The 131,989-nt window shown below is 37.3% G+C and overlaps 8 protein-coding genes and 2 pseudogenes across 8 annotated transcripts; all 10 read left to right on the top strand.

Moving 5' to 3' along the window:
* Positions 1 to 682: 682 nt before the first annotated feature.
* Positions 683 to 5,695, top strand: LOC131777152 (microfibril-associated glycoprotein 4-like). Its single transcript, XM_066164002.1, has 6 exons — positions 683 to 715; positions 1,760 to 1,849; positions 3,472 to 3,725; positions 3,835 to 3,952; positions 4,270 to 4,650; positions 5,120 to 5,695. The coding sequence occupies exons 2-6, from the start codon at positions 1,762 to 1,764 to the stop codon at positions 5,383 to 5,385; spliced, it is 1,107 nt and encodes a 368-aa protein (XP_066020099.1). The 5' UTR covers positions 683 to 715; positions 1,760 to 1,761; the 3' UTR covers positions 5,386 to 5,695.
* A 13,900-nt stretch (positions 5,696 to 19,595) lies between these two features.
* On the top strand, positions 19,596 to 22,330 carry LOC136279683 (microfibril-associated glycoprotein 4-like). Its single transcript, XM_066163619.1, has 4 exons — positions 19,596 to 19,808; positions 19,934 to 20,051; positions 20,345 to 20,728; positions 21,062 to 22,330. The coding sequence occupies exons 1-4, from the start codon at positions 19,596 to 19,598 to the stop codon at positions 21,325 to 21,327; spliced, it is 981 nt and encodes a 326-aa protein (XP_066019716.1). The 3' UTR covers positions 21,328 to 22,330.
* A 4,518-nt stretch (positions 22,331 to 26,848) lies between these two features.
* On the top strand, positions 26,849 to 32,101 carry LOC131783757 (microfibril-associated glycoprotein 4-like; annotated as a pseudogene).
* Positions 32,102 to 37,519: 5,418 nt separating this feature from the next.
* Positions 37,520 to 62,421, top strand: LOC131798283 (microfibril-associated glycoprotein 4-like). The gene is made up of 5 exons (XM_066163842.1): positions 37,520 to 37,596; positions 59,272 to 59,528; positions 59,662 to 59,782; positions 61,326 to 61,709; positions 62,156 to 62,421. The coding sequence occupies exons 2-5, from the start codon at positions 59,316 to 59,318 to the stop codon at positions 62,419 to 62,421; spliced, it is 984 nt and encodes a 327-aa protein (XP_066019939.1). The 5' UTR covers positions 37,520 to 37,596; positions 59,272 to 59,315.
* Positions 50,972 to 51,966, top strand: LOC131798282 (techylectin-5B-like). Its single transcript, XM_059115945.2, has 2 exons — positions 50,972 to 51,223; positions 51,567 to 51,966. Exons 1-2 carry the CDS (start codon positions 51,109 to 51,111, stop codon positions 51,830 to 51,832), a joined length of 381 nt encoding a protein of 126 aa, XP_058971928.2. The 5' UTR covers positions 50,972 to 51,108; the 3' UTR covers positions 51,833 to 51,966.
* Positions 62,422 to 67,118: 4,697 nt separating the features above from the next.
* On the top strand, positions 67,119 to 72,855 carry LOC136279759 (microfibril-associated glycoprotein 4-like). Its single transcript, XM_066163841.1, has 6 exons — positions 67,119 to 67,149; positions 68,203 to 68,292; positions 68,830 to 69,086; positions 69,212 to 69,332; positions 70,875 to 71,258; positions 71,596 to 72,855. The coding sequence occupies exons 2-6, from the start codon at positions 68,205 to 68,207 to the stop codon at positions 71,859 to 71,861; spliced, it is 1,116 nt and encodes a 371-aa protein (XP_066019938.1). The 5' UTR covers positions 67,119 to 67,149; positions 68,203 to 68,204; the 3' UTR covers positions 71,862 to 72,855.
* Positions 72,856 to 78,049: 5,194 nt separating this feature from the next.
* Positions 78,050 to 81,763, top strand: LOC131783756 (microfibril-associated glycoprotein 4-like; annotated as a pseudogene).
* An 11,373-nt stretch (positions 81,764 to 93,136) lies between these two features.
* On the top strand, positions 93,137 to 99,015 carry LOC131800251 (microfibril-associated glycoprotein 4-like). The gene is made up of 5 exons (XM_066164050.1): positions 93,137 to 93,200; positions 95,007 to 95,263; positions 95,388 to 95,508; positions 97,018 to 97,401; positions 97,862 to 99,015. Exons 2-5 carry the CDS (start codon positions 95,051 to 95,053, stop codon positions 98,125 to 98,127), a joined length of 984 nt encoding a protein of 327 aa, XP_066020147.1. The 5' UTR covers positions 93,137 to 93,200; positions 95,007 to 95,050; the 3' UTR covers positions 98,128 to 99,015.
* Positions 99,016 to 113,038: 14,023 nt separating this feature from the next.
* Positions 113,039 to 115,366, top strand: LOC136279684 (microfibril-associated glycoprotein 4-like). The gene is made up of 4 exons (XM_066163620.1): positions 113,039 to 113,251; positions 113,377 to 113,494; positions 113,788 to 114,171; positions 114,514 to 115,366. Exons 1-4 carry the CDS (start codon positions 113,039 to 113,041, stop codon positions 114,777 to 114,779), a joined length of 981 nt encoding a protein of 326 aa, XP_066019717.1. The 3' UTR covers positions 114,780 to 115,366.
* A 6,954-nt stretch (positions 115,367 to 122,320) lies between these two features.
* LOC136279843 (microfibril-associated glycoprotein 4-like) lies at positions 122,321 to 126,671 on the top strand. Its single transcript, XM_066164181.1, has 6 exons — positions 122,321 to 122,381; positions 123,464 to 123,553; positions 124,064 to 124,320; positions 124,446 to 124,563; positions 124,882 to 125,265; positions 125,604 to 126,671. The coding sequence occupies exons 2-6, from the start codon at positions 123,466 to 123,468 to the stop codon at positions 125,867 to 125,869; spliced, it is 1,113 nt and encodes a 370-aa protein (XP_066020278.1). The 5' UTR covers positions 122,321 to 122,381; positions 123,464 to 123,465; the 3' UTR covers positions 125,870 to 126,671.
* The last annotated feature ends 5,318 nt before the right edge of the window (positions 126,672 to 131,989 follow it).

Raw genomic sequence — 131,989 nt, forward strand, 5'->3', positions numbered from 1 at the left:
ATTTCGGTGGTTTTGCATGTTTCGCTTGTTTCGTATCGTTTTGCTGTTTTGGGTTTTAGTTTACTTTAGTTTCGGGTCTTAGTTTCATGATATTATTTCTTCGTCCTGGTTGCTTAGGAAAATAAGAGTAATTTTGACGAGAGCACTTTTTTTCAAGATACTCTCTAAATTGGAAAACCATAACCTTATATATAACCCGGTGGTTAACTCCGGAGGAAAATGCGACACGTTGTGTAATTATAAAAATTCATATTTTCATTTTCAACTTGAAAAACGTAAACCTGTCATAATCCGTCATAACACATATCACCAAGGAACACAGGACCACGTTGTGTAATTTTAAAACTTCTTACATGTCTCGCTGAAAGTGTCTTAACCAAATAATTTGCAGCTTTGCCTAAGAGTTAGACTTGCGATGTATGTTATTCATAACATACTACTGGATTTTCATAGAAATATTTCATTGACTGTCTCGGAGACTCCGCAGTCATTTAGATTTAAACACAAAACCTTTGACCAGATGGCTAACAACAATTAGAACAGCTGGACAGGAAGAAGGACTGTGGCGTATAAAACAGCGGTTTTGTTTTGTAACCATAGTTACAGAAGTTCAAACAGTTCTATAAATTGAAGAAAAGCACGACACCATAATGTTTTTATTATTGATACCCTCAAGAACAAAACCAAGTAGGAAAAACACTTTTTCGCTCAGAAGGTAAGAAATCTGTGAGCTACTCATCTATATTTCTTAGACCAAGCCTTTCTTGCTCAGACCAATTGCATTGACTGCAGAAATGATCAAGAAAAGTTTTGAGTACATTTCTGTCAATTCAGCCACACGATATTTCACATTCTGTCTCACTCCTCTGGTCAAAGTTGTTACAAATTTGAAAGTTTTTTGGTTGAAGTTCTCAAATATCATCCGAAAGTCATAGAATGCTTACGACCTCTCTAACTAAGATAAAATCGGGTGATGTTTAATGCTAACTACCATGTTCAACTACCATGAACAAAACGAGACATAAAAAATTTAGTCCTCTGTACTTTACATACATTTTATCGCATTGTTTAATTTAAAGTTGCTACAAAATTTATCTTCATGTTAAAAATGTGCAATGCTGTTCTATTGTACTGAAGAATATGTTAAGACATGAAAGGATAAATTTTTAACAGTTTGTATTTCAGAAGTGATCTGACATCTTTGTCGGTAGCAAGTCTACAAAAATTTGTTTCTTGCTCTTAACTTGATTGCCGCGAGTTATCAGGATAAATTGTTCACATTTTGTATTTCAGAAGTGATCTGACATCTTTGTTGGTAGCAATTCTACAAAAATTTGTTTCTTGCTCTTAACTTGATTGCCGCGAGTTATCAGGATAAATTGTTCACATTTTGTATTTCAGAAGTGATCTGAAATCTTTGTTGGTAGCAATTCTACAAAAATTTGTGTCTTGCTCTTAACTCAACTGCCGCAAGCTCAAAGTTAAACAGGCTGAAAATAAACATATTGATAAACTCCTGTCACCTCCGATAACGGTGATGCGCTCTATTTCGTTCTTCTTCGAAGCTTTATAAAATATTATGACTTATCAAAATAAGATGAAATTTACAAGATAGAGTAAGGACTTAAAAATACTCCAGTGCAGACAGCTGCCTAACATTTGTCAACATTCAAATTTATAGGAAAACAGGAAGTTTTATATTTTGGAACGTTCAGGCACTATCATACTGATTACCTTGAATTTAATTATTTATTTATAGCGATGCAGTTCAAGTTTTCTCTTCAACCGATCATTAGTATTCTCTATATCTTCCTTGGAATTATTCTCCCATCATGCTTCTGTTGCACCGGTGAGTATAAATCCCTTTTTAAATTTTTTGTGTTTCCTCTTTTTGGTGTCGTTTCCTCAAAACAATCACACGAACTGCATATGCTACCTGCTGATCAACGTAAATAACCTTAAAGCAGACAATTCGCTTTATCTAACTCAAAATGTCTTCTATTTAACAAATAAAGAAGCCTTGATTGTGCCCTGTTCTGTTGTAAAGCACGCACGAAGCGGGTTCGAGCACGAAAGAAGTGTGTGGAGAAACACGAGACGTAGTACAATAAGCCAATCAGAATCGTTGTTATAACAGTTCAAATATCTGATTGGCTGTACAAGACTAAAGCTGTCAGAAATGTCAAACCATCAGAGGTCACATTCTTCAATTGTTTACAAACTCAAATAGTTTGGCAGGTCGAATCTCACACTTTTGCCAGAAGTTTTTTAGTCTCTAAGTGGAGGTGAAATGTTCCGTGAAATCCGGCTGAATTGTGGCTCACAAAAACACGCACGTTTTTTCACATGATAAATAGTAAACAAACTGCTCAAGGCGAATTTTATGAATGAACGAGAGACGAATTCACCGGAACTGGAAGATTGCTCGAGATGATCGACTGAGCCGTAAAACTCGGTTGCAGTGACTGATGTGGCCTTCACCACTCAACACATCGGAAAGGACGTCAGAGCAAGCTCACTGTTAACGCGAAGGGCGGTCGATGTAATTTCTGAGGCTTGCTTCACTGGCGATCTTCGAGCTAGCCACGTTAGCGCAGTCGCTCCCTCGCAGTCGCTCTGACACCGTCATGATTAGGATGAATTATAACAGTTATGCCACTTTGGCTATATTTTTTATCATTCCTGTTTTGTTCTGTTTTGCTTTTAAACTCGAACTTTATATACTATACGAGTGTTAGCTGTGTTTGATTGTTATTACTATTCGCTTGCAATCTAACTAAGCGTGAAAACCTTCAAAACTCGGACTGTTCATTTCGTTTTCACTTTGAGGATTTTCGTCTCTGCTCACGTTATAATAACATCAATTACGGCGCCTAACATGTTTATAAACCTTTGTTTGGTTGTTCTGTTGCTACATGCCGGCTCGCTTGTTTCGAAATATCATTTTCAATTTAAAAAAAAAAGGCTAGAGAAAAGTCCTGGAAAAGGTCGGACATTGTCCAATTTGGCAGATGGTGCGACAGCTTAAGCTCAGCTCTATGCTCTATACTTTCATAGAGCACACTCTTTTAGCCAATGACAGCGCGCGTTATATCCGAACTTTATTTTAATATGGAATAGAGATACAAAAAAAGTAAAATTTTTAAAAAAGGCTCAAATGATGCATTAAAACAAACAATTCACAGATATAGTGGTGCGTTAATGAACGTTATGAAATTATTCTTCATATTTTTTTAACTTTTTCTTTCCGCTCATGAATTCACAATCATAGATTTATTTTTGGTAATGAAAGCCTCCCAGTTACGTTGAATTTTCAAGAGATGAGAATCACTTTTAGGGAAAATTCGTCAGGGTTCTCATGCTGTAAAGTTTTGAAATAAAGTTGTTTAATGTGCCTTTTTCATCGATGAAAATAAGAAACTATCTGGAGTGAGTGGAAACTAAATGATGTATTTGTTTTGCTTACCCCAGACGACGGTAGTCGACACATCAAATTCAAGGACCCAATACCGAACATGGCCATGAAAATTCATGTGATCAAAATTGCAGAGGTGCCAAACGAAGGGAGCTGCAAAGTAATGTGTTTTATGGAGCCTAATTGTGTGTCCATCAATGTTGGACCTGTTGTAGGAGGAAACCAAAAATGCGAGTTGAATAACGCCACAGAGGAAAATGCTCCATTTCTTCTCGTGAAAAATCTGAGTTACACATATCTTGCAATCGAGGTAACATTTCACATTCTTACGAAAGTAAGGTGGTAGAAGAGATTGGTTCATTTTCTTAGGCTAAAGTGATCTTATTCTTGATATAAGGAAGATCTTGTTTTGTCGACAGAATCCATGCAGCAGCAGCCCATGCTTAAACAGTGGCACCTGTCAAGCTGGATTCACCTACAAAGGTTTTCGTTGTGTTTGTCGGGAAAGATTCACTGGAGAAACCTGCCAAGTTGAAGGTGAAATGGCTGGATTGTGTGGGCTAGACTCTCGTTTAGTACGCGAGGAGTTACTCACTTGAGCCCCAAAATTGACTTCAAGAACAAAATATTAACCTCTGAAGTAAAGCTCAAAAAGAAAATCCTATTATTGTAACTTTACATGAATATAACTGTTAGATATCAAGGAAAAAGAAATGGTACTAGTTAATGTACAGAATTAAGTTTTATCAGTCAGAGCAACAGTCAGGAAAGCAACAAAAAGCACTCAACATCCAATCAATTTAAAGTGGGCGTTTTGTTTTTCTTTTTGTTTATTTCTATTTTCTGATTTTTAGTCAAAAGGAACTGCGCAGAAATCTACAAATCGGGTAAACGAAGGGACGGCGTGTACACCATCAAACCTGATAATTTGCCTGCCTTTGATGTATTTTGTGACCAAACAACAGCCGGTGGTGGGTGGGCAGTGTTCCAGAAAAGACTGAACGGCTCGGTTGATTTCTACCGCTGCTGGAATGACTACAAACATGGTTTTGGTGACCTGAAAAGTGAATTTTGGTTGGGACTGGACAAGATTCACCGGCTGACCTCAGATAATAACAGCATGCTGCGTGTGGACTTGGAAGACTTTGAAGGGAACACTCGATATGCTGAGTATAACATGTTTGGTGTTATGAGTGAGAAAGACAAGTACAAGCTGCTCCTTGGTTCTTATTCAGGTAGAACTGTCATTCCGTCGCTTCTATTCTAGTCATTCTAAGAGAGAGAAGGGGGGGGGGAGGGGGAGGAGGAGAGTGCTGAGTAATGTAAATATGTTTAGCGTATTTTAAATCAATAGCTTTGGAGAACAAGAGAGTGCGTAAGCTCAGCTCATCGATGTGCGATCCTGGACAGGGTAAACCGGACGTTGATAAGTCCAAAGGTATTCGCCGGTGGATCATGCGCAGTTAACCTGACGGACTAGTTGAACTCTGATGAATGCCTCGGCAAACATATTTATTAGCATTATCACAGTTAGCGATTCAATCCCTAGAATCTTCGACATGAATCATAGATATTACTAAGATACTTTTACTCCATTTTGTTATTGTTGAATTATACTTATCTGATATTTCATGATTTCTTTTGAATTACGAACGGCTCGTTGTTGGTGAAACGTAATACTCATATTGCTGCTCGTTTTGTCAGGAACTTCTGGTGACTCTCTTGCTGTGCATCGCGGTATGCCGTTCACCACTAGAGATCAAGATAATGACAATAAGGGAGGTCACAACTGCGCCATTCAGTACAAAGGAGCCTGGTGGTACAACACTTGTCACAAAGCGAATCTCAATGGTTTATATCGTCGTGGCCATCACTCCTCCTATGCTGATGGAGTGAACTGGTTTCACTGGAAAGGACATCATTACTCTCTAAAGAGAACCGAGATGAAAATAAGACCAGTAGATTTCTGAACTGTCATTTTTATGGCACAACAGTGATACAGTACCAACTTTAATAAAAAACATCAGTGTCTCGATCAAGTCTATTCAGCATGTAATAATCACTCTTAAATTGAAGCTTGGCGAAATGTTGTTAGGAATAGTTGATTCTGTAGAATTGGCCAGTTAACCGATAATAATAATAATAATAATAATAATGATAATAATCATAATCATAATCATAATAGTAATAATGACTTATCTACATAGCGATACATGAAAAAGCTCCTTATCACAGTTGGAAATTGACAGTTAATCATAAATAGCTCTGAAAAAATGCGTCTTTAATCTTTTCTCAAAAAACTTAAACTAATGGACTCAATTGAATGTTTATGGGTGAGACATTCTATAGCCTGGGGGCAGCGGCTGAAAAGACCCTGTCTCCATAAATTTTAGGTGGGTCTGAGGTACTCACAAGAGTCATCCTCGAATCTCAATGGCTTATATCATTGTGGCCATCACGCTTCCTACGCTCCTACAATCTGGGTTATACAAGTTTTGATTGTTTAAATTTTTGACTCGTATTTTCAGTTGACGGAACACAAATCTATCACCCAGCATTCATTTTTTCCAAGCCAAGATTAGAAGAGCAAACCCAGTCCTTAATTCAGTTCTAGTTCCCTTTGATTTCTATAACGAAACCCCAAACAATTACCCAATGTTTTGACTCTGAAGAACGCTATCAGGAAAACAAATATTTCAAGCTCCAGTGTACACTGGAATGCGGTAACCTAATGTGGATGATTCTAAAATGCTTTGTTTATTGCTTTTATTTGTATTTTGTTAGCTTTTGTTAGAGTAAATACCCTGCACTGTTAATGACATATTGCACTTTTAATCATAAGAACACATTGTCACGCCAAAAATATGGCTCATCAGGTGATTATGTTACAAAGTGAGTTTGTAGGAATACCAAAAGTAAGGATGAGTAGGTTAAATTTGTTTTGTTCTATTTCCCCGAGCCGAGGAGGACTCCTTACAGCTTTGTTTACTTATAAATGATTAAAATCTATGATACATAAAAGTTTTCGGTTTTTCACAATTTCAATGCGCTGGGGAAACGAAATCAAGAAACCGAGACCGTTCTTTTGGCTCACTCTGCGGCTATGGCGCCCAACTCGTGTAAAGTTTTTAACTTAGGCGTTAGTTAGTCCATATCTTTACTTCACTCTCTGAAATTCATGTCTCTGGTGAAAACAACTTGAAATTTGTCAGTGGCAGGCTCAAACGATTCACCTTCGTTTCACTCTTTACACCCTAACATCAGGATGATTATTCTCCATACTGCTCTCTAAACATTTCCTATGCTGATGGCAGGGAGAATTTGTTTTACGATCAAGAGCTTCTTCAGCTGGTAGTCATTTCCTTTTTCTCATGACTTTAATGTTTGATTCAGGGATAATAATGTAAGGAGAAATTAAGTGGTAGTCATTCTTAAGTGTCAGCACGGATTCAATGAAAGCCGATTGGCGGCGGTGTCTCTTCGCCTATAAGACCTCTTACTACTGTTTGTTTAGCCTAAGAGCTGGCTCTTTTGTTTGAGTTTGTTTAAAAACTATCAGATGCCAGTCGTAAAACGTATGGTTGGACGTGATGTAGCAGTATCATCCAAAATTGGAAGTACTATAACTGGAAGTAGACTCGTAATAGAGAGCCGGAAGTCAGAACACTTTAAGGACAGGGAAGGTTGAAATGTCGTTCGAACTGACGGACTACCCATTAAATAAAACTCGTTCTGCGAAGCACAAAAATTCTATATATTATATGATGAGAACAACAAGAAATCTTACCCCAGGTGATAGCACTGGGAAGAATTTGCCAGTTATTTGGAAAACAAAATTACGTTATTCTCACATCGAGGACGTACGATTCAAAGATTGTCTTCACCTTTGACCATAGACTACTGTTCTTTATGTGGCCTCCCCTAGATCCGCCCCCGTGTTATTTTATGTATATTTTTGGGTCATATCGGTCGTTCTCTTTGGTCGTTAGGTTCGTTTTGCTTCGATCGTTTTGCTTTCTCATTTCGGTGGTTTCGCACGTTTCGTTTCGTTTTGCTGTATCATTTCTTCATCCTGGTTGCCTGAGAGAAATGAGGTTTTCAGGTAACACAGTAAAGGCGAGAGGTAATGCAGTCCACGATGGAGACAGAGCCTAGAAACTGCTTTCCACTGCGTGAATTAACAAATATCAGGGTAACCAGCCCTCACAACACAAAGGTAACTCGGCTGATTGTTGATGAACTTTGCCGCCAAGGCCACCGAGGTGTACAACGTAACTTTACTATTTGAGCAATTTAAAACTAGAGGACACCACTGCAAGCAAGATTTATTGTCCATAACAGATAATCAGGCCCCAATCACGCAATTTTGAAATTAAAGCCTTTTTTGTTTTGTTCAGGAACTGCCAAAAAGTGTCATGAGCACTTACGGAGGACTGCACTTGGAAAAATAACGGATGAAATAAAATTGAAAAATAAGAAAGATCTTCGAAAAGAACGGGTAAGTATACAGTTAATATGCGTTAAAATAACTTAAATGATACATTTTGAATGATGCAATGAAAGTTAGTTGAAAAGTACTAAAAAGAAAATTTTTCTTTATCTCATAGAAATACGAGAGAAGAAAAGCTTATGTCAAGGATGAGACTGAGTCCCGTGCCTTCGCAAAGTTTCGTAAAGAGCACATGTCTAGTGACGATGATGACACAGATACTGATGAAGGCGAAGGAGGATGGGTGTCCAGGCCCCCGAAATACAAGAGCAAAACTCTTGAAGCTTTCATAAACAAGTAAGAAGTATACTAAAGGCTTAGTTCTTTACTGATATTTCTAATAGCAAAAAAGATGGCAATGTTTTTATGCTTAAAAACTGCCAATATTACTGTCCAGTATTGCCAGGCTGTTCCTTGTTATTGGCAATGATGGACTGTAAATGTCAGGTAGGCTTTAAAGTCAGTTTATTTGTTAGCCACCTATTAGCGCTTTTTTGCCCGATTTTTTTAAGGGTTGGATTTACCTAACGGTTTCAATCAAGTCAACGGCATATTGTTATTTATTAACAATATTATCATATTGTTATTGTCTTAGGCTTGAGAAGCGCAGCGAAAAGACAGAAAACGCAACAAACAAAAGGTGGAAACGAACAAAGGCTCGTAAAGGGGAGCCTGTAGAAAGAGAGCCACCCACAGGTTCTCCTAAATGGGCGCTGTCCGATGAATGGAGGGAAATCATGCAAAGGAGAGAGCAGGAACAAACGGAAATGTAAGAATACTGCTTAACCTTTACACTCCTTATTGGATGCTGTCGCTTTTACTTTTAGTTTAACAACTATGAAAGTGAAGCACAGAACAATATGCAAACTATGTAAACCGGTGTAAAATTCACTGTCTCTATATATTGCATGCTATGAAAAATTTCGTAATATGCTTGTTTCCTTTATGCAATGTGGTTACATTGTTTACCTAACATTTTTTTGGTTCAACAGAGAACTTTGAGGATGAAGAGACCACTGACGAAACCAGAACGGAAGAAAGAGAAGGAGAAGAAAGTGATAATGACAGCTCCTCAGGTAACGATTGCGATTTTGAGAACGAATAGTTTGTTTTTCTGTGTGGGTGTGTGTGTTAAAGGAATAGTGTGATTGTAAATAAATCACAACTTTTAATCATTGGATTATACATTTTCGTGAATTAGAATTTCAACTTTCATTCTTCGCATTATTATTAGCAATACTATTTTTGAGAAACACAAATGTTAGATTAAGTTTTTTTTTCATGTATATGTACTGCGAAAAAACAACACGTGACTGAGGAAATACTGAAATAAATTAACAGCTATTTGTAATTGAAGCATGAGATAATTCACGATTTTATGATTTCACCTAGATCACACTTAATCAATGCAAAAATCTTTAACGCTGAACGTACCCCGTAAGAATACTCGAGAATGGTGAATTTTCCCATTAAGATTGCTCAAAAAAGGCTCGTTAAAGCCCCCACAATACGCACACAACTGTCTTCATACAGTATTCATGTGTACACTAGTATTTGGCTTGAAATCTCGTCATGAATCTAATGAGAATCCGTATACCTACCTTGAAACAACAGTAGTATCTATATCTCATACTTCTTACCATATACAAGAAGTATACAGATCTCTTTAATGACATAAAGGCACTGTGAAAAGCCGCTCGAAATCATCAGGGAAAAATTATTTTACATTACTGTTGCTTCTGTCTAACTTATCGAGTAATTTTGCGGAGAACATTTTTGCATGATACATTCTAAAATGGAAAGCCATAACCTTATACATATCACCGTTGCTAACTCCGGAGGAAAAATGCGACACATTGCGTCGTTCAAAAGTTCATATTTTCATGAAATTTTAATTTGAAAGACATTAAAACCTGTCATAACACTATAAAGTCAGTTCGATCAGTTTATGCCACTGTGTCTCTTACCGATTGTTTAAAATAAATAACAAAATCTTCTTTTTCCTCATTACCTATCTCCTTACTATATTTACCTATTAAGTTTAAAGGAGACTTACCTTAGTTTAGTAGCAGTGACCTTGAATTCAATGATTACTGCTGCAGATGGTAAACCATTATTTGCTGTAGCTTCCATAAGTAGCTTTTGGCTTCGATGACCTGAAACGTGAATTTTGGTTGAGACTGGACAAGAATCATCGAGTGATCTCAGAAAGTAAGAACATGCTACGTGTGGAGTTGGAAGACTTTGAAGAGAACACAGCTTATGCTGAGTATAACACTTTTGATGTCAAGAGTGAGAATGACAAATGCAGGCTGATTCGTGATTCCTATTGAGGTATAACGGTACTTTTCCTTTTTATTATTACGGGGAAGGAGAGCGTAAATTAAAGTAGCTTCAATTCTTTTACAGCAATAGGTTCCAAAGATGGAAAAAAAAATGATAAGCTAAGCCTACCGAAATACAATAATCTTAGACAGCGCAGACTAGACGTTGATTAAAACTGAAAGTGTTCGCCGACGGATCCTGTCCTGTTAGCCCGACGGAACAATTCAAGTGTGATAAATATCTCGGCAAATGATTTGATAAGGGTTATGAGAATTTTAATTTATTATTATTTTTATTACCGTTACTTCCAAGTTTGTTTTTTTAAGGAAACACTAGTTCCTCTCTCCCTCATGATCGGCCAGTCACCACTAGAGATCATGATAATGGTCATCACAGAAACGTTCAAAGGAGCCTGGTGGTACAGCGCGTGTCATGCGTCAAATCTCAATGGATGGTATCGTCACAGCAATCAGTCCTCCTATGCTGATGGTGTAAACTGGAAAGGATAAGAAAGATTATGGATTTCTGAACTGTCATATTTATGTCATAATTGTGATTAAGTACCTACTTAGCAAAAACTAATGACTTGATCAAGCTTGTTCCGCGCTAAAATAAACATTGATGGGTTTGCCGGCTTAGTGAACGTTCTTTGAACTTTCTAAGGCTGTGTAGATTGTTCTCTTTTTGTTTCGATGGGATTTTTATCTTGTATATTTTTTTATATTGAGGCATGGATGAATCCCCCTTGCTATACACCTAAAAAATAAAATTTTAGTCATTGAAAGATTTGTTTTATATTTTCACCAGCTTCACGAAACACTAAACGATTTAGTTAGTACACAGCTGTTATTCTTTCAAGAAGACTTTAAGAAGAGTAAGGGGTCGTCATTATTTATCGCAGGAGGGAGGGATCAAAGGATTTTGAACTTGTCTATCCCCCCCAAAGGCTCTGTAGCTTCAAAGACTTCCCCTCATTTGCAATCAATGTTGTATAATTTCTGCGTATTATATGATTACCTACGATTACGTATCGCTCTGTTATTCACGAATACTAAACGTCACTTGCGTAGACAAAAGGGCTCATATAGTGCATTATGCTACATTACTTCGTTAATATACAAAATGTAAGAATGAGTATATTCGAACAGAAAATAATCAAAAGGTATTCTTATTTTGTTTCTCTCAACTCTGTGTTTAAAGATGCAACTATATGTAGTTAATTGGACATTACATATTTCGCTTAAACAATTACTCACGCGCTGTGATATTTTGATCACCCAATTACCAAGCTAAGTTATTTGCAATTTTGTGAAAGAGTTTGACGTTCCACGTTTTTCAAAGGCCCCTTGTGCGACGTTCTCTCTTCTTAAGGGCTACATTTCAAAGATAGTTTAGGTTTTACTTATTAGCAATATACTAGGTATAATATAATATTTTGGAGAATTTTATTTTACTTCCAGGAAAAATTGAAGGAATTATAGAATATGGCTACAGTGATTTTTATGTGTAAAGTGTTAAAGAGGATACTTTATCAAAAGATGTCTCCTTGCTAATTGGGTTTCATACTAATTTATTTAGATAAAAGATGTGAAAACGTATGAGCAAGAGGAGAGAATTGAGTCTTTTTTCTTAGCTGAGACAACCAATTACTTATATCTTTTATTTGATGAACACAATTTCATTCACCAGAGCAATGGCTCTGTGGATCAACAAATCAAAGCAACACAATCACCTTCATGTAATCCTGGCTCTGCAGGTTACATATTCAACACAGAAGCTCATCCAATTGATATTGGAGAAATTCATTGTTGCTCACCTTTAATACTGACATATATACGTGAAGAATTATTTAGAACTAGAGATATGCTAATAGAAAACTCCCAAGAACTGAATTATGAAAGTAATGAGGATTTGAATGATGAAGAAGATGTGGAGAAGACTTTCACCGGTGCTTACACTTGCAAGAGGTGCTTGCACTTGCAAGGTGCTTGCATTTGCAAGAGATTCTCAGCGTTAGGTACATTTTTGGAAGGAAGTGAAGAGGCACCTTAGTTTATGTCTGGGTTAATCTCCTTTGCAGTGGTTTTGGAATGTCATGCAACACTCAGGGAGCCTTGCGTGACATCTTAAAGAATGGCTGGGAAGAAGAATTTACATAGATTGGCACCACAGCGTAAAGAAAATAGTATAAATATTTATTCAGTTGAAAATTAAAGTTCTAAAATGTCTATTTTTCTAACATGGTGTAGCCAGAAAATTTTTCAGCTTTAATATTTACAGATTTGAGGGTTTTTCTGGACCCAGCTGGAAAATAGGTCCCTTACCAGGCTTTACTTTGATAGCCCATTAAAAAAGGTAAGGAAATCAGAATGGGCATAGGGTAAGTGCAAGGCTCCTGCTCCATTCTCTTAATGTGACTGTCGGTTTGGGCATCCAGCAGGAATTGAAAGTTGAAAATTTCTTTTTCCTCAGTCTGTTTTTAAAATACTGTTGTTCAATGAGAAAGTCATAAACATCAGTTTAACAAAACAAAAAAAAATTGGCTGACCTGTGAAGTAAAAGTCTTGCAAAATTTTGATACTTCAATGTTGATAACAAAATATTATTGTTCATCTCAAGATGTGGTCACATCTGATGCGAATCACAATTTTTTTGACCGCGTACTGCTAGTCTTATTCAGTTGATGAAGCCCAGCCAGTACTGCAATACTCTTCATCTGGTGTTCTGTTACCAGCCTGCTTCCAAATTCCTCACCTGAACAAGAATTGCTTCATGTAGCTGCTACGTCATGGTTCACATCGGAAGTGACGTCATTTTATGATAGATTATCAAAATATTTTCTTATTATTATACTTTATTAGAAAATGTTGAAAAAATAAGCAAGAAAACGGTTTGCTAAAAAGAAATGGATAAATTAGATAGGAAATTTTCAGCTATTAACAGTTATGTGAAGTACACAACTGAATGATTTGAAAAAAAGTCGTAATAATTTTTTATTTCATTATTATTATTTAGAATGTGTCACCAATATATGATTATAAAATCATGACAAACTACAGTTATTAATAATATAGAGTCAATTTTTATACCAGTAACTCATTATACCAACCGAGTTTCTCTGACCAGTGCTTTACCTACTGATAACAGAAATGAAAGTGTATCTATAGCACTTTAAACAAAAAGTCCTTCTTCAGTATGCAATAAAAGAAGAAAAAATATACAGTTCAAAAAGGCTGAAAAAAAAACCTCTGCAAAACCTCAAACAAACAAATAGGTGTGTCAATTGGTTGGGGTTTCACCTCCCCTCTGAACATAATATGCAACAACAAGGAAATGATAAAAACCTGCATATTACTCAACATACAAACCAGAGGACTTAACCCTTTAACTCACGGAAGTGATTCACATGTAACTTCTCCCTACAATATCCATTTACTATCCAGCAAACAGGTAATGAGAATATCAGTTGTATCAGGTAGAAGTTTTTATCTTGATCTAACACCAAATTCTTACAACTAATTTACAAGGAAATGTTAGGCAGCTAGACCAGACCAATGGCGCTGATTGCAGAAATAAAGCCGCACAATATTTCATATTTTGTCACATCCTTCTGCTCAGAGTTGTTACAAACTTTTTTTTCTAATTTGAAGTTCTCAATTGCCATCCGAAAGTCATAGAATGCTTGCGACCAGTCTAACTAAGATAAAATCGGGTGATGTTTAATGCTAACTACCATGCTCTCGTCCAAGGAAATATTTAGAGCTACTTGCAAGATTACTTACCAAGAATCTGAAAACCTTTCATAATTATTTTCATTTTTGCACTTTAGTCAACCACACCGTTGATCAAAAATTTGGCAGGGGATTAGAATTAGAATTTCAAATTTTTGTCTGTCTTTGTATGAAGGAGCGTGGGTGGATGTAATTGTACTGCTGTCCACCATTAGATCATTTTTTTTTTAGTTGTTCAAATCAGACTTTTTGAGATACTACCTGTACTAATACCATTAATTACTACTTCTACCACTACTATTTATAATACTTCTACAAGAGAATATCAATAATTTCTCAATTGTACTTCCACGATCAATTTGAAAAACCAATCGAAGGTAAAATTTTGAAAATTCTTCAAATACTTCGATGCAAGCCAACTGCTAAAAAAGCAAAAAAATTCTAGGCAAGCACTATCTTAAACTGAAAATATTAAGATTTTCTATTGTCAATTCTACTGTGTTTGTGTTTCAACGAAACAAACCAAAACGAAACGACCGCAGAAAATGTAAATTTCACTTCAGACATTCTCTCGCATTTAAGGCTTTTAAATTATTATGGCCGTCTCACGAAACTTTATTTTTTTCTCCACCACGCGAGCAGCTAAAACTAAATTAGACACCTGTATGCAGTTTCAGGACGAAACGCCAGCCAAATTGAATACCAAAACGTAAGGAGAGGAAGAAACAGATAACGGTATTCAATGAAAACATCTATGTACGTAAGTTTTTTAGTGATTTTTTTTTTCAATATGGTTTCCTCGACGCCTCACGCCAAGCAGATGTTAATAGAGAGATAACTGAATTTCCCCGTGAGATAGATCAGGAGTAGACCATAATCTAAACGAGATGAATATGACGACTGACGCCTGACACCCTTGGGCATTCATTTTATTTTTATCAATTTTTTTTGTATTCTATTTTGGTCGTTTCGGTCGTTTCGTTTTGGTCGTTAGGTTCGTTTCGTTTCAATCTTTTTTGTTTTGGTCATTTCGGTGGTTTTGCATGTTTCACTTATTTCGTATTGTTTTGCTGTTTTGGGTTTTAGTTTAGTTTTAGTTTCGGGCCTTAGTTTTATGATATTATTTCTTCATCCTGGTTGCCTAGGAAAATAAGAGTAATTTTGACGAGAATATTTTTTGCAAGATACTTTCTAAATTGGAAAATCAGAACCTTATATGTAACACTGTGTGTAACACACTAAAAATTCATATTTTCATAAATTTTTAATTTGAAAAACGTGAACCTGTCATAACCTGTCATAACACATATCACCAAGGAAAATAGGACCACGTTGTGTAATTCTAAAACTTCTTACATGTCCCGCTGATAGTGTTTTGACTAGGTAATTTGCAGCTTTATTGAAGAGTTAGACTTGCGATATATGTTTTTCAAAACATTCTACTGGATTTTCATAGAAATATTAATTGACTGTCATATCCAGTGGTACTAAGATGAGACTCCGCAGTCATTTAGATTTAAACACAAAAGCTTTAACCTGATGAGTAACACCAGCTAGAACAGCTGGACAGGAAGAAGGACTGTGGCGTAGAAAACAGAGGTTTTGTTTTGTAACCATAGTTACAGAGGTTCAAACAGGTCTATTAATTAAAGGAAAGCACGACACCATAAAGTTTTCACTATTGATATCCCGCAAGAACAAAACCAAGTACGAAAAGCACTTTTTCGCTCAAAAGGTAAGAAGCATATCTCTGTTAGCTAGTTATCCATATTTCTTGGACCAAGCCTTCCTTGCTCAGACCAATTGCGCTGATTTCAGACATGATCCAGAAACATTTTGTGTTAAATTCTGTCAATTCAGCCACACGATATTTCACATTCTGTCTCATCCTTCTTCTCTAACCACCATGTTCAACTACCATGAGCAAAACGAGACATAAAAAACTTAGGCCTCTGTACTTTACATACATTCTATCGCATTGTTCAATTTAAAGTTGCTACAAGGTTAATCTTCATATTAATAATGTGCAATGCTCGTCTATCGCAGTGAAGAACATTTTGAGATAAAAAAGGATAAATTGTTAACATTTTGTATTTCAGACGTGATCTGACATCTTTGTCGGTAGCAAGTCTACAAAAATTTGTTTCTTGCTCTTAACTTGATTGCCGTAAGTCATCAGGATAAATTGTTCACATTTTGTATTTTCAGAGGTGATCTGACATCTTTGTCGGTAGCAAGTCTGCAAAAATTTGTTTCTTGCTCTTAACTTAACTGCCGCAAGCTCAAAGTTAAACAGGCTGAAAATAAAAAAATATTGATAAACTCCTGTCACCTCCGATAAGGGTGATGTGCTCCATTTCGTTCTTCTTCGAAGCTTTATAAAATATTAGGTCTTATAAGAATAAGATGAAATTTACAAGATAGAGTAAGAATTTAAAAATACTCCAGTACAGACAGCTGCCTAACATTTGTCAAAATTCAAATTTACAGGAAAACAGGAAGGTTATATTTTGGGACGCTCACTATTATACTGATTACCTTGAATTTAATTATTTATTTATAGCGATGCAGTTCAAGTTTTCTCTTCAAGCGATCATTAGTATTCTCTATATCTTCCTTGGAATTATTCTCCCACCATGCTTCTGTTGCACCGGTGAGTATAAATACCTTTTTAAATTTTTGCGTTTCCTCTTTCTGGTGTCGCTTCCTCAAAACAATTACACGAACTACATACGCTACCAGCTGATCAAAGTAAATAACCTTAGAGCAGACAATCCGCTTTATCTAACTCAAAATGTCTTCTATTTAACAAATAGAGAAGCCTTGACTGTGCCCTGTTCTGTTGTAAAGCACGCACGCACGAAGCGGTTCGAGCACGAAAGAAGTGTATGGAGAAACACGAGACTTAGTACAATAAGCCAATTAGAATCGTTGTTATAACAGTTCAAATATCTGATTGGCTGTACAAGACTAAAGCTGTCAGAAATGTCAAGCCATCAAAGTTCACATTCTGCAATTGTTTACAAACTTAAATAGTTTGGCAGGTCGAATCTCACACTTTTGCCAGAAGTTTTTTTAGTCTCTAACTGGAGGTGAAATGTTCCGTGAAATCCGGCCGAATTGTGGCTCACAAAAACACGCACGTTTTTTCACATGATAAATAGTAAACAAACTGCTCAAGGCGAATTTTATGAATGAACAAGAGACGAATTCATCGGAAGTGGAAGATTGCCCGAGATGACTGGGCCGCAAAACTCGTGACTGATGTGGCCTTCACCACTCAACACATAGGAAAGGACGTCAGAGCAAGCTCACTGTTAACGCAAAGGGCGGTCGATGTAATTTCTGAGGCTTGCTTCACTGGCGATCTCCGAGCTAGCCACGTTAGCGCAGTCGCTCGCTCGCAGTCGCTCTGACACCGTCATGATTAGTATGAATTATAACAGTTATGCCACTTTAGCTATATTTTTAATCATTCCTGTTTTGTTCTGTTTTGCTTTTGAACTCGAACTTTATATACTATACGAGTGTTAGCTGTGTTTGATTTTTATTACTATTCGCTTGCAATCTAACTGAGCGTTTTCTCTTTGAGGATTTTCATCTCTGCTCACGTTACAAAAACGTCAATTACGGCGCCTGGCATGTTTATAAACCTTTGTTTGGTTGTTCTGTTGCTACTTGGCGGCTCGCTTGTTTCGAAATATCACTTTCAATTAACAAAAAAAAAAAAAAAGCCAGAGAAAAGTCCTGGAAAAGGTCGGACATAGTCCAATTTCGCAGATGGCGCGACAGCTTTAGCTCAGCTCTATGCTCTATACTCTCATAGAGCACGCTCTTTCAACCAATGACAGCGCGCGTTATATCCGAACTTTATTATAGTTAACAAATAGAGAAGCCTTGGCTGTGCTCTGTTCTGTTATAAAGCACTTAGGAAGCGGCTAGAGCACGAAAGAAGTGTAGGGAGAAACACGAGACGTAATCGAGTGTTTCTTCCCACTTCTTGAGTGCTCTAGCCGCTTCCTAAGTGCTTTATAACAGAACAGAGCACAGTCAAGGCTTCTCTATTTGTTTTATAATAAATAATCCGTTAAATTCCCCATGTATTACTTTCAATTTTCAAAACAAACTTTATTTCCAAAGCGAAGAACAGTGTCGTCAGCATGCTCTATACTCTCATAGAGCACGCTACAATAAGCCAATCAGAATCCCTGTTAGAATGGTTCAAATAATCTGATTGGCTGTACAAGACAAAAGCTGTCAAAAGTGTCAAACCATCAAAGTTAAAAAACCATCAAAGTTCACACTCTGCGATAGTTTACAAACTAAAAGAATTCGGCAGGTCGAATTTAACGCTTTTGCCTGAAGTTTTTAATTCAGAATCTTGAAGTGAAATGTTCAGTGAACTTCAGCCGAATTATGGCTCATAAAAACACGCGGGTTTTTTCACATGACAAGGTAGAAAACAAACTGTTCAAGGCGAGTGTTTTTTAAATGAACGACAGCCGAATTCACCGGAACATGAAGATCGCTCGGGATGACAGCGCCGGAAAACTCGGCTGCAGTGACTGAAGTGACTTTCCACTCAACACATTGGAAAGGATATCAGAGCGAGCTCTTATTTTTTTCACTCGAAGGGCGGCCGATGTAGTTTCCGAGGCTTGCTTTACTGTGATGACCGGAGATCGGCATGATAAGTGAGCCGCGATGGACTTCAGCATGATCATATTTGCTCAGACACCGTCATGATTAGTATGAATTTTAACAATTATGCCAGTTTGGTTATATTTTTCATCATTTCTGTTTTGTTCTGTTTTGTTTTTGAACTCTGAACTTTATATACTATACGAGTGTTGGCTGTGTTTGATTTTCATTACCGTACGTAAGCTTGCAATCTAACTGAGCGTGAAAATCTTTAAAACTCGGAATGTCTATTTTGTTTTTCCTTTGAGGATTTTCGTATCCGCCCACGTTTTAATAACGTAAATAACGGCGCCTGGTATGTTTACAAACCCTTCTTTGGTTCTTCTGTTACTACTTGCCGGCTCGCTTGTTCCGAAATTTCACTTTCAATTATCGGAAAAAAGCTAAAAAGAAGTCCCGGAAAAGGTCGAACATGGTACAATTTGGCAGATGGCGTGACAGCTTTAGCTCAGTTCTATACTCTATACTCTCATATTGCACGCTCTTTCAACCAATGACAGCGCGCGTTATATCCGAATTTTATTATAATATGGAATAGAGATACAAAAAAAGTAAAATTTTTAAAAAAGGCTCAAAATGATGAATTAAAACAAACGATTCACAGATATAGCGGTGCGTTAATGAACGCTATGAAAAGATTCTTGATGTTTTTTTAACATTTTCTTTCCGCTCAAGAATTCACAATCAAAGATTAATTTTTGGTAATGAAAGCCTCCCAGTTACGTTGAAATTTCAAGAGATGAGAATCACCTTTAGGGAAAACTCGTTGGGGTTCTCATGGTGTGAAGTTTCGAAATAAAGTTGTTTAATGTGCCTTTTTCATCGACGAAAATAAGAAATTATCTGGAGTGAGTGGAAACTAAATGATGTATTTGTTTTGCCTACTACAGAAGACGATAGGCGACACATTAAATTCAAGGACCCAATACCGAACATGGCCATGAAAAATCACGCGATCAAAATTACAGAGGTGCCAAACGAAGGGAGCTGCAAAGTAATGTGTTTAATGGAGCCTTATTGTGTGTCCATCAATGTTGGACCTGTTGAAGGAGGAAACCAAAAATGCGAGTTGAATAACGCCACGGAGGAAAACCATGCTCCCTTTCTTCTCGTGAACAATCCGGGTTACACATATCTTGCAATCGAGGTAACATTTCACATTCTTACGAAAGTAATATGGTAGAAGAGATTATTTCATTTTCTTAGGCTAAAGTGATCTTATTCTTGACATAAGGAAGATCTGCACAAAAGTTTACTTTGGTTTGTCAACAGAATCCATGCAGCATCAGCCCATGCTTAAACAGAGGCACCTGTCAAGCTGGATTCACCTATAAAGGTTTTCGTTGTGTCTGTCGGGAGAGATTCAGTGGACAAACCTGCCAAGTTGAAGGTGAAATTACGTGGGGCAGTCTCTCGTAGTACGCGAGGAGTTACTCACTCAAGTACCAAACTTGACTTCAAGAACAAAATATGAACCACTGAAGTGAAGCTAAAAAGGAAAAGCCTATTACTGTAACTTTACATGGATATAGCTGGTAGATATTAAAAAGAAATGAAATGTTACTAGTTAATGTTCAGAATTAAGTTTTATCAGCCAGAGCAACAGTCAGGAAAGCGATAAAAAAGCACTAAACATCCAAAGCATTTATAGCGTTTTGTTTGTTTCTTTTTTCTGATTTTCAGTCAAAAGAAACTGCGCAGAAATCTACAAGTCCGCAGGTAAACCAACTGACGGTATGTACACCATTAAACCTGATAATTTGCCTGCTTTTGATGTATTTTGTGACCAAGCAACAGCCGGTGGTGGTTGGACAGTGTTCCAGAAAAGACTTAACGGCTCGGTTGATTTCTACCGCTCCTGGAACGACTACAAACATGGCTTTGGTGACCTGAAAAGTGAATTTTGGTTGGAACTGGACAAGATTCAACGGCTGACCTCAGATAATAACAGCATGCTGCGTGTGGACTTAGAGGACTTTGAAGGGAACACTCGATATGCTGAGTATAACTTGTTTGGTGTTATGAGTGAGAAAGACAAGTACAAGCTGCTCCTTGGTTCTTATTCAGGTAGAACTGTCATTTCGTCCCTTCTATTCTAGTCATTCAAAGAGGGGGGGGGGGAGGAGAGTGCTGAGTAATGTAAATATGGTTAACGTCTTTTACGTCAATAATCTCAGCTCATCGATATGCAATCCTGAATAATGCATTCCGGACGTTGATAAGAACTGTCATTTCGTCGCTTTGTCTCGGCAAACATATTTATTAGCATTATCACGTTTAGTGGTATCATTATCGTTAAATTATACTTATCTGATATTTCAAGATTTCTTTTGAATTACGAACTACTCATTGCTGCATGTTGGTCAAACGTAATACTCATAGTGCGGCTCATTTTGTCAGGAAATTCTGGTGACTCTCTTTCTTATCATTGCGGTATGCCGTTCACCACTAAAGATCAAGATAATGACAATCGGGTAGACTACAACTGCGCCATTAAGTACCAAGGAGCCTGGTGGTACGAGGATTGTCACCACTCAAATCTCAATGGTTTATATCTTCGTGGCAATCACTCCTCCTTTGCTGATGGAGTGAACTGGTATGACTGGAAAGGATATTATTACTCTCTAAAGAAAACCGAGATGAAAATAAGACCAGTGGATTTTTGAACTGTCATGTTTATGGCACAACAATGATACAGCACCAACTTTACCAAAAGACACCAGTGTCTCGATCAAGTCTATTTAGCATTTAATAATCACTCTTAAATTGGAGCTTAGCGAAATGCTGTTCAGGTTTTTCTTGCTTCTTTGTGCGTGTTTTTTAAAATAGGAATAGCTGATTCTGTAAAATTGGCCAGTTAATCGATGATAATAATAATCATAATAGTAATAATGACTTGATCTATATAACGGTACATGCAAAAAGCTCCTTATCATAGTTGGAAATTGACAGTGAATCATAAGTAGCTCAGAAAAAATGCGTCTTCAATCTTTCTTCAAAAAACAGAAACTGATAGACTCAGTTTAAGGTTTATGGGTGAGACATTCTATAGCCTGGAGGCAGCGGCTGCAAAGACCCTGTCTCCAAAAATATTGGGTGGGTCTGAGGTATTCTCAAGAGTTATGCTCGAATCTCAATGGCTTGTATCATCATGGCCATCACGCCTCCTATGCTCCTACAATCTCGGTTATACAAGTTTTGATTCTTTAAATTTTTTACTCGTCTTTCACTTAACGGAACACAAAGCGATCACACAGCCTTCATTTTTCAAAGTCAATATCAAGAATAAACCTAGTCGCTGATTCAGTTCTAGTTCCCTTTGATTTCTATAACGAAACTCCAAACAATTACCCAATGTTTTGACTCTGAAGAACGCTATCAGAAAAACAAATATTTCAAGTTCTAGTGTACACTGGAATGCAGTAACGTAATGTCGATGATTCTAAATTGCTTCATATATTGCTTTTATTTGTATTTCCTTAGCTTTTGTTAAAGTAAATACCTTGCACTGCTATTGATAAACATATTGCAATTTAAGTACACATTGTCACGCCCAAGGTCCATTTTGTAGATACGGCTCATTAGGTGATTATGTTACAAAGTGAGTTTGTAGAAATAACAAATGTAAGGATGAGTAGGTGAAACATGTTTTGTTTTATTCCCCCTAGCCTCGAGGCCATTTTAGAATTTTAATATATCGAGCCCATTGGATCGCTTGTGATCATTGGTTTGCAGGCTGAAGGAGAACTCCTTACAGCTTTGTTTACGTATAAATGATTAAAATCTATGATACATAAAAGTTTTCGCTTTTTGACAATTTCAATGCGATGGGGAACGTAATCAAGAAACGGAGACCGTTCTTTTGGCTCGTTCTGCGGCTATGGCGTCCAACTCGTGTAAAGTTTTGAATTTAGACGTGAGTTTGTCCACATCTTTAGGTGCACGTCCCAGGTACTGAGGAATCTGCAGGTAGGTTGCCACCATCCACGCTCTGAAATTCATGTCTCTGGTGAAAACAAGAAATTTGTTAGTGGCAGGCTCAAACGATTCACCTTCGTTTCACCCTTTACACCCTAACATCAGGATGCATATTCTCCATACTGCGCTCTATACATTTTCTCAGCTGATGACAGGGAGAATTTGTTTAATGATCAAGAGCTTCTTCAGTTGTTGGTCATTTCTTTTTTTCTCATGACCTTAATGTTTGATTCAGGGGTAACAATGTAAGGAGAAATTAAGTGGTAGTCATTCTTGAGTGTCAGCACGGATTCAATGAAAGCCGATTACCGGCGGTGTCTCTCAGGATGTAAGACCTCTTACCGCCGTCTGTTTAGCCTACGAGCTGGCTCTTGTGTTTGGGTTTGTATAAAATAGGATGCCAGTCGTAAAACGTATGGTCAGACGTGATGTAGGAGTATCATTCGATAATTGAAAGTATAATAACCGGAAGTAGAGTTGTAACAGAGAACCGGAAGTCAGAACACTTTAAGGACAGGTAAGGTTGAAATGTCGTTCGAACTGGCGGGCTCCCCACGCAATAAAACTTGTTCTGAGAAGCACAAAAATTCTACATGGAATATATGATGAGAACGACAAGAAATCTTATCTCAGGCGATGGCACTGAGAAGAACTTCTCTCTTATTTGGAAAACAGAATTACCCTATTCTGACGTCGAGGACGTACGATTCAAAGATGGTCCCTACCTTTGACCATAGACTACTGTGCTTTATGTGGCCTCCCCTAGATCCGCCCCCGTGTTATTTTATGTATATTTTTGGGTCATATCGGTCGTTCGTTTTGGTCGCTAAGTTCGTTTTGTTTCGATCGTTTTGCTTTGGTCATTTCGGTGGTTTCGCATGTTTCGTTTCGTTTCGTTTTGCTGTATCATTTCTTCATCCTGGTTGCCTGAGAGAAAGCCACCAGCTAAAAAAGCAAAAGATTTTAGGCAAACACCATCTTAAACTAGAAATATTTATGTTTTCTATTGTCAATTCTACTGCGTTTGTGTTCCAACAATTATCATTCACATCTAATCATTTGCGGCTTTTTCATAGAATTTGACTTTCCGGCACTTTTCAAAAACCTTGTGCTGGATTATCAAAAATATAAAACACGAAAACCATGAACTGATGAATACCTACAATTGGAACGTATGATTAGGAAGAAAAACTAAAGCGCTTGTTCTGCTTGTTTTTGAGATACAACTAATTAGTAAATAAACCCATTCGGGCGGCTGGTAAATCGGCTGATAATGTCCACGGCTGAGATATTGTCCAAAAATTTTAAAAAATATTTGGCCGAGTAGCAAAGCTTCGAGGGAAAATATGACGTTTTTATGACAATCTTTCAGCCAAGGACATTATCAGTCGAAATACCAGCAAGCCAGAAGGAGGTTTATCTATTTTAAAACGTACCCTCCTCTTAATTCTCATATCACCCGAGACCGCTCGTAAAAAACAAGTGCTTATCTGATGCGGATGCGTGGTTGCGACCAGCTTTTTAATATTTTACTAGACTCTACAAAAAGAGTGTTTTTTGTAAAGTAGCCAGTATATGGGCGCGAAAATTAATGGTTGATTATAACGTCCTAGGCTTGTTTCAAATTTCCCTCGAGACTTTGTCTCACTGTGTTTGGGTTCCTACAATTATTGATCACATTTCATCATTTGTAGCTTTGTTTGCAGGACTCTTATTGAGGTATTTCATTGAGTATTATACTTCTACAATGTTATTTAGAGAAAACCAGTCACCCACAGTTAACACAAAAGCAGTGATCTGATGACTACAAATAAGTAGAACAGCTGAACAGGAAGAAGGCCTGTGGCGTTTATGTTCACCACTCATAACATACCCAAACACAATATCAAGTACAACAAACATTTTGTCAGTCAGAAGGTAAGAAATATATTTGTAAGCTACTTTCCATTTTTTGCACGAGGGTCAACGTATTCACAGGAATTATGTCGAGCGACGATGAAAATGATGTTATTAATAAAGCTCTGTTGAGGGGCGTTCGAAATGGTAGCCTTAGAAACCCTTTATGGAGATCATTTGCATTGTCAACTCAGTTATCAGAACTAAGTTACCTTGTGGTCAATAACAACCTCTTTTAACAAGAGTACCCTACTGCAAATAAGGTTTTCGCGCACGATGAGAAGTACAGTATCGTACAACGCTTACTTGTAACAGTGTATCACATTCTCTGTAACACTGTATATTTTATCATTAAGCAGGCCTATGGCTTCCTGGGTGAAAAAAAAGAAACCTCAAAGTCGTCATGTACCCCTTGCATTTTATCACCATTTTTTCCAAGTTTCTGGGCACTTTCTAGTAAGATCAGTTTTTTCAGCGGACAGATATTAAGTCGAAATGTTTAGTTTGTGGTGATATCGTTTATAATTTCGGCATGTACCAAGACCCGAAACAGCAAAACGAAACGATCAAAACGAATCAAGTGAAACGACTGAAACGAAACGACCCAGAAAATGTAGATTTCACTTAAGATAATCTCTCGCATATAATGCTTTTAAATATTATGGCCATCTCGCGAAACTTTATTTTTTCTCCAGCACACGAGCAGCTGAAACTTAAATTTGACACTCATATGCAGTTTTCAGGACGAAACGCCAGCCAAATTGAATACCAAAGCGTAGGGAGAGGAAGAAACAGATAACGGTTCCATTGACAACATCTATGTACGTGAGTTTTTAGTGAGGAAAATGCGACACGTTGTGTAGTTCTAAAAATTCCGACATATTTTCATAAATTTTTAACTTGAAGACCTGTCATAACCTGTCATAACACATATCACCAAGGAAAATATGACCACGTTGTGTAATTCTAAAACTTCTTACATGTCTCGCTGAAAGTGTCTTGACCAAATAATTTGCAGCTTTGTTTAAGAGTTAGACTTGCGATATATGTATTTCAGAACATACAACTGGATTTTCATAGAAATATTTCATTGACTATCATACCCAGTGGTACTAAGATGAGACTCCGCAGTAATTTAGATTAAAACGCAAAAGCTTTGACCTGATTATTAACAGAAATTAGAACAGCTGAACAGGAAGGACTGTGACGTATAAAACAGCGGTTTTGTTTTGTAACCATAGTTACAGAAGTTCAAACAGTTCTATAAATTGAAGAAAAGCACGACACCATAAAGTTTTCATTATTGATACCCTCAAGAACAAAACTAAGTACGGAAAAACACTTTTTCGCTCAGAAGGTAAGAGATCTGTGAGCTACTTATCTACATTTCTTAGACCAAGCCTTTCTTACTCAGACCAATTGCGTTGATTGCAGAATTGATTAAGAAAAATTTTGAGTAAATTTCTGTCAATTCAGCCACACGATATTTCACATTCTGTCACACCCTTCTGGTCAAAGTTGTTACAAATTTGAAAGTTTTTAGGTTGATGTTCTCAAATATCATCCGAAAGTCATAGAATGCTTGCGACCTGTCTAACTAAGATAAAATCGGGTGATGTTTAATGCTAACTACCCTGTTCAACTACCATGAACAAAACGAGACATAAAAAACTTAGGCCTCTGTACTTTACATACATTCTATCGCATTGTTCAATTTAAAATTGCTACAAGGTTAATCTTCATATTAATAATGTGCAATGCTGTTCTATCGCAGTGAAGAACATTTTGAGATAAAAAAGGATCATGAATTGTTAACATTTTGTATTTCAGAAGTGATCTGAAATCTTTGTCGGTAGCAAGTCTACAAAAATTTGTTTCTTGCTCTTAACTTGATTGCCGCAAATCATCAGGGTAAATTGTTCACATTTTGTATTTTCAGAGGTGATCTGACATCTTTGTCGGTAGCGAGTCTGCAAAAATTTGTTTCTTGCTCTTAACTTAACTGCCGCAAGCTCAAAGTTAAACAGGCTGAAAATAGTCATATTGATAAACTCCTGTCACCTCCGATAAGGGTGATGTGCTCCATTTCGTTCTTCTTCGAAGCTTTATAAAATATTAGGTCTTATAAGAATAAGATGAAATTTACAAGATAGAGTAAGAATTTAAAAATACTCCAGTGCAGACAGCTGCCTAACATTTGTCAACATTCAAATTTACAGGAAAACAGGAAGGTTATATTTTGGGACGCTCACTATTATACCGATTACCTTGAATTTAATTATTTGTTTATAGCGATGCAGTTCAAGTTTTCTCTTCAACCGATCATTAGTATTCTCTATATCTGCCTTGGAATTATTCTCCCACCATGCTTCTGTTGCACCGGTGAGTATAAATCCCTTTTTAAATTTTGCGTTTCCTCTTTCTGGTGTCGCTTCCTCAATACAATCACACGAACTACATACGCTATCTGCTGATCAAAGTAAATAACCTTAAAGCAGACAATCCGCTTTATCTAACTCAAAATGTCTTCTATTTAACAAATAGAGAAGCCTTGACTGTGCCCTGTTCTGTTGTAAAGCACGCACGAGACGGTTCGAGCACGAAAGAAGTGTAGGGAGAAATACGAGACGTAGTACAATAAGTCAATCAGAATCGTTGTTATAACAGTTCAAATATCTGATTGGCTGTACAAGACTAAAGCTGTCAGAAATGTCAAACCATCAAAGTTCACATTCTGCAATTGTTTACAAACTTAAATAGTTTGGCAGGTCAAATCTCACACTTTTGCCAGAATTTTATTAGTCTCTAAGTGGAAGTGAAATGTTCCGTGAAATCCGGCCGAATTGTGGCTCACAAAAACACGCACGTTTTTTCACATGATAAATAGTAAACAAACTGCTCAAGGCGAATTTCATGAATGAACGAGAGACGAATTCACCGGAACTGGAAGATTGCTCGAGATGACTGAGCCGCAAAACTCGGTTGCAGTGACTGATGTGGCCTTCACCACTCAACACATCGGAAAGGACGTCAGAGCAAGCTCACCGTTAACGCGAAGGGCGGTCGATGTAATTTCTGAGGCTTGCTTCACTTGCAATCTCCGAGCTAGCCACGTTAGCGCAGTCGCTCGCTCGCAGTCGCTCTGACACCGTCATGATTAGTATGAATTATAACAATTATGCCACTTTGGCTTTATTTTTTTATCATTCCTGATTTGTTCTGTTTTGCTTTTGAACTCGAACTTTATATACTATACGAGTGTTAGCTGTGTTTGATTTTTATTACTATTCGCTTGCAATGTAACTAAGCGTGAAAACCTTCAAAACTCGGACTGTTCATTTCGTTTTCACTTTGAGGATTTTCGTCTCTGCTCACGTTATAATAACGTCAATTACGGCGCCTAACATGTTTATAAACCTTTGTTTGTTTGTTCTGTTGCTACATGCCGGCTCACTTGTTTCGAAATATCACTTTCAATTAAAAAAAAAGGCTAAAGAAAAGTCCTGGAAAAGATCGGACATAATCCAATTTGGCAGATGGTGCGACAGCTTAAGCTCAGCTCTATGCTCTATACTCTCATAGAGCACGCTCTTTTAACCAACGACAGCGCGCGTTATATCCGAACTTTATTTAATATGGAATAGAGATACAAAAAAAGTAAAATTTTAAAAAAGGCTCAAAATGATGAATTAAAACAAACGATTCACAGATATGGTGGTGCGTTGATGAACGCTACGAAAATATTCTTGATGTTTTTTTAATATTTTCTTTCCGCTTATTAATTCACAATCAAAAATTAATTTTTGGTAATGAAAGCCTCCCATTTACGTTGAATTTCCAAGAGATGAGAATCACCTTTAGGGAAAACTCGTCAGGGTTATCATGCTGTACAGTTTTGAAATAAAGTTGTTTAATGTGCCTTTTTCATCGATGAAAATAAGAAATTATCTCGAGTAAGTGGAAACTAAATGATGTATTTATTTTGCCTACCACAGACGACGACAGTCGACACATCATATTCAAAGACCCAATACCGAACATGGCCATGAAAAATCACGTGATCAAAAGTGTAGAGGTGCCAGACGAGGGGAGCTGCAGAGTAATGTGTTATATGGAGCCTAATTGTGTGTCCATCAATGTTGGACCTGTTACAGGAGGAAGCCAAAAATGCGATTTGAATAACGCCACGGAGGAAAACCATGCTTCATTTCTTCTCGTGAACAATCCAGGCTACGCTTATCTTGCAATCGAGGTAACATTTCACATTCTTACGAATTTTTAGGGGGTAGAAGAGATTGGTTCATTTTCTTAGGCTAAAGTGATCTTATTCTTGACATAAGGAAGATTAGTTCCAAAGTTAAAAGTTAATTTTGTTTTTTTTTAACAGAATCCATGCAGCAGCAGCCCATGCTTAAACAGTGGCACCTGTCAGGCTGGATTCACCTATAAAGGTTTCGTTGTGTCTGTTGGGAAAGATTCACTGGAGAAACCTGCCAAATCAGTGAAGGTGAAATGAGAGGATTGTGAGGGCAAGTCTCTCGTTTAGTACGAGAGGAGTTACTCACTTCAGTCCCAAACTTGACTTCAACAACAAAATAGTAACCACTGAAGTAAAGCTAATCAAAGTGGTTTGTGAGCAAACTCGTAAATTGACAGATGACTTACATGATTTTTGGATTATGTTTAATGTTATCTGGTTTAGGAAATTTGTGGCTGATTGTCATATTTAGAGTACGAGCAGTAGTTCAGTGTTCGCTAATGTAGCAAAGAAACAAAGGTAACGTTTGGATAAGAAGGCATTACAACTGAAATGATCATGCCATTACATTTGACAAGGGTGAATGATGTCATGTGTTTTAAATATATATCATTTTTGTTTCTGGTTCAAAAGGAAAGGTTGGAAGTAAATGTAGGTGAAAAGTGAAATTTATTGTCTATCATTGTAAATATTGGAAAATCAAGGCAATACTGCCTTAATGAAAACATGAGTGATTCCCTCTTTATCAAATGAGACATACAGGAACGAGTTTTGAGGGATATAACTAAGGCCAGACTGCTACCGTCATTTTGGATTTCAGCCTGGGTAGATTTTGGTCACGTGCTAGGCAACGTACAATCAAAAACAAGATAGAATTTCATTTCAGGCCTATTTATCAATTTTGTGGTGTATAACTTTCGCATTTTAGTACGTAATATTTGTTTTGAATCTTCAAATTGTCTTGAAACTTAAAAGAAAATCGTTCTTTAAAAATTCGCTGAAAATCGGTAGCTAAAATTGTTTGTTTAGGTGTTATTTGAGTTTCGTGTTAACCTGTAATTTCGTCAGTCGCCGGCACCTTTTGTTGCTTCACACAGAAAAAACACGCGATACGTAATGTAATGATCGATTTTGTCCCCAATCTCACGCCATAACAGAAAAAGCTTTTGAACACCTGTAAACTCCGCTTCGGAGTAAGTGATATTTTTAATGAATCTTCGGATTGTTTTCAAGTTCAAGGATTGTAAATTACAATTTTATGAAAAACGAAGGTTGTTCTATTATTTCAATGTGAATCCTGGCACGCGTGCCAGTCGCTGGCACCGCTTGTTGAAACTTAAACGAAAAAAATAAACTCTTTTAAGATTATCATTGGCTTCTTTTTCACCCCACCACTATTCTTAGGAACAAAGGTCGCTATTTCGTTTGTTCATTACTCGCCAAATACTCTCAAATGCACTCAAAAGCCTAAAATTGTAAAAAAGTTTACAGGAATCGACCAATCGAGCGAGCGAGCGAGCGAGTGCCATTCTCCACATCATATCTACAACTCGCTCTTGCGCATGCATGCAATTCACGAGTTAAAAAGGAAAAGCCTATTACTGTAACTTTACATTAATATAGCTGGTAGATATTAAGGAAAAGGAAATGGTACTAGTTAATGTTCAGAATTACGTTTTATCAGCCAGAGCAGTAGTCAGGAAGCCAACAAAAACCAGTCAACATCCAAACCATTTAAAGTGGGCGTTTTGTTTTATTTTATTTTTTGTTTGTTTTTACTGATTTTCAGTCAAAAGAAACTGCTCAGAAATCTACAAGTCCGCAGGTAAACCAACTGACGGTGTGTACACCATTAAACCTGATAATTTGCCTGCCTTTGATGTATTCTGTGACCAAACAACAGCCGGTGGTGGTTGGACAGTGTTCCAGAAAAGACTGAACGGCTCAGTTGATTTCTACCACTACTGGAACGACTACAAACATGGCTTTGGTGACCTGAAAAGTGAGTTTTGGTTGGGACTGGACAAGATTCACCGGCTGACCTCAGATAATAACAACATGTTGCGTGTGGACTTGGAAGACTTTGAAGGGAACACAGCATATGCCGAGTATAACTTGTTTGGTGTTATGAGTGAGAAAGACAAGTACAAGCTGATCCTTGGTTCCTATTCAGGTAGAACTGTCATTTCGTCGCTTCTATTCTAGTCATTCTAAGAGGGGGAGGGGGGAAGAAGAGTGCTGAGTCATGTAAATATGCTTAACATATTTTACACTGATAGCTTCGGAAGACAAAAAAAGTAATCTCATCGATATGCAATCCTGAACAGTGAATACCAGACATTAATTAGTCCAAAAGTATTCGCCGGTGGATCATGCGCAGTTAACCTGACGAACTAATCCAACTATGATGAGTGTCTCGGTAAACATATTTATTGGCATTATCATATTGAATGATTAATCTCAAGAATCTTTGACATAAATCATAGATATTAATAAAATACTTTTACTCCATTTCATCATGGTTAAATTATACTTATCTGATATTTCAAGATTTCTTTTGAATTACGAACGGCTAATAGTTGGTCAAACGTAACACTCATACTGCGGCTCATTTTGTCAGGAAATTCTGGTGACTCTCTTGCTTATCATCGCGGTATGCCGTTCACCACTAGAGATCAAGATAATGACAATAAGGGAGGTCACAACTGCGCCAATAAGTTCAAAGGAGCCTGGTGGTACAGGAGGTGTCACTCCTCAAATCTCAATGGTTTATATCATCGTGGCCATCACTCCTCCCATGCTGATGGAGTGAACTGGAAAGACTGGAAAGGACAACATTACTCCCTCAAGAGAACCGAGATGAAAATAAGACCAGTGGATTTCTGAACTGTCATGTTTATGGCACAACAATGATACAGTACCAACTTAACCAAAAAAACGACTGTCTCGATCAAGTCTATTCAGCATGTAATAATCACTCTTAAATTGGAGCTTAGCGAAATGTTGTTCAGGTTTTTCTTGCTTCTTTGTGCGTGTTTTTCAAAATAGGAATAGTTGATTCTGTAGAATGGGCCAGTTAACCGATAATAATAATCATCATAATAGCAATAATAACTTAATCTATATAGCAGTAGATGCAAAAAGCTCCTGATCATAGTTGTAAATTGACAGTTCATCATCAGTAGCTGTGGAAAAATGCGTCTTTAATTTGTTCTCAAAAAATAGAAACTAATGGACTCAATTTAAGGTTTATGGGTGAGACATTCTATAGCCTGGGGGCAGCGGCTGAATAGACCCTGTCTTCATAAAATTTTAGGCGGGTCTGAGGTATTCACAAGAGTCATCCTCGAATCTAAATGGCTTGTATCATCATAGCCATCAGGCTTCCTACGCTCCTTCTATCTCGGTTCTACAAGTTTTGATTCTTTACAATTTTGACTCGTATTTTCAGTTGACGGGACGCAAATTAATCACACAGCCTTCATTTTTTTAAAGTCAAGATCAGAAGAATAAACCCAGTCGCTAATTCAGTTCTAGTTCCCTTTGATTTCTATAACGAAACTCCAAACAATTACCCAATGATTTGAATCTAAAGAACGCTATCAGAAAAACAAATATTTCAAGTTCTTGTGTACACTGGAATGCAGTACTGTAATGTCGATGATTCCAAAATGCTTCATATGTTGCTTTTATTTCAATTTTCTTAGCTTTTGCTAAAGTAAATACCATGCACTGCTATTGATAAACATATTGCAATTTAATCATAAGAACACATTGTCACGCACAAGGTCCATTTTGTAGATATGGCTCATCAGGTGATTGTGTTACAAAGTGAGTTTGTAGAAATAACAAATGTAAGGATGAGTAGGTGAAATATGTTTTGTTTTATTCCCCCTAGCCTCGGAGCCACTTTAGAATTTTGATGTATCGAAAGTGGCCTATTGGATCGATTGTGATCTTTGCAGGCTGAAAGAGGACTCCTTACAGCTTTAGTTACTTATAAATGATTAAAATCTATGATGCATAAAAGTTTTCGGTTTTTCACAATTTCAATGCGATGGGGAACGAAATCAAGAAACGGAGACCGTTCTTTCAGCTCGTTCTGCGGCTATGGCGTCCAACTCGTGTAAAGTTTTGAATTTAGACGTGAGTTTGTCCACATCTTTAGGTGCACGTCCCAGGTACGAGGAATCTGCAGATAGGTTTCCACCATCCACGCTCTGAAATTCATGTCTCTGGTGAAAGCAAGAAATTTGTTAGTGGCAGGCTCAAACGATTCACCTTCGTTTCACCTTTTACACCCTAACATCAGGATGCATATTCTCCATACTGCTCTCTATACATTTTCTCAGCTGATGACAGGGAGAATTTGTTTAACGATCAAGAGCTTCTTCAGTTGTTGGTCATTTCTTTTATTCTCATGACCTTAATGTTTGATTCAGGGGTAACAATGTAAGGAGAAATTAAGTGGTAGTCATTCTTAAGGGTCAGCACGGATTCAATGAAAGCCGATTACCGGCGGTGTCTTTCAGGATGTAAGACCTCTTACCGCCGTCTATTTAGCCTACGAGCTGGCTCTTGTGTTTGGGTTTGTATAAAATAGGATGCCAGTCGTAAAACGTATGGTCAGACGTGATGTAGGAGTATCATTCGATAATTGAAAGTATAATAACCGGAATTAGAGTCGTAACAGAGAACTGGAAGTCAGAACACTTTAAGGACAGGTACGGTTGAAATGTCGTTCGAACTGGCGGGCTCCCCACGCAATAAAACTCGTTCTGAGAAGCACAAAAATTCTACATGGAATATATGATGAGAACGACAAGAAATCTTATCTCAGGCGATGGCACTGAGAAGAACTTCTCACTTACTTGGAAAACAGAATTACCCTATTCTGACATCGAGGACGTACGATTCAAAGATGGTCCCTACCTTTGACCATAGACTACTATGCTTTATGTGGCCTCCCCTAGATCCGCCCCAGTGTTATTTCATGTATATTTTTGGGTCATATCGGTCGTTCGTTTTGGTCGCTAGGTTCGTTTTGTTTCGATCGTTTTGCTTTGGTCATTTCGGAGGTTTCGCATGTTTCGTTTCGTTTTGCTGTATCATTTCTTCATCCTGGTTGCCTGAGAGAAAGCCACCAGCTAAAAAAGCAAAAGATTTTAGGCAAACACGATCTTAAACTAGAAATATTTATGTTTTCTATTGTCAATTCTACTGCGTTTGTGTTCCAACAATTATCATTCACATCTAATCATTTGCGGCTTTTTCATAGAATTTGACTTTCCGGCACTTTCAAAAACCTTTTACTGGATTATCAAAAATATAAAAGACAATAACCATGAACTGATGAATACCTACAATTGGAACGTATGATTTGGAAGAAAAACTAAAGCGCGTCCGTTCATCGCTATTAAACATATTTTGTTTTGTAACCATGATTACAGCACTTAAAATAGTTTTATTAACGATGGCACGACACCACTTTTTTAGCGATTGATATTCTCTGGGGTATTTAAGACCCTCACTTTAATCTAATAGAAAAAGAGAGACCCCTTATACGGTATTTTCGTGGTTTAAATGTTTGGAACAATGACCGTATCCTTTGACGGCCGTTTGAAGATTTTTCCGACGGCCGTAACATTCTGCTTGTTTTTGAGATACAACTAATTAGTAAATAAACCCATTCGGGCGGCTGGTAAATCGGCTGATAATGTCCACGGCTGAGATATTGTCCAAAAATTTAAAAAAATTTGGCCGAGTAGCAAAGCTTCGAGGGAAAATGTGACGTTTTTATGACAGTCTTTCAGCCAAGGACATTATCAGCCGAATACCAGCAAGCCAGAAAGGGGTTTATCTATTTTAAAACGTACCCTCCTCTTAATTCTCATATCACCCGAGACCGCTCGTGAAAAACAAGTGCTTATCTGATGCGGATGCGCAGTTGCGACCAGCTTTTTAATATTTTACTAGACTCTACAAAAAGAGTGTTTTGTGTAAAGTAGCAGTATATGGGCGCGAAAATTAATGGTTGATTATAACGTCCTAGGCTTGTTTCAAATTTCCCTCGAGACTTTGTCTCACTGTGTTTGGGTTCCTACAATTATTGATCTCATCTCATCATTTGTAGCTTTGTTTGCAGGACTCTTATTGAGGTATTTCATTGAGTATTATATTTCTACAATGTTATTTAGAGAAAAAAAGTCACCCACAGTTAACACAAAAGCAGTGATCTGATGACTACAAATAAGTAGAACAGCTGAACAGGAAGAAGGCCTGTGGCGTTTATGTTCACCTCTCATAACATACCCAAACACAATATCAAGTACAACAAACATTTTGTCAGTCATAAGGTAAGAAATATATTTGTAAGCTACTTTCCATTTTTTGCACGAGGGTCAACGTATTCACAGGAATTATGTCGAGCGACGATGAAAATGATGTTTATTAATAAAGCTCTGTTGAGGGGCGTTCGAAATGGTAGCCTTAGAAACCCTTTATGGAGATCATTTGCATTGTCAACTCATTTATCAGAACTAAGTTACCTTGTGGTCAATAACAACCTCTTTTAACAAGAGTACCCTACTGCAAATAAGGTTTTCGCGCACACGATGAGAAAGTACAGTATCGTACAACGCTTACTTGTAACAGTATATCACATTCTCTGTAACACTATATTTTATCATTAAGCAGGCCTATGGCTTCCTGGGTGAAAAAAAAGAAACCTCAAAGGCGTAATGTACCCCTTGCATTTCATCGCCATTTTTTCCAAGTTTCTGGGCACTTTCTAGTAAGATCAGTTTTTTCAGCGGACAGATATTGAGTTCGAAATGTTTAGTTTGTGGTGATATCGTTTATAATTTCGGCATGTACCAAGACCCGAAACAGCAAAACGAAATGACCAAAACGAATCAAGTGAAACGACTGAAGCGAAACGACCCAGAAAATGTAGATTTCACTTCAGATAATCTCTTGCATATAATGCTTTTAAATATTATGGCCGTCTCACGAGACTTTATTTTTTTCTCCACCACACGAGCAGCTGAAACTTAAATTTGACACTCATATGCAGTTTTCAGGACGAAACGCCAGCCAAATTGAATACCAAACCGTAAGGAGAGGAAGAAACAAATAACGGTTCCATTGACAACATCTATATACGTGAGGTTTTTAGTGATAAATGCGACACGTTGTGTAGTTTCTAAAAATTCCGGACATATTTTCATAAATTTTTAACTTGAAAAACGTAGACCTGTCATGACCTGTCATAACACATATCACCAAGGAAAATAGGACCACGTTGTGTAATTCTAAAACTTCTTACCTGTCCTGCTGAAAGTGTCTTGACCAAATAATTTGCCGCTTTGTTTAAGAGTTAGACTTGCGATATATGTATTTCGGAACATGCTACGAGATTTTCATAGAAATATTTCATTGACTGTCATATCCAGTGGTACTAAGATGAGACTCCGCAGTCATTTAGATTAAAACGCAAAAGCTTTGACCTGATGAGTAACAGAAATTAGAACAGCAGGTAATTAGTGTTAACAACTGGGTTAAAAACGTAAATTAGCCACCGTAAAGGGTAAAAAAGCTGACGTTCGAGCGTTTGCCCTTCGTCAATCGCTCTGACGAAGGGCTAACGCTCGAAACGTCAGCTTTTTTTACCCTTTACGGTGGCTAATTTACGTTTTCAACCCAGTTGTTAACACTAAATTACCTGCTATACTCTCCCACTGACGCAGCACCACAGTTTCTTTAGAAACTTACCCCTTTAGAAATTAGAACAGCTGAACAGGAAGAAGGAGTGTGGCGTATGAAACAGCGGTTTTGTTTTGTTACCATAGTTACAGAAGTTCAAACAGTTCTATAAATTGAAGAAAAGCACGACAACCATAAAGTTTTCATTATTGATACCCTCAAGAACAAAACCAAGTACGAAAAACACTTTTTCGCTCAGAAGGTAAGAGATCTGTGGGTTACTTATCTATATTTCTTAGACCAAGCCTTTCTTGCTCAGACCAATTGCGTTGATTGTAGAATTGATTAAGAAAAATTTTGAGTAAATTCCTGTCAATTCAGCCACACGATATTTCACATTCTGTCTCATCCTTCTTCTCTAACTACCCTGTTCAACTACCATGAGCAAAACGAGACATAAAAAACTTAGGCCTCTGTACTTTTCATACATTCTAATCGCATTGTTCAATTTAAAGTTGCTACAAAGTTAATCTTCATATTACTAATGTGCAATGCTGTTCTATCGTAGTGAAGAACATTTGAGATAAAAAAGGATAAATTGTTGACATTTGTTATTCAGAAGTGATCTGACATCTTTGTCGGTAGCAAGTCTACAATATTCGTTTCTTGCTCTTAACTTGATTGCCGCAAGTTATCAGGATAAATTGTTTCACCATTTTGTATTTTCAGAAGTGATCTCACATCTTTTTCAGTAGCAGTCTGCAAAAATTTGTTTCTTACTCTTAACTTAACTGCCGCAAGCTCATTCATCTTCGAAGCTTTATAAAATACTATGACTTATCAGAATAAGATGAAATTTACAAGATAGATTAAGAATTTAAAAATACTCCAGTGCAGACAACTGCGTAACATTTGTCAACATTCAAATTTACAGGAAAACAGGAAGGTTATATTTTGGGACGCTCACTATTATACTGATTACCTTGAATTTACAATTATTTATTTATAGCGATGCAGTTCAAGTTTTCTCTTCAACCGATCATTAGTATTCTCGATATCTTCCTTGGAATTATTCTCCCACCATGCTTCTGTTGCACTGGTGAGTATAAATCCCTTTTTCAAATTTCTTTCGTTTTCATCTTTCTGGTGTCGTTTCCTCAAAACCATGACACGAACTGCACATGCTACCTGCTGATCAAAGTAAATAATCTTTAAGCAGACAATCCGCTTTATCTAGCTCAAAATGTCTTCTATTATGGAATAAAAGAAACAAAAGTCAGTGAAGTTTTGAACTAAAGTTGTTTAATGTGCCTTTTTCATCAGTGAAAATAAGAAATTATGTCGAGTGAGAACAAACTAAACGATTTATTTTTTTTGCCTACCACAGACGACAATAGGCGACTCATCAAATTCAAGTACCCAATACCGAACATGGCCATGAAAAATCGCGCGATCAAAAGTGCAGAGTACCAAACGAAGGGAGCTGCAGACTAATGTGTTTGATGGAGCCTATTGTGTGTCCATCAATGTTGGACCTGTTGTAGGAGAAAACCAAAAATGCGAGTTGAATAACGCCACGGAGGAAAAGCATACTCCCTTTCTTCTCGTGAACACTCCTGGTTACACATATCTTGCAATCGAGGTAACATTTCACATTCTTACGAAAGTAAGAAGGTAGAAGAGATTGTTTCATTTTCTGAGGCTAAGTGATCTTATTCTTGACATAAAGAAGATCTGCACAAAAGTTTACTTTGGTTTGTCAACAGAATCCATGCAGCATCAGCCCATGCTTAAACAGTGGCACCTGTCAAGCTGGATTCACTTATATAGGTTTTCGTTGTGGCGGTCGCGGAGAGATTCAGTGGACAAACCTGCCAAGTTGAAGGTGAAATACGTGGGGCAGTCCCTCGTAGTACGCGAGGAGTTACTCACTCAAGTACCAAAGTTGACTTCAAGAACAAAATATTAACCACTGAAGTAAAGCTAAAAAGGAAAAGCCTATTACTGTAACTTTAAATGAATATAGCTGGTAGATATTCAGGAAAGAGAAATTATACTAATAAATGTTCAGAATCAAGTTTTATCAGCCAGAGCAACATCAGGAAAGCAAAAAAAAGGAACTAACATCCAAAAAATCTAAAGTGGGAGTTCTGTTTGTTTTTATGTTGTTTGTTTTTACTGATTTTCATCACAAAAAAAACTGCGCAGAAATCTTCAAATCCACGGGTAAACCAACTAACGTGTGTACACCATTAAAACTGATAATTTGCCTGCCTTTGATGTATTCTGTGACCACACAACAGCCGGTGGAGGGTGGACAGTGTTCCAGAAAAGACTGAACGGCTCGGTTGATTTCTACCGCGACTGGAACGACTACAAACATGGCTTTTGTGACCTGAAAAGTGAATTTTGGTTGGGACTGTACGAGATTCACCAGCTGACTTCAGATAAGAACAGCATGCGGCGTGTGGACTTGGAGGACTTCGAAGGGAATACGCGTTATGCGAGTATCACTTGTTTGGTGTTATGAGTGAGAAAGACAAGTACAAGCTGATCCTTGGTTCTTATTCAGGTAAAACTGTCATTTCGTCGCTTCTATTCTAGTCATTCTAAGAGGGGGAGGGGGGTGGGGAGGAGAGTGCTGAATAATGTAAATATGCTTAACATATTTTACAGCAATAGCTTTGGAAGACAAAAAAGTAATGTCAGTTCATCGATATGCAATCCTGAACAACGCAGACCGGAAGTTGATTAGTCCAAAGGTATTTGCCGGTGAATCATATGCAGATAACCTGACCAACTAATCCAAATCTGATGAGTGCCACGGCAAACATATTCATCGGCATCATCATATTGAGTGATTCAATCCCTAGAATCTTCGACATGAATCATAGATATTAACTAACCAATACTTTTACTCCATTATCATTATGTTTTAAATTATACTTATCTGATATTTCAAGGTTTCTTTTTTTTTTTTGGAAAAAATTTTTAGCAAACTGCGCATTGTCGGGTCAAACGTAATGCTCATAGTGCGGATTGTTTTGTCAGGAAATTCTGGTGCCTTCTCTTGCTCTACATTCGCGGTGATGCGTTCAGCACTAAAGATCAGAGGATAAGGACAATCAGGGACGGTCGCAAACTGCGCCATTTAGGTTCAAAGGGGGGCCTGGTGGTACGAGAGGGTGTCACCACTCAAATATCAATGGTTTATATCTTCGTGGCAATCACCCCTCCTTTTGCTGATGGAGTGAACTGGAAACACTGGAAACGGATATCATTACTCTCTAAAGAGAACCGAGATGAACATAAGACCAGTGGATTTCTGAAACTGGCATGTTTTATGGAACAACAATGATAACAGAGGTACCAAACTTAACACAGGAAAACGAGTGTCTTGATCAAGTCTTTTCAGCATGCTAATAGTCATGCTCTAAAATTGGAGCTTAGCGAAATGTTCTCCAGGTTTTCTTGCTTAATCTTCTTGGTGCGTGTTTTTTTGCAAAACAGGAATAGTTGATTCTGTAGAATCAGCCAGTTAAACAGTGATAATAAGAATAATAATAATAATAATAATGACTTGATCTGTGTAGAGGTACATGCGAAGAAAAGCTACCGTATCGTAGTTGGGAAATTGACAGCTAATCATAAGTAGCTCTGAAAAAACGCCGTCTTTAATCTTTTATCAGTGAAAGACAGAAAGTAGAAAACCTCAGTTCGGGTATGGGTGAAGACATTCCAAATCTCGGGGGTTGTTTGGTGTGGGCAGAGGCTTCTGAAAAGACACTGTACCTCCATAAAATTTTAGGTGGGTCTGAGGTTTGCACAAAAGTTATGCTCGAATCTCAATGGCTTGTATAATCATGGCCATCACGCCTCCTACGCTCCTACAATCTCGGTTATACAAGTTTTGATTGTTCAAATTTTTATTTGTCTTTTCACTTAACGGAACACAAAGCGATCACCCAGCATTCATTTTTGCTAAGAAAAATCGAGAAGAGTAACCGAGCCCGCTAATTCAGTTATAGTTCCCTTTTATTTCTATAACCGAAACTCCGAACAATTACCCAAAGTTTCTGGTGTACACTGGAATGCAGTAACGTAATGTCGATAATTATAAAATGCTTTATATGGTTGTTTTTATTTGTTTTCTTCGCATTGGTTTAAAGTAAATACCTTGCGCTGTTATTGATAATCATATTGCAATTTAATCATAAGAACACAGTATCACGCCTACGGTCCATTTTGTAGATATGGCTCATAAGGTAATTATGTTTACAAAATGAGTTTGTAGAAATAAATGTAAGGATGAGTATTGACTGTTATTTTTTGCATATGTTTGGGGGGTCCTATCGGTCGTGTCGTTTTGGTCGATAGGTTTCGTTTTGTTACGATGGTTTTGCTTCGGTCATTTCGGTGGTTTCACACCGTTTCTTTTCGTTTTGGTTTTGGGGTTTGAGTGTTTTTTTTTTTTTTTTTTTTTTTTTTTTTTTTTTTTTTTTTTGTTTTTTTTTTTTTTTTTTTTTTTTTAATGTCAATAATTTCCATGGTATCATTTCTTCATCCTGGTGGGTCTAAGAGAAATGAAGTTTTTAGCTAACAGAGTAGTAAAGAAGAGACAGTAATGCAGAGTTACAAACATGATGGGTAGGAAAACCGGCTGTTATTTAATTATTGTACAGCGAAATATTGATTCTGTCTGAAACTTCGCGATTAATTTTGTCAAAGAAGAGCATTTTTTGCAAGACGTGTTTTTATAATTGGGAAACCAGTACCTTACATATACTCACCATAGCAAACTTCGGAGAAAAAAGCGACACATTGTGTAGTTCTAAAAAATTCATAGTTTCATAAAACTGCAATTTAAAAGATATAGCACTCAGATTATCTCCAGGGGAATGTAGGACAACGCTGTGTTTCTAAAACTTCATACATGTCCGACTGAAAGTGTTTTGACCGAATAATTTGCAGCTTTGTTTGACAGTTAGACTATCTGCATAATACGTTGCAAAACATTCGACTGGATTGTGCATCGTAGTTATTATTGACTGTCATATCCAGTGTTAATAAGATGAGATCAGTCAGTAAGATGTTTTAAACCACAAAAGCTCAGTTAGACAGGAAGAAGGACTGTGGCATATTAAACAAGCGCTTTTGTTTTGTAACCATAGTTGACCAGAAGTTCAAACACAAAAAAAACCCCAGTTCTGCTAAAGAAAGGCACAACATAAATGTTTTCACTATGAGGATACCTCCGAGAACAAAACCAAATCACGTTTTCTCGCTCAGAAGGTAAGAAATGTCTCTGGGAGCTAGTTGTCTAGATTTCTTCAGACCAAGCCATTTCTTAGCCGGGTGGGGAAAAGGAACCAATCAGATCTTGCGGAGGTTAAAGGGGTTAGGACTGATTTTCAACTGGTGACTTACGTACCAGATGCAAGCGTAACCGCTCTTGATTTTCGCCTTAATGAAGGTACAAGGAAAGGGAAAGAAAGTACTTCTGATTGTGTTTATGAGCGTGTTGAAGCGTGTCTTGCATAGTGAAAAAATAAGAGGTGTTATGCTTGTAGTTTAAGTGATTCCTTTCGTGTTTGCGTTGTGCTAATTAAAAAAACCAATAGCTTGTCTCTTCACGCGATGCGTTACCGAAAGTTCTCATGCAATGGCCGGTCAGAGTGGAAAAGGTGGCATATTCCAGAACAAAATTATTTTACTCGTTAATACTTTAACCTGTGCAACAGACGTCGCCATCCAATTTTCCAACTCTCTCATCTGATTTCGGACACCTTCTCTGAGTTTAGACACTGGGTTTAGTGTTGAACGCCTTGTCACTCGGGAAATGGCGAAAAATAAGATTTGTTTATACTTGGGTTTTTGTGTCGTTGGTTGCGTTTGATAATAAAAACCAGCTTTTCTCTTCACCGCATTGCTGGTACCCGAAAGGTTCGAGTTCCCCTCATTTGCAATCTTGCCCGTCTGGGCATATGCGTAGCGTCAAAGCGGGTGGCGGGGGGGTGGTGGGGGGGGGGTAAAAAAAAAAGATGCAGAAGGGAAAAATATCCAAATTAAAAAAAAGAGCTGAAGCGGATAATCATAATGTTAAAACGACAAGGTCGTAAGAAAATAAATAAAAAAAAAGGTTGACGTAAGGAAAGAATTTTTTTTGGCAAGAAATCGGAAATTAAAAAAACGTAAAAGGTTGTCGGCAATTTTCTTCCAACTGGAAAAAAACAAATAAAAAAAAAAAACAAAAAATTTATTTTTTACTCTTTAATACTTTAAACCTGTGCAACAGATCGTCTCCATCCAATTTTTCAAACTCTCTCATCTTATTTCGGACACCTTCTCTGAGTTTAGGACCACTTGGGTGTAGTGTTGAACTTTGCCTCGGGAAATGGAGCAGGGGTAACAAATTAAGGGTAGCAGGATATTAGGAGTAGGGGGAGTAACTAAAGAACCAGAGAAACAAGGTGTGCAGGATCCTTGAGGATCCCAGTTCCGGGATAAAAAGAGCTTTGCTGAGATCTGTGGAAATAAAGCGTATTGAGATTTTTGACATCCAATATAACAGGGGAGCATTGATGTTCCACTGATCTATGGCTCCTATAGCGGCTTAAAGGCTATAACATCTACCACAGAGGACAGACATACTTTGACTGTCTGTACTACCACTCTTTTTTACCACATGAATAAGGTGAATAAGGCAGTTTACAGGACAAGGAACTATAATGTGATTCTTGGACAAGGAGTGGGAGGAGAAAAGTTAAGGTGTCCATGATTGTAACACAATGACCCACCCTAGTCTTGCAACTGAAGGTAAAGTAAAGGTTTTCCTTGAGCTAAGTGACCCATTGGAGCAAACAGCTTATCCCAGTTACTGTAACATGAAGTAATTAGGGTCTTAATACTTCCCCTCTGGATAGGATGCCAGTCCAATCCACATCGTCACCATCTTGTCACGTGTCATGCGCCCACGTATGGCTGCCACTTTGAAGCGCTACTTATCTTTTAATCTTTTAGTAGTTTAAACTATGGTCAAATGGCTCAGCTTGCCACACGACCTCTGCTAAACAATTTAGCTAAGAATTTGTGGTCACGTTATCGTGGACAGAGAAGCTGGGAGATCGACAAAAACAAAACGGAAGCGAAATCGTAATTACAAGATCACACAAGTCAACCCGAGGACAAAAGGACCACAGCAAAACGAAAAAATTACCTACGTACAAGACACGCAATACAAATTACATCGAAATTGTTGACCATTACAACGCCTACTTGACACCGTGGAGACCTGCGCGGAGAAAGGGGCCACTATTTGAAAATAGCGTTAAGACGGGACTAGAATTAATTTTTACCCTGCGATCCAATATATTCATCGAACTGTGAGCCTCCGTGGTTGAATGGCAAACTCAAGAACCTGATCAAACGACTCCAATGTGCCCTTGCAAAAGGAAATATGGATACCTTTCGATATGCTCAGAAATTGGCTGTGAATCGTGAGCGTAAGAGGCTGACGGGCAAAGTTACTACGAATCAAAGGGAGCCATTTGAGGGGAGTGTAAGCCCTCCGTGTGAAAAAGCTCCGCGGGAATGTCACCTGCATCTGAAACGCGGGCCAACGACAGCAATTACTGCAACACCTAGGTTTCGCACCAGGTGTTATGGCAACAACTTAAATCAATTCAGCGTGTCCGGACCCCAATGCAGATTTGTGAGCCTCTTACCCACAATCCATTTGACCCAACACAAGCCAAAACCACGAAGGTCAGGCCGTAACTATGATATCGGAGTTTTCAACGTGTATGAACTATCTGCGACTCAACCCCTCGAACGCACAAGGGCCAGAACGGTATCCCGGCATTGGTTAGTAAAGGAAAACGCTGATATCTAGGCGGGGTCCAAAGTCTCTGCGATCCTCAACTCCTCGTTCCACGAATCCGCCTTCCGCCTTCTTGGAAAGAGGCTGACGTTGTCCCGGTGCCAAAACAAAGGCCTATTAAGGAACATAACAAGCACGCTCCGTCCGATTTCCCTCACGGGGGGGGCCCTATTCCCTTTGGGTTTTTTCTTTAAGCTCGGCTGAAGATAACATTGTTGAGAAATACGTTAAACCTGATGTGTTACAAGAGAATCTCGACCCGCGGACAATTGACACTATTCATAAATCGTCTAAATACACATGCCTTGGTCAATTATGCGGCATGAATTGGCTTGTTAACACCGACGGAAGTGACTGCAACGGCAAAGAGTAGTCTACGCTGAGTTCCGTAAGGCCTTTGACCTTATCGATCACAGTGTTCGGTTCAAAAACCTAACAAATATGAGAGTCCGAGTCAAGCTCAAAGGTTGGATTGTTTGACTACGTTGAGGGACGGAAAACAACGAGTTAAACTTGCTCAGGATTGTCACTCTGAATGGCGCTCTGTGCCATCGGTTGTCCTCCAGGAAACAAAATGGGCACGGTTCCGGTTAGTCGTGTCTTATGATTAATGATTGGGAACATACCAGTTGACATGTGGAAATACGTTGGGGAGTGACACCTTGTTCCGAAATAGTTACAAAGGGTAATAAGCGCAAACTCCAGGAAGATGGTGGATGGACCTTTCGAGACAAGCGAGTCTCGACGGCTCCACTGAATGATGGCCAAGTGCAAAGAACTTCGAATTGGTTTTTCCAACCGCCACCACGATTCGAACCCCTAGTTCTAAATGGTAAACCCCGTAGACCATAATCTAAACGAGATGAATATGATGACTGACGCCTGACACCCTTGGGCATTCATTTTATTTTTATCAATTTTTTTTGTATACTATTTTGGTCGTTTCGGTCGTTTCGTTTTGGTCGTTAGGTTCGTTTCGTTTCAATCTTTTTTGTTTTGGTCATTTCGGTGGTTTTGCATGTTTCACTTATTTCGTATTGTTTTGCTGTTTTGGGTTTTAGTTTAGTTTTAGTTTCGGGCCTTAGTTTTATGATATTATTTCTTCATCCTGGTTGCCTAGGAAAATAAGAGTAATTTTGACGAGAATATTTTTTGCAAGATACTTTCTAAATTGGAAAATCAGAACCTTATATGTAACACTGTGTGTAACACACTAAAAATTCATATTTTCATAATTTTTAATTTGAAAAACGTGAACCTGTCATAACTGTCATAAACACATATCACCAAGGAAAATAGGACCACGTTATGTAATTCTAAAACTTCTTACATGTCCCGCTGATAGTGTTTTGACTAGGTAATTTGCAGCTTTATTGAAGAGTTAGACTTGCGATATATGTTTTTCAAAACATTCTACTGGATTTTCATAGAAATATTAATTGACTGTCATATCCAGTGGTACTAAGATGAGACTCCGCAGTCATTTAGATTTAAAACAAAAGCTTTAACCTGATGAGTAACACCAGCTAGAACAGCTGGACAGGAAGAAGGACTGTGGCGTAGAAAACAGAGGTTTTGTTTTGTAACCATAGTTACAGAGGTTCAAACAGGTCTATTAATTAAAGGAAAGCACGACACCATAAAGTTTTCACTATTGATATCCCGCAAGAACAAAACCAAGTACGAAAAACACTTTTTCGCTCAAAAGGTAAGAAGCATATCTCTGTTAGCTAGTTATCCATATTTCTTGGACCAAGCCTTCCTTGCTCAGACCAATTGCGCTGATTTCAGACATGATCCAGAAACATTTTGTGTTAAATTCTGTCAATTCAGCCACACGATATTTCACATTCTGTCTCATCCTTCTTCTCTAACCACCATGTTCAACTACCATGAGCAAAACGAGACATAAAAAACTTAGGCCTCTGTACTTTACATACATTCTATCGCATTGTTCAATTTAAAGTTGCTACAAGGTTAATCTTCATATTAATAATGTGCAATGCTCGTCTATCGCAGTGAAGAACATTTTGAGATAAAAAAGGATAAATTGTTAACATTTTGTATTTCAGACGTGATCTGACATCTTTGTCGGTAGCAAGTCTACAAAAATTTGTTTCTTGCTCTTAACTTGATTGCCGTAAGTCATCAGGATAAATTGTTCACATTTTGTATTTTCAGAGGTGATCTGACATCTTTGTCGGTAGCAAGTCTGCAAAAATTTGTTTCTTGCTCTTAACTTAACTGCCGCAAGCTCAAAGTTAAACAGGCTGAAAATAAAAAATATTGATAAACTCCTGTCACCTCCGATAAGGTTGATGTGCTCCATTTCGTTCTTCTTCGAAGCTTTATAAAATATTAGGTCTTATAAGAATAAGATGAAATTTACAAGATAGAGTAAGAATTTAAAAATACTCCAGTGCAGACAGCTGCCTAACATTTGTCAACATTCAAATTTACAGGAAAACAGGAAGGTTATATTTTGGGACGCTCACTATTATACTGATTACCTTGAATTTAATTATTTATTTATAGCGATGCAGTTCAAGTTTTCTCTTCAAGCGATCATTAGTATTCTCTATATCTTCCTTGGAATTATTCTCCCACCATGCTTCTGTTGCACCGGTGAGTATAAATACCTTTTTAAATTTTTGCGTTTCCTCTTTCTGGTGTCGCTTCCTCTCAAAACAATTACACGAACTACATACGCTACCAGCTGATCAAAGTAAATAACCTTAGAGCAGACAATCCGCTTTATCTAACTCAAAATGTCTTCTATTTAACAAATAGAGAAGCCTTGACTGTGCCCTGTTCTGTTGTAAAGCACGCACGCACGAAGCGGTTCGAGCACGAAAGAAGTGTATGGAGAGAAAACACGAGACGTAGTACAATAAGCCAATTAGAATCGTTGTTATAACAGTTCAAATATCTGATTGGCTGTACAAGACTAAAGCTGTCAGAAATGTCAAGCCATCAAAGTTCACATTCTGCAATTGTTTACAAACTTAAATAGTTTGGCAGGTCGAATCTCACACTTTTGCCAGAAGTTTTTTTTTAGTCTCTAACTGGAGGTGAAATGTTCCGTGAAATCCGGCCGAATTGTGGCTCACAAAAACACGCACGTTTTTTCACATGATAAATAGTAAACAAACTGCTCAAGGCGAATTTTATGAATGAACAAGAGACGAATTCATCGGAACTGGAAGATTGCCCGAGATGACTGGGCCGCAAAACTCGGTTGCAGTGACTGATGTGGCCTTCACCACTCAACACATAGGAAAGGACGTCAGAGCAAGCTCACTGTTAACGCAAAGGGCGGTCGATGTATTTCTGAGGCTTGCTTCACTGGCGCGATCTCCGAGCTAGCCACGTTAGCGCAGTCGCTCGCTCGCAGTCGCTCTGACACCGTCATGATTAGTATGAATTATAACAGTTATGCCACTTTGGCTATATTTTTTAATCATTCCTGTTTTGTTCTGTTTTGCTTTTGAACTCGAACTTTATATACTATACGAGTGTTAGCTGTGTTTGATTTTTATTACTATTCGCTTGCAATCTAAGCGTGAAAACCTTCAAAACTGAGCGTTCATTTCGTTTTCTCTTTGAGGATTTTCGTCTCTGCTCACGTTACAAAAACGTCAATTACGGCGCCTGGCATGTTTATAAACCTTTGTTTGGTTGTTCTGTTGCTACTTGGCGGCTCGCTTGTTTCGAAATATCACTTTCAATTAACAAAAAAAAAAAAAAAAAGCCAGAGAAAAGTCCTGGAAAAGTCGGACATAGTCCAATTTCGCAGATGGCGCGACAGCTTTAGCTCAGCTCTATGCTCTATACTCTCATAGAGCACGCTCTTTCAACCAATGACAGCGCGCGTTATATCCGAACTTTATTATAGTTAACAAATAGAGAGCCTTGGCTGTGCTCTGTTCTGTTATAAAGCATTTTTAAAAAAGGCTAGAGCACGAAAGAAGTGTAGGGAGAAACACGAGACGTAATCGAGTGTTTCTTCCCACTTCTTGAGTGCTCTAGCCGCTTCCTAAGTGCTTTATAACAGCTTAACAGAGCACAGTCAAGGCTTCTCTATTTTTTTTTATATGAAAATCCCAATCCGTTAAATTCCCCATGTATTACTTTCAATTTTCAAAACAAACTTTATTTCCAAAGCGAAGAACAGTGTCGTCAGCATGCTCTATACTCTCATAGAGCACGCTACAATAAGCCAATCAGAATCCCTGTTAGAATGGTTCAAATAATCTGATTGGCTGTACAAGACAAAAGCTGTCAAAAGTGTCAAACCATCAAAGTAAAAAAAACCATCAAAGTTCACACTCTGCGATAGTTTACAAACTAAAAGAATTCGGCAGGTCGAATTTAACGCTTTTGCCTGATTTTTAATTTGGAATCTTGAAGTGAAATGTTCAGTGAACTTCAGCCGAATTATGGCTCATAAAAACACGCGGGTTTTTTTCACATGACAAGGTAGAAAACAAACTTTTCAAGCGAGTGTTTTTTAATGAACGAACAGCCTAATTCACCGGAACATGAAGATCGCTCCGGGATGACAGCGCCGGAACCGCGCTTGGCAGGTGACTGCGAGTGACTTCCACTCAACACATTGGAAAGGATATCAGAGCGAGCTCTTATTTTTTGCTCACTCGAAGGGCGGCCTTGTATTTTCCGAGGCTTGCTTTAACTGTGATGACCGGATATCGGCATGATCCAGTGAGCCTCGATGGACTTCAGCATGATCATATTTGCTTAGACACCGTCATGAGTAGTATGAATTTTAAAACAATTATGCCGAGGTTGTTTATTTTTTCAATCCATTTTCTGTTTTGTTCTGTGTTTGTTTTTGAACTCTGTAACCTTTATATACTATACTAGCGTGTTTCTGTGTGTTGATTGTTCATTACCGTCACGTAAAGCTTGCAATCTAACTGAGCGTGAAAATCTGTAAAACTCGGAATGTCGCCTATTTTGTTTTTTCCTGTTTGAGGATTTCGTATCCGCCCACGTTTTAATTAACGTAAACAACCGGCGCCTGGTATGTTTACAAACCCTTTCTTTTGGTTCTTCTGTTTTAGCTACTTTGCCGGCTCGCTTGATTCCGAAATTTCACTTTCATATTATCGGAAAAAGCTAAAAAGACGTCCCGGAAAAGGTCGAAACATGGTACAATTGTGGTCAGATGGAGGTGACAGCTTTATAGCCACATTCAGTTTCTATACTCTATACTCTCATATTAGCAAATCTCTTTCAACCAATGACAAGCGCGGCTGTTTATAATCCGGCCTTTGTATTATAATATAGGAATAGAGATACAAAAAAACGTAAATTTTATAAAAAAGGGGCTCAAAATGATGAATTAAAACAAACGAATTCACAGATATAGCGGGGCGTTAATGAAGGCTATGAAAATATTCTTGATGTTTTTTTAACATTTTCTTTCCGCTCAAGAATTCACAATCAAAGATTAATTTTTGGTAATGAAAGCCTCCCAGTTACGTTGAAATTTAAAGAGATGAGAATGACCTTTAGGGAAAACTCGTTGGGGTTCTCATGGTGTGAAGTTTCGCAATAAGTTGTTTAATGTGCCTTTTTCATCGATGAAAATAAGAAATTATCTGGAGTGAGTGGAAACTAATGATGTATTTGTTTTGCCTACTACAGAAGACGATAGGCGACACATTAAATTCAAGGACCCAATACCGAACATGGCCATGAAAAATCACGCGATCAAAATTACAGAAGTGCCAAACGAAGGGAGCTGCAAAGTAATGTGTTTATGGAGCCTTATTGTGTGTCCATCAATGTTGGACCTGTTGAAGGAGGAAACCAAAAATGCGAGTTGAATAACGCCACGGAGGAAAACCATGCTCCCTTTCTTCTGGTGAACAATCCGGGTTACACATATCTTGGCAATCGAGGTAACATTTCACATTCTTACGAAAGTAATATGGTAGAAGAGATTATTTCATTTTCTTAGGCTAAAGTGATCTTATTCTTGACATAAGGAAGATCTGCACAAAAGTTTACTTTGGTTTGTCAACAGAATCCATGCAGCATCAGCCCATGCTTAAACAGAGGCACCTGTCAAGCTGGATTCACCTATAAAGGTTTTCGTTGTGTCGGTCGGGAGAGATTCAGTGGACAAACCTGCCCAAGTTGAAGGTGAAATTACGTGGGGCAGTCTCTCGTAGTACGCGAGGAGTTACTCACTCAAGTCCCAAACTTGACTTCAAGAACAAAATATGAACCACTGAAGTGAAGCTAAAAAGGAAAAGCCTATTACTGTAACTTTACATGGATATAGCTGGTAGATATTAAAAAGAAATGAAATGTTACTAGTTAATGTTCAGAATTAAGTTTTATCAGCCAGAGCAACAGTCAGGAAAGCAATAAAAAAGCACTAAACATCCAAAGCATTTATAGCGTTTTGTTTGTTTCTTTTTTCTGATTTTCAGTCAAAAGAAACTGCGCAGAAATTTACAAGTCCGCAGTAAACCAACTGACGGTATGTACACCATTAAACCTGATAATTTGCCTGCTTTTGATGTATTTTGTGACCAAGCAACAGCCGGTGGTGGTTGGACAGTGTTCCAGAAAAGACTTAACGGCTCGGTTGATTTCTACCGCTCCTGGAACGACTACAAACATGGCTTTGGTGACCTGAAAAGTGAATTTTGGTTGGGACTGGACAAGATTCAACGGCTGACCTCAGATAATAACAGCATGCTGCGTGTGGACTTAGAGGACTTTGAAGGGAACACTCGATATGCTGAGTATAACTTGTTTGGTGTTATGAGTGAGAAAGACAAGTACAAGCTGCTCCTTGGTTCTTATTCAGGTAGAACTGTCATTTCGTCCCTTCTATTCTAGTCATTCAAAGATGGGGGGGGGGGTGGGGGGGGAGGAGAGTGCTGAGTAATGTAAATATGGTTAACGTCTTTTACGTCAATAATCTCAGCTCATCGATATGCAATCCTGAATAATGCATTCCGGACGTTGATAAGAACTGTCATTTCGTCGCTTTGTCTCGGCAAACATATTTATAAGCATTATCACGTTTAGTGGTATCATTATCGTTAAATTATACTTATCTGATATTTCAAGATTTCTTTTGAATTACGTACTACTCATTGCTGCATGTTGGTCAAACGTAATACTCATAGTGCGGCTCATTTTGTCAGGAAATTCTAGTGACTCTCTTGCTAGGCAACGCGGTTGGCCGTTCACCACTAAAGATCAAGATAATGACAATGAGGGAGAATACAACTGCGCCATTAAGTTCAAAGGAGCCTGGTGGTACGAGCATTGTCACTACTCAAATCTCAATGGTTTATATCTTCGTGGCCAGCACTCCTCCTTTGCTGATGGAGTGAACTGGTTTCACTGGAAAGGATATCATTACTCTCTAAAGAGAACCGAGATGAAAATAAGACCAGTGGATTTTTGAACTGTCATAATTATGGCACAACAATGATACAGCACCAACTTTAACAAAAGACACCAGTGTCTCGATCAAGTCTATTTAGCATTTAATAATCACTCTTAAATTGGAGCTTAGCGAAATGCTGTTCAGGTTTTTCTTGCTTCTTTGTGCGTGTTTTTTAAAATAGGAATAGCTGATTCTGTAAAATTGGCCAGTTAATCGATGATAATAATAATCATAATAATAAAAATGACTTGATCTATATAACGGTACATGCAAAAAGCTCCTTATCATAGTTGGAAATTGACAGTGAATCATAAGTAGCTCAGAAAAAATGCGTCTTCAATCTTTCTTCAAAAAACAGAAACTGATAGACTCAGTTTAAGGTTTATGGGTGAGACATTCTATAGCCTGGAGGCAGCGGCTGCAAAGACCCTGTCTCCATAAAATATTAGGTGGGTCTGAGGTATTCTCAAGAGTTATGCTCGAATCTCAATGGCTTGTATCATCATGGCCATCACGCCTCCTATGCTCCTACAATCTCGGTTATACAAGTTTTGATTCTTTAAATTTTTTACTCGTCTTTCACTTAACGGAACACAAAGCGATCACACAGCCTTCATTTTTCAAAGTCAATATCAAGAATAAACCTAGTCGCTGATTCAGTTCTAGTTCCCTTTGATTTCTATAACGAAACTCCAAACAATTACCCAATGTTTTGACTCTGAAGAACGCTATCAGAAAAACAAATATTTCAAGTTCTAGTGTACACTGGATTGCAGTAACGTAATGTCGATGATTCTAAATTGCTTCATATATTGCTTTTATTTGTATTTCCTTAGCTTTTGTTAAAGTAAATACCTTGCACTGCTATTGATAAACATATTGCAATTTAAGTACACATTGTCACGCCCAAGGTCCATTTTGTAGATACGGCTCATCAGGTGATTATGTTACAAAGTGAGTTTGTAGAAATAACAAATGTAAGGATGAGTAGGTGAAACATGTTTTGTTTTATTCCCCCTAGCCTCGAAGCCATTTTAGAATTTTAATATATCGAGCCCATTGGATCGCTTGTGATCATTGGTTTGCAGGCTGAAGGAGAACTCCTTACAGCTTTGTTTACGTATAAATGATTAAAATCTATGATACATAAAAGTTTTCGCTTTTTGACAATTTCAATGCGATGGGGAACGTAATCAAGAAACGGAGACCTTTCTTTCAGCTCGTTCTGCGGCTATGGCGTCCAACTCGTGTAAAGTTTTGAATTTAGACGTGAGTTTGTCCACATCTTTAGGTGCACGTCCCAGGTACCGAGGAATCTGCAGGTAGGTTTCCACCATCCACGCTCTGAAATTCATGTCTCTGGTGAAAGCAAGAAATTTGTTAGTGGCAGGCTCAAACGATTCACCCCCGTTTCACCCTTTACACCCTAACATCAGGATGCATATTCTCCATACTGCGCTCTATACATTTTCTTAGCTGATGACCGGGAGAATTTGTTTAATGATCAAGAGCTTCTGCAGTTGTTGGTCATTTCTTTTTTTCTCATGACCTTAATGTTTGATTCAGGGGGTAACAATGTAAGGAGAAATTAAGTGGTAGTCATTCTTAAGTGTCAGCACTGATTCAATGAAAGCCGATTACCGGCGGTGTCTCTCAGGATGTAAGACCTCTTACCGCCGTCTGTTTAGCCTACGAGCTGGCTCTTGTGTTTGGGTTTGTATAAAATAGGATGCCAGTCGTAAAACGTATGGTCAGACGTGATGTAGGAGTATCATTCGATAATTGAAAGTATAATAACCGGAAGTAGAGTCGTAACAGAGAACCGGAAGTCAGAACACTTTAAGGACAGGTAAGGTTGAAATGTCGTTCGAACTGGCGGGCTCCCCACGCAATAAAACTCGTTCTGAGAAGCACAAAAATTCTACATGGAATATATGATGAGAACGACAAGAAATCTTATCTCAGGCGATGGCACTGAGAAGAACTTCTCACTTATTTGGAAAACAGAATTACCCTATTCTGACATCGAGGACGTACGATTCAAAGATGGTCCCTACCTTTGACCATAGACTACTGTGCTTTATGTGGCCTCCCCTAGATCCGCCCCCGTGTTATTTTATGTATATTTTTGGGTCATATCGGTCGTTCGTTTTGGTCGCTAGGTTCGTTTTGTTTCGATCGTTTTGCTTTGGTCATTTCGGTGGTTTCGCATGTTTCGTTTCGTTTTGCTGTATCATTTCTTCATCCTGGTTGCCTGAGAGAAAGCCACCAGCTAAAAAAGCAAAAGATTTTAGGCAAACACGATCTTAAACTAGAAATATTTATGTTTTCTATTGTCAATTCTACTGCGTTTGTGTTCCAACAATTATCATTCACATCTAATCATTTGCGGCTTTTTCATAGAATTTGACTTTCCGGCACTTTTCAAAAACCTTGTACTGGATTATCAAAAATATAAAAGACCAAAACCATGAACTGATGAATACCTACAATTGGAACGTATGATTAGGAAGAAAAACTAAAGCGCGTCCGTTCATCGCTTATTAAACATATTTTGTTTTGTAAACATGATTACAGCACTTAAAATAGTTTTATTAACGATGGCACGACATCACTTTTTTAGCGATTGATATTCTCTGGGGTATTTAAGACCCTCACTTTAATCTAATAGAAAAAGAAAGACCCCTTATACGGTATTTTCGTGGTTTAAATGTTTGGAACAATGACCGTATCCTTTGACTGCCGTTTGAAGATTTTTCCGACGGCCTTAACATTCTGCTTGTTTTTGAGATACAACTAATTAGTAAATAAACCCATTCGGGCGGCTGGTAAATCGGCTGATAATGTCCACGGCTGAGATATTGTCCAAAAAGTTAAAAAAATATTTGGCCGAGTAGCAAAGCTTCGAGGGAAAATATGACGTTTTTATGACAATCTTTCAGCCAAGGACATTATCAGCCGAAATACCAGCAAGCCAGAAGGAGGTTTATCTATTTTAAAACGTACCCTCCTCTTAATTCTCATATCACCCGAGACCGCTCATAAAAAAACAAGTGCTTATCTGATGCGGATGCGTGGTTGCGACCAGCTTTTTAATATTTTACTAGACTCTACAAAAAGAGTGTTTTTTGTAAAGTAGCCAGTATATGGGCGCGAAAATTAATGGTTGATTATAACGTCCTAGGCTTGTTTCAAATTTCCCTCGAGACTTTGTCTCACTGTGTTTGGGTTCCTACAATTATTGATCACATTTCATCATTTGTAGCTTTGTTTGCAGGACTCTTATTGAGGTATTTCATTGAGTATTATACTTCTACAATGTTATTTAGAGAAAACCAGTCACCCACAGTTAACACAAAAGCAGTGATCTGATGACTACAAATAAGTAGAACAGCTGAAAAGGAAGAAGGCCTGTGGCGTTTATGTTCACCAGTCATAACATACCCAAACACAATATCAAGTACGACAAACATTTTGTCAGTCAGAAGGTAAGAAATATATTTGTAAGCTACTTTCCATTTTTTGCACGAGGGTCAACGTATTCACAGGAATTATGTCGAGCGACGATGAAAATGATGTTATTAATAAAGCTCTGTTGAGGGGCGTTCGAAATGGTAGCCTTAGAAACCCTTTATGGAGATCATTTGCATTGTCAACTCAGTTATCAGAACTAAGTTACCTTGTGGTCAATAACAACCTCTTTTAACAAGAGTACCCTAGTGCAAATAAGGTTTTCGCGCACGATGAGAATTATAGTATCGTACAACGCTTACTTGTAACAGTATATCACATTCTCTGTAACACTGTATATTTTATCATTAAGCAGGCCTATGGCTTCCTGGGTGAAAAAAAGAAACCTCAAAGGCGTCATGTACCCCTTGCATTTTATCGCCATTTTTTCCAAGTTTCTGGGCACTTTCTAGTAACATCAGTTTTTTCAGCGGAAAGATATTAAGTCGAAATGTTTAGTTTGTGGTTTTCGTTTATAATTTCGGCATGTACCAAGACCCGAAACAGCAAAACGAAACGAAACGACCTAAACGAAACAAGTGAAACGACTGAAACGAAACGACCCCAGATAATGTAGATTTCACTTCAGATAATCTCTCGCATATAATGCTTTTAAATATTATGGCCGTCTCACGAAACTTTATTTTTTCTCCACCACAAGAGCAGCTGAAACTTAAATTTGACACTCATATGCAGTTTTCAGGACAAAACGCCAGCCAAATTGAATACCAAAGCGTAAGGAGAGGAAGAAACAGATAACGGTTCCATTGACAACATCTACGTACGTGAGTTTTTTAGTGAGGAAAATGCGACACGGTGTGTAGTTCTAAAAATTCCGACATATTTTCATAAATTTTAACTTGAAAAACGTAGACCTGTCATAACCTGTCATAACCTGTCATAACACATATCACCAAGGAAAATAGATAATGTCACGCTGAAAGTGTCTTGACCAAATAATTTGCAGCTTTGTTTAAGAGTTAGACTTGCGATATATGTATTTCGGAACATACTACTGGATTTTCATAGAAATATTTCATTGACTGTCATACCCAGTGGTACTAAGATGAGACTCCGCAGTCATTTAGATTAAAACGCAAAAGCTTTGACCTGATTATTAACAGCAATTAGAACAGCTGAACAGGAAGAAGGACTGTGGCGTATAAAACAGCGGTTTTGTTTTGTAACCATAGTTACAGAGGTTCAAACAGTTTTATAAATTGAAGAAAAGCACGACACCATAAAGTTTTCATTATTGATACCCTCAAGAACAAAACTAAGTAAGGAAAAACACTTTTCGCTCAGAAGGTAAGAGATCTGTGAGCTACTTATCTACATTTCTTAGACCAAACCTTTCTTGCTCAGACCAATTGAGTTGATTGCAGAATTGATTAAGAAAAATTTTGAGTAAATTTCTGTCAATTCAGCCACACAATATTTCACATTCTGTCACACCCTTCTGGTCAAAGTTGTTACAAATTTGAAAGTTTTTAGGTTGAAGTTCTCAAATATCATCCGAAAGTCATAGAATGCTTGCGACCTGTCTAACTAAGATAAAATCGGGTGATGTTTAATGCTAACTACCCTGTTCAACTACCATGAACAAAACGAGACATAAAAAACTTAGGCCTCTGTACTTTACATACATTCTATCGCATTGTTCAATTTAAAGTTGCTTCAAAGTTAATCTTCATGTTAATAATGTGCAATGCTGTTCTATCGTAGTGAAGAACATTTTGAGATAAAAAAGGATAAATTTTTAACATTTTGTATTTCAGAAGTGATCTGAAATCTTTGTCGGTAGCAAGTCTACAAAAATTTGTTTCTTGCTCTTAACTTGATTGCCGCAAGTCATCAGAATAAATTGTTCAGATTTTGTATTTTCAGAAGTGATCCGACATCTTTGTCGGTAGCAAGTCTGCAAAAATTTGTTTCTTGCTCTTAACTTAACTGACGCAAGCTCAAAGTTAAACAGGCTGAAAATAGTCATATTGATAAACTCCTGTCACCTCCGATAAGGGTGATGTGCTCCATTTCGTTCTTCTTCGAAGCTTTATAAAATATTAGGTCTTATAAGAATAAGATGAAATTTACAAGATAGAGTAAGAATTTAAAAATACTCCAGTGCAGACAGCTGCCTAACATTTGTCAACATTCAAATTTACAGGAAAACAGGAAGGTTATATTTTGGGACGCTCACTATTATACCGATTACCTTGAATTTAATTATTTATTTATAGCGATGCAGTTCAAGTTTTCTCTTCAACCGATCATTAGTATTCTCTATATCTGCCTTGGAATTATTCTCCCACCATGCTTCTGTTGCACCGGTGAGTATAAATCCCTTTTTAAATTTTTGCGTTTCCTCTTTCTGGTGTCGCTTCCTCAAAACAATCACACGAACTACATACGCTACCTGCTGATCAAAGTAAACAACCTTAAAGCAGACAATCCGCTTTATCTATCTCAAAATGTCTTCTATTTAACAAATACAGAAGCCTTGACTGTGCCCTGTTCTGTTTTAAAGCACGCACGAGACGGTTCGAGCACGAAAGAAGTGTAGGGAGAAATACGAGACGTAGTACAATAAGTCAATCAGAATCGTTGTTATAACAGTTCAAATATCTGATTGGCTGTACAAGACTAAAGCTGTCAGAAATGTCAAACCATCAAAGTTCACATTCTGCAATTGTTTACAAACTTAAATAGTTTGGCAGGTCAAATCTCACACTTTTGCCAGAATTTTATTAGTCTCTAAGTGGAAGTGAAATGTTCCGTGAAATCCGGCCGAATTGTGGCTCACAAAAACACGCACGTTTTTTCACGTGACAAATAGTAAACAAACTGCTCAAGGCGAATTTCATGAATGAACGAGAGACGAATTCACCGGAACTGGAAGATTGCTTGAGATGACTGAGCCGCAAAACTCGGTTGCAGTGACTGATGTGGCCTTCACCACTCAACACACCGGAAAGGACGTCAGAGGAAGCTCACCGTTAACGCGAAGGACGGTCGATGTAATTTCTGAGACTTGCTTCACTGGCGATCTCCGAGCTAGCCACGTTAGCGCAGTCGCTCGCTCGCAGTCGCTCTGACGCCGTCATGATTAGTATGAATTATAACAATTATGCCACTTTGGCTTTATTTTTTTATCATTCCTGTTTTGTTCTGTTTTGCTTTTGAACTCGAACTTTATATACTATACGAGTGTTAGTTGTGTTTGATTTTTATTACTATTCGCTTGCAATCTAACTAAGCGTGAAAACCTTCAAAACTCGGACTGTTCATTTCGTTTTCACTTTGAGGATTTTCGTCTCTGCTCACGTTATAATAACGTCAATTACGGCGCCTAACATGTTTATAAACCTTTGTTTGGTTGTTCTGTTGCTACATGCCGGCTCACTTGTTTCGAAATATCACTTTCAATTAAAAAAAAAGAAAGGCTAAAGAAAAGTCCTGGAAAAGATCGGACATAATCCAATTTGGCAGATGGTGCGACAGCTTAAGCTCAGCTCTATGCCCTATACTCTCATAGAGCACGCTCTTTTAACCAATGACAGCGCGCGTTATATCCGAACTTTATTTTAATATGGAATAGAGATACAAAAAAGTAAAATTTTAAAAAAGGCTCAAAATGATGAATTAAAACAAACGATTCACAGATATGGTGGTGCGTTGATGAACGCTATGAAAATATTCTTGATGTTTTTTAATATTTTCTTTCCGCTTATTAATTCACAATCAAAAATTAATTTTTGGTAATGAAAGCCTCCCATTTACGTTGAATTTCCAAGAGATGAGAATCACCTTTAGGGAAAACTCGTCAGGGTTCTCATGCTGTACAGTTTTGAAATAAAGTTGTTTAATGTGCCTTTTTCATCGATGAAAATAAGAAATTATCTCGAGTAAGTGGAAACTAAATGATGTATTTATTTTGCCTACCACAGACGACGACAGTCGACACATCAAATTCAAAGACCCAATACCGAACATGGCCATGAAAAATCACGTGATCAAAAGTGTAGAGGTGCCAAACGAGGGGAGCTGCAGAGTAATGTGTTATATGGAGCCTAATTGTGTGTCCATCAATGTTGGACCTGTTACAGGAGGAAGCCAAAAATGCGATTTGAATAACGCCACGGAGGAAAACCATGCTTCATTTCTTCTCGTGAACAATCCAGGCTACGCTTATCTTGCAATCGAGGTAACATTTCACATTCTTACGAAACTGAGATGGTTGAAGAGATTGTTTAATTTTCTTAGGCTAAAGTGATCTTATTCTTGACATAAGGAAGATTAGTTCCAAAGTCAAAAGTTAATTTTGTTTTTTTTAACAGAATCCATGCAGCAGCAGCCCATGCTTAAACAGTGGCACCTGTCAGGCTGGATTCACCTATAAAGGTTTTCGTTGTGTCTGTTGGGAAAGATTCACTGGAGAAACCTGCCAAATCAGTGAAGGTGAAATGAGAGGATTGTGTGGGCAAGTCTCTCGTTTAGTACGAGAGGAGTTACTCACTTCAGTCCCAAACTTGAATTCAAGAACAAAATAGTAACCACTGAAGTAAAGCTAATCAAAATGGTCTGTGAGCAAACTCGTGAATTGACAGATGATTTGCATGATTTTTTGGATTATGTTTAATGTTATCTGGTTTAGGGAATTTTGTGATTGATTGTCATATTTAGAGTAAGAGCAGTAGTTCAGTGTTCGCTAATGTAGCAAAGAAACAAAGGTAACGTTGGGATAAGAAGGCATTACAATTGAAATGATCATGCTATTACATTTGACAAGGGTGAATGATGTCATGTGTTTTAAATATATATAATTTTTGTTTCTGGTTCAAAAGAAAAGGTTGGAGGTAAATGTAGGTGAAAAGTGAAATTTATTGTCTATCATTGTAAATATTGGAAAATCAAGGCAATACTGCCTTAATGAAAACACGAATGATTCCCTCTTTATCAAATGAGACATACAGGAACGAGTTTTGAGTGATATAACTAAGCCCAGACTGCCACCGTCGTTTTGGATTTCAGCCTGGGTAGATTTTGGTCACGTGCTAGGCAACGTATAATCAAAAACAAGATAGAATTTCATTTCAGGCCTATTTATCAATTTTGTGGTGTATAACTTTCGCATTTTAGTACGTAATATTTGTTTTGAATCTTCAAATTGTCTTGAAACTTAAAAGAAAATCGTTCTTTAAAAATTCGCGGAAAATCGGTAGCTAAAATTGTTTGTTTAGGTGTTATCTGAGTTTCGTGTTAACCTGTAATTTCGTCAGTCGCCGGCACCTTTTGTTGCTTCACACAGAAAAAACACGCGATACGTAATGTAATGATCGATTTTGTCCTCAATCTCACACCATAACAGAAAAAGGTTTTGAACACCTGTAAACTCCGCTTCGGAGTAAGTGATATTTTTAATGAATCTTCGGATTGTTTTCAAGTTCAAGGATTGTAAATTACAATTTTATGACAAACGAAGGTTGTTCGATTATTTCAGTGTGAATCCTGGCACGCGTGCCAGTCGCTGGCGCCGCTCGTTGAAACTTAAACGAAAAAAAATAAACTCTTTTAAGATTATCATTGGCTTTTTTTTCACCGCACCACTATTCTTAGGAACAAAGGTCGCCATTTCGTTTGTTCATTACTCGCCAAATACTATCAAATGCACTCAAAAGCCTAAAATTGAAAAAAAGTTTACAGGAATCGACCAATCGAGCGAGCGAGCGAGCGAGTGCCACTCTCCACATCATATCTACAACTCGCTCTTGCGCATGCATGCAATTCACGAGTTAAAAAGGAAAAGCCTATTACTGTAACTTTACATGAATATAGCTGGTAGATATTAAGGAAAAGGAAATGGTACTAGTTAATGTTCAGAATTACGTTTTATCAGCCAGAGCAGTAGTCAGGAAGCAAACAAAAACCAGTCAACATCCAAACCATTTAAAGTGGGCGTTTTGTTTTATTTTGTTTTTTGTTTGTTTTTACTGATTTTCAGTCAAAAGAAACTGCTCAGAAATCTACAAGTCCGCAGGTAAACCAACTGACGGTGTGTACACCATTAAACCTGATAATTTGCCTGCCTTTGATGTATTCTGTGACCAAACAACAGCCGGTGGTGGTTGGACAGTGTTCCAGAAAAGACTGAACGGCTCAGTTGATTTCTACCGCTACTGGAACAACTACAAACATGGCTTTGGTGACCTGAAAAGTGAGTTTTGGTTGGGACTGGACAAGATTCACCGGCTGACCTCAGATAATAACAGCATGTTGCGTGTGGACTTGGAGGACTTTGAAGGGAACACAGCATATGCCGAGTATAACTTGTTTGGTGTTATGAGTGAGAAAGACAAGTACAAGCTGATCCTTGGTTCCTATTCAGGTAGAACTGTCATTTCGTCGCTTCTATTCTAGTCATTTAAGAGGGGTAGGGGGGAAAAAGAGTGCTGAGTGATGTAAATATGCTTAACATATTTTACACTGATAGCTTTGGAAGACAAAAAAAGTAATCTCATCGATATGCAATCCTGAACAGTGAATACCAGACATTGATTAGTCCAAATGTATTCTCCGGTGGATCATGCGCAGTTAACCTGACGAACTAATCCAACTATGATGAGTGTCTCGGTAAACATATTTATTGGCATTATCATATTGAGTGATTAATCTCAAGAATCTTTGACATAAATCATAGATATTAATAAAATACTTTTACTCCATTTCATCATGGTTAAATTATACTTATCTGATATTTCATGATTTCTTTTGAATTACGAACGGCTCGTTGTTGGTAAAACGTAACACTCATATTGCTGCTCGTTTTGTTAGGAACTTCTGGTGACTCTCTTGCTGCGCATCGCTGCATGCCATTCACCACTAAAGATCAAGATAATGACCCTCATGGAGGTGAAAACTGCGCCAATAAGTTCAAAGGAGCCTGGTGGTACAAGAATTGTCACCGATCAAATCTCAATGGTTTATATCTTCGTGGCAATCACTTCTCCTATGCTAATGGAGTGAACTGGAAAGACTGGAAAGGATATCATTACTCCCTCAAGAGAACCGAGATGAAAATAAGACCAGTAGATTTCTGAACTGTCATGTTTATGGCACAACAATGATACAGTACCAACTTAACCAAAAAACGAGTGTCTCGATCAAGTAATAATGTAATAATCACTCTTAAATTGGAGCTTAGCGAAATGTTGTTCAGGTTTTTCTTGCTTCTTTGTGCGTGTTTTTCAAAATAGGAATAGTTGATTCTGTAGAATGGGCCAGTTAACCGATAATAATAATCATCATAATAGCAATAATAACTTAATCTATATAGCAGTACATGCAAAAAGCTCCTGATCATAGTTGTAAATTGACAGTTCATCATCAGTAGCTGTGGAAAAATGCGTCTTTAATTTGTTCTCAAAAAACAGAAACTAATGGACTCAATTTAAGATTTATGGGTGAGACATTCTATAGCCTGGGGGCAGCGGCTGAATAGACCCTGCCTTCACAAAATTTTAGGCGGGTCTGAGGTATTCACAAGAGTCATCCTCGAATCTAAATGGCTTGTATCATCATAGCCACCAGGCTTCCTACGCTCCTTCTATCTCGGTTCTACAAGTTTTGATTCTTTACAATTTTGACTCGTATTTTCAGTTGACGGGACGCAAATTAATCACACAGCCTTCATTTTTTTAAAGTCAAGATCAGAAGAATAAACCCAGTCGCTAATTCAGTTCTAGTTCCCTTTGATTTCTATAACGAAACTCCAAACAATTACCCAATGATTTGAATCTAAAGAACGCTATCAGAAAAACAAATATTTCAAGTTCTTGTGTACACTGGAATGCAGCACTGTAATGTCGATGATTCCAAAATGCTTTATATGTTGCTTTTATTTGAATTTTCTTAGCTTTTGCTAAAGTAAATACCATGCACTGCTATTGATAAACATATTGCAATTTTAATCGTAAGAACACATCGTCACGCACAAGGTCCATTTTGTAGATATGGCTCATCAGGTGATTGTGTTACAAAGTGAGTTTGTAGAAATAACAAATGTAAGGATGAGTAGGTGAAATATGTTTTGTTTTATTCCCCCTAGCCTCGGAGCCACTTTAGAATTTTGATGTATCGAAAGTGGCCTATTGGATCGATTGTGATCTTTGCAGGCTGAAAGAGGACTCCTTACAGCTTTAGTTACTTATAAATGATTAAAATCTATGATACATAAAATTTTTCGGTTTTTCACAATTTCAATGCGATGGGGAACGAAATCAAGAAACGGAGACCTTTCTTTCAGCTCGTTCTGCGGCTATGGCGTCCAACTCGTGTAAAGTTTTGAATTTAGACGTGAGTTTGTCCACATCTTTAGGTGCACGTCCCAGGTACCGAGGAATCTGCAGATAGGTTTCCACCATCCACGCTCTGAAATTCATGTCTCTGGTGAAAGCAAGAAATTTGTTAGTGGCAGGCTCAAACGATTCACCTTCGTTTCAATCTTTACACCCTAACATCAGGATGCATATTCTCCATACTGCGCTCTATACATTTTCTCAGCTGATGACAGGGAGAATTTGTTTAATGATCAAGAGCTTCTTCAGTTGTTGGTCATTTCTTTTTTTCTCATGACCTTAATGTTTGATTCAGGGGTAACAATGTAAGGAGAAATTAAGTGGTAGTCATTCTTAAGGGTCAGCACGGATTCAATGAAAGCCGATTACCGGCGGTGTCTCTCAGGATGTAAGACCTCTTACCGCCGTCTGTTTAGCCTACGAGTTGGCTCTTGTGTTTGGGTTTGTTTAAAATAGGATGCCAGTCATAAAACGTATGGTCAGACGTGATGTAGGAGTATCATCCGATAATTGAAAGTACAATAACCGGAAGTAGAGTCGTAACAGAGAACCGGAAGTCAGAACACTTTAAGGACAGGTAAGGTTGAAATGTCGTTCGAACTGGCGGGCTCCCCACGCAATAAAACTCGTTCTGAGAAGCACAAAAATTCTACATGGAATATATGATGAGAACGACAAGAAATCTTATCTCAGGCGATGGCACTGAGAAGAACTTCTCACTTATTTGGAAAACAGAATTACCCTATTCTGACATCGAGGACGTACGATTCAAAGATGGTCCCTACCTTTGACCATAGACTACTGTGCTTTATGTGGCCTCCCCTAGATCCGCCCCCGTGTTATTTTATGTAAATTTTTGGGTCATATCGGTCGTTCGTTTGGGTCGTTAGGTTCGTTTTGTTTCGATCGTTTTGTTTGGTCATTTCTGTGGTTTCGCATGTTTTGTTTTGCTGTATCATTTCTTCATCCTGGTTGCCTGAGAGAAAGCCACCAGCTAAAAAAGCAAAAGATTTTAGGCAAACACGATCTTAAACTAGAAATATTTATGTTTTCTATTGTCAATTCTACTGCGTTTGTGTTCCAACAATTATCATTCACATCTAATCATTTACGGCTTTTTCATAGAATTTGACTTTCGGGCACTTTTTAAAAACCTTGTGCTGGATTATAAAAAATATAAAAGACAAAAACCATGAACTGATGAATACCTACACTTGGAACGTATGATTAGGAAGAAAAACTAAAGCGCGTCCGTTCATCGCTTATTAAACATATTTTGTTTTGTAACCATGATTACAGCACTTAAAATAGTTTTATTAACGATGGCACGACACCACTTTTTTAGCCACTGATATTTTCTGGGGTATTTTAGATCCTCACTTTAATTTAATAGAAAAAGAAAGACCCCTTATACGGTATTTTCGTGGTTTAAATATTTGGAACAATGACCGTATCCTTTGACGGCCGTTTGAAGATTTTTCCGACGGCCTTAACATTCTGCTTGTTTTTGAGATACAGCTAATTAGTAAATAAACCCATTCGGGCGTCTAGTAAATCGGCTGATAATGTCCACGGCTGAGATATTGTCCAAAAATGTAAAAAAATATTTGACCGAGAAGCAAAGCTTCGAGGGAAAATGTGAAGTTTTTATGACAATCTTTCAGCCAAGGACATTATCAGCCGAAATACCAGCAAGCCAGAAGAAGGTTTATCTATTTTAAAACGGACCCTCCTCTTAATTCTCATATCACGCGAGACCGCTCATAAAAAACGAGTGCTTATCTGATGCGGATGCGCAGTTGCGACCCACTTTTTAATATTTTACTAGACTCTACAAAAAGAGTGTTTTTTGTAAAGTAGCCAACGTCAACGGCTTCTTTAAGATTTCCTTCGAGACTTTGTCTCACTGTGTTTGGGTTGCTACAACTATTGATCTCATTTCATCATTTGAAGCTTTGTTTGCAGGACTCTAATTGAGGTATTTCATTTAGTATTATACTTGTACAATGTTACTTAGAGAAAACCAGTCATCCACAGTTAACACAAAAGCAGTGATCTGATGACTACAAATAAGTAGAACAGCTGAACAGGAAGAAGGCCTGTGGCGTTTATGTTCACCACTCATGACATACCCAAACACAATATCAAGTACAACAAACATTTTGTCAGTCAGAAGGTAAGAAAATATATTTGTTAGCTACTTTCCATTTTTTGCTCGAGGGTCAACGTATTCACAGGAATTATGTCGAGCGACGATGAAAATGATGTTATTAATAAAGCTCTGTTGAGGGGCGTTCGAAATGGTAGCCTTAGAAACCCTTTATGGAGATCATTTGCATTGTCAACTCAGTTATTAGAACTAAGTTACCTTGTGGTTAATAACAACCTCTTTTAACAAGAGTACTCTACTGCAAATAAGGTTTTCGCGCACGATGAGAATTACAGTATCGTACAACGCTTACTTGTAACAGTATATCACATTCTCTGTAACACTGTATATTTTATCATTAAGCAGGCCTATGGCTTCTTGAGTGAAAAAAAGAAACCTCAAAGTCGTCATGTACCCCTTGCATTTTATCGCCATTTTTTCCAAGTTTCTGGGCATTTTCTAGTAAGATCAGTTTTTTCAGCAGACAGATATTAAGTCGAAATGTTTAGTTTGTGGTGATATCGTTTATAAATTCGGCATGTACCAAGACCCGAAACAGCAAAACGAAACGACCTAAACGAAACAAGTGAAACAACTGAAACGAAACGACCCCAGAAAATGTAGACTTTCACTTCAGATAATCTCTCGCATATAATGCTTTTAAATATTATGGCCGTCTCACGAAGCTTTATTTTTTCTCCACCACACGAGCAGCTGAAACTTAAATTTGACACTCATATGCAGTTTTCAGGACGAAACGCCAGCCAAATTGAATACCAAAGCGTAAGGAGAGGAAGAAACAGATAACGGTTCCATTGACAACATCTATGTAGGTGAGTTTTTTAGTGAGGAAAATGTGACACGTTGTGTAGTTCTAAAAAATTCCGACATATTTTCATAAATTTTTAACTGAAAAACGTAGACCTGTCATAACCTGTAATAACAAATATCACTAAGGAAAACAGGACCACGTTGTGTAATTCTAAAACTTCTTACATGTCTCGCTGAAAGTGTCTTGACCAAATAATATGCAGCTTTGTTTAAGAGTTAGACTTGCGATATATGTATTGAGACTGATGAGATGAGACTCCGCAGTCATTTAGATTAAAACGCAAAAGCTTTGACATGATGATTAACAACAATTAGAACAGCTGAACAGGAAGAAGGACTGTGGCGTATAAAACAGCGGTTTTGTTTTGTAACCATAGTTACAAAGGTCCAAACAGTTCTATACATTAAAGGAAGGCACGACGCTATAAAATTTTCACTATTGATATCCCCCAAGAGCAAAACCAAGTACGGAAAACACTTTGGCTTAGAAGGTAAGAAGCATATCTCTGTTAGCTAGTTATCCATATTTCTTAGACCAAGCCTTTCTTACCGAGACCAATTGCGCTGATTTCAGAAATGATCGAGGAAAATTTTGTGTTAAATTCTGTAAATTAAGCCACACGATATTTCACATTCTGTCACACCCTTCTGGTCAAAGTTGTTACAAACTTGAAAGTTTCGAGGTTGAAGTTCTCAAATACCATCCGAAAGTCATAGAATGCTTGCGATCAGTCTAAGTAAGATAAAATCTGGTGATGTTTAATGCTAACTACTATGAGCAAAACGAGCCATTACTTAGGCCTCTGTACTTTACATACATTTTATCGCATTGTTCAGTTTAAAGTTGCTACAAAGGTAATCTTCATGTTAAGAATGTGCAATGCTGTTCTATCGTACTGACTAACATTTTGAGATAAAAAGGATAAATTGTTAACATTTTGCATTTTAGAAGTGATCTAACGCCTTTGTCGGTAGCAAGTCTGCAAAAATTTGTTTCTAGCTCTTAACTTTACTGCCGCAAGTTCAAAGTTAAACAGGCTGAAAATAAACATATCGATAAACTCCTTTCACCTCCGATAAGGATGATGTGATCTATTTCGTTCTTCTCCGAAGCTTTATGAAATATTATGACTTATCAGAATAAGATGAAATTTACAAGGTAAAGTAAGAATTTAAAAATTCTCCAATGCAGACAAACAACAACGGTCTATTATTTTCGTCTTTTTGCGCCTTTTGCAGTGGTTAATTCACCGTCGAAAATAAATATTTAATATGAAGAAATTCACACTTTTTTGCGCAAGGGATGACACAAGCCTGTTAGCATAACCACGTGTTTTAGACCAATAACATAACTCACCGAAGTATTTGCCTCCGAAATGTTGTGCTAATTAAGAGTCCCTTTAAGTAGACAAAGCTGGCAAATAATGCCGAACATCTGTCTAACTATTGTCAACATTCAAATTTAAAGGAAAATAGGATGGTTTCTATTTGGGGACGCTAACTATCATATTTTTTACCTTGAATTTACAATCATTTATTTATAGCGATGCATTTCAAGTTTTCTCTTCAACCGAGGATTATCATTCTCTATATCTGCCTTGGAATTATTCTCCCACCAAGCTTCTGTTGCACTGGTGAGTATAAATACCTTTTTGAATTTCTTGTGTCTCATCTTTCTGATGTCGTTTCCTCAAAACCATGACACGAACTGCACATGCTACCTGCTGATCGAAGCAAATAATCTTTAAGCAGACAATCCGCTTTATCTAACTCAAAATGTCTTCTATTATGGAATAAAAGATACAAAAAACGTCCAGTTTCAAAAAGACCTCACCACATGCACATAAATGGCTCAAAATGATGAAATAAAACAAAGGATTCACAGATATCGAGGTAAGGTGATGAACGCTATGAGAATATTCTTGATATATTTTTAAATGTTTTCTTCCGCTCATTAATTCACAGTCAAAGATCAATTTTAGGTAATGAAAGCCTCCCAGTTACGTTGAATTTTCAAGAGATGAGAATCACCTTTAGGGAAAACTCGTCAGGGTCCTAATGAAGTATAGTTTTGAAATAAAGTGGTTTAATGTGCCTTTTTCATCAGTGAAAATAAGAAATTTTCTCATGTGAGTGAAAACTAGATCATATATTTGTTTTGCCTACCATAGACGACGCTAGTCGACACATCAAATTCAAGGACGCAATACCGAACATGGCCATGAAAAATCACGCGATCAAAAGTGCAGAGGTGTCAAACGAAGGGAGCTGCAAAGTAATGTGTTTGATGGAGCCTAATTGTGTGTCCATCAATGTTGGACCTATTGCAGGAGGAAACCAAAAATGCGAGTTGAATAACGCCACGGAGGAAAATCATGCTACATTCCTTCTCGTGAACAATCCGGGTTACACATATCTTGCAATCGAGGTAACATTTTACATTCTTAAGAAACTAAGATGGTAGAAGAGATTGTTTCATTTTCTTAGGCTGAAGCGATCTTATTCTTGACATAAGGAAGGTCTGCAAAAAAGCTTTCTTTGTTTTGTCAACAGAATCCATGCAGCAGCAGCCCATGCTTAAACAGAGGCACCTGTCAAGCTGGATTCACCCATAAAGGTTTTCGCTGTGTCTGTCGGGAAAGATTCACCGGAGAAACCTGCCAAATCAAAGAAGGTGAAATGAGAGGATTGTGTGGGCAAGTCTCTCGTTTAGTACGAGAGGAGTTACTCACTTCAGTCCCAAACTTGACTTCAACAACAAAACAGTAACCACTGAAGTAAAGCTAATCAAAGTGGTCTGTGAGCAAACTCGTAAATTGACAGATGACTTACATGATTTTTGGATTATGTTTAATGTTATCTGGTTCAGAGAATTTTGTGGCTGATTGTCATATTTAGAGTACGAGCAGTAGTTCAGTATTCGCTAATGTAGCAAAGAAACAAAGTAACGTTGGGATAAGAAGGCATTACAACTGAAATGATCATGCCATTACATTTGACAAGGGTAAATGATGTCATGTGTTTTAAATATATATCATTTTTGTTTCTGGTTCAAAAGAAAAGGTTGGAAGTAAATGTAGGTGAAAAGTGAAATTTATTGTCTATCATTGTAAATATTGGAAAATCAAGGCAATACTGCCTTAATGAAAACATGAATGATTCCCTCTTTATCAAATGAGACATACAGGAACGAGTTTTGAGTGATATAACTAAGCCCAGACTGCCACCGTCATTTTGGATTTCAGCCTGGGCAGATTTTGGTCACGTGCTAGGCAACGTATAATCAAAAACAAGATAGAATTTCATTTCAGGCCTATTTATCAATTTTGTGGTGTATAACTTTCGCATTTTAGTACGTAATATTTGTTTTGAATCTTCAAATTGTCTTCAAAACTTAAAAGAAAATCGTTCTTTAAAAATTCGCGGAAAATCGGTTGCTAAAATTGTTTGTTTAGGTGTTATCTGAGTTTCGTGTTAACCTGTAATTTCGTCAGTCGCCGGCACTTTTTGTTGCTTCTCACAGAAAAAACACACGATACGTAATGTAATGATCGATTTTGTCCCCAATCTCACGCCATAACAGAAAAAGCTTTTGAACACCTGTAAACTCCGCTTCGGAGTAAGTGATATTTTTAATGAATCTTCGGATTGTTTTCAAGTTCAAGGATTGTAAATTACAATTTTATGACAAACGAAGGTTGTTCTATTATTTCAGTGTGAATTCTGGCACGCGTGCCAGTCGCTGGCGCCGCTTGTTGAAACTTAAACGAAAAAAAAAAAACTCTTTTAAGATTATCATTGGCTTCTTTTTCACCCCACCACTATTCTTAGGAACTAAGGTCGCCATTTCGTTTGTTCATTACTCGCCAAATACTATCAAATGCACTCAAAAGCCTAAAATTGTAAAAAAGTTTACAGGAATCGACCAATCGAGCGAGCGAGCGTGCGAGATCCACTCTCCACATCATATCTACAACTCGCTCTTGCGCATGCAAGCAATTCACGAGTTAAAAAGGAAAAGCCTATTACTGTAACTTTACATGAATATATCTAGTAGACATTAAGGAAAAGGAAATGGTACTAGTTAATGTTCAGAATTACGTTTTATCAGCCAGAGCAGTAGTCAGGAAGCCAACAAAAACCAGTCAACATCCAAACCATTTAAAGTGGGCGTTTTGTTTTATTTTATTTTTTGTTTGTTTTTACTGATTTTCAGTCAAAAGAAACTGCTCAGAAATCTACAAGTCCGCAGGTAAACCAACTGACGGTGTGTACACCATTAAACCTGATAATTTGCCTGCTTTTAATGTATTTTGTGACCAAACAACAGCCGGTGGTGGTTGGACAGTGTTACAGAAAAGACTGAACGGCTCGGTTGATTTCTACCGCTCCTGGAACGACTACAAACATGGCTTTGGTGACCTGAAATGTGAATTTTGGTTGGGACTGGACAAGATTCACCTGCTGACCTCAGATAATAACAGCATGCTGCGTGTGGACTTAGAGGACTTTGAAGGGAACACAGCTTATGCCGAGTATAACTTGTTTGGTGTTATGAGTGAGAAAGACAAGTACAAGCTGATCCTTGGTTCTTATTCAGGTAGAACTGTTATTTCGTCCCTTCTATTCTAGTCATTCAAAGAGGGGGGGGGGGGGGGAGGAGAGTGCTGAGTAATGTAAATATGGTTAACGTCTTTTACGTCAATAATCTCAGCTCATCGATATGCAATCCTGAATAATGCATTCCGGACGTTGATAAGAACTGTCATTTCGTCGCTTTGTCTCAGCAAACATATTTATTGGCATTATCACGTTTAGTGGTATCATTATCGTTAAATTATACTTATCTGATATTTCAAGATTTCTTTTGAATTACGAACTACTCATTGCTGCATGTTGGTCAAACGTAATACTCATAGTGCGGCTCATTTTGTCAGGAAATTCTGGTGACTCTCTTTCTTATCATTGCGGTATGCCGTTCACCACTAAAGATCAAGATAATGACAATCGGGTAGACTACAACTGCGCCATTAAGTACCAAGGAGCCTGGTGGTACGAGGATTGTCACCACTCAAATCTCAATGGTTTATATCTTCGTGGCAATCACTCCTCCTTTGCTGATGGAGTGAACTGGTATGACTGGAAAGGATATTATTACTCTCTAAAGAAAACCGAGATGAAAATAAGACCAGTGGATTTTTGAACTGTCATGTTTATGGCACAACAATGATACAGCACCAACTTTACCAAAAGACACCAGTGTCTCGATCAAGTCTATTTAGCATTTAATAATCACTCTTAAATTGGAGCTTAGCGAAATGCTGTTCAGGTTTTTCTTGCTTCTTTGTGCGTGTTTTTTAAAATAGGAATAGCTGATTCTGTAAAATTGGCCAGTTAATCGATGATAATAATAATCATAATAGTAATAATGACTTGATCTATATAACGGTACATGCAAAAAGCTCCTTATCATAGTTGGAAATTGACAGTGAATCATAAGTAGCTCAGAAAAAATGCGTCTTCAATCTTTCTTCAAAAAACAGAAACTGATAGACTCAGTTTAAGGTTTATGGGTGAGACATTCTATAGCCTGGAGGCAGCGGCTGCAAAGACCCTGTCTCCATAAAATATTAGGTGGGTCTGAGGTATTCTCAAGAGTTATGCTCGAATCTCAATGGCTTGTATCATCATGGCCATCACGCCTCCTATGCTCCTACAATCTCGGTTATACAAGTTTTGATTCTTTAAATTTTTTACTCGTCTTTCACTTAACGGAACACAAAGCGATCACACAGCCTTCATTTTTCAAAGTCAATATCAAGAATAAACCTAGTCGCTGATTCAGTTCTAGTTCCCTTTGATTTCTATAACGAAACTCCAAACAATTACCCAATGTTTTGACTCTGAAGAACGCTATCAGAAAAACAAATATTTCAAGTTCTAGTGTACACTGGAATGCAGTAACGTAATGTCGATGATTCTAAATTGCTTCATATATTGCTTTTATTTGTATTTCCTTAGCTTTTGTTAAAGTAAATACCTTGCACTGCTATTGATAAACATATTGCAATTTAAGTACACATTGTCACGCCCAAGGTCCATTTTGTAGATACGGCTCATTAGGTGATTATGTTACAAAGTGAGTTTGTAGAAATAACAAATGTAAGGATGAGTAGGTGAAACATGTTTTGTTTTATTCCCCCTAGCCTCGAGGCCATTTTAGAATTTTAATATATCGAGCCCATTGGATCGCTTGTGATCATTGGTTTGCAGGCTGAAGGAGAACTCCTTACAGCTTTGTTTACGTATAAATGATTAAAATCTATGATACATAAAAGTTTTCCCTTTTTCACAATTTCAATGCGATGGGGAACGTAATCAAGAAACGGAGACCGTTCTTTTAGCTCGTTCTGCGGCCATGGCGTCCAACTCGTGTAAAGTTTTGAATTTAGACGTGAGTTTGTCCACATCTTTAGGTGCACGTCCCAGGTACCGAGGAATCTGCAGATAGGTTTCCACCATCCACGCTCTGAAATTCATGTCTCTGGTGAAAGCAAGAAATTTGTTAGTGGCAGGCTCAAACGATTCACCTTCGTTTCACCCTTTACACCCTAACATCAGGATGCATATTCTCCATACTGTTCTCTATACATTTTCTCAGCTGATGAGAGGGAGAATTTGTTTAACGATCAAGAGCTTCTTCAGTTGTGGTTCATTTCTTTTTTTCTCATGACCTTAATGTTTGATTCAGGGGTAAGAATGTAAGGAGAAATTAAGTTGTAGTCATTCTTAAGGGTCAGCACGGATTCAATGAAAGCCGATTACCGGCGGTGTCTTTCAGGATGTAAGACCTCTTACCGCCGTCTATTTAGCCTACGAGCTGGCTCTTGTGTTTGGGTTTGTATAAAATAGGATGCCAGTCGTAAAACGTATGGTCAGACGTGATGTAGGAGTATCATCCGATAATTGAAAGTATAATAACCGGAATTAGAGTCGTAACAGAGAACTGGAAGTCAGAACACTTTAAGGACAGGTAAGGTTGAAATGTCGTTCGAACTGGCGGGCTCCCCACGCAATAAAACTCGTTCTGAGAAGCACAAAAATTCTACATGGAATATATGATGAGAACGACAAGAAATCTTATCTCAGGCGATGGCACTGAGAAGAACTTCTCACTTACTTGGAAAACAGAATTACCCTATTCTGACATCGAGGACGTACGATTCAAAGATGGTCCCTACCTTTGACCATAGACTACTATGCTTTATGTGGCCTCCCCTAGATCCGCCCCTGTGTTATTTTATGTCTATTTTTGGGTCATATCGGTCGTTCGTTTTGGTCGCTAGGTTCGTTTTGTTTCGATCGTTTTGCTTTGGTCATTTCGGAGGTTTCGCATGTTTCGTTTCGTTTTGCTGTATCATTTCTTCATCCTGGTTGCCTGAGAGAAAGCCACCAGCTAAAAAAGCAAAAGATTTTAGGCAAACACGATCTTAAACTAGAAATATTTATGTTTTCTATTGTCAATTCTACTGCGTTTGTGTTCCAACAATTATCATTCACATCTAATCATTTGCGGCTTTTTCATAGAATTTGACTTTCCGGCACTTTTCAAAAACCTTGTACCGGATTATCAAAAATATAAAAGACCAAAACCATGAACTGATGAATACCTACACTTGGAACGTATGATTAGGAAGAAAAACTAAAGCGCGTCCGTTCATCGCTTATTAAACATATTTTGTTTTGTAACCATGATTACAGCACTTAAAATAGTTTTATTAACGATGGCACGACACCACTTTTTTAGCGATTGATATTCTCTGGGGTATTTAAGACCCTCACTTTAATCTAATAGAAAAAGAGAGACCCCTTATACGGTATTTTCGTGGTTTAAATGTTTGGAACAATGACCGTATCCTTTGACGGCCGTTTGAAGATTTTTCCGACGGCCTTAACATTCTGCTTGTTTTTGAGATACAACTAATTAGTAAATAAACCCATTCGGGCGGCTGGTAAATCGGCTGATAATGTCCACGGCTGAGATATTGTCCAAAAATTTAAAAAAATATTTGGCCGAGTAGCAAAGCTTCGAGGGAAAATGTGACGTTTTTATGACAGTCTTTCAGCCAAGGACATTATCAGCCGAAATACCAGCAAGCCAGAAAGGGGTTTATCTATTTTAAAACGTACCCTCCTCTTAATTCTCATATCACCCGAGACCGCTCGTGAAAAACAAGTGCTTATCTGATGCGGATGCGCAGTTGCGACCAGCTTTTTAATATTTTACTAGACTCTACAAAAAGAGTGTTTTTTGTAAAGTAGCAGTATATGGGCGCGAAAATTAATGGTTGATTATAACGTCCTAGGCTTGTTTCAAATTTCCCTCGAGACTTTGTCTCACTGTGTTTGGGTTCCTACAATTATTGATCTCATCTCATCATTTGTAGCTTTGTTTGCAGGACTCTTATTGAGGTATTTCATTGAGTATTATATTTCTACAATGTTATTTAGAGAAAAAAAGTCACCCACAGTTAACACAAAAGCAGTGATCTGATGACTACAAATAAGTAGAACAGCTGAACAGGAAGAAGGCCTGTGGCGTTTATGTTCACCACTCATGACATACCCAAACACAATATCAAGTACAACAAACATTTTGTCAGTCATAAGGTAAGAAATATATTTGTAAGCTACTTTCCATTTTTTGCACGAGGGTCAACGTATTCACAGGAATTATGTCGAGCGACGATGAAAATGATGTTATTAATAAAGCTCTGTTGAGGGGCGTTCGAAATGGTAGCCTTAGAAACCCTTTATGGAGATCATTTGCATTGTCAACTCAGTTATCAGAACTAAGTTACCTTGTGGTCAATAACAACCTCTTTTAACAAGAGTACCCTACTGCAAATAAGGTTTTCGCGCACGATGAGAAGTACAGTATCGTACAACGCTTACTTGTAACAGTATATCACATTCTCTGTAACACTATATTTTATCATTAAGCAGGCCTATGGCTTCCTGGGTGAAAAAAAAGAAACCTCAAAGTCGTCATGTACCCCTTGCATTTCATCGCCATTTTTTCCAAGTTTCTGGGCACTTTCTAGTAAGATCAGTTTTTTCAGCGTACAGATATTGAGTCGAAATGTTTAGTTTGTGGTGATATCGTTTATAATTTCGGCATGTACCAAGACCCGAAACAGCAAAACGAAACGACCAAAACGAATCAAGTGAAACGACTGAAGCGAAACGACCCAGAAAATGTAGATTTCACTTCAGATAATCTCTTGCATATAATGCTTTTAAATATTATGGCCGTCTCACGAGACTTTATTTTTTTCTCCACCACACGAGCAGCTGAAACTTAAATTTGACACTCATATGCAGTTTTCAGGACGAAACGCCAGCCAAATTGAATACCAAACCGTAAGGAGAGGAAGAAACAAATAACGGTTCCATTGACAACATCTATATACGTGAGTTTTTTAGTGAGGAAAATGCGACACGTTGTGTAGTTCTAAAAATTCCGACATATTTTCATAAATTTTTAACTTGAAAAACGTAGACCTGTCATGACCTGTCATAACACATATCACCAAGGAAAATAGGACCACGTTGTGTAATTCTAAAACTTCTTAAGGCCTATTTACACGGCACGACTTTGTCGCATGCGACAAGCTTACGACAGGCCTACGACATGACTTAAGAGTCGTAAGCGAGTTGTAGGTTTGATTTACACGAAACAATTCGTGTCGTAAGCCTGTCGTAAGCTTGTCGCATGCGACAAAGTCGTACCGTGTAAATAGGCCCTTACATGTCCTGCTGAAAGTGTCTTGACCAAATAATTTGCCGCTTTGTTTAAGAGTTAGACTTGCGATATATGTATTTCGGAACATACTACTAGATTTTCATAGAAATATTTCATTGACTGTCATATCCAGTGGTACTAAGATGAGACTCCGCAGTCATTTAGATTAAAACGCAAAAGCTTTGACCTGATGATTAACAGAAATTAGAACAGCAGGTAATTTAGTGTTAACAACTGGGTTGAAAACGTAAATTAGCCACCGTAAAGGGTAAAAAAGCTGACGTTTCGAGCGTTAGGCCTTCGTCAATCGCTCTGACGAAGGGCTAACGCTCGAAACGTCAGCTTTTTTACCCTTTACGGTGGCTAATTTACGTTTTCAACCCAGTTGTTAACACTAAATTACCTGCTATACTCTCCCACTGACGCAGCACCACAGTTTCTTTAGAAACTTACCCCTTTAGAAATTAGAAAAGCTGAACAGGAAGAAGGACTGTGGCGTATGAAACAGCGGTTTTGTTTTGTAACCATAGTTACAGAAGTTCAAACAGTTCTATAAATTGAAGAAAAGCACGACACCATAAAGTTTTCATTATTGATACCCTCAAGAACAAAACCAAGTACGAAAAACACTTTTTCGCTCAGAAGGTAAGAGATCTGTGGGTTACTCATCTATATTTCTTAGACCAAGCCTTTCTTGCTCAGACCAATTGCGTTGATTACAGAAATGATCAAGAAAAATTTTGAGTAAATTTCTGTCAATTCAGCCACACGATATTTCACATTCTGTCACACCCTTCTGGTCAAAGTTGTTACAAATTTGAAAGTTTTTAGGTTGAAGTTCTCAAATATCATCCGAAAGGCATAGAATGCGTGCGACCTGTCTAAGATAATGATGTTTGGGTGATGTTTAATGCTAACTACCCTGTTCAACTACCATGAGCAAAACGAAACATTAAAAACTTAGGCTTTTGTACTTTACATACATTTATTGCATTGTTCAATTTAAAGTTGCTACAAAATTTATCTTCATGTTAATAATGTGCAATGCTGTTCTATCGTGGTGAAGAACATTTTGAGATAAAAAAGGATAAATTGTTAACATTTTGTATTTCAAAAGTGATCTGACATCTTTGTCGGCAGCAAGTCAAATCAAAAATTTGTTTCTTGCTCTTAATTTGATTGCCGCAAGTTACAAGGATAAATTGCTAACATTTTGTATTTCAGAAGTGATCTGACATCTTTGTCGGTAGCAAGTCTGCAAAAATTCATTTCTTGCTCTTAACTTAACTGCCGCAAGCTCAAAGTTAAACAGGCTGAAAATAAACATATTGATAAACTCCTGTCACCTCCGATAACGGTGATGTTCTCTATTTCGTTCTTCTTCGAAGCTTTATAAAATATTATGACTTATCAAAATAAGATGAAATTTACAAGATAGAGTAAGAATTTAAAAATACTCCAGTGCAGACAGCTGCCTAACATTTGTCAACATTCAAATTTACAGGAAAACAGGAAGTTTTACATTTTGGAACGCTCAGGCACTATCATACTGATTACCTTGAATTTACAGTTATTTATTTATAGCGATGCAGTTCAAGTTTTCTCTTCAAGCGATCATTAGTATTCTCTATACCTTCCTTGGAATTATCCTCCCATTATGCTTCTGTTGCACTGGTGAGTATAAATCCCTTTTTAAATTTTTTGTGTTTCCTCTTTTTGGTGTCGTTTCCTCAAAACAATTACACGAACTACATATGCTACCTGCTGATCAAAGTAAATAACCTTAAAGCAGACAATCCGCTTTATCTAACTCAAAATTTCTTCTATTTAACAAATACAGAAGCCTCGACTGTGCCCTGTTCTGTTGTAAAGCACACACGAAGCGGTTCGAACACGAAAAAGAAGTGTAGGGAGAAACACGAGACGTAGTACAATAAGCCGATCAGAATCGTTGTTATAACAGTTCAAATATCTGATTGGCTGTACAAGACTAAAGCTGTCAGAAATGTCAAACCATCAAAGTTCACATTCTGCAATTGTTTACAAACTTAAATAGTTTGGCAGGTCGAATCTCACACTTTTGCCAGAATTTTTTTTAGTCTCTAAGTGGAGGTGAAATGTTCTGTGAAATCCGGCTGAATTGTGGCTCACAAAAACACGCACGTTTTTTCACATGATAAATAGTAAACAAACTGCTCAAGGCGAATTTTATGAATGAACGAGAGACGAATTCACCGGAACTGGAAGATTGCTTGAGATGATCGACTGAGCCGCAAAACTCGGTTGCAGTGACTGATGTGGCCTTCACCACTCAACACATCGGAAAGGACGTCAGGGCAAGCTCACTGTTAATGCGAAGGGCGGTCGATGTCATTTCTGAGGCTTGCTTCACTGGCGATCTCCGAGCTAGCCACGTTAGTGCAGTCGCTCGCTCGCAGTCGCTCTGACACCGTCATGATTAGTATGAATTATAACAGTTATGCCACTTTGGCTATATTTTTTATCATTCCTGTTTTGTTCTGTTTTGCTTTTAAACTCGAACTTTATATACTATACGAGTGTTAGCTGTGTTTGTTTTTATTACTATTCGCTTGCAATCTAACTAAGCGTGAAAACCTTCAAAACTCGGACTGTTCATTTCGTTTTCACTTTGAGGATTTTCGTCTCTGCTCACGTTATAATAACGTCAATTACGGCGCCTAACATGTTTATAAACCTTTGTTTGGTTGTTCTGTTGCTACATGCCGGCTCGCTTGTTTCGAAATATCACTTTCAATTAACAAAAAAAAAAGGCTAAAGAAAAGTCCTGGAAAAGGTCGGACATTGTCCAATTTGGCAGATGGTGCGACAGCTTAAGCTCAGCTCTATGCTCTATACTCTCATAGAGCACACTCTTTTAACCAATGACAGCGCGCTTTATATCCGAACTTTATTTTAATATAGAATAGAGATACAAAAAAAGTAAAATTTTTAAAAAAGGCTCTAATGATGAATTAAAACAAACAATTCACAGATATAGTGGTGCGTTAATGAACGCTATGAAATTATTCTTCATATTTTTTTAAACATTTTCTTTCCGCTCATGAATTCACAATCAAAGATTAATTTTTGGTAATGAAAGCCTCCCAGTTACGTTGAATTTTCAAGAGATGAGAATCACTTTTAGTGAAAATTCGTCAGGGTTCTCCTGCTGTAAAGTTTTGAAATAAAGTTGTTTAATGTGCCTTTTTCATCGATGAAAATAAGAAATTATCTGGAGTGAGTGGAAACTAAATGATGTATTTGTTTTGCCTACCACAGACGACGATAGTCGACACATCAAATTCAAGGACCCAATACCGAACATGGCCATGAAAAGTCATGTGATCAAAATTGCAGAGGTGCCAAACGAAGGGAGCTGCAAAGTAATGTGTTTGATGGAGCCTAATTGTGTGTCCATCAATGTTGGACCTGTTGTAGGAGGAAACCAAAAATACGAGTTGAATAACGCCACGGAGGAAAATGCTCCATTTCTTCTCGTGAACAATCTGAGTTACACATATCTTGCAATCGAGGTAACATTTCACATTCTTACGAATTTTAGGTGGTAGAAGAGATTGGTTCATTTTCTTAGGCTAAAGTGATCTTATTCTTGACATAAGGAAGATCTGCACCATAGTTTACCTTGTTTTGTCGACAGAATCCATGCAGCAGCAGCCCATGCTTAAACAGTGGCACCTGTCAAGCTGGATTCACCTACAAAGGTTTTCGTTGTGTCTGTCGGGAAAGATTCACTGGAGAAACCTACCAACCTGTCAAAAAAGTTGAAGGTGAAATGGCTGGATTGTGTGGGCTAGTCTCTCGTTTAGTACGGGAGGAGTTACTCACTTGAGCCCCAAACTTGACTTCAAGAACAAAATATTAACCTCTGAAGTAAAGCTAAAAAAGAAAATCCTATTATTGTAACTTTACATGAATATAGCTGGTAGATATTAAGGAAAAAGAAATGGTACTAGTTAATGTACAGAATTAAGTTTTATCAGTCAGAGCAACAGTCAGGAAAGCAACAAAAAGCACTCAACATCTAATCAATTTGAAGTGGGCGTTTTGTTTGTTTTTTTTGTTTATTTCTATTTTCTGATTTTTAGTCAGAAGGAACTGCGCAGAAATCTACAAATCGGGTAAACGAATTGACGGCGTGTACACCATCAAACCTGATAATTTGCCTGCCTTTGATGTATTCTGTGACCAAACAACAGTTGGTGGTGGTTGGACAGTGTTCCAGAAAAGACTGAACGGCTCGGTTTATTTCTACCGCTACTGGAATGACTACAAACATGGTTTTGGTGACCTGAAAAGTGAATTTTGGTTGGGACTGGACAAGATTCACCGGCTGACCTCAGATAATAACAGCATGCTGCGTGTGGACTTGGAAGACTTTGAAGGGAACACTCGATATGCTGAGTATAACATGTTTGGTGTTATGAGTGAGAAAGACAAGTACAAGCTGCTCCTTGCGTTCTTATTCAGGTAGAACTGTCATTCCGTCGCTTCTATTCTAGTCATTCTAAGAGGGAGAAGGGGGGGGGGGGTGGGGGGAGGGGGAGGAGGAGAGTGCTGAGTAATGTAAATATGCTTAGCGTATTTTAAATCAATAGTTTTGGAGAACAAAAGAGTGCGTAAGCTCAGCTCATCGATGTGCGATCCTGGACAGTGCAAACCGGACGTTGATAAGTCCAAAGGTATTCGCCGGTGGATCATGCGCAGTTAACCTGACGGACAAGTTTAACTCTGATGAATGCCTCGGTAAAATATTTATTAGCATTATCACAGTTAGCGATTCAATCCCTAGAATCTTCGACATGAATCATAGATATTACTAAGAATACTTTTACTCCATTTTGTTATTGTCGAATTATACTTATCCGATATTTCAAGATTTCTTTTGAATTACGAACAGCTCGTTGTTGGTCAAACGTATTACTCATAAAGCGGCTCGTTTTGTCAGGAAATTCTGGTGGCTCTCTTGCTTATCATCGCGGTATGCCATTCACCACTAAAGATCAAGATAATGACAATAGGGGAGATCACAACTGTGCCATTCAGTACGAAGGAGCCTGGTGGTACGATGATTGTCACCGATCAAATCTCAATGGTTTATATCTTCGTGGCAATCACTCCTCCTTTGCTAATGGAGTGAACTGGTTTCACTGGAAAGGATATTATTACTCCCTCAAGAGAACCGAGATGAAAATAAGACCAGTGGATTTCTGAACTGTCATGTTTATGGCACAACAGTGATACAGTACCAACATTAATAAAAAACACCAGTGTCTCGATCAAGTCTATTCAGCATGTAATAATCACTCTTAAATTGAAGCTTAGCGAAATGTTGTTCAGGTTTTTCTTGCTTAATCTGTCTACGTGTTTTTGAAAATAGGAATAGTTGATTCTGTAGAATCGGCCAGTTAACCGATAATTATAATAATAGTAATAATAATCATAATCATAATCATAATAGTAATAATGACTTAATCTACATAGCGATACATGAAAAAGCTCCTTATCATAGTTGGAAATTGACAGTTAATCATAAATAGCTCTGAAAAAATGCGTCTTTAATCTTTTCTCAAAAAACTTAAACTAATGGACTCAATTGAATGTTTATGGGTGAGACATTCTATAGCCTGGGGGCAGCGGCTGAAAAGACCCTGTCTCCATAAATTTTAGGTGGGTCTGAGTTACTCACAAGAGTCATCCTCGAATCTCAATGGCTTGTATCATCATGGCCATCACGCTTCCTACGCTCCTACAATCTGGGTTATACAAGTTTTGATTGTTTAAATTTTTGACTCGTATTTTCAGTTGACGGAACACAAAGCAATCACCCAGCATTCATTTTTTCCAAGCCAAGATTAGAAGAGCAAACCCAGTCGCTAATTCAGTTCTAGTTCCCTTTGATTTCTATAACGAAATCCCAAACAAATACCCAATGTTTTGACTCTGAAGAATGCTATCAGGAAAACAAATATTTCAAGCTCTAGTGTACACTGGAATGCGGTAACGTAATGTGGATGATTCTAAAATGCTTTGGACGGTTAAGAATATATGAAAGTCATATATTTGAACTGCGGATAAAGACGTGAATGAAAGTGATCCTCGCAGTGATGTGCACTACTTAGGCAGTAGTGAAAATAAGGCCTGAAAAAAATTCAGGCCTGTACGGGATTTGAACCCATGACCTCTGCGATACCGCTGCGAGGATCACTTTCATTCACGTCTAAAATGCTTTGTTTATTGCTTTTATTTGTATTTTTTTAGCTTTTGTTAGAGTAAATACCCTGCACTGCTATTGATAAACATATTGCACTTTTAATCATAAGAACACATTGTCACGCTAAAGATATGGCTCATCAGGTGATTATGTAACAAACTGAGTTTGTAGGAATACCAAATGTAAGGATGAGTAGGTTAAATTTGTTTTGTTCTATTCCCCCGAGCCTCGGAGCCATTTTAGAATTTTGATGTCTCGAAAGTGGCCCATTGGATCGCTTGTGATCATTGGTTTGCAGGCTGAAGGAGGACTCCTTACAGCTTTGTTTACTTATAAATGATTAAAATCTATGATACATAAAAGTTTTCGGTTTTTCACAATTTCAATGCGCTGGGGAAACGAAATCAAGAAACCGAAACCGTTCTTTTGGCTCACTCTGCGGCTATGGCGCCCAACTCGTGTAAAGTTTTTAACTTAGACGTTAGTTAGTCCATATCTTTACGTGCACGCCCCAACTACTGAGGAATCTGCAGGTGGGTTTCCACCATTCACTCTCTCAGAGCCGGAAGTCAGAACACTTTAAGGACAGGGAAGGTTGAAATGTCGTTCGAACTGGCGGACTACCCATTAAATAAAACTCGTTCTGCGAAGCACAAAATTTCTATGTATTATATGATGAGAACAACAAGAAATCTTACCCCAGGTGATAGCACTGGGAAGAATTTGCCACTTATTTGGAAAACAAAATTACGTTATTCTCACATCGAGGACGTACGATTCAAAGATTGTCTTCACCTTTGACCATAGACTACTGTTCTTTATGTGGCCTCCCCTAGATCCGCCCCCGTGTTATTTTATGAATATTTTTGGGTCATATCGGTCGTTCGTTTTGGTCGTTAGGTTCGTTTTGTTTCGATCGTTTTGCTTTCTCATTTCGGTGGTTTCGCACGTTTCGTTTCGTTTTGCTGTATCATTTCTTCATCCTGGTTGCCTGAGAGAAATGAGGTTTTCAGGTAACACAGTAAAGACGAAAGGTAATGCAGTCCACGATGGAGACAGAGCCTAGAAACTGCTTTCCACTGCGTGAATTAACAAATATCAGGGTCACCAGCCCTCACAACACAAAGGTAACTCAGCTGATTGTTGATGAACTTTGCCGCCAAGGCCACCGAGGTGGATTTGATAAAGCTGCTGTACAACGTAACTTTACTATATAAGCAATTTAAAACTAGAGGACACCACTGCAAGCAAGAGTTATTGTCCATAATAGATAATCAGGCCCCAATCGTGCAATTTTGAAATTAAAGCCTTTTTTGTTTTGTTCAGGAGCTGCCAAAAAGTATCATGAGCACGAACGGAGGACTGCCCGTGGAAAAATAACGGATGAAATAAAATTGAAAAATAAGAAAGATCTTGGAAAAGAACGGGTAAGTATACAGTTAATATGCGTTAAAATAACTTAAATGATACATTTTGAATGATGCAATGAAAGTTAGTTGAAAAGTACTAAAAAGAAAATTTTTCTTTATCTCATAGAAATATGAGAGAAGAAAAGCTCATGTCAAGGATGAGACTGAGTCCCGTGCCTTCGTAAAGTAAAGAGCACATGTCCGGTGACGATGGTGACACAGATACTGATGAAGGCGAAGGAGGATGGGTGTCTAGGCCCCCAAAATACAGGAGAAAAACTCTTGAAGCCTTCATAAACAAGTAAGAAGTATACTAAAGGCTTAGTTCTTTACTGATATTTCTAATAGCAAAAAAGATGGAAATGTTTTTATCCTCACAAATTGCCAATATTACTGTCCAGTATTGCCAGACTGTTCCTTGTTATTGGCAATGATGGACTGTAAATGTCAGGTAGGCTTTAAAGTCAGTTTATTTGTTAGCCACCTATTAGCGCTTTTTTGCCCGATTTTTTTTAAGGGTTGGATTTACTTCACGGTTTCAATCAAGTCAACGGCATTTTTTAATTATGATATTGTTATTGTCTTAGGCTTGACAAGCGCAGCGAAAAGACAGAAAACGCAACAAACAAAAGGTGGAAACGAACAAAGGCTCGTAAAGGGGAGCCTATAGAAAGAGAGCCACCCACAGGTTCTCCTAAATGGGCGCTTTCCGATGAATGGAGGGAAATCATGCAAAGGAGAGAGCAGGAACAAAGGGAAATGTAAGAACACTGCTTAACCTTTGCACTCCTTATTGGATGCTGTCGCTTTTACTTTTAGTTTAACAACTATGAAAGTGAAGCACAGAACAATGTGCAAACTATGTAAACCGGTGTAAAATTCACTGTCTCTATATATTGCATGCTATGAAGAATTTCGTAATATGCTTGTTTCCTTTATGCAATGTGGCTACATTGTTTACCTAACATTTTTTTGGTTCAACAGAGAACTTTGAGGATGAAGAGACCACTGACGAAACCAGAGCGGAAGAAAGAGAAGGAGAAGAAAGTGATAATGACAGCTCCTCAGGTAACGATTGTGATTTTGGGAACGAATAGTTTGTTTTTCTGTGTGGGTGTGTGTGTTAAAGGAATAGTGTGATTGTACATAAATCACAACTTTTAATCATTGGATCATACCTTTTCGTGAATTAGGCTTTCAACTTTCACTCTTCGCATTATTATTAGCAGTACTATTCTTGAGAAACACAAATGTTAGATTAAGTTTTTTCATGTATATGTACTGCGAAAAAACAACACCTGACTGAGGAAATACTGAAATAAATTAACAGCTATTTGTAATTGAAGCATGAGATGATTCACGATTTTATGATTCCACCTAGATCACACCTAATCAATGCAAAAATCTTTAACGCTGAACGTACCCCGTAAGAATACTCGAGAATGGTGAATTTTCTCATTAAGATTGCTCATAAAAGGCTCGTTAAAGCCCCCACAATACGCACACAACTGTCTTCATACAGTATTCATTTGTACACTGGTATTTGGCCTGAAATCTCGTCATGAATCTAATGAGAATCCGTATACTTACCTTGAAACAACAGTAGTATCTATATCTCATACTTCCTACAATATACGTGAAGTATACAGACCTCTGTAATGACATAAAGGTAATTCTATACACGAACCTTCTACGGAACATATCAGTACCCTTCATGCAGTATACATCATATATACGGACTTGTGTAATAATGAATAAGAAATCTTTCAACGACTGTATACGTGCCTTCCACACAACATCAGTATACCTCATAACTCCTTCAGTATACAACATGTATACTGAAACGAGTACTAGCGTATAAGAAATCCTGCTACAAGTGTATAAGATCCTGCTATTTTCTTGGCATAGCCTGACGTATACTGATCCTTAAACAGTACCTTATACATCACGACACCTCCTTATAGATTCCGTACCCGACTTTGTGTACTGACTGTATAAGACCTACATAAGGGACCGTATTCGGATTATTTCACGCAGTGTTCCTAGAAAAACAAAGTTTTCCAGCCTCAAAATTCAGCGTGAATGAAATGACCCTTTTCAACACTGCGAAAAGCCGCTCGAAATCTTCAGGGAAAAATTATTTTACATTACTGTTTCTAAGGCTGTGTAGATTGTTCTCTTTTTGTTTCGATGGGATTTTTATCTTGTATATTTTTTCATATTGAGGCATGGATGAATCCCCCTTGCTTTACACCTAAAAAGTAAAATTTTAGTCTTTGAAAGATTTGTTTGATATTTTCACCAGCTTCACGAAACACGAAACGATTTAGTTAGTACACAGCTGTTATTCTTTCAAGAAGACTTTAAGAAGAGTAAGGGGTCGTCATTATTTATCGCAGGAGGGAGGGATCAAACGATTTTGAATTTGTCTATCCCCCCCAAAGGCTCTGTAGCTTCGAAGACTTCCCCTCATTTACAATCATTGTTGTATAATTTCTGCGTATTATATGATTACCTACGATTACGTACCGCTCTGTTATTCATGAATACTAAATGTCACTTGCGTAGACAAAAGGGCTCATATAGTGCATTATGCTACATTACTTCGTTAATATACAAAATGTAAGAATGAGTATATTCGAACAGAAAATAATCAAATGGTATTCTTATTTTGTTTCTCTCAACTCTGTGTTTAAAGATGCAACTATTTGTAGTTAATTGGACATTACATATTTCGCTAAAACAATTGCTCACGCGCTGTGATTTTTTGATCGCCCAATTACCAAGCTAAGTTATTTGCAATTTTGTGAAAGAGTTTGACGTTCCACGTTTTTCAAAGGCCCCTTGTGCGACGTTCTCTCTTCTTAAGGGCTACATTTCAAAGATAGTTTAGCTTTTACTTATTAGCATATACTGGGTATAATATAATATTTTTGAGAATTTTATTTTACTTCCAGGAAAAATTGAAGGAATTATAGAATATGGCTACAGTGATTTTTATGTGTAAAGTGTTAAAGAGGATACTTTATCAAAGGATTTCTCCCTGCTAATTGGGTTTCATACTAATTTTTTTAGATAAAAAATGTGAAAACGCATGAGCAAGAGGAGAGAATGGAGTCTTTTTTCTTAGCTGAGACAACTAATTACTTATATCTTTTATTTGATGAACACAATTTCATTCACCAGAGCGGATCAACAAATCAAAGCAACACAATCACCTTCATGCAATCCTGGCTCTGCAGGTTACATATTCAACACTGAAGCTCATCCAATTGATATTGGAGCAATTCATTGTCGCTCACCTTTAATACTGACATATATACCTGCAGAATTATTTAGAACTAGAGATATGCTAATAGAAAACTCCCAAGAACTGAATTATGAAAGTAATGAGGATTTGAATGATGAAGAAGATGTGGAGAAGACTTTCACCGGTGCTTACACTTGCAAGAGGTGCTTGCACTTGCAAGGTGCTTGCACTTGCAGGAGATTCTCAGTGTTAGGTGCATTTTTTGAAGGAAGTGAAGAGGCACCTTAGTTTATGTCTGGGTTAATCTCCTTTGCAGTGGTTTTGGAATGTCATGCAACACTCAGGGAGCCTTGCGTGACATCTTAAAGAATGGCTGGGAAGAAGAATTTACATAGATTGGCACCACAGCGTAAAGAAAATAATATAAATATTTATTCAGTTGAAGATTAAAGTTCTAAAATATCTCTTTTTCTAACATGGTGTAGCAAGAAAATTTTTCAGCTTTAATATTTACAGATTTGAGGGTTTTTCTGGACCCAGCTGGAAAAAAAGGTCCCTTATTAGTCTTTACTTTAATAGCCCATTAAAAAAGCTAAGGAAATCAGAATGGGCATGGGGTAAGTGCAAGGCTCCTGCTCCATTCTCTTGATGTGACAGTCGGGTTGGGTATTAAGGTATTGCCCTTTTATGATATAAAAAATCAGTAAAATAAAGAGTATCCGGCAGGAATTGAAAGTTGAAAATTTCTTTTTCCTCAGTCTGTTTTTAAAATGCTGTTGTTCAATGAGAAAGTAATAAACATCAGTTTAAAAAAAACAAAAAAAAAAATTGGCTGACCTGTGAAGTAAAAGTCTTGCAAAATTTTGATGCTTCAATGTTGATAACAAAATATTATTATCAGATGTGGTCACATCTAATGCGAATCACAATTTTTTTGACCGCGTACTGCTAGTCTTATTCAGTTGATGAAGCCCAGACAGTAAACTGGTTTCCTTATGAACCAGAATACTGCAATACTCTTCATCTGGTGTTCTGTTACCAGCCTGCTTCCAAATTCCTCACCTGAACAAGAATTGCTTCATGCAGCTGCTATGTCATGGTTCACGTCGGAAGTGACGTCATTTTATGATAGATTATCAAAACATTTTCTTATTATTATACTTTATTAGAAAATGTTGAAAAAAATAAGCAAGAAAACGGTTTGCTAAAAAGAAATGGATAATTTAGATAGGAAATTTTCAGCTATTAACAGTTATGTGAAGTACACAACTGAATGATTTGAAAAAAAGCCGTAACAATTTTTTATTTCATTATTATTATTTAGAATGTGTTACCAATATATGATTATAAAATCATGACAAACTGCAGTTATTAATAATATAGAGTCAAAATTTATACCAGTAACTCATTATACCAACCGAGTTTCTCTGACCAGTGCTTTACCTACTGATAACGGAAATGAAAGTGTATCTATAGCACTTTAAACAAAAAGTCCTTCTTCAGTGTGCAATAAAAGAAGAAAAAATATACAGTTCAAAAAGGCTGAAAAAAAAACCTCTGCAAAACCTCAAACAAACAAATAGGTGTGTCAATTGGTTGGGGTTTCACCTCCCCTCTGAACATAATATGCAACAACAAGGAAATGATAAAAACCTGCATATTACTTAACATACAAACCAGAGGACTTAACCCTTTAACTCACGGAAGTGATTCACATGTAGTTTCTCCCTACAATATCCATTTACTATCCAGCAAACAGGTAATTAGAATATTCAGTTGTATCAGGTAGAAGTTTTTATCTTGATCTAACACCAAATTCTTACAACTAATTTACAAGGAAATGTTAGGCAGCTAGACCAGACCAATGGCACTGATTGCAGAAATGAAGCCGCACAATATTTCACATTTTGTCACATCCTTCTGCTCAGAGTTGTTACAAACTTTTTTTTCTTATTTGAAGTTCTCAATTGCCATCCTAAAGTCATAGAATGCTTTCGACCAGTCTAACTAAGATAAAATCGGGTGATGTTTAATGCTAACTACCCTGCTCTCGTCCAAGGAAATATATAGAGCTACTTGCAAGATTACTTACCAAGAATCTGAAAACCTTTCATAATTATTTTCATTTTTGCACTTTAGTCAACCACACCGTTGATCAAAAATTTGGCAGGGGATTAGAATTTGAATTTCAAGTTTTTGTCTGTCTTTGTATGAAGGAGCGTGGGTGGATGTAATTGTACTGCTGTCCACCATAAGATCATTTTTTTTTAGTTGTTCAAATCAGACTTTTTGAGATACTACCTGTACTAATACCATTAATTACTACTTCTACCACTACTATTTATAATACTTCTACAAGAGAATATCAATATTCTCTTAATTGTACTTCCACGATCAATTTGAAAAACCAATCGAAGGTAAATTTTTGAAAATTCCTCAAATGCTTCGATGCAAGCCAACTGCTAAAAAAGCTAAAAAATTCTAGGCAAGCACGATCTTGAACTGAATATATTAAGGTTTTCTATTGTCAATTCTACTGTGTTTGTGTTTCAACAATTATCATCCAAATCTAATCAGTTGTGGCTTTTTCATAAAGTTTGACTTTCCGGCACTATTTAAAAGACCGAAACCATGAGCTGATGAATAACAACAATTTGAATGACTGATTAGAAAGAAAAACTAAAGCGCTTCTGTTCATCGCTTATTAAACGTTTTCTGTTTTGTAACCATGGTTACAGCACTTAAAATAGTTTTATTAACGATGGCACGACACCACATTTTTAGCCATTGATATTTTCAGGGGTATTTAAAACCCTCACTTTTATCTATTAGAAAAAGAAAGACCCCTTATATGGTATTTTTGTGGTTTAAATGTTAGGAACATGACCGTATCCTTTGATAGCTGATTTCTATACAACTGTAATCGTTTGAAGATTTTTGGACGGCTCTGACATTCTGCTTGTTTTGAGATACAACTGATTTGTAAATAAACGCATTCGGGCGGCTGGTAAATCGGCTCATGATGTTCACCGCTGAAATGTTGTCCAAAAATTAGAAACATTTGGCCCAGAGGCAAAACTTCGAGGGAAAATGTGAAGTTTTTAGGACAGTCTTTAAGCCATGGACCTTATCAGCCTAAATACCAACAAGTCAGAAAGGGGTTTATTTATTTTGTAACATACCCTCCTCTTAATTTTCATATCACGCGAAACCGCTCGTAAAAAGCAAATACTTATCTGATGCGGAGGCGCAGTTGAGACCACCTTATAATATTTTACCAGACTTTACAAAAATAATGTTTTTTGTAAAGTAGCCAATATAATTACGTGAAAATTAATGGGTTGATTATGACGTTATAGGCTTGTTTCAAATTTCGCTCGAGACTTTGTCTCACTGTGTTTAGGTTCCTACAATTGCTGATCACATTTCATCATTTGCAGCTTTGTTTTTAGAGTTAGATTTGCTGACTTTTTCAAAACTCATCTGCTGGACTTTTATTGAGGTATTTCATTGACTATTATACTTGTCCAATGCTACATATAGAAAACCAATCACTCACAGTTAACACCAAAGCAACGATCTGATGACTACAAATAAGTAGAACAGCTGAACAGGAAGAAGGTCTGTGGCGTTTATTTTCACCTCTCATTAAACCGTTTTGTTTTGTAACCATAGTTACAGCACTTCAAACACTTCTCTAGAGGGTAACACGACTTTCACTTCTGACACACACAAACACAATATCAAGTACAAGAAACATTTTGTCAGTCATAAGGTAAGAAAATATATTTGTAAGCTACTTTCCATTTTTTGCACGAGGGTCAAGGTATTCACAAGGTATTCTGTTGAGGGGCGTTCGAAATGGTAGCGTTAGGAACCCTTAACGGGGACATTTGCATTATCAACTAAGCTGATAGACCTAAGTTACCTTGTCGTTAATAACAGCCTATTTGAACAAGAGTACCCTACCACAAAAAAGATTTTCGCGCACGATGAGAAGTACAGTATCGTACAACGCTTACTTGTAACAGTATATCACATCCTCTTTAACATTGTATATTTTATCATTACTTAGGCCCATGGCTTCCTGGGTGAAAAAAAAATTATTAAATTAAAGCCGACATGTACCCCTTGAATTTTATCGCCATTTTTCCTGAGTTTCAAGGCACTTTCGAGTAAGATCACTCTTGTCAGCGGACAGATATTGAGTCAAAATTCCTAATTTATGGTGATATCGTTTACAATTTCGGCATGAACTTAGACCCGAAACACCAAAACGAAACGACCAAAAAGAAATAAGCAAAACGACCAAAACGAAACGACCGCAGAAAATGTAGATTTCACTTCAGATATTCTCTCGCATTTAAGGCTTTTAAATTATTATGGCCGTCTCACGAAACTTTATGTTTTCTCCACCACGCGAGCAGCTAAAACTAAATTAGACACTTTAGTTTTTAGGACGAAACACTTTAGTTTTTCTTGTAGTTTTTAGGACGAAACGCCGGCCAAATTGAATACAAAAGCATAAGGAGAAGAAAAAACAGATAACGGTATTCATTGACAACATCTATGTACGTGAGTTTTTTATTGATTTTTTTTTTTCAATATGGTTTCCTCGACGCCTCACGCCAAGCTGATGGTAATAGAGAGATAACTCCCGTGAGGCAGATTAGGAGTAGATCATAATCTAAATGAGATGAATATGACAACTGGAACCTGACACCCCTGGGCATTCATTTATTTTTATCAATTTTTTTTGTCTACCATTTTGGTCGTTTCGGTCGTTTCGTTTTGGTCGTTAGGTCCATTTCGTTTCAATCTTTTTGTGTTGGTCAGTTGGAAAATGCGACACGTTGTGTGGTTATAAAAATTCATATTTTCATAAATTTTTAATTTGAAAAACGTGAACTTGTCATAACCTGTCATAACACATATCACCAAGGAAAATAGGACCGCGTTGTGTAATTCTAAAACTTCTTACATGTCTCGCTGATAGTGTTTTAACCAAGAAATTTGCAGCTTTGTTTAAGAGTTAGACTTGCGATATATGTTCCTCAAAACATTCTATTGGATTTTCATAGAAATATTAATTGACTGTCATATCCAGTGGAAGTAAGATGAGACTCCGCAGTCATTTAGGTTTAAACACAAAAGCTTTGACCTGATGACTTACAACAATTAGAACAGCTGAACAGGACGAAGGAGTGCGGCGTATAAAACAGCGGTTTTGTTTTGTAACCATAGTTACAGAGGTTCAAACAGTTCTATACATTAAAGGAAGGCACGACGCCATAAAATTTTCACTATTGATATCTCCCAAGAGCAAAACCAAGTACGGAAAACACTTTGGCTCAGAAGGTAAGAAGCATATCTCTGTGAGCTAGTTATCCATATTTCTTAGACCAAGCCTTTCTTACCGAGACCAATTGCGCTGAATTTTGCAGTGGTTAATTCACCGTTAATATGAAGAAATTTACACTTTTTTGCGCAAGGGATGACACAAGCCTGTTAGCATAACAACGTGTTTTAGACCAATAACATAACTCACCGAAGTATTTGCCTCCGAAATTTTGTGCTAATTAAGAGTCCCTTTAAGTAGACAAAGCTGGCAAATAATGCCGAACATCTGCCTAACTATTGTCAACACTCAAATTTAAAGGAAAATAGGATGGTTTCTATTTGGGGACGCTAACTATCATATTTTTTACCTTGAATTTGCAATCATTTATTTATAGCGATGCAGTTCAAGTTTTCTCTTCAACCGATCATTAGTATTCTATATATCTTCCTTGGAATTATTCTCCCACCATGCTTCTGTTGCACTGGTGAGTATAAATCCCTTTTTTAAATTTCTTGTGTTTCATCTTTCTGGTGTCGTTTCCTCAAAACCATGACACGAACTGCACATGCTACCTGCTGATCGAAGCAAATCATCTTTAAGCAGACAATCCGCTTTATCTAACTCAAAATGTCTTCTATTATGGAATAAAAGATACAAAAAAAGTCCAATTTCAAAAAAACCTCACTACATGCACATAAATGGCTCAAAATGATGAACTAAAACAAAGGATTCACAGATATCGAGGTAAGGTGATGAACGCTATGAGAATATTTTTGATATATTTTTAAATGTTTTCTTCCGCTCATTAATTCACAGTCAAGGATCAATTTTTGGTAATGAAAGCCTCCCAGTTACGTTGAATTTTCAAGAGATGAGAATCACCTTTAGGGAAAACTCGTCAGGGTCCTAATGCAGTATAGTATTGAATTAAAGCGGTTTAATGTGCCTTTTTCATCAGTGAAAATAAGAAATTTTATTGTTTTTTTAGAGGGCACGGTAACGAATCTTGCAATCTGATTGGTTCTTTACCCGGTCAGTATTTTCCTATCTCTGCCCACGGGCCACGGTAACGCTTTCGTGAGTCGCCGAGTACATCCCAACTTTCGTTGTCATTTTTCATAAATATACCTCGTTTTCCGGCTGGGCAGTATTTTTAAGCAAACACGTCGGTCACTACCTCAAGCCGATAAATAATTTATGAATCCTCCCTTTTCTCTCTATCAAATCACTTTGGTTGACAGAAAAATATTGCTTTCAGAATGAATTTGTATAAACAATAGTGTCATTACGTTGGTTGACAAGCGGCCTAAAAACCGTCTGCAATTAATTTTAATCGTTCACAAAAAGTACCCAGAAAGTTGAAACGTGAGGTAATTTAAGTTCTACAAAAAAATATACGCTCCTGGTGAGTCTTTCCAATTCCGTTCAATTTGGACATTTGTACCTTAAATTGCACAACAGAAATTGAAGGAATTGAGAAAAGGCTGCCTTAAATTCCCTTGTGTCTCGTTGGAGTGTGCCGTTCGAATTTAGTTTTTGTGAAGGAAAGATCAGAGTTAAACACGCCATTACAGCAAACAAACGAGCAAACTCCCACAACTTCAAAATAAAAAATTGAATTTACTCACAATTACTTTCCTCGCCGTTTACTTAATGAACAGAGGTAAATCTTCGTACATGAATGAATGGTCGATGAGAGTAAATAATACTTTCCGTTAGATCATTAACTGATTTTTAAGAAAACATTGTCGTGACAGTCCTTGCCAAACTAGTTCTGTTGGTTTTCAAATGTTCCTACGACTTTTTTTTCTTGCGCGCTCTCTAATTGACAGGTGTCAGATTGTGACAGATACTTGTAAAAATAATGTTTCAAAGTTTGTTTGGAAGCCTTTTAAATCACCTTTATCGTTACGGAAATGAAAATGTTTCGCTGAGGCATCTCTCTTAAATTTGCATCACCTCAATTTTAACTACCATTTACTCACTCAAAAATTGTTCAGTTTATGGAAGATCTTGCCGTATTTACGGCCATAAGTCATTCGGGTTCTTTCGGAAATAATTTCGTCAAGTTTAAAAACAATAAATATGTTATTTACCGGCTAAGAGTCGGTCCGTATGGTGAAAAACTGTGACCGAGGTCTTGAAAATGCTGCCCTTGGCCTACGGCCTCGGGCAGTATTTTCAAGACCTCGGTCACAGTTTTTCACAATACGGACCTCCCAGCCGGCAAATAACATATATTTCTCATGTGAGTGAAAAGTAGACCATATATTTGTTTTGCCTACCATAGACGACGCTAGTCGACACATCAAATTCAAGGACGCAATACCGAACATGGCCATGAAAAATCACACGATCAAAATTGCAGAGGTGTCAAACGAAGGGAGCTGCAAAGTAATGTGTTTGATGGAGCCTAATTGTGTGTCCATCAATGTTGGACCTGTTGCAGGAGGAAACCAAAAATGCGAGTTGAATAACGCCACGGAGGAAAACCATGCTACATTCCTTCTCGTGAACAATCCGGGTTACACATATCTTGCAATCGAGGTAGCATTTTACGTTTTTAAGAACTAAGATGGTAGAAGAGATTGTTTCATTTTCTTAGGCTAAAGCGATCTTATTCTTGACATAAGGAAGGTCTGCAAAAAAGCTTTCTTTGTTTTGTCAACAGAATCCATGCAGCAGCAGCCCATGCTTAAACAGAGGCACCTGTCAAGCTGGATTCACCTATAAAGGTTTTCGCTGTGTCTGTCGGGAAAGATTCACCGGAGAAACCTGCCAAATCAAAGAAGGTGAAATGAGAGGATTGTGTGAGCGAGTCTCTCGTTTAGTACGCGAGGAGTTACTCGCTTCAGTCCCAAACTTGACTTCAACAACAAAATAGTAACCACTGAAGTAAAGCTAATCAAAGTGGTCTGTGAGCAAACTCGTAAATTGACAGATGACTTAAATGATTTTTGGATTATGTTTTATGTTATCTGGTTCAGGGAATTTTGTGGCTGATTGTCATATTTAGAGTACGAGCAGTAGTTCAGTGTTCGCTAATGTAGCAAAGAAACAAAGGTAACGTTTGGATAAGAAGGCATTACAACTGAAATGATCATGCCATTACATTTGACAAGGGTAAATGATGTCATGTGTTTTAAATATATATCATTTTTGTTTCTGGTTCAAAAGAAAAAGTTGGAAGTAAATGTAGGTGAAAAGTGAAATTTATTGTCTATCATTGTAAATATTGGAAAATCAAGGCAATACTGCCTTAATGAAAACATGAATGATTCCCTCTTTATCAAATGAGACATACAGGAACGAGTTTTGAGTGATACAACTAAGCCCAGACTGCCACCGTCATTTTGGATTTCAGCCTGGGTAGATTTTGGTCACGTGCTAGGCACCGTATAATCAAAAACAAGATAGAATTTCAATTCAGGCCTATTTATCAATTTTGTGGCGTATAACTTTCGCATTTTAGTACGTAATATTTGTTTTGAATCTTCAAATTGTCTTGAAACTTAAAAGAAAATCGGTAGCTTAAATTGTTTGTTTAGGTGTTATCTGAGTTTCGTGTTAACCTGTAATTTCGTCAGTCGCCGGCACCTTTTGTTGCTTCACTCAGAAAAAACACACGATACGAAATGTAATGATCGATTTTGTCCCCAATCTCACGCCATAAAAGAAAAAGCTTTTGAACACCTGTAAACTCCGCTTCGGAGTAAGTGATATTTTTAATGAATCTTCGGATTGTTTTCAAGTTCAAGGATTGTAAATTACAATTTTATAAAAAACCAAGGTTGTTCTCTTATTTCAGTGTGAATCCTGGCACGCGTGCCAGTCGCTGGCGCCGCTTGTTGAAACTTAAACGAAAAAAATAAACTCTTTCAAGATTATCATTGGCTTCTTTTTCACCCCACCACTATTCTTAGCAACAAAGGTCGCCATTTCGTTTGTTTATTACTCGCCAAATATTATCAAATGCACTCAAAAGCCTAAAATTGAAAAAAAGTTTACAGGAATCGACCAATCGAGCGAGCGAGCGAGCGAGCAAGCGAGTGCCATTCTCCACATCATATCTACAACTCGCTCTTGCGCATGCACGCAATTCACGAGCCTATTACTGTAACTTTACATGAATATAGCTGGTAGATATTAAGGAAAAAGAAATGGTACTAGTTAATATACAGAATTAAGTTTTATCAGTCAGAGCAACAGTCAGGAAAGCAACAAAAAGCACTCAACATCCAATCAATTTAAAGTGGGCGTTTTGTTTGTCTTTTTGTTTATTTCTATTTTCTGATTTTTAGTCAAAAGGAACTGCGCAGAAATCTACAAATCCGCGGGTAAACGAATTGACGGCGTGTACACCATCAAACCTGATAATTTGCCTGCCTTTGATGTATTCTGTGACCAAACAACAGCCGGTGGTGGGTGGGCAGTGTTCCAGAAAAGACTGAACGGCTCGGTTGATTTCTACCGCAACTGGAATGACTACAAACATGGTTTTGGTGACCTGAAAAGTGAATTTTGGTTGGGACTGGACAAGATTCACCGGCTGACCTCAGATAATAACAGCATGCTGCGTGTGGACTTGGAGGACTTTGAAGGAAATAATCGATATGCTGAGTATAACATGTTTGGTGTTATGAGTGAGAAAGACAAGTACAAGCTGATCCTTGGTTCCTATTCAGGTAGAACTGTCATTTCGTCGCTTCTATTCTTGTCATTCTAGGAGGGGGAGGGGGGGGGGGAGGAGAAGAGTGCTGAGTAATGTAAGTATGGTTAACATATTTTACATCAATAGCTTTGAAAGACAGAAAAGTAATGTCAACTCATCGATATGCAATCCTGAACAACGCATACCGGACGTTGATTAGTCCAAAGGTATTTGCCGGTGGATCATATGCAGCTAACCTGACGAACTAATCCAACTCTGATGAGTGCCTCGGCAAACATATTCATCTGCATTATCATATTGAGTGATTCAATCCCTAGAGTCTTCGACATGAATCATAGATATTACTAACAATACTTTTATTCCATATCATTATTGTTAAATTATACTTATCTGATATTTCATGATTTCTTTTGAATTACGAACTGCTCATTGTCGGTCAAACGTAATGCTCATAGTGCGGATCGTTTATTCAGGAAATTCTGGTGACTCTCTTGCTGTGCATCGCGGTATGCCGTTCACCACTAAAGATCAAGATAATGACAATCGTGGAGATCGCAACTGCGCCACTAGGTTCAAAGGAGCCTGGTGGTACAATAATTGTCACCATTCAAATCTCAGTGGTTTATATCTTCGTGGCAATCACTCCTCCTATGCTAATGGAGTGAACTGGAAAGACTGGAAAGGATATAATTACTCCCTCAAGAGAACTGAGATGAAAATAAGACCAGTGGATTTCTGAACTGTCATGTTTATGGCACAACAGTGATACAGTACCAACTTTAATAAAAAACACCAGTGTCTCGATCAAGTCTATTCAGCATGTAATAATCACTCTTAAATTGAAGCTTAGCGAAATGTTGTTCAGGTTTTTCTTGCTTAGTCTTTCTACGTGTTTTTGAAAATAGGAATAGGTGATTCTGTAGAATCGGCCAGTTAACCGATAATTATAATAATAGTAATAATAATCATAATCATAATCATAATCATAATCATAATCATAATCATAATCATATTAGTAATAATGACTTAATCTACATAGCGATACATGAAAAAGCTCCTTATCATAGATGGAAATTGACAGTTAATCATAAGTAGCTCTGAAAAAATGCGTCTTTAATCTTTTCTCAAAAAACTTAAACTAATGGACTCAATTGAACGTTTATGGGTGAGACATTCTATAGCTTGAGGGCAGCGGCTGAAAAGACCCTGTCTCCATAAATTTTAGGTGGGTCTGTGGTACTCAAAAGAGTCATCCTCGAATCCCAATGGCTTGTATCATCATGGCCATCACGCTTCCTACGCTCCTACAATCTGGGTTATACAAGTTTTGATTGTTTAAATTTTTGACTCGTATTTTCAGTTGACGGAACACATAGCGGTCACCCAGCATTCATTTTTTCCAAGCCAAGATTAGAAGAGTAAACCCAGTCGCTAATTCAGTTCTAGTTCCCTTTGATTTCTATAACAAAACTCCAAACAAATACCCAATGTTTTGACTCTGAAGAATGCTATCAGGAAAACAAATATTTCAAGCTCTAGTGTACACTGGAATGCGGTAACGTAATGTGGATGATTCTAAAATGCTTTGTTTATTGCTTTTATTTGTATTTTGTTAGCTTTTGTTTGAGTAAATACCCTGCACTGCTATTGATAAACATATTGCACTTTTAATCATAAGAACACATTGTCACGCCAAAGATATGGCTCATCAGGTGATTATGTAATAAAGTGAGTTTGTAGAAATACCAAATGTAAGGATGAGTAGGTTAAATTTGTTTTGTTCTATTCCCCCGAGCCTCGGAGCCATTTTAGAATTTTGATGTATCGAAAGTGGCCCATTGGATCGCTTGTGATCATTGGTTTGCAGGCTGAAGGAGGACTCCTTACAGCTTTGTTTACTTATAAATGATTAAAATCTATGATACATAAAAGTTTTCGGTTTTTCACAGTTTCAATGCGCTGGAGAAACGAAATCAAGAAACCGAGACCATTCTTTTGGCTCACTCTGCGGCTATGGCGCCCAACTCGTGTAAAGTTTTTAACTTAGACGTTAGTTAGTCCATATCTTTACGTGCACGCCCCAACTACTGAGGAATCTGCAGGTGGGTTTCCACCATTCACTCTCTGAAATCATGTCTCTGGTGAAAACAACTTGAAATTTGTCAGTGACAGGCTCAAACGATTCACCTTCGTTTCACCCTTTACACCCTAACATCAGGATGATTATTCCCCATACTGCTCTCTAAACATTTCCTATACTGATGGCAGGGAGAATTTGTTTTACGATCAAGAGCTTCTTCAGCTGCTAGTCATTTCCTTTCTTCTCATGACTTTAATGTTTGATTCAGGGATAATAATGTAAGGAGAAATGAAATGGTAGTCATTCTTAAGTGTCAGCACGGATTCAATGAAAGCCGATTGGCGGTGGTGTCTCTTCGCGTATAAGACCTCTTACTACTGTTTGTTTAGCCTACAAGCTGGCTCTTTTGTTTGAGTTTGTTTAAAAACTATCAGATGGCAGTCGTAAAACGTATGGTTGGACGTGATGTAGCAGTATCATCCAAAATTGGAAGTACTATAACTGGAAGTAGAGTCGTAATAGAGAGCCGGAAGTCAGAACACTTTAAGGACAGGGAAGGTTGAAATGTCGTTCGAACTGGCGGGCTACCCATCAAATAAAACTCGTCCTGCGAAGCACAAAAATTCTATGTATTATATGATGAGAACGACAAGAAATCTTACCCCAGGTGATAGCACTGGGAAGAATTTGCCACTTATTTGGAAAACAAAATTACGTTATTCTCACATCGAGGACGTACGATTCAAAGATTGTCTTCACCTTTGACCATAGACTACTGTTCTTTATGTGGCCTCCCCTAGATCCGCCCCCGTGTTATTTTATGTATATTTTTGGGTCATATCGGTCGTTCGTTTTGGTCGTTAGGTTCGTTTTGTTTCGATCGTTTTGCTTTCTCATTTCGGTGGTTTCGCACGTTTCGTTTCGTTTTGCTGTATCATTTCTTCATCCTGGTTGCCTGAGAGAAATGAGGTTTTCAGGTAACACAGTAAAGACGAGAGGTAATGCAGTCCACGATGGAGACAGAGCCTAGAAACTGCTTTCCACTGCGTGAATTAGCAAATATCAGGGTCACCAGCCCTCACAACACAAAGGTAACTCAGCTGATTGTTGATGAACTTTGCCGCCAAGGCCACCGAGGTGGATTTGATAAAGCTGCTGTACAACGTAACTTTACTATATGAGCAATTTAAAACTAGAGGACACCACTGCAAGCAAGATTTATTGTCCATAACAGATAATCAGGCCCCAATCACGCAATTTTGAAATTAAAGCCTTTTTTGTTTCGTTCAGGAACTGCCAAAAAGTATCATGAGCACTTACGGAGGACTGCCCTTGGAAAAATAACGGATGAAATAAAATTGAAAAATAAGAAAGATCTAGGAAAAGAACGGGTAAGTATACAGTTAATATGCGTTAAAATAACTTACATGATACATTTTGAATGATGCAATGAAAGTTAGTTGAAAAGTACTAAAAGGAAAATTTTTCTTTATCTCATAGAAATAGGAGAGAAGAAAAGCTCATGTGAAGGATGAGACTGAGTCCCGTGCCTTCGCAAAGTTTAGTAAAGAGCACATGTGTAGTGACGATGATGACACAGATACTGATGAAGGCGAAGGAGGATGGGTGTCTAGGCCCCCAAAATACAGGAGCAAAACTCTTGAAGCTTTCATAAACAAGTAAGAAGTATACTAAAGGCTTAGTTCTTTACTGATATTTCTAATAGCAAAAAAGATGGAAATGTTTAAAGATTGCCAATATTACTGTCCAGTATTGCCAGACTGTTCCTTGTTATTGGCAATGATGGAATGTAAATGTCAGGTAGGCTTTAAAATCAGTTTATTTGTTAGCCACCTATTAGCGCTTTTTTGCCCAATTTTTTTAAGGGTTGGATTTACCTCACGGTTTCAATCAAGTCAACGGCATTTTCCAATTATAATATTGTTATTGTCTTAGGCTTGACAAGCGCAGCGAACAGACAGAAAACGCAACAAACAAAAGGTGGAAACGAACAAAGGCTCGTAAAAGGGAGCCTGTAGAAAGAGAGCCACCCACAGGTTCTCCTAAATGGGCGCTGTCCGATGAATGGAGGGAAATCATGCAAAGGAGAGAGCAGGAACAAACGGAAATGTAAGAAAACTGCTTAGCCTTTACATTCCTTATTGGATGCTGTCGCTTTTACTTTTAGTATACCAACTATGAAAGTGAAACACAGAACAATGTACAAACTATGTAAACCGGTGTAAAAACTCTCTGTCTCTATATATTGCATGCTATGTAGAATTTCGTAATATCCTTGTTTCCTTAATACAAGGTTGTTACATTGTTTACCTAACATTTTTTTGGTTCAACAGAGAACTTGAGGATGAAGAGACCACTGCCGAAACCAGAGCGGAAGAAAGAGAAGGAGAAGAAAGTGATAATGACAGCTCCTCAGGAAGCGATTGTGATTTTGAGAACGAATAGTTTGTTTTTCTGTGTGGGTGTGTCTGTTAAAGGAATAGTGTGATTGTACATAAATCACAACTTTTAATCATTGGATTATACCTTTTCGTGAATTAGAATTTCAACTCTCATTCATCGCATTATTATTAGCAATACTATTTTTGAGAAACACAAATGTTAGATTAAGTTTTTTTTTCATGTATATGTACTGCGAAAAAACAACACGTGACTGAGGAAATACTGAAATGAATTAACAGCTATTTGTAATTGAAGCATGAGATAATTCACGATTTTATGATTCCACCTAGATCACACCTAATCAATGCAAAAATCTTTAACGCTGAACGTACCCCGTAAGAATACTCGAGAATGGTGAATTTTCCCATTAAGATTGCTCAAAAAAGGCTCGTTAAAGCCCCCACAATACGCACACAACTGTCTTCATACAGTATTCATTTGTACACTGGTATTTGGCCTGAAATCTCGTCATGAATCTAATGAGAATCCGTATACCTACCTTGAAACAACAGTAGTATCTATATCTCATACTTCCTACAATATACAAGAAGTATACAGACCTCTGTAATGACATAAAGGTAATTCTTTCACGAGTGTAAGAATCTATACACGAACCTTCTACGGAACATATCAGTACCCTTCCTGCTTCATGCAGTACACATCATATATACGAACTTGTGTAATAATGAATAAGAAATCCTGCAACGACTGTATACGTGCCTTCCACACAACATCAGTATACCTCATAACTCCTTCAGTATACAACATGTATACTGAAACGAGTACTAGCGTATAAGAAATCCTGCTACAAGTGTATAAGATCCTGCTATTTTCTTGGCATAGCCTGACGTATACTGATCCTTAAACAGTACCTTATTCATCACGACACCTCCTTATAGATTCCGTACACGACTTTGTGTACTGACTGTATAAGACCTACATAAGGGACCGTATTCGGATTATTTCACGCAGTGATCTTAGAAAAAAAAAGTTTTCCGGCCTCAAAATTCAGCGTGAATGAAATGACCCTTTTCAACACTGCGAAAAGCCGCTCGAAATCTTCAGGGAAAAATTATTTTACATTACTGTTGCTTCTGTCTAACTTATTGACTAATTTTGTGGAGAACATTTTTTGCATGATACATTCTAAAGTGGAAAGCCATAACCTTATATATATCACCGTTGCTAACTCCGGAGGAAAAATGCGACACATTGCGTCGTTCAAAAATTCATATTTTCATGAAATTTTAATTTGAAAGACATTAAAACCGGTCATAACACTCTAAAGTCATACGATCAGTTCACTGCAGTCCAGCGCACTGACTTGATTAGGTCACTGTGCTTTTGATCCAGAGTACAGGGTAAAAATAATTTAAGCCACTGTGTCTCTTACCGATTGTTTAAAATAAATAACAAAATCTTCTTTTTCCTCATTACATATCTCCTTACTATATTTACCTATTCAGTTTAAAGGAGACTTACCTTAGTTTAGTAGCAGTGATCTTGAATTCAATGATTATTGCTGCAGATGGTAAACCATTCTTTGCTGTAGCTTCCATAAGTAGCTTTTGGCTTCGATGACCTGAAAAGTGAATTTTGGTTGAGACTGGACAAGAATCATCGAGTGATCTCAGAAAGTAAGAACATGCTGCGTGTGGATTTGGAAGACTTTGAAGAGAACACAGCTTATGCTGAGTATAACACTTTTGATGTCAAGAGTGAGAATGACAAGTGCAGGCTGATTCGTGATTCCTATTGAGGTATAACGGTACTTTTCCTTTTTATTATAACGGGGAAGGAGAGCGTAAATTAAAGTAAAGAAGCTTCAATTCTTTTACAGCAATAGGTTCCAAAGATGGAAAAAAAAAATGATAAGCTAAGCCTACCGAAATACAATAATCTTAGACAGCGCAGACTAGACGTTGATTAAATCTGAACAATTCAAGTGTGATAAATATCTCGGCAAATGATTTATAAGAGTTATGAAAATTTTAATTTATTATTATTTTTATTACCGTTAATTTCAAGTTTGTTTTTTTAGGAAACACTAGTTCCTCTCTCCCTCATGATCGGCCAGTCACCACTAGAGATCATGATAATGGTCATCACAGAAACGTTCGAAGGAGCCTGGTGGTACAGCGCGTGTCATGCGTCAAATCTCAATGGATGGTATCGTCACGGCAATCAGTCCTCCAATGCTGATTGTGTAAACTGGAAAGGCTGGAAAGATTATCGCTACCCCCTCAAGCGCCGAGATGAAAATAAGACCAGTGGATTTCTGAACTGTCATATTTATGTCACAATTGTGATTAAGTACCTACTTAGCAAAAACTAATGACTTGATCAAGCTTGTTCCGCTCTAAAAGAAACATTGATGGGTTTGCCGGCTTAGTGAACGTTCGTTGAACTTTCTAAGGCTGTGTAGATTGTTCTCTTTTTGTTTCGATGGGATTTTTATCTTGTATATTTTTTTATATTGAGGCATGGACGAATCCCCCTTGCTATACACCTAAAAAATAAAATTTTAGTCTTTGAAAGATTTGTTTTATATTTTCACCAGCTTCACGAAACACTAAACGATTTAGTTAGTACTTTCAAGAAGACTTTAAGAAGAGTAAGGGGTCGTCATTATTTATCGCGGGAGGGAGGGATCAAATGATTTTGAATTTGTCTATCCCCCCAAAGGCTCTGTAGCTTCGAAGACTTCCCCTCACTTGCAATCAATGTTCTATAATTTCTGCTTATTATATGATTACCCACGAGTACGTATCGCTCTGTTCTTCATGAATACTAAACGTCACTTTCGTAGACAAAAGGGCTCATATAGTGCATTATGCTACATTACTTCGTTAATATACAAAATGTAAGAATGAGTATATTCGAACAGAAAATAATCAAAAGGTATTCTTATTTTATTTCTCTCAACTCTGTGTTTAAAGATGCAACTATATGTAGTTAATTGGACATTACATATTTCGCTTAAACAATTGCTCACGCGCTGTGATATTTTGATCACCCAATTACCAAGCTAAGTTATTTGCAATTTTGTGAAAGAGTTTGGCGTTCCACGTTTTTTCAAAGGCCCCTTGTGCGACGTTCTCTCTTGTTAAGGGCTACATTTCAAAGATAGTTTAGGTTTTACTTATTAGCAATATACTAGGTATAATATAATATTTTTGAGAATTTTATTTTACTTCCAGGAAAAATGGAAGGAATTATAGAATATGACTACAGTGATTTTTATGTGTAAAGTGTTAAAGAGAATACTTTATCAAAAGATTTCTCCCTGCTAATTGGGTTTCATACTAATTTTTTTAGATAAAAGATGTGAAAACGCATGAGCAAGAGGAGAGAATGGAGTCTTTTTTCTTAGCTGAGACAACTAATTACTCATATCTTTTTTTGATGAACACAATTTCATTCACCAGAGCGGATCAACAAATCAAAGCAACACAATCACTTTCATGTAATCCTGGCTCTGCAGATTACATATTCAACACAGAAGCTCATCCAATTGATATTGGAGAAATTCATTGTTGCTCACCTTTAATACTGACATATATACCTGAAGAATTATTTAGAACTAGAGATATGCTAATAGAAAACTCCCAAGAACTGAATTATGAAAGTAATGAGGATTTGAATGATGAAGAAGATGTGGAGAAGACTTTCACCGGTGCTTACACTTGCAAGAGGTGCTTGCACTTGCAAGGTGCTTGCATTTGCAAGAGATTCTCAGCGTTAGGTACATTTTTGGAAGGAAGTGAAGAGGCACCTTAGTTTATGTCTGGGTTAATCTCCTTTGCAGTGGTTTTGGAATGTCATGCAACACTCAGGGAGCCTTGCGTGACATCTTAAAGAATGGCTGGGAAGAAGAATTTACATAGATTGGCACCACAGCGTAAAGAAAATAGTATAAATATTTATTCAGTTGAAAATTAAAGTTCTAAAATATCTATTTTTCTAACATGGTGTAGCCAGAAAATTTTTCAGCTTTAATATTTACAGATTTGAGGGTTTTTCTGGACCCAGCTGGAAAATAGGTCCCTTACCAGTCTTTACTTTGATAGCCCATTAAAAAAGGTAAAGAAATTAGAATGGGCATGGGGTAAGTGCAAGGCTCCTGCTCCATTCGCTTAATGTGACTGTCGGTTTGGGCATCCAGCAGGAATTGAAAGTTGAAAATATCTTTTTTCCTCAGTCTGTTTTTAAAATGCTGTTGTTCAATGAGAAAATCATAAACACCAGTTTAACAAAACAAAAAAAAAATTGGCTGACCTGTGAAGTAAAAGTCTTGCAAAATTTTGATACTTCAATGTTGATAACAAAATATTATTGTTCATCTCAAGATGTGGTCACATCTGATGCGAATCACAATTTTTTTGACCGCGTACTGCTAGTCTTATTCAGTTGATGAAGCCCAGCCAGTACTGCAGTACTCTTCATCTGGTGTTCTGTTACCAGCCTGCTTCCAAATTCCTCACCTGAACAAGAATTGCTTCATGTAGCTGCTACGTCATGGTTCACATCGGAAGTGACGTCATTTTATGATAGATTATCAAAATATTTTCTTATTATTATACTTTATTAGAAAATGTTGAAAAAATAAGCAAGAAAACGGTTTGCTAAAAAGAAATGGATAAATTAGATAGGAAATTTTCAGCTATTAACAGTTATGTGAAGTACACAACTGAATGATTTGAAAAAAAGTCGTAATAGTTTTTTATTTCATTATTATTATTTAGAATGTGTCACCAATATATGATTATAAAATCATGACAAACTACAGTTATTAATAATATAGAGTCAAAATTTATACCAGTAACTCATTATACCGACCGAGTTTCTCTGACCAGTGCTTTACCTACTGATAACAGAAATGAAAGTGTATCTATAGCACTTTAAACAAAAAGTACCTTCTTCAGTGTGCAATAAAAGAAGAAAAAATATACAGTTCAAAAAGGCTGAAAAAAAAAAACCTCTGCAAAACCTCAAACAAACAGATAGGTGTGTCAATTGGTTGGGGTTTCACCTCCCTTCTGAACATAATATGCAACAACAAGGAAATGATAAAAACCTGCATATTACTTAACATACAAACCAGAGGACTTAACCCTTTAACTCACGGAAGTGATTCACATGTAGTTTCTCCCTACAATATCCATTTACTATCCAGCAAACAGGTAATGAGAATATTCAGTTGTATCAGGTAGAAGTTTTTATCTTGATCTAACACCAAATTCTTACAACTAATTTACAAGGAAATGTTAGGCAGCTAGACCAGACCAATGGCGCTGATTGCAGAAATAAAGCCGCACAATATTTCATATTTTGTCACATCCTTCTGCTCAGAGTTGTTACAAACTATTTTTTCTAATTTGAAGTTTTCAATTGCCATCCAAAAGTCATAGAATGCTTGCGACCAGTCTAACTAAGATAAAATCGGGTGATGTTTAATGCTAACTACCATGCTCTCGTCCAAGGAAATATTTAGAGCTACTTGCAAGATTACTTACCAAGAATCTGAAAACCTTTCATAATTATTTTCATTTTTGCACTTTAGTCAACCACACCGTTGATCAAAAATTTGGCAGGGGATTAGAATTAGAATTTCAAATTTTTGTCTGTCTTTGTATGAAGGAGCGTGGGTGGATGTAATTGTACTGCTGTCCACCATTAGATCATTTTTTTTTTAGTTGTTCAAATCAGACTTTTTGAGATACTACCTGTACTAATACCATTAATTACTACTTCTACCACTACTATTTATAATACTTCTACAAGAGAATATCAATAATTTCTTAATTGTACTTCCACGATCAATTTGAAAAACCAATCGAAGGTAAAATTTTGAAAATTCTTCAAATACTTCGATGCAAGCCAACTGCTAAAAAAGCAAAAAAATTCTAGGCAAGCACTATCTTGAACTGAAAATATTAAGGTTTTCTATTGTCAATTCTACTGTGTTTGTGTTTAAACAAAACAAACCAAAACGAAACGACCGCAGAAAATGTAAATTTCACTTCAGACATTCTCTCGCATTTAAGGCTTTTAAATGATTATGGCCGTCTCACGAAACTTTATTTTTTTCTCCACCACGCGAGCAGCTAAAACTAAATTAGACACTTGTATGCAGTTTCAGGACGAAACGCCAGCCAAATTGAATACCAAAACGTAAGGAGAGGAAGAAACAGATAACGGTATTCAATGAAAACATCTATGTACGTAAGTTTTTTAGTGATTTTTTTTTTCAATATGGTTTCCTCGACGCCTCACGCCAAGCTGATGTTAATAGAGAGATAACTGAATTTCCCCGTGAGATAGATTAGGAGTAGACCATAATCTAAACGAGATGAATATGACGACTGACGCCTGACACCCTTGGGCATTCATTTTATTTTTATCAATTTTTTTTGTATTCTATTTTGGTCGTTTCGGTCGTTTCGTTTTGGTCGTTAGGTTCGTTTCGTTTCAATCTTTTTTGTTTTGGTCATTTCGGTGGTTTTGCATGTTTCACTTATTTCGTATTGTTTTGCTGTTTTGGGTTTTAGTTTAGTTTTAGTTTCGGGCCTTAGTTTTATGATATTATTTCTTCATCCTGGTTGCCTAGGAAAATAAGAGTAATTTTGACGAGAATATTTTTTGCAAGATACTTTCTAAATTGGAAAATCAGAACCTTATATGTAACACTGTGTGTAACACACTAAAAATTCATATTTTCATAAATTTTTAATTTGAAAAACGTGAACCTGTCATAACCTGTCATAACACATATCACCAAGGAAAATAGGACCACGTTATGTAATTCTAAAACTTCTTACATGTCCCGCTGATAGTGTTTTGACTAGGTAATTTGCAGCTTTATTGAAGAGTTAGACTTGCCATATATGTTTTTCAAAACATTCTACTGGATTTTCATAGAAATATTAATTGACTGTCATATCCAGTGGTACTAAGATGAGACTCCGCAGTCATTTAGATTTAAACACAAAAGCTTTAACCTGATGAGTAACACCAGCTAGAACAGCTGAACAGGAAGAAGGACTGTGGCGTAGAAAACAGAGGTTTTGTTTTGTAACCATAGTTACAGAGGTTCAAACAGGTCTATTAATTAAAGGAAAGCACGACACCATAAAGTTTTCACTATTGATATCCCGCAAGAACAAAACCAAGTACGAAAAACACTTTTTCGCTCAAAAGGTAAGAAGCATATCTCTGTTAGCTAGTTATCCATATTTCTTGGACCAAGCCTTCCTTGCTCAGACCAATTGCGCTGATTTCAGACATGATCCAGAAACATTTTGTGTTAAATTCTGTCAATTCAGCCACACGATATTTCACATTCTGTCTCATCCTTCTTCTCTAACCACCATGTTCAACTACCATGAGCAAAACGAGACATAAAAAACTTAGGCCTCTGTACTTTACATACATTCTATCGCATTGTTCAATTTAAAGTTGCTACAAGGTTAATCTTCATATTAATAATGTGCAATGCTCGTCTATCGCAGTGAAGAACATTTTGAGATAAAAAAGGATAAATTGTTAACATTTTGTATTTCAGACGTGATCTGACATCTTTGTCGGTAGCAAGTCTACAAAAATTTGTTTCTTGCTCTTAACTTGATTGCCGTAAGTCATCAGGATAAATTGTTCACATTTTGTATTTTCAGAGGTGATCTGACATCTTTGTCGGTAGCAAGTCTGCAAAAATTTGTTTCTTGCTCTTAACTTAACTGCCGCAAGCTCAAAGTTAAACAGGCTGAAAATAAAAAAATATTGATAAACTCCTGTCACCTCCGATAAGGGTGATGTGCTCCAATTCGTTCTTCTTCGAAGCTTTATAAAATATTAGGTCTTATAAGAATAAGATGAAATTTACAAGATAGAGTAAGAATTTAAAAATACTCCAGTGCAGACAGCTGCCTAACATTTGTCAACATTCAAATTTACAGGAAAACAGGAAGGTTATATTTTGGGACGCTCACTATTATACCGATTACCTTGAATTTAATTATTTATTTATAGCGATGCAGTTCAAGTTTTCTCTTCAAGCGATCATTAGTATTCTCTATATCTTCCTTGGAATTATTCTCCCACCATGCTTCTGTTGCACCGGTGAGTATAAATACCTTTTTAAATTTTTGCGTTTCCTCTTTCTGGTGTCGCTTCCTCAAAACAATTACACGAACTACATACGCTACCAGCTGATCAAAGTAAATAACCTTAGAGCAGACAATCCGCTCTATCTAACTCAAAATGTCTTCTATTTAACAAATAGAGAAGCCTTGACTGTGCCCTGTTCTGTTGTAAAGCACGCACGCACGAAGCGGTTCGAGCACGAAAGAAGTGTATGGAGAAACACGAGACGTAGTACAATAAGCCAATTAGAATCGTTGTTATAACAGTTCAAATATCTGATTGGCTGTACAAGACTAAAGCTGTCAGAAATGTCAAGCCATCAAAGTTCACATTCTGCAATTGTTTACAAACTTAAATAGTTTGGCAGGTCGAATCTCACACTTTTTCCAGAAGTTTTTTTAGTCTCTAACTGGAGGTGAAATGTTCCGTGAAATCCGGCCGAATTGTGGCTCACAAAAACACGCACGTTTTTTCACATGATAAATAGTAAACAAACTGCTCAAGGCGAATTTTATGAATGAACAAAAGACGAATTCATCGGAAGTGGAAGATTGCCCGAGATGACTGGGCCGCAAAACTCGGTTGCAGTGACTGATGTGGCCTTCACCACTCAACACATAGGAAAGGACGTCAGAGCAAGCTCACTGTTAACGCAAAGGGCGGTCGATGTAATTTCTGAGGCTTGCTTCACTGGCGATCTCCGAGCTAGCCACGTTAGCGCAGTCGCTCGCTCGCAGTCGCTCTGACACCGTCATGATTAGTATGAATTATAACAGTTATCACTTTAGCTATATTTTTAATCATTCCTGTTTTGTTCTGTTTTGCTTTTGAACTCGAACTTTATATACTATACGAGTGTTAGCTGTGTTTGATTTTTATTACTATTCGCTTGCAATCTAACTGAGCGTTTTCTCTTTGAGGATTTTCATCTCTGCTCACGTTACAAAAACGTCAATTACGGCGCCTGGCATGTTTATAAACCTTTGTTTGGTTGTTCTGTTGCTACTTGGCGGCTCGCTTGTTTCGAAATATCACTTTCAATTAACAAAAAAAAAAAAAAAAAGCCAGAGAAAAGTCCTGGAAAAGGTCGGACATAGTCCAATTTCGCAGATGGCGCGACAGCTTTAGCTCAGCTCTATGCTCTATACTCTCATAGAGCACGCTCTTTCAACCAATGACAGCGCGCGTTATATCCGAACTTTATTATAGTTAACAAATAGAGAAGCCTTGGCTGTGCTCTGTTCTGTTATAAAGCACTTAGGAAGCGGCTAGAGCACGAAAGAAGTGTAGGGAGAAACACGAGACGTAATCGAGTGTTTCTTCCCACTTCTTGAGTGCTCTAGCCACTTCCTAAGTGCTTTATAACAGAACAGAGCACAGTCAAGGCTTCTCTATTTGTTTTATAATAAATAATCCGTTAAATTCCCCATGTATTACTTTCAATTTTCAAAACAAACTTTATTTCCAAAGCGAAGAACAGTGTCGTCAGCATGCTCTATACTCTCATAGAGCACGCTACAATAAGCCAATCAGAATCCCTGTTAGAATGGTTCAAATAATCTGATTGGCTGTACAAGACAAAAGCTGTCAAAAGTGTCAAACCATCAAAGTTAAAAAACCATCAAAGTTCACACTCTGCGATAGTTTACAAACTAAAAGAATTCGGCAGGTCGAATTTAACGCTTTTGCCTGAAGTTTTTAATTCAGAATCTTGAAGTGAAATGTTCAGTGAACTTCAGCCGAATTATGGCTCATAAAAACACGCGGGTTTTTTCACATGACAAGGTAGAAAACAAACTGTTCAAGGCGAGTGTTTTTTAAATGAACGACAGCCGAATTCACCGGAACATGAAGATCGCTCGGGATGACAGCGCCGGAAAACTCGGCTGCAGTGACTGAAGTGACTTTCCACTCAACACATTGGAAAGGATATCAGAGCGAGCTCTTATTTTTTTCACTCGAAGGGCGGCCGATGTAGTTTCCGAGGCTTGCTTTACTGTGATGACCGGAGATCGGCATGATAAGTGAGCCGCGATGGACTTCAGCATGATCATATTTGCTCAGACACCGTCATGATTAGTATGAATTTTAACAATTATGCCAGTTTGGTTATATTTTTCATCATTTCTGTTTTGTTCTGTTTTGTTTTTGAACTCTGAACTTTATATACTATACGAGTGTTGGCTGTGTTTGATTTTCATTACCGTACGTAAGCTTGCAATCTAACTGAGCGTGAAAATCTTTAAAACTCGGAATGTCTATTTTGTTTTTCCTTTGAGGATTTTCGTATCCGCCCACGTTTTAATAACGTAAATAACGGCGCCTGGTATGTTTACAAACCCTTCTTTGGTTCTTCTGTTACTACTTGCCGGCTCGCTTGTTCCGAAATTTCACTTTCAATTATCGGAAAAAAGCTAAAAAGAAGTCCCGGAAAAGGTCGAACATGGTACAATTTGGCAGATGGCGTGACAGCTTTAGCTCAGTTCTATACTCTATACTCTCATATTGCACGCTCTTTCAACCAATGACAGCGCGCGTTATATCCGAATTTTATTATAATATGGAATAGAGATACAAAAAAAGTAAAATTTTTAAAAAAGGCTCAAAATGATAAATTAAAACAAACAATTCACAGATATAGCGTTGCGTTAATGAACGCTATGAAAATATTCTTGATGTTTTTTTAACATTTTCTTTCCGCTCAAGAATTCACAATCAAAGATTAATTTTTGGTAATGAAAGCCTCCCAGTTACGTTGAAATTTCAAGAGATGAGAATCACCTTTAGGGAAAACTCGTTGGGGTTCTCATGGTGTGAAGTTTCGAAATAAAGTTGTTTAATGTGCCTTTTTCATCGATGAAAATAAGAAATTATCTGGAGTGAGTGGAAACTAAATGATGTATTTGTTTTGCCTACTACAGAAGACGATAGGCGACACATTAAATTCAAGGACCCAATACCGAACATGGCCATGAAAAATCACGCGATCAAAATTACAGAGGTGCCAAACGAAGGGAGCTGCAAAGTAATGTGTTTAATGGAGCCTTATTGTGTGTCCATCAATGTTGGATCTGTTGAAGGAGGAAACCAAAAATGCGAGTTGAATAACGCCACGGAGGAAAACCATGCTCCCTTTCTTCTCGTGAACAATCCGGGTTACACATATCTTGCAATCGAGGTAACATTTCACATTCTTACGAAAGTAATATGGTAGAAGAGATTATTTCATTTTCTTAGGCTAAAGTGATCTTATTCTTGACATAAGGAAGATCTGCACAAAAGTTTACTTTGGTTTGTCAACAGAATCCATGCAGCATCAGCCCATGCTTAAACAGAGGCACCTGTCAAGCTGGATTCACCTATAAAGGTTTTCGTTGTGTCTGTCGGGAGAGATTCAGTGGACAAACCTGCCAAGTTGAAGGTGAAATTACGTGGGGCAGTCTCTCGTAGTACGCGAGGAGTTACTCACTCAAGTCCCAAACTTGACTTCAAGAACAAAATATGAACCACTGAAGTGAAGCTAAAAAGGAAAAGCCTATTACTGTAACTTTACATGGATATAGCTGGTAGATATTAAAAAGAAATGAAATGTTACTAGTTAATGTTCAGAATTAAGTTTTATCAGCCAGAGCAACAGTCAGGAAAGCAATAAAAAAGCACTAAACATCCAAAGCATTTATAGCGTTTTGTTTGTTTCTTTTTTCTGATTTTCAGTCAAAAGAAACTGCGCAGAAATCTACAAGTCCGCAGGTAAACCAACTGACGGTATGTACACCATTAAACCTGATAATTTGCCTGCTTTTGATGTATTTTGTGACCAAGCAACAGCCGGTGGTGGTTGGACAGTGTTCCAGAAAAGACTTAACGGCTCGGTTGATTTCTACCGCTCCTGGAACGACTACAAACATGGCTTTGGTGACCTGAAAAGTGAATTTTGGTTGGGACTGGACAAGATTCAACGGCTGACCTCAGATAATAACAGCATGCTGCGTGTGGACTTAGAGGACTTTGAAGGGAACCCAGCTTATGCCGAGTATAACTTGTTTGGTGTTATGAGTGAGAAAGACAAGTACAAGCTGCTCCTTGGTTCTTATTCAGGTAGAACTGTCATTTCGTCCCTTCTATTCTAGTCATTCAAAGATGGGGGGGGGGGTGGGGGGGAGGAGAGTGCTGAGTAATGTAAATATGGTTAACGTCTTTTACGTCAATAATCTCAGCTCATCGATATGCAATCCTGAATAATGCATTCCGGACGTTGATAAGAACTGTCATTTCGTCGCTTTGTCTCGGCAAACATATTTATAAGCATTATCACGTTTAGTGGTATCATTATCGTTAAATTATACTTATCTGATATTTCAAGATTTCTTTTGAATTACGTACTACTCATTGCTGCATGTTGGTCAAACGTAATACTTATAGTGCGGCTCATTTTGTCAGGAAATTCTGGTGACTCTCTTACTAGGCAACGCGGTTGGCCGTTCACCACTAAAGATCAAGATAATGACAATGAGGGAGAATACAACTGCGCCATTAAGTTCAAAGGAGCCTGGTGGTACGAGCATTGTCACTACTCAAATCTCAATGGTTTATATCTTCGTGGCCAGCACTCCTCCTTTGCTGATGGAGTGAACTGGTTTCACTGGAAAGGATATCATTACTCTCTAAAGAGAACCGAGATGAAAATAAGACCAGTGGATTTTTGAACTGTCATAATTATGGCACAACAATGATACAGCACCAACTTTAACAAAAGACACCAGTGTCTCGATCAAGTCTATTTAGCATTTAATAATCACTCTTAAATTGGAGCTTAGCGAAATGCTGTTCAGGTTTTTCTTGCTTCTTTGTGCGTGTTTTTTAAAATAGGAATAGCTGATTCTGTAAAATTGGCCAGTTAATCGATGATAATAATAATCATAATAGTAATAATGACTTGATCTATATAACGGTACATGCAAAAAGCTCCTTATCATAGTTGGAAATTGACAGTGAATCATAAGTAGCTCAGAAAAAATGCGTCTTCAATCTTTCTTCAAAAAACAGAAACTGATAGACTCAGTTTAAGGTTTATGGGTGAGACATTCTATAGCCTGGAGGCAGCGGCTGCAAAGACCCTGTCTCCATAAAATATTAGGTGGGTCTGAGGTATTCTCAAGAGTTATGCTCGAATCTCAATGGCTTGTATCATCATGGCCATCACGCCTCCTATGCTCCTACAATCTCGGTTATACAAGTTTTGATTCTTTAAATTTTTTACTCGTCTTTCACTTAACGGAACACAAAGCGATCACACAGCCTTCATTTTTCAAAGTCAATATCAAGAATAAACCCAGTCGCTAATTCAGTTCTAGTTCCCTTTGATTTCTATAACGAAACTCCAAACAATTATCCAATGTTTTGACTCTGAAGAATGCTATCAGAAAAACAAATATTTCAAGTTCTAGTGTACACTGGAATGCAGTAACGTAATGTCGATGATTCTAAATTGCTTCATATATTGCTTTTATTTGTATTTCCTTAGCTTTTGTTAAAGTAAATACCTTGCACTGCTATTGATAAACATATTGCAATTTTAATTATAAGTACACATTGTCACGCCCAAGGTCCATTTTGTAGATACGGCTCATCAGGTGATTATGTTACAAAGTGAGTTTGTAGAAATAACAAATGTAAGGATGAGTAGGTGAAACATGTTTTGTTTTATTCCCCCTAGCCTCGAAGCCATTTTAGAATTTTAATATATCGAGCCCATTGGATCGCTTGTGATCATTGGTTTGCAGGCTGAAGGAGAACTCCTTACAGCTTTGTTTACGTATAAATGATTAAAATCTATGATACATAAAAGTTTTCCCTTTTTCACAATTTCAATGCGATGGGGAACGTAATCAAGAAACGGAGACCGTTCTTTTGGCTCGTTCTGCGGCTATGGCGTCCAACTCGTGTAAGGTTTTGAATTTAGACGTGAGTTTATCCATATCTTTAGGTGCACGTCCCAGGTACCGAGGAATCTGCAGATAGGTTTCCACCATTCACGCTCTGAAATTGATGTCTTTGGTGAAAGAAAGAAATTTGTTAGTGGCAGGCTCAAAAGATTCACTCCCGTTTCACCCTTTACACCCTAATATCAGAATGGATATTCTCCATACTGCTCCCTAAACATTTCCTATGCTGACGACAGGGAGAATTTGTTTAACTATCAAGAGCTTCTTTAGTGGGTGATCATTTCCCATCTTCTGATGACCTTAATGTTTGATTTAGGGGTAATAATATAAGGAGAATTGAAATGGTAGTCAATGAAGCCGATTGAAGGAATTATAGAATATAGCTACAGTGATGTTTATGTGTAGTGTTAAAGGGGATACTTTATCAAAAGATGTCTCCTTGCTAATTGGGTTTCATACTGACTTTTTTTAGATAAAAGACGTGAAAACGCATGAGTAAGAGGAGAGAATGGAGTCTTTTTTCTTAGCTGAGACAACTAAGTATTTGTATCTTTTATTTGATGAACAAAATTTCAATCACCAGAGCAATGGCTCTGTGGATCAACAAATCAAAGCAACACAATCACCTTCGTGTAATCCTGGCTCTGTAGGTTACATATTCAACACAGAAGCTCATCCAATTGATATTGGAGCAATTCATTGTTACTCACCTTTAAGACTGACATATATACCAGACGAATTAAGTGCTAACACTTGCAAGGAAAGGCCTTTCCACGAGAGATTCTCAGCGTTAGGTACATTTTTGGAAGGAAGTGAAGAGGCACCTTAGTTTATGTCTGGGTCAATCTCCTTTGCAGTGGTTTTGGAATGTCATGCAACACTCAGGGAGCCTTGCGTGACATCTTAAAGAATGGCTGGGAAGAAGAATTTACATAGATTGGCTCCACAGCGTAAAGAAAATAATATAAATATTTATTCAGTTGAAAATTAAAGTTCTAAAATATCTATTTTTCTAACATGGTGTAGCATGAAAATTTTTCAGCTTTAATATTTACAGATTTGAGGGTTTTTTTGGACCCAGCTGGAAAATAGGTCCCTTATCAGTCTTTACCTTAACAGTCCATTAAAAGAACTAAGGAGATCGGAATGGGCATGGGGTAAGTGCAAGGCCCTTGCTCCATTCTCTTGGTGTGACAGTCCTTTTGGGCATTAAGGTATTGCCCTTTTATGATAAAAAAAATAAGTAAAATGGCCTGATATAGAGAGTATCCTGCAGGAATTGAAAGTTGAAAATTTCTGTTTCCTCAGTCTGTCGTTAAAGTACTGTTGCTCGATGAGAAAATCTTAACCATCAGCTTACCAAAACGAAAAAAAGTGGCTGACCTGTGAAGTAAAAGTCTTGCAAAATTTTGATGCTTCAATGTTAATAACAAAATATTATTGTTTATATCAGGATGCAGTCACATCTGATGCGAATCACAATGTTTTGACTGCATACTGCTAGTCTTGTTCAGATGATGAAGCCCAGACAGTAAACAGGTTTCCTTACAAACCACGGTACTGCAATACTCTTCATCTGGTGTTCTGTTATTAGCCTGCTTGCAAATTCCTCACCTGAACAAGAATTGCTACATGTAGCTGCTATGTCGTGGTTGACATCGGAAGTGACGTTTTTTTTATGACAGATTATCAAAATATTTTCTTATTATTATACTTAATTAGAAAAAGTTGAAAAAACTTAGCAAGAAAACGGTTTGCTGAAAAGAAATGGATGATTTAGATAGGAAATTTTCAGCTATTAACAGTTATGTGAAGTACACAACTGAATGATTTGAAAAAAAGTCGTGACAGTTTTTATTTCATTATTATTATTTAGAATATGTTAGCAATATATGATTATGTAATCATGACAAACTATAGTTATGAATAAAATAGAGTCAAAATTTTACCAGTCACTCATTATACCTACCGAGTTTCTCTGACCAGTGTTTTACCTACTGATAACAGAAATAAAGGTGTATCTATAGCACTTTAAACAAAAAGTCCTTCTTTAGTGTGCAGTAAAAGAAGAAAAAATATGCAGTTCAAAAAGACTGAAAAAAAAAACCTCTGCAAACAAGGTGCAATGTAGGGCTAAGTGCGTCAATTGCTTGGGGTTTCACCTCCCTTCTGAACATAATAAACAACAACAAGGAAATGATAAAAACCTGCATATTACTTAACATACAAACCAGAGGACTTAACCCTTTAACTCCCGGAAGTGATTCACATGTAACTTCTCCCTACAATATCCATTTACTTTGTCTGTCTTTGTATAAAGTAGCGTAACAAGATGTAATTGTACTGCTGTCCACCATAAGATCAATGTTTTTTTTAAATTGTTCAAATCAGACTTTTATAGGTACTACCAGTACTAATACCATTAATTACTACTTCTACCACTACTTCTACAAGAGAATATCAATATGCTCTTGTACTTCCACGATCGATTTGAAAAAAACCAATCAAAGGTAAATTTTCGCAAATGCCACAAATACTCCAATGCAAGCCACCAGCTAAAAAAGCAAAATATTTTAGGCAAACACGATCTTAAACTAGAAATATTTATGTTTTCTATTGTCAATTCTACTGCGTTTGTGTTCCAACAATTATCATTCACATCTAATCATTTGCGGCTTTTTCATAGAATTTGACTTTCCGGCACTTTTCAAAAACCTTGTATTGGATTATCAAAAATATAAAAGATCAAAACCATGAAGTGATGAATACCTACAATTGGAACGTATGATTAGGAAGAAAAACTAAAGCGCTTCTGTTCATCGCTTATTAAACATATTTTGTTTTGTAACCATGGTTATAACACTTCAAATAGTTTTATTAACGATGGCACGACACCACTTTTTTAGCGATTGATATTCTCTGGGGTATTTAAGACCCTCACTTTAATCTAATAGAAAAGGAAAGACCCCTTATATGGTATCTTCGTGCTTTAAATGTTTGGAACAATGACCATATCCTTTGACAGCCGTTTGAAGATTTTTCCGACGGCCTTAACATCTGCTTGTTTTGAGATACAACTAATAAGTAAATAAACCCATTCGGGCGGCTGGTAAATCGGCTGATAATGTCCACGGCTGAGATATTGTCCAAAAATTTAAAAAAATATTTGGCCGAGAAGCAAAGCTTCGGGGGAAAATGTGAAGTTTTTATGACAATCTTTCAGCCAAGGACCTTATCAGCCGAAATACCAGCAAGCCAGAAAGGGGTTTATCTATTTTAAAACCTACCTTCCTCTTAATTCTCATATCACGCGAGACCGCTTGTAAAAAAACAAGTGCTTATCTGATGCCGATGCGTGGTTGCGACCAGCTTTTTAATATTTTACTAGACTCTGCAAAAAGAGTGTTTTTTGTAAAGTAGCCAATATACTGGCGCGAAAATTAATGGTTGATTATAACGTCATAGGCTTGTTTCAAATTTCGCTCGAGACTTTGTCCCACTGTGTTTGGGTTCCTACAATTACTGATCTCATTTCATGATTTGCAGCTTTGTTTTAGAGTTAGACTTGCCGGCTTTTTTCAAAACTACTCTGCAGGACTCTTATTGATGAATTTCATTGACTATTATACTTGTCCAGTGTTACTTAGAGAAAAACCAGTCACCCACAGTTAACACAAAAGCAGTGATCTGATGACTACAAATAAGTAGAACAGCTAAACAGGAAGAAGGTCTGTAGCATTTATGTTCACCACTCATTAAATCATTCTGTTTTGTAACTATAGTTACAGCACTTCAAACACTTCTCTGGAGGGTAACAAGACACGACTTTCACTTCTGACACACCCAAACACAATATCAAGTGCAACAAACATATTGTCAGTCAGAAGGTAAGAAAATATATTTGTAAGCTACTTTCCATTTTTTGCACGAGGGTCAATGTATTCACAGGAATTATGTCGAACGACGATGAAAATGATGTTATTAATAAAGCTCTGTTGAGGGGCGTTCGAAATGGTAGCCTTAGAAACCCTTTATGGGGATCATTTGCGTTTTCAACTCAGTTATTAGAAATAATTTATCTTGTGGTTAATAACAGCCTCTTTTAAGAAGAGTACCCTACTACAAATAAGGTTTTCGCGCAAGATGAGAAGTACAGTATCGTACAGCGCTGTATATTTTATCATTACTAAGGCCTATGGCTTCCTGGGAAAAAAAAACCTCAAGGTCGACATGTACCCTTTGCACTTTATCGCCATTTTTCCTCAGTTTCTGGGCACTTTCTAGTGACATCAGTTTTGTCAGCGGACAGATATTGAGTCAAAATGTTTGGTTTGTGACTGATATCGTTGATAATTTCGGCATGTACTAAGACCCCAAACAGCAAAACTAAAACGACCGTAGAAAATGTAGATTTCACTTCAGATATTCTCTCGCATTTAAGGTTTTTAAATATTATGGCCGTAATATTATCCACCACGCGAGTAGCTGAAAGTAAAATCTGACATTTATATGTAGTTTTCAGGACGAAACGTCAGCCAAATTGAATACCAAAGCGTGAGGAGAGGAAGAAACAGATAACAGTTTCATTGACAACATCTTTGTACGTGACCTTTTTATTGATTTTTTTTTTCAAGAAGGTTCCCTTCACTTCACTTCACTTCACTTCACTTTTATTTTTCATTTTGTTTCATCTTTACAAGATATTCCTTTGACCCGCAGATAGCAAATGCTAATCGAGGCGGGTCAAATTTGGTTATTTATTGATTAATTAATTATTTTCTTTACTGACTTAATTTAATTACACTGGAAATAAAACGGAAATGAAGAAATATAACATAAAAGGACGAAAAGATACGCAAAAAAAGAAAAAAAGGAAAATGGCAGATGTTCATTGTAAAGTAGAAAAAGTCTTAGCGTTTTTAAGTGCACGAAAAATATTGTAGAACTGGTTCAATTTGATTCAATTTTGCTGTTTGAATTTTAGCATTATCTCATCAGGCTCCACATAAGAATCTTCTAAGAATCTAGAATATTGAGAAGAGCTCTTTTTGTTTCCTTTTCGAAGGATTTCTTTGACAAATTTTTGTATTCATTAGGCATCTTATTTCAGACTTTGACACCAACACGCGAAAAGGCTTTTTTTTGCATTTTAAGCTTAGAGTGCTTAACGCGAAAGAGTTGTGACGTTGATGAGCGAGTAGTATATGTAGGGATGTTTGAAGTTCTCGTAAAAAGTCTCTTGATGTTAGAAGGTGCACTGTCGTTATGAACTTCGAGCATTAATTTACATACAGCTTCATAATATAAGAAGGTGATAGGCAGAATTTTCGCTTTTGCAAATAAGGGGATTGCATGTTCTTTTCTATCAACAAAGTAGATTAGCCGTAATACTCGCTTTTGGAGAACAACAGGTTCCCTCAACGCCACACGTCAAGCTGGTGGTAATAGAGAGATAACTTTATTGCCCCGTGAGGTAGATCAGGAGAAGACCATAATCTAAACGAGATGAATATGACGACTGACGCCTGAAACCTCTGGGCATTCATTTTATTTTTATTAATTTTTTTTTTACTATTTTGGTCGTTTCGGTCGTTTCGTTTTGGTCGTTAGGTTCGCTTCAATTCGATCGTTCTGTTTTGGTCATTTCGGTGGTTTTGCATGTTTCGCTCGTTTCGTTTCGTTTCGCTGTTTCGGGTTTTAGTAAATGTCATTAATTTTCATGATATCCTTTCTTCATCCTGGTTGCTTGGGAAAATAAGAGTAATTTCGACGAGAGCATTTTAAGCAAAATGCATTCTGAATTGGAAAATCATAACCTTATATGTAACACCGTGGTTAACTCTGGAGGAAAATGCGACACGTTGTGTAATTCTAAAAATTCATATTTTCATAAATTTTCAATTTGAAAGACACAAAACCGGTCATAGCACTTTAATCATCTCCAGGGAAAATAGGAAAACATTGTGTAGTTCTAAAACTTCTTACATGTCCCGCCGAAGGTGTTTTGACCAAATAATTTGTAGCTTTGTTTAAGAGTTAGACTTGCCATATAAGTTTTTCAAAACATTCTACTGGATTTTCATTGAAGTAATTCATTGACTGACATATCAAGTTGTAGTAAGATGAGACACCGCAGTCATTTAGATTTAAACACAAAAGCTTTGACCAGATGACTAACAACAATAAGAACAGCTGAACAGGAAGAAGGACTGTGGCGTATAAAACAGCGGTTTTCTTTTTTAACCATGGTCACAGAAGTTCAAACAGTTCTATAAATTAAGGAAAGCTCGACACCATAAAGTTTTCACTATTGATATCCCCAGGAACAAAACCAAATACGAAAAACGCTTTTTCGCTCAGAAGGTAAGAAATATCTCTGTGAGCTACTTATCTATATTTCTTAGACCAAGCCTTTCTTGCTCAGACCAATTGCGCTGATTCCAGAAATGATCGAGAAAAATTTTGTGTAAAGTTCTGTCAATTCAGCCACACGATATTTCACATTCTGTCATATTCTTCTAGTCAAAGTTGTTACAAATTTGAAATTTATCAGGTTGAACTTCTCAAATACCATCCGTAAGTCATAGAATACTTGCGACCTGTCTTACTAAGATAATATCCGGTGATGTTTAGTGCTAATCACCATGCTCAACTACCACGAGCAAAACGAGCCATAAAAAACTTAGGCCTCTGTACTTTACATACATTTTATCGCATTCTTCGATTTAAAATTGCTACAAAGTTAATCTTCATGTTAATAATGTGCAATGCTGTTCTATCGTGCTGGAGAATTGTTTGAGATAAAAAAAAGATAAATTGCTAAAAATTTTGTATTTCAGAAGTGATCTGACATCTTTGTCGGTAGCAATTCTGCAAAAATTTGTTTCTTGCTCTTAACTTAACTTTCGCAAGTTCAAAGTTAAACAGGCTGAAAATAAACATATTGATAAACTCCTGTTACCTCCGGTAAGGGTGATGTGCTCTATTTCGTTCTTCCCGAAACTTTGTAGAATATTATGGCTTATCAGAATAAGATGAAATTTACAAGGTGGAGTAAAAATTTTAAAAATACTCCAATGCAGACAAACAACAACGGTCTATTATTTTCCTCTTTTTTCGCCTTTTGCAGCTGTCACTCACTTTCGAAAATGAATATGTAATATGAAGTAATTCATACTATGCTTTTTTTTGTGTGCAAGGAATGACACAAGTCTGTTAGCATTACAACGTGTTTTAGACCAATGACAAAACCGAACGAAGTATTTGCCTTCGAAATGTTATGCTAATTAAGAGTCCCTTTAAGTAGACAAAGCTAGCAAATAATACCGAGCACCTGCCTAACATTTGTCAACAACATTCAAATTTACAGGAAAACAGGTAGGTGTATATTTTGGGACGCTCACCATTAAATTTTTTACCATGAATTTACAATCGTTTATTTACAGCGATGCAGTTCAAGTTTTCTCTTCAACCGATCATTGTTATTCTCTATATCTTCCTTGGAATTATTCTCCCGCCATGTTTCTGTTGCACCGGTGAGTATAAATCCCTTTTTAAATTTCTTTCGTTTCGTCTTTCTGGTGTCGTTTCCTCAAAACCATTACACGAACTACATATGCTACCTGCTGATCAAAGCAAATAATCTTTAAGCAGACAATCCGCTTTATCTAACTCAAAATGTCTTCTATTATGGAATAAAAGATACAAAAAAGTCAAATTAAAAAAAGACCTCACCACATGCGCATCAATGGTTCACAACGATGGTGTGGTAATGAACGCTACGAAAATATCCTAGATTTTTTTTTTAATATTTTCTTTCCGCTCATGAATTCACAATCAAAGATTAATTTTTGGTAATGAAAGCCTCCCATGTCAGTTGCGTTGAATTTCAAGAGATGAGAATCACCTTTAGGGAAAACTCGTCAGGGTTCTCATGTAGTAAAGTTTTGAAATAAAGGAGATTAATGTGGCTTTTCATTCGTGAAAATAGGAAATTATCTTGAGTAAGTGGAAACTAAATGATGTATTTGTTTTGCCAACCACAGACGACGCTAGTCGACACATCAAATTCAAGGACCCAATACCGAACATGGCCATGAAAAGTCACGCGATCAAAATTGCAGAGGTGCCAAACGAAGGGAGCTGCAAAGTAATGTGTTTGATGGAGCCTAATTGTGTATCCATCAATATTGGACCTGTTGAAGGAGGAAACCAAAAATGCGAGTTGAATAACGCCACGGAGGAAAAGTATGCTCCATTTCTTCTCGTGAAAACTCCGAGTTACACATATCTTGCAATCGAGGTAACATATCACATTCTCATGAAACTAAGATGGTAAAAGAGATTGTTTCATTTTCTAAGGCTAAAGCGATCTTATTCTTGACATAAGGAAGGTCTGAAAAAAAGCTTTCTTTGTTTTGTCAACAGAATCCATGCAGCAGTAGCCCATGCTTAAACAAAGGCATCTGTCAAGCTGGATTCACCTATAAAGGTTTTCGTTGTGTCTGTCGGGAAAGATTCACTGGAGAAACCTGCCAAGTTGAAGGTGAAATGAGTGGATTGTGTGGGCCACTCTCGCGTGTAGTACGCGAGGAGTTACTCACTCAAGTCCTAAAATTGACTTCAAGAACAAAATACTAACCACTGAAGTAAAGCTAAAAAGGAAAAGCCTATTACTGTAACTTTGCATGAATATAGCTGGTAGATATTAAGGAAAAAGAAATGGTACTAGTTAATGTTTAGAATCAAGTTTTATCAGTCAGAGCAACAGTCAGGAAAGCAAACAAAAAGCACTCAACATCCAAAGCATTTAAAGTGGGCGTTTTGTTTATTTTTTTGTTTGTTTGTTTTTTCTGATTTTCAGTCAAAAGGAATTGCGCAGAAATCTACAAATCCGCGGGTAAACCAACTGACGGTGCGTACACCATTAAACCTGATAATTTGCCTGCCTTTGATGTATTCTGTGACCAAACAACAGCCGGTGGTGGTTGGACAGTGTTCCAGAAAAGACTGAACGGCTCAGTTGATTTCTACCGCTACTGGAATGACTACAAACATGGCTTTGGTGACCTGAAAAGTGAATTTTGGTTGGGACTGGACAAGATTCACCGGCTGACCTCAGATAATAACAGCATGCTGCGTGTGGACTTGGAGGACTTTGAAGGGAACACAGCTTATGCCGAGTATAACCTGTTTGGTGTTATGAGTGAGAAAGACAAATACAAGCTGATCCTTGATTCTTATTCAGGTAGAACTGTCATTTCGTCCCTTCTATTCTAGTCATTCAAAGATGGGGGGGGGGGGGGAGGAGAGTGCTGAGTAATGTAAATATGGTTAACGTCTTTTACGTCAATTAATCTCAGCTCATCGATATGCAATCCTGAATAATGCATTCCGGATGTTGATAAGAACTGTCATTTCGTCGCTTTGTCTCGGCAAACATATTTATTAGCATTATCACGTTTAGTGGTATCATTATCGTTAAATTATACTTATCTGATATTTCAAGATTTCTTTTGAATTACGAACTACTCATTGCTGCATGTTGGTCAAACGTAATACTCATAGTGCGGCTCATTTTGTCAGGAAATTCTGGTGACTCTCTTGCTAGGCAACGCGGTTGGCCGTTCACCACTAAAGATGAAGATAATGACAATCAGGGAGAATACAACTGCGCCATTAAGTTCAAAGGAGCCTGGTGGTACGAGCATTGTCACTACTCAAATCTCAATGGTTTATATCTTCGTGGCCATCACTCCTCCTTTGCTGATGGAGTGAACTGGTATCACTGGAAAGGATATCATTACTCTCTAAAGAAAACCGAGATGAAAATAAGACCAGCAGATTTTTGAACTGTCATGTTTATGGCACAACAATGATACAGCACCAACTTTAACAAAAGACACCAGTGTCTCGATCAAGTCTATTTAGCATTTAATAATCACTCTTAAATTGGAGCTTAGCGAAATGCTGTTCAGGTTTTTCTTGCTTCTTTGTGCGTGTTTTTTAAAATAGGAATAGCTGATTCTGTAAAATTGGCCAGTTAATCGATGATAATAATAATCATAATAGTAATAATGACTTGATCTATATAACGGTACATGCAAAAAGCTCCTTATCATAGTTGGAAATTGACAGTGAATCATAAGTAGCTCAGAAAAAAATGCGTCTTCAATTCTTCTTCAAAAAACAGAAACTGATAGACTCAGTTTAAGGTTTATGGGTGAGACATTCTATAGCCTGGAGGCAGCGGCTGCAAAGACCCTGTCTCCATAAAATATTAGGTGGGTCTGAGGTATTCTCAAGAGTTATGCTCGAATCTCAATGGCTTGTATCATCATGGCCATCACGCCTGCTATGCTCCTACAATCTCGGTTATACAAGTTTTGATTCTTTAAATTTTTTACTCGTCTTTTCACTTAACGGAACACAAAGCGATCACACAGCCTTCATTTTTCAAAGTCAATATCAAGAATAAACCCAGTCGCTGATTCAGTTCTAGTTCCCTTTGATTTCTATAACGAAACTCCAAACAATTACCCAATGTTTTGACTCTGAAGAACGCTATCAGAAAAACAAATATTTCAAGTTCTAGTGTACACTGGAATGCAGTAACGTAATGTTGATGATTCTAAATTGCTTCATATATTGCTTTTATTTGTATTTCCTTAGCTTTTGTTAAAGTAAATACCTTGCACTGCTATTGATAAACATATTGCAATTTTAATCATAAGTACACATTGTCACGCCCAAGGTCCATTTTGTAGATACGGCTCATCAGGTGATTATGTTACAAAGTGAATTTGTAGAAATAATAAATGTAAGGATGAGTAGGTGAAACATGTTTTGTTTTATTCCCCCTAGCCTCGAAGCCATTTTAGAATTTTAATATATCGAGCCCATTGGATCGCTTGTGATCATTGGTTTGCAGGCTGAAGGAGAACTCCTTACAGCTTTGTTTACGTATAAATGATTAAAATCTATGATACATAAAAGTTTTCGCTTTTTGACAATTTCGATGCGATGGGGAACGTAATCAAGAAACAGAGACCGTTCTTTTGGCTCGTTCTGCGGCTATGGCGTCCAACTCGTGTAAAGTTTTGAATTTAGACGTGAGTTTGTCCACATCTTTAGGTGCACGTCCCAGGTACCGAGGAATCTGCAGGTAGGTTGCCACCATCCACGCTCTGAAATTCATGTCTCTGGTGAAAGCAAGAAATTTGTTAGTGGCAGGCTCAAACGATTCACCCCCGTTTCACCCTTTACACCCTAACATCAGGATGCATATTCTCCATACTGCGCTCTATACATTTCCTCAGCTGATGACAGGGAGAATTTGTTTAACGATCAAGAGCTTCTTCAGTTGTTGGTCATTTCTTTTTTTCTCATGACCTTAATGTTTGATTCAGGGGTAACAATGTAAGGAGAAATTAAGTGGTAGTCATTCTTAAGGGTCAGCACGGTTTCAATGAAAGCCGATTACCGGCGGTGTCTCTCAGGATGTAAAACCTCTTACCGCCGTCTGTTTAGCCTACGAGCTGGCTCTTGTGTTTGGGTTTGTATGAAAAAGGATGCCAGTCGTAAAACGTATGGTCAGACGTGATGTAGGAGTATCATTCGATAATTGAAAGTATAATAACCGGAAGTAGAGTTGTAACAGAGAACCGGAAGTCAGAACACTTTAAGGACAGGAAAGGTTGAAATGTCGTTCGAACTGGCGGGCTCCCCACGCAATAAAACTCGTTCTGAGAAGCACAAAAATTCTACATGGAATGTATGATGAGAACGACAAGAAATCTTATCTCAGGCGATGGCACTGAGAAGAACTTCTCTCTTATTTGGAAAACATAATTACCCTATTCTGATGTCGAGGACGTACGATTCAAAGATGGTCCCTACCTTTGACCATAGACTACTGTGCTTTATGTGGCCTCCCCTAGATCCGCCCCCGTGTTATTTTATGTATATTTTTGGGTCATATCGGTCGTTCGTTTTGGTCGCTAGGTTCGTTTTGTTTCGATCGTTTTGCTTTGGTCATTTCGGTGGTTTCGCATGTTTCGTTTCGTTTTGCTGTATCATTTCTTCATCCTGGTTGCCTGAGAGAAAGCCACCAGCTAAAAAAGCAAAAGATATTAGGCAAACACGATCTTAAACTAGAAATATTTATGTTTTCTATTGTCAATTCTACTGCGTTTGTGTTCCAACAATTATCATTCACATCTAATCATTTGCGGCTTTTTCATAGAATTTGACTTTCCGGCACTTTTCAAAAACCTTGTACTGGATTATCAAAAATATAAAAGATCAAAGCCATGAACTGATGAATACCTACAATTGCAACGTATGATTAGGAAGAAAAACTAAAGCGCTTCTGTTCATCGCTTATTAAACATATTTTGTTTTGTAACCATGGTTACAGCACTTAAAACAGTTTTACTAACGATGGCACGACACCACTTTTTTAGCGATTGATATTTTCCGGGATATTTAAGACCCTCACTTTAATCTAATAGAAAAAGGAAGAACCCTTATATGGTATCTTCGTGCTTTAAATGTTTGGAACAATGACCATATCCTTTGACAGCCGTTTAAAGATTTTTCCGACGGCAAACATTCTGCTTGTTTTGAGATACAACTAATTAGTAAATAAAACCGTTCGGGGGGCTGATAAATCGGCTGATAATGTCCACGGCTGAGATATCGTCCAAAAATTTTAAAAAATATATGGCTGAGAAGCAAAGCTTCGCGGGAAAATGTGAAGTTTTTATGACAATCTTTCAGCCAAGGACATTATCAGCCGAAATACCAGCGAGCCAGAAAGGGGTTTATCTATTTTAAAACGCACCCTCCTCTTAATTCTCATATCACGCGAGACCGCTTGTAAAAAAACAAGTGCTTATCTGATGCGGATGCGCAGTTGCGACCCGCTTTTTAATATTTTACTAGACTCTACAAAAAGAATGTTTTTTTGTAAAGTAGTATACTGGCGCGAAAATTAATGGTTGATTATAACGTCATAGGCTTGTTTCAAATTTCGCTCGAGACTTTGTCTCACTGTGTTTGGGTTCCTACAATTACTGATCACATTTCATAATTTGCAGCTTTGTTTGGCATTTACTTTTTCTATGGCATTTACTAAGACCCCAAACAGCAAAACTAAAACGACCGCAGAAAATGTAGATTTAACTTCAGATATTCTCTCGCATTTAAGGTTTTTAAATATTATGGCCGTCATATTATCCACCACGCGAGTAGCTGAAAATAAAATTTGACATTTATATGTAGTTTTCAGGACGGAACGCCAGCCAAATTGAATACCAAAGCGCAAGGATAAGAAGAAACAGATATCAGTTTCATTGACAACATCTATGTACGTGACTTTTTCATTGATTTTTTTTTTCAAGAAGGTTCCCTTCACTTCACTTCACTTTTATTTTTCATTTTCTTTCATATTTACAAGATATTCCTTTGACCCGCAGATAGCAAATTCTAATCGAGGCGGGTCAAATTTGGTTATTTATTGATTAATTAATTTGTTTCTTTACTGACTTAATTTAATTACACTGGAAATAAAACGGAAATGAAGAAATATAACATAAAAGGACGAAAAGATACGCAAAAAAAGAAAAAAAGGAAAATGGCAGATGTTCATTGTAAAGGAGAAAAAGTCTTATCGTTTTTAAGTGCACGAAAAATATTGTAGAACTGGTTCAATTTGATTCAATTTTGCTGTTTGAATTTTAGCATTATCTCATCGGGCTCCACATAAGAATCTTCTAAGAATCTAGAATATTGAGAAGAGCTCTTTTTGTTTCCTTTTCGAAGGATTTCTTTGAAAATTTTTGTATTCATTAGGCATCTTATTTCAGACTTTGACACCAACACGCGAAAAGGCTTTTTTTTGCATTTTAAGCTTAGAGTGCTTAACGCGAAAGAGTTGTGACGTTGATGAGCGAGTAGTATATGTAGGGATGTTTGAAGTTCTCGTAAAAAGTCTCTTGATGTTAGAAGGTGCACTGTCGTTATGAACTTCGAGCATTAATTTACATACAGCTTCATAATATAAGAAGGCGATAGGCAGAATTTTCGCTTTTGCAAATAAGGGGATTGCATGTTCTTTTCTATCAACAAAGTAGATTAGACGTAATACTCGCTTTTGGAGAACAACAGGTTCCCTCAACGCCACACGTCAAGCTGGTGGTAATAGAGAGATAACTTAATTGCCCCGTGAGGTAGATCAGGAGTAGACCATAATCTAAACGAGATGAATATGACGACTGACGCCTGAAACCTCTGGGCATTCATTTTATTTTTATTAATTTTTTTTTTACTATTTTGGTCGTTTCGGTCGTTTCGTTTTGGTCGTTAGGTTCGCTTCAATTCGATCGTTCTGTTTTGGTCATTTCGGTGGTTTTGCATGTTTCGCTCGTTTCGTTTCGTTTCGCTGTTTCGGGTTTTAGTAAATGTCATTAATTTTCATGATATCATTTCTTCATCCTGGTTGCTTGGGAAAATAAGAGTAATTTCGACGAGAGCATTTTAAGCAAGATGCATTCTGAATTGGAAAATCATAACCTTATATGTAACACCGTGGTTAACTCTGGAGGAAAATGCGACACGTTGTGTAATTCTAAAAATTCATATTTTCATAAATTTTCAATTTGAAAGACACAAAACCGGTCATAGCACTTTAATCATCTCCAGGGAAAATAGGAAAACATTGTGTAGTTCTAAAACTTCTTACATGTCCCGCCGAAGGTGTTTTGACCAAATAATTTGTAGCTTTGTTTAAGAGTTAGACTTGCCATATAAGTTTTTCAAAACATTCTACTGGATTTTCATTGAAGTAATTCATTGACTGACATATCAAGTTGTAGTAAGATGAGACTTCGCAGTCATTTAGATTTAAACACAAAAGCTTTGACCTGATGACTTACAACAATAAAAACAGCTGAACAGGAAGAAGGACTGTGGCGTATAAAACAGCGGTTTTCTTTTTTAACCGTGGTCACAGAAGTTCAAACAGTTCTATAAATTAAAGGAAAGCTCGACACCATAAAGTTTTCACTATTGATATCCCCAGGAACAAAACCAAATACGAAAAACGCTTTTTCGCTCAGAAGGTAAGAAATATCTCTGTGAGCTACTTATCTATATTTCTTAGACCAAGCCTTTCTTGCTCAGACCAATTGCGCTGATTCCAGAAATGATCGAGAAAAATTTTGTGTAAAGTTCTGTCAATTCAGCCACACGATATTTCACATTCTGTCATATTTTTCTAGTCAAAGTTGTTACAAATTTGAAATTTATTAGGTTGAACTTCTCAAATGCCATCCGTAAGTCATAGAATACTTGCGACCTGTCTTACTAAGATAATATCGGGTGATGTTTAGTGCTAATCACCATGCTCAACTACCACGAGCAAAACGAGCCATAAAAAACTTAGGCCTCTGTACTTTACATACATTTTATCGCATTCTTCGATTTAAAATTGCTACAAAGTTAATCTTCATGTTAATAATGTGCAATGCTGTTCTATCGTGCTGGAGAATTGTTTGAGATAAAAAAAGATAAATTGCTAAAATTTTGTATTTCAGAAGTGATCTGACATCTTTGTCGGTAGCAATTCTGCAAAAATTTGTTTCTTGCTCTTAACTTAACTTTCGCAAGTTCAAAGTTAAACAGGCTGAAAATAAACATATTGATAAACTCCTGTTACCTCCGGTAAGGATGATGTGCTCTATTTCGTTCTTCCCGAAACTTTGTAGAATATTATGGCTTATCAGAATAAGATGAAATTTACAAGGTGGAGTAAAAATTTTAAAAATACTCCAATGCAGACAAACAACAACGGTCTATTATTTTCCTCTTTTTTCGCCTTTTGCAGCTGTCACTCACTTTCGAAAATGAATATGTAATATGAAGTAATTCATACTATGCTTTTTTTTTGTGTGCAAGGAATGACACAAGTC

The sequence above is a fragment of the Pocillopora verrucosa genome, chromosome 3 (genome assembly GCF_036669915.1).
Source record: "Pocillopora verrucosa isolate sample1 chromosome 3, ASM3666991v2, whole genome shotgun sequence".
NCBI lineage: Eukaryota > Metazoa > Cnidaria > Anthozoa > Scleractinia > Pocilloporidae > Pocillopora > Pocillopora verrucosa.

What these genes read in the sequence shown, in the direction of transcription:
- LOC131777152 (XM_066164002.1), top strand. Translation starts at nt 1,762, where the DNA reads ATGCAGTTCAAGTTTTCTCTTCAACCGATCATTAGTATTCTCTATATC. An exon ending in ACACATATCTTGCAATCGAG is followed by an intron (nt 3,726 to 3,834) that starts GTAACATTTCAC and finishes TTTTGTCGACAG; the next exon opens with AATCCATGCAGCAGCAGCCC. An exon ending in GCTCCTTGGTTCTTATTCAG is followed by an intron (nt 4,651 to 5,119) that starts GTAGAACTGTCA and finishes TCGTTTTGTCAG; the next exon opens with GAACTTCTGGTGACTCTCTT.
- LOC136279683 (XM_066163619.1), top strand. Translation starts at nt 19,596, where the DNA reads ATGGCCATGAAAAATCACGCGATCAAAATTACAGAGGTGCCAAACGAA. An exon ending in ACACATATCTTGCAATCGAG is followed by an intron (nt 19,809 to 19,933) that starts GTAACATTTCAC and finishes GTTTGTCAACAG; the next exon opens with AATCCATGCAGCATCAGCCC. An exon ending in GCTCCTTGGTTCTTATTCAG is followed by an intron (nt 20,729 to 21,061) that starts GTAGAACTGTCA and finishes TCATTTTGTCAG; the next exon opens with GAAATTCTGGTGACTCTCTT.
- LOC131798282 (XM_059115945.2), top strand. Translation starts at nt 51,109, where the DNA reads ATGCTGCGTGTGGACTTAGAGGACTTTGAAGGGAACACTCGATATGCT. An exon ending in GCTCCTTGGTTCTTATTCAG is followed by an intron (nt 51,224 to 51,566) that starts GTAGAACTGTCA and finishes TCATTTTGTCAG; the next exon opens with GAAATTCTAGTGACTCTCTT.
- LOC131798283 (XM_066163842.1), top strand. Translation starts at nt 59,316, where the DNA reads ATGGCCATGAAAAATCACGTGATCAAAAGTGTAGAGGTGCCAAACGAG. An exon ending in ACGCTTATCTTGCAATCGAG is followed by an intron (nt 59,529 to 59,661) that starts GTAACATTTCAC and finishes TTTTTTTAACAG; the next exon opens with AATCCATGCAGCAGCAGCCC. An exon ending in AACCTGCCAAATCAGTGAAG is followed by an intron (nt 59,783 to 61,325) that starts GTGAAATGAGAG and finishes ACTGATTTTCAG; the next exon opens with TCAAAAGAAACTGCTCAGAA.
- LOC136279759 (XM_066163841.1), top strand. Translation starts at nt 68,205, where the DNA reads ATGCATTTCAAGTTTTCTCTTCAACCGAGGATTATCATTCTCTATATC. An exon ending in ACACATATCTTGCAATCGAG is followed by an intron (nt 69,087 to 69,211) that starts GTAACATTTTAC and finishes TTTTGTCAACAG; the next exon opens with AATCCATGCAGCAGCAGCCC. An exon ending in AACCTGCCAAATCAAAGAAG is followed by an intron (nt 69,333 to 70,874) that starts GTGAAATGAGAG and finishes ACTGATTTTCAG; the next exon opens with TCAAAAGAAACTGCTCAGAA.
- LOC131800251 (XM_066164050.1), top strand. Translation starts at nt 95,051, where the DNA reads ATGGCCATGAAAAATCACACGATCAAAATTGCAGAGGTGTCAAACGAA. An exon ending in AACCTGCCAAATCAAAGAAG is followed by an intron (nt 95,509 to 97,017) that starts GTGAAATGAGAG and finishes TCTGATTTTTAG; the next exon opens with TCAAAAGGAACTGCGCAGAA. An exon ending in GATCCTTGGTTCCTATTCAG is followed by an intron (nt 97,402 to 97,861) that starts GTAGAACTGTCA and finishes TCGTTTATTCAG; the next exon opens with GAAATTCTGGTGACTCTCTT.
- LOC136279684 (XM_066163620.1), top strand. Translation starts at nt 113,039, where the DNA reads ATGGCCATGAAAAATCACGCGATCAAAATTACAGAGGTGCCAAACGAA. An exon ending in ACAAACCTGCCAAGTTGAAG is followed by an intron (nt 113,495 to 113,787) that starts GTGAAATTACGT and finishes TCTGATTTTCAG; the next exon opens with TCAAAAGAAACTGCGCAGAA. An exon ending in GCTCCTTGGTTCTTATTCAG is followed by an intron (nt 114,172 to 114,513) that starts GTAGAACTGTCA and finishes TCATTTTGTCAG; the next exon opens with GAAATTCTGGTGACTCTCTT.
- LOC136279843 (XM_066164181.1), top strand. Translation starts at nt 123,466, where the DNA reads ATGCAGTTCAAGTTTTCTCTTCAACCGATCATTGTTATTCTCTATATC. An exon ending in ACACATATCTTGCAATCGAG is followed by an intron (nt 124,321 to 124,445) that starts GTAACATATCAC and finishes TTTTGTCAACAG; the next exon opens with AATCCATGCAGCAGTAGCCC. An exon ending in GATCCTTGATTCTTATTCAG is followed by an intron (nt 125,266 to 125,603) that starts GTAGAACTGTCA and finishes TCATTTTGTCAG; the next exon opens with GAAATTCTGGTGACTCTCTT.